At 44.1% G+C, this 143,215-nt stretch overlaps 4 protein-coding genes and 1 long non-coding RNA gene across 7 annotated transcripts; 2 read left to right on the top strand and 3 right to left on the bottom strand.

Annotated features, from left to right (window-relative positions):
* The first annotated feature begins 4,298 nt into the window (after positions 1 to 4,298).
* Ffar4 (free fatty acid receptor 4) lies at positions 4,299 to 19,987 on the top strand. Its single transcript, XM_057779313.1, has 3 exons — positions 4,299 to 4,903; positions 15,321 to 15,449; positions 19,399 to 19,987. The coding sequence occupies exons 1-3, from the start codon at positions 4,334 to 4,336 to the stop codon at positions 19,786 to 19,788; spliced, it is 1,089 nt and encodes a 362-aa protein (XP_057635296.1). The 5' UTR covers positions 4,299 to 4,333; the 3' UTR covers positions 19,789 to 19,987.
* Positions 19,988 to 22,490: 2,503 nt separating this feature from the next.
* Positions 22,491 to 28,790, bottom strand: Rbp4 (retinol binding protein 4). Its single transcript, XM_057778407.1, has 6 exons — positions 28,690 to 28,790; positions 28,449 to 28,577; positions 28,226 to 28,362; positions 27,979 to 28,085; positions 24,117 to 24,329; positions 22,491 to 22,787 (listed from the first exon to the last, which is right to left on the bottom strand). The coding sequence occupies exons 2-6, from the start codon at positions 28,557 to 28,559 to the stop codon at positions 22,750 to 22,752; spliced, it is 606 nt and encodes a 201-aa protein (XP_057634390.1). The 5' UTR covers positions 28,560 to 28,577; positions 28,690 to 28,790; the 3' UTR covers positions 22,491 to 22,749.
* Positions 28,791 to 34,340: 5,550 nt separating this feature from the next.
* Pde6c (phosphodiesterase 6C) lies at positions 34,341 to 71,888 on the top strand. 2 transcript variants are annotated; one of them, XM_057778851.1, is made up of 22 exons: positions 34,341 to 34,820; positions 40,718 to 40,870; positions 40,971 to 41,060; positions 41,786 to 41,926; positions 42,526 to 42,600; positions 43,640 to 43,704; positions 43,801 to 43,867; positions 45,521 to 45,568; positions 50,667 to 50,816; positions 51,722 to 51,865; positions 53,168 to 53,236; positions 53,994 to 54,140; positions 54,377 to 54,484; positions 54,904 to 55,013; positions 59,984 to 60,071; positions 64,643 to 64,743; positions 67,648 to 67,755; positions 67,850 to 67,913; positions 68,649 to 68,723; positions 68,811 to 68,894; positions 69,386 to 69,542; positions 71,827 to 71,888. In XM_057778851.1, the coding sequence occupies exons 1-22, from the start codon at positions 34,341 to 34,343 to the stop codon at positions 71,886 to 71,888; spliced, it is 2,586 nt and encodes an 861-aa protein (XP_057634834.1). The 2 variants fall into 2 exon arrangements, with proteins under 2 accessions (XP_057634834.1, XP_057634835.1); XM_057778852.1 differs by lacking the exon at positions 68,649 to 68,723.
* A 1,616-nt stretch (positions 71,889 to 73,504) lies between these two features.
* LOC130880699 (protein FRA10AC1 homolog) lies at positions 73,505 to 102,520 on the bottom strand. Of its 2 annotated transcripts, none has more exons than XM_057779867.1 (14): positions 102,482 to 102,520; positions 99,386 to 99,459; positions 97,541 to 97,633; positions 97,370 to 97,415; positions 94,140 to 94,216; positions 92,887 to 92,970; positions 91,630 to 91,714; positions 88,401 to 88,446; positions 86,895 to 87,008; positions 84,522 to 84,564; positions 82,865 to 82,980; positions 80,013 to 80,051; positions 74,796 to 74,874; positions 73,505 to 73,789 (listed from the first exon to the last, which is right to left on the bottom strand). In XM_057779867.1, the coding sequence occupies exons 1-14, from the start codon at positions 102,482 to 102,484 to the stop codon at positions 73,747 to 73,749; spliced, it is 942 nt and encodes a 313-aa protein (XP_057635850.1). In that variant the 5' UTR covers positions 102,485 to 102,520; the 3' UTR covers positions 73,505 to 73,746. The 2 variants fall into 2 exon arrangements, with proteins under 2 accessions (XP_057635850.1, XP_057635851.1); XM_057779868.1 differs by lacking the exon at positions 102,482 to 102,520 and adding an exon at positions 101,651 to 101,791.
* Positions 102,521 to 130,276: 27,756 nt separating this feature from the next.
* Positions 130,277 to 134,298, bottom strand: LOC130880421 (uncharacterized). The gene is made up of 3 exons (XR_009057609.1): positions 134,158 to 134,298; positions 132,888 to 133,234; positions 130,277 to 131,179 (listed from the first exon to the last, which is right to left on the bottom strand). It is a non-coding gene; the product is annotated as an uncharacterized LOC130880421 (long non-coding RNA).
* Between the last annotated feature and the right edge of the window lie 8,917 nt (positions 134,299 to 143,215).

Genomic DNA, 143,215 nt, shown 5'->3' with positions numbered 1-143,215 from the left:
TTTGCACTGGTGTTTTGTCTGAATGTCTGTGTGAGGGTGTAAGATATTAGAGTTACAGATAGTTGTTAGCTGTCATGTGGGTGCTTGGAATTGAACCCTGGCTGTCTGGAAGAACAGTCAGTGCTCTTAACTGCTGAGCTATTTCTCCAGCCCTGGTGTTATTTGATACAGTTTCAGTGTGTTTCCCAAGTTTCATGTGTTGCGGCCTTGGCCTTGGTGAGCCAAGGTAATGCTGAGCTTTTGGAACCTTTAAGAATGGAAAGTGACTCGGCCATTGGGGACACTGTCCTGGGGAGTTGCTGAGGGACCCCCAGTTTGGTCCTGGGAGAGTGAGTTGTAGAAGTTCAAGCCCAACTACAGAATGGCTCTAGCCTTTGGCCTTGTCATGTGACATCTTCTGAAATCTATTGTGGGAATTTGGTCTAATGACCAATGGAATGGAGTAGGTTGGCCCGATAGATGTGGTCTTCTCATATGTGACCCCTTAGGAAGCAAGGGAGGAGGGTAGGGTGCTCTCTCTTGGACTTGGAAGACTTCATGACTCTAAAGCTCAGTGACTTGGTCCTGAACTTGCCCTCATCCTTCCCTGGTGGATGAAGAGGCAGTGATATCACTTCATTCTGTATTCATGTGTTATTTCCAGTTCATTCCTGTAGTAAGGAGACTGCTAGTTAGTTCCTGGCCGCTTAGCCCTGAAACAACCACACAGATACTGTATTAATTAAATTACTGCTTGGCCCATTAGTTCTAGCTTTTTATTGACTAACTCTTACATCTGAATTTAACTCATTTCTATTAATCTGTGTATCGCCATGTGGCTGTGGCTTACTGGCTAAAGTCCCAGCATCTGTTCCGTTGGGGGCTATATGGCTTCTCCCTGACTTCACCTCCTTTCTCCCAGCATTCACTTTAGTTCTCCTCACCTACCTCTGTTTTTTTGCCCTATCACAGGCCAAGGCAGTTTCTTTATTCCTTAACCAATAAAAGCAACACGTAGACAGAAGGACCCCACATACCACATCCTTTAATAAATGAGTCTTGATCCAAGACTTTTGTAGATTGCCACTTTAGAAATCAATACTGCCATCATGATGCTGTTCACCATGCAGCCCTCATCAGAGGCTGGACAGATGGGACAGCCGGGCCTTGGTCTTTCAGTCTTGAAAATTGAGCTAAAGTACCCAGTCTCAGTATTTCATTACAGCAAATGAACATAAAATAACACACCCAGTTAGGCAGCACACTCTGGAGTGATTAAAGCAAAAATTCTGGGAATCATAGTGCCATGATTCCAAGCCCAGTGCCTCAACTTGTAGGAAACTTAAATGTGTCAACAGGTATGAAGGTAAGGTGATTTTTATAGATAAGTGTCTTCCTTTTCTGCTGCTGTGAGGAAAAGCCACGACCAAAGCAACTTCCAGAAGAAATATTTTATTGGGTCTTGCTTACAGTTTCAGAGGGTTTGTACATGACCATCATGGTATGGAATAACATTGTGTGCATACAGCGGGTAGGTAGGCATGACCCTGGAACATAGCTGAGAGCTTACATGTTGAGACACAATCACAAGGCAGAGAAAGAGACACTGAGGAAAATGTCTTGGACTTTTGAAATCTTCAAGTCCACCCTCAATGGCACACCTCCTCCATCAAGGCCATACCTCCTAATTCTTCCCAGATAATTCCATTGACTGGGAACCAAACATTCAAATATATGAGCCTATGGAAGACATTCTCATTCAAATCACCATCGTAGACCGCAAACTAAGGCAATTAATCCTCCAAACCTGAGCAACTTGGAAGTGAAAGGGTTTCAAATAAAAATTTCAGAGATTGTGGTTGTTAGCAAAGTGAATTCATAAATCCATATACTGCATTGAGCTAAAAGCTGAGCCTGATGTTCCCTGTGTGACTATCTAGCAAAACATATCATTCACAGAGACTTCATTTGATCTTCCCAAACCTTATATGGTCTCACTGCTGGTGTCATCCCCTTCTCATATATGGGAACACTGAAGAACGAAGAAGTCCAAAATCACACAGGGAATTGTATGGTCCGGATCGCGGTCCCAGCAGACTAGTTTTGAAGCCCATGTTCTTAACTAATGACCATTGGTGCTCAGGCATCTGAGGCAAGTTGTACTACTCAGCATGTTCTATTGTACACACACCACTAGCCCCAGGGAAGTCTAGGTTACCAACCTCAGACTCCCAGTAGACATCTTTAGGAAGCCGTGTGTTCAGGGGGTGCTGTAATAGAGAGCAGATGGCACACAGAAATCACTATGTAGTAGATGAGAGGCAGGTGGTGCCCAACCTGATGCCTGATTTTGAAAAGCTGGTCAGGGCTCCAAAGGTACAGCAGTTCCAGGAAGTTGTCTCTGCAGTAGGACGTGCAGTCTTGGATCAAGTTGGTCTTTAGGGGCACGCAAAGGTGATACAAATGGAGAACGTTTCAGAGTCTCTTGCCACATCATTCACCACTGGCAGAAGCCCAGAGGGTGTTGATAGTGATGGTCAGGCATGCCACCCTCGTTGGTTAATTAAGCTTGCAGGTTCCAGTGAGGACGGACAGGAATAGTAGCTTTGGAAGCTGGCGATCTGAACAGGCAGCAGAGGAACATCCTAGAAAAGTATCATATAATTCTACCTCTGGTCAACAGATTATGGGGGCGGGGCATAAAAACCCAGTTTTTCCCCTCTGGCCAGATAGTCAGTCACATTTTTTTTGGAACTGTGATGTCTATGCTTTTCTGATTATCTTTTGTCCGCCTTTCTCATTATGGGGCTGTTTGGGCTCAGGCACTTCATGAAATGCTGAGTCCAGAGTCAGCTAGTGTCAATCTTGAACTCCTTCAGGGGCATTTGGGCGGGGGTGGGGTAGTTGAACTTGAAAAACAAACCCAATTTACTATGCATCTGGTGATTCCTTTTTACAAAACAGAGTACATGTGGATACCTATAGAATATGAAAGAGTCGCTTTCAGTTGTCTGTTCTGATCTCTCTCTCTCCCCATCTCTCTGCACAGAATCAGTATCTCTTGACCCCAATCAATCAGTTTCTAAAATCCCACCTGCGAGAGGTTTTCAGACTTTTTGCCTTTTTCAACCATGTCCAAAAACCCATCTGGCTCTGCTTTCCAGCTTGAAGCTAGTCAAAGCCCGAGCTGAGCCTCGTTACCCTGCCAACATGGGGTCTGCACCCCGCGTTAGAAGTCACATTGTGTCCTCACACATGGGTGATAAGCAGGGGCACACATGCATGCGTTTCCAGACTTCACATCAAGCTGGCACATGCCGTTCTTCAGAAACACACGGAGACAACCGCCAGGCAGAATGGGCAGAGCGAGAGGCCTGGGCGTGTGAGGAAGGGAGAGGGCATGAGGTCATAGGTGACTGGAGTACTTAGAGGAGGAGGTGTCTAGACCTCAAGCCCCAGACACTCTTCATTCTCCAACCACCTCATTTTCTAGAGAAGGAAGCTAGAAAGCACTGGTAGGTGGTGTGGTGGCAAGGAGGAAGTTGAGGGGCCAGGATCGTATATGAGTCACGAAAGGTCACCTTGGACAAGTCATTCTTGCTGAGGCTCAGTTTTCTCCTCTAAGAGAATCAGACTGCCCTGGCTTTCTCATACTGGGTGCCTGAGGCACATTTACAGCTTGACTGTGCACGGGACCTCTTTCCCTCCCCTCCCCCTCCCTCTTGCCCCTCCCTGCATTTCCGTGCTGGGAATCAAAAGGAGGACTTCATAAGTGCTAGGTATAGGCTCTACTAAGGAATCAAATTCTCAGGCAAAGGAATTCCCATTTTACAAATAAAAGCAAACAAACTGTACAGAGAGACGAACTCACTCTAAAGTCAAATAAACCCCAGCCCATTACAAGTTGCTTTAATGTGTTTTGAACCACACAGGTTCATACCATTTCCAAAGTTCTGGCACGCTTCAATCAAGGTTAGCTAAATAGGTGGATGGATAAAGGGCTTCCAATAGTCAGTGTCCGTGAAAGGTGGAGAAGGCTGTACTGGGGGATGGAGGCAGGGATTGTTTTAGTTTTCTGGCTTAAGAGCTCTCAGACTGCCCAGGGGTCTGAGTCCTCTGCCTTGGTGGCCACATCCCCGCCCACGGTGTCAGGTTAGTGTTGCCAAGCACTTCCTCGTTCCGGTGCGCCCTGGACACCGCCGCTCCTACGCCCAGTGCCTGGGCAGCTGCTCAAGCGGGAGGGGGCCAGAGGGGAGGTGTCGCAACTGCCTCCCTCCCTCTTCCCCGCCTTGGCACTCAGTTACCTCGCAGATGAGCGCTCTCGCAGACTGCGGCGGGCGCCCGGGCGCCCGGCATGTCCCCTGAGTGTGCGCAGACGACGACGGGCACTGGCCCCTCGCTCACCCTGGACCAAGTCAATCGCACCCATTTCCCTTTCTTCTCGGATGTCAAGAGCGACCACCGGTTAGTACTGAGTGCCGTGGAGACCACCGTGCTGGGGCTCATCTTTGTGGTGTCACTGCTGGGCAATGCGTGTGCTCTGGTGCTCGTGGCGCGCCGTCGGCGCCGCGGGACGACAGTCAGCCTGGTGCTCAACCTCTTCTGCGCGGACTTGCTCTTCACCAGCGCCATCCCTTTGGTGCTCATCGTACGCTGGACCGAGGCCTGGCTGCTGGGCCCCATCGTCTGCCACCTGCTCTTCTACGTGGTGACCATGAGCGGCAGCGTCACGATCCTCACGCTGGCGGCGGTCAGCCTGGAGCGCATGGTGTGCATCGTACGCCTGCAGCGCGGCTTGAGGGGTCCTGGGCGGCCGGCGCAGGCAGCGCTGCTGACTTTCATCTGGGGTTACTCAGCGCTCACCGCGCTGCCCCTCTGCATCTTGTTCCGAGTGGTCCTGCAGCGCCTTCCCGGAGGCGACCAGGTGAGCCCAGGCTGCGCGCAAAGCAACAGGTGTTGGGGCCAAGCTAAGGTGGGGTGAGGGGGATCGGACTGAAGCAAGGAGGATGGTGATTAGTTACAGTAACAGGCCCTTTGTGGAATCCTTTTTGGCAGACCTACTGCCCAGTGCTCTGAAGTTTAATTTCGTCAATTTTCCCACAGTGCCAAGTGGGTAAGTAAATCTTCCCAAATGTTGTTAAAGGGATTCTCCCGGATTTTTGCAAAATGAACTGACGATTATAGGGCAAATTAAGCAACGAGAGCTTACATCTAGAGGGGACAGCAGGGTGCAAGGTCGACTTGCTACGTTAACATCACACTTATTTCACAGAAGCTGGGACACCCAGCATCTCTCTTAGAGCCAGGCTAGTACTTAGAAGTACCTTCCCAAAGAGAAACCCCACAGTGGTGCGATGTCGCCTGGACTAATCATGTGACTCCCTGAACACCCCCCCCCACCGCCCCGAACACAGAGGAGAGCTTATTTTTTGTCGAGGGGGAGGATGGATGAAGGCTACATTTTGGCTAAATGAAATCTTAAAAAAAAAAAAATCAAACGGTAAACCCTGTTTTTAGAAGTTTGTTTCTTGTGTGGAATTCTGTGGAGGCTGATGTTTGTCTGATAATGACTTCGAATGGCAAATGAGTAGGGACCCAGCAGGCCTGTGGCACTTAATCAAAGAACATGTAAGCCAGTGGCCACATCTCCCTGGGTACAGGAGATTCGTGGTTAGTTGAATTGATGGGTGCTGCTGACCAGGAAGAGATCAAGGTCTCTATTTTACTCCCTGCTTGTCCTTAGTTCAGCTATGCCTGAGCTTCAGGGCAGGCCATATAGACAATTCTGGAATAAGTGAATATTCAGACCTGACTCCACACCAAAGTGATCAGCTAGGTCCCAGGCATGTCCAACCTGTATCCAGCTGTGTATATGTGGATACTAAACTATGAATATGGCCTGACACAGATGGAAATGCCATGCCACAGGCTCAGAATGGTGGGCACCCCAGTAAGAGCAGGGTTCTGCCATGGCCTGCCTATCTGTTTCTTATCTTTCACTGGGTTACAGCAGTACTGCTGATTTTCTCATAGAACTTAAGGGATTTCTTGTTCTTGATACAGAAAGACTGAAGTTCCAAGAATTAAGACCAAATAGGATATCTTAAATTCCTAGATGTACTGTCCTTTTTAAAATCCATTCAGGTAAAATCCTATTTAGCTGGCAAATAACACGAAGAAGGAGGAAGAGGAGGAGGAGAGGAAGGTCATATCGCCTCCCAGCCAAACCCCAGACTGAAGACTGCGGTCCCTGGGGCTTGAGCAACGAGGACTTTGTGTTGTTCTCTGTGTATTCATCCCCCTGGGTGGGGATGTGTAGGACTGGAGCCTCCTAGAGCACCTCCAGAATTTACTCCGGGGGCTTCTGTGGAGACCATGCCTGGAAACCTCTTGTTTTTACTGAAAAACACCTTCTGGATTTCAAGGGTCGTGAGGGGGGCATTTGGTCAAGGCCACTAGGACAGAATGGGCTGACGCTGTTTTAGGGGTTCAACCTTAGTTGATAGGAGGTGATAGGAGCCTTAGTCATTGAAAATAGTAGGGTTGGGATGGGGAAACGTAACAAAAATGGGGCCGTGTTCTGGCTTCCTGCCATTCTTGTCTTCTCCTCTTCCTGACTGTTTCTGTCCCTCTCCTCAGCTCTCCATGTTTCTCTGTGAGCTACTCTCCCTCCCTCCCTCCCTCCCTCCCTCCCTCCCTCCCCCTCCCTCCCTCCCTCCCTCCCTCCCCCTCCCTCCCTCCCTCCCTCCCTCCCTTTCCCCCTTCCTTTCTCGACTTTTTGAGACAGTGTCTGTGTTGTGTATCTCTAGCTACCCTGGAACTCTCTACATAGACCATTTTGGCCTTGAACACACAGAGATCCTCCTGCCTCTGCCTATGAGTGCTGGGATTCAAGTCCTTGGCCATCATGGCCAGTTAACTATCCCCTCTCTTAGAGAATACAACTGTCTCCTCTTCTCTGAGGCTTTACTTCCCGCAGTTTTAGCTTCCCTGGCTTCAGTTACCCATGGACAAGTGAGGTCAGAAAATATTAAGTGGAAATTTCAGAAAAATAATCCTAAATTTTAAATAAATTTTATTTCAGTCTATGGTTATAAATTGTTAATTTCTGGTTAAATTCTTACTGTGCCATATTCATATCTTAAAATTTAGCCTAAGGATGTATGTATAGAAAAATCAGTGCACATAGGCATCAGTGTAGTTCTGGCTTCCACTATCTTCTAGGGGGTTCTAGAACATGTCTCCCTTAAGAATAAGGGGACCTTTGCATTCCATATTTTCTGTATTCATCCCAAGAGATCCTAACATGGAGAAATGTCCCAGTTCCTCAAAGACTGTAGCCTGACATTGTGGGAAACATTCAATTTTATAAACTCAGCAGTTGAAGAAGTAAGAATAGCAGGGGGCTGGGTGGGCATAAGGAGAGTGAGGAGGAGTAGCCACTTAAGAATGAAGATGGCAGAGAAGGGTCTGCTCTAGTAGGAGGCAGGTTTCACGTTTAACTTTAATTAGCAGAGCCAGGGGTGACAACTCATCTCTGTAATTGCAGCACTCAAGGGGCTGAGACAGGAGGATTGCCATAAGTTTGAGACTGTCCAGGTAGAGAGTGAGACCCAGTCTCTAAATAAATGCAGGAATAAATAAGCAAATAAATACAAATAACAGATGTCTGTTTTTCCAGTCCTTGGGATTGACAGCTAGCTTCCTGCTGGTGGCTCATTTGCCTTTCCCAGTGGGATGCTACAGACAGCCTCCCCCACTCCCCAGAGCCTCTGCTGTCATGAGACCCTTCAAAGCCTTCGTACATGTAGGCTGGGGTACCTTGCCGTACCTTGCCGTCCAGGGGAGCTGATGGCCGTGCTGGTGATTCTAACCTATTTAGTATCTGGGTGTGAGCCCTGGGGCCTCATATTCTGGAGTAGTTCCTGCTCCACAGAAAGCAATCCTTCCCACCTCTATTCACAGTGCTCTCCTTCTCTCATGTATCAACTACATGAGATTGCCATGGGAACAGGTGTTTGAGAAATGGACCAACACCTGGTGCATCTACAGTTAAGTGCTCAAGAAATTACTAGCTATTATTAGTTTCCTTATCTTGGGGGCATAAGCATTTAAACACCCTTCAAACTGCGTAATTCTTCTAATTGCTGTAACCAGCTGCCGTTTCAAGAGGGTGGACACTTCTTAGCAACACTAACTTCTCAGTCAGGTCAGCTCCGTCTACTCCAACAGGATGCCTGCTGGTGTGTGCTACGGCCTAGGCCTGGCCCTGGCCAGGTGGTGACCCACACTCGTGGGTGAGAAAGACTGTCCACTTTGGCTAGAATTCACGTCCATTCATTCCACAAGCATTTGCTGGGCACCCTTCTCTGACCACCCACCACAAATCACATAAACACACATCAGGAGGTGTTTTCAGTAAGTGTGCACATGGGCCCAGATACTACCCAAAGTCTGTAGTCTGGTGTGGTCTGTGGCCTAGTAACCCCACAAGTAGGGTTCCCATTATTATTTTCTGAAAGAAGAAATAACCAAAGTCAGGCAAAAATAGTTCCAGAACATAGCCTGGCTCTGACTCCTTTGGGTGCCATAGCCTCTGAACTCATGAACCTCAGAGCCCTGTGGCCTGCCACTCTGTCCTTCCCTGTTATAATGCAAGGTCAGCAGGTCACCTGTCTCTCTGTTGAGTGTGGGTTGTCTGAGGAGACCGTAGTGAACTTGCCTTTGTTAGCAAATATTAGAGGCTAGCCTTTGAAAGTCTGTGCTGGCACATTTCTGCAGTCCCAGCACTCTGAAGCTGAGGCAGAGGGATCACACACTCATGGCCAACCTGGAAAATCTAGTTAGATTCTATCTCAAGCAAAGAGTTGAGGGTTGGGTGTGTGTGCAGCTCTGTTGGTGTAGGGATTGCCTAGCATGTCGAAAGCCCTGGTTTCATTCCCAGCACCACCTAAACCAGGTACCTGGTGGATGCAAGAAGTTTCAGAAGTTCAAGGTCATCCTTGGTTATATAGTAAGCTAGGGAGGAAGAAAAGGAAAGAAAGTTTATAAAAGACCAGATATCCAGTGGGGAGTCCCCATTCCTTAAAATAGTCTTGAGTTCTCCATTTTGGTTGAAGCCCTGCGATGGGGAATATGGCTGCCTAGGGGGTCTCTGGAATGATCCAGTGACAATCATTAGAGAAACTTAGATGCAAAGAGCTAGACTAAGCATTTAAATAAGTCACAAAGTGGAGCAGGGTCAGTGTGCCTGTCCACAGAGTCTCAGGGGACCTTTCATGAGTACCTACTGTGTGCCAGGCACCTAGATGGGCTTGGTTCTCACGGTTGCAGCGTGCCTTGGTGGGGGCCCAACAGGAAGTGAGATGACAACTGTACAGGCTCAGAAGGATGTGAAGAGGGCTCTGGGTAGCAGTGAGTACAGGGCAGGGTGGAGCATGCCCGGGCAGGGAGAGCAGGACAGCCAGGGACACCCTTTAGGATGCCTGGGGAGGCCTGGTGGAAATGAGATGGACATCAATGGGAGGCCATTGAGAATGAGGTAGCACACTGGGAGGCCTTCTAGGACCTCAGACTTCCCTTGTAGCTGGGGGGGAAGCAGGAGGCACGAAGGTTCTAGAAACCCGGAGAAGGGCTGCTTCATGTCCCAATGTGGTAATTAATGCAGGAGGTAGAGACATACGGGAGGGGACGGGGATCAAAACTGTACATAGCTGTGAAACCTCCGGCAGGGTGTCCTTTGCGGCGTGAGACTGCGGTTAGGGAGAACGCTGAGCAGAAAAGTGGGTCATCTGCCAAAAGAAACTGTAGATGGTCGGTCGAGGCTGTAGCTCAGTGGTGGAGTGTTTGCCGAGTGCGTGTGTTTAATCCCTAGAACGAAAAACAAACAAATAAAAAGCTATGGAAATGGAGGAGCTCTCCAGGGAGAGGTGGAGATGGAAGAGGCAGAATACGGGGTGGTGGCGGCCACATTTAACTCTTTGCTATGCTTAGTTTCCATCTGCATCCTGCCTGGTCCCAACACCTGAGCACACCCCCTCCCTTCCCAGCACAGCTGGAACAGCTCCTTTCAGCTCCTGTAAGCATCTGAACGTCCTAGGGGTCTGGTGATGAATGAACAGATAAAACACTGTTGCTGATGCTGCCAGTTCCAGTGAACCAGGCAGGCCGAGCAGCTTGGGTTTCCAAAGTTCTTTTACAAAACCAGAATATATTTCAGAAGCAGAAAAATTCAGAGGCTATGATAACACCATGTGTCCACCTTCCAGTGTCAGGCTCTGCTCAGTTCCTCTGCAAGTCACTGTCTGCAGAGAAGACCAGAATCGACGTGGCGTGTCAGATGGAGTTTCCTGGAGGCATAAAGTTAGGACACCAGCTCAGCTCTCTGATGGTGGCATGACACCTATTTGTTGTGGTTTTAATAATTAAGCTTTACATTTAAAACATTTATTTACTCTTTGTGTATGCATAAGCCACAGCACATGCATGTAGAGGGAAGAGGACAAATGACAGGAGTTCGTTCTCTCCTTCCACCATGTGGTCCAAGGGATCAAACTCAAGAAGTCAGGCTTGGCAGAGAATGCCTTTCCCACTGAGCCACCTCACTGGCCCAGCTGCTGTTTGAAATAAGCATACACGTTGTACTTAATCACCGATGCTATATAATGCCTTCTAACGAGTATATAAATCTGTCACTTAGGCCAGTCCCACAGATTCTTAGCTCAGAAGGTATTGTGAATAGTTCCTCCTTCACTGCCTTGTCATACATCCTGTCTGGAGTGAGAGCTGTAAATCAAAAGTCAAAAGGGTGTCTTCATGAGAAGAATTTGGGAACTTCCTTGGGGTAAGCGGATTGTCTCTGCTGGTCATGTTTACTCAACTCTGATGGTGAGCTGGTATCTGATAACCAATTTTTCCTGAAGCAAACTCTATTTTTTCTCTCATTAAAAAAAGGAACATAGCAACATTGTAAAATGTAAGTAAAGGAAGAGGGAAGGGGATATATGCCATATTTACAGGGGAAAAAAAGGATTAGCAAAAGGAGGAGCAGGGGGTGGGGTGGGGAGGGCACTGGAGAGAGGAATAAGAACAAAATCTAGAAATAATATGGATGGAAATGTCAGAGTGAAATCCATTCCTTTGTATGCTGACCTAAAGTATTGGTAAATTCTGGGGCTGGTGATGTGACTTAGTTGGTAGAGTGCTTGCCTGGCAGGCGTGAAGCACCGGGTTCAAGTCCTAGCACTGTCTGTATAAACCAGGTGTGGAGGTGCAGGTCTGTAATCCTAGCCCCTGGGAGAAGGAGGCAGGAGAAGTTCAAGATTATTTTTATTATATAGAAAATTCTTGCTGTATAGTAAAGACTGTATTATCACAGGCCAGTAAGGGCTACATAAGATCCTGAATTAATGAGGGAGGGAAGGAGGAAGAGATAAAGAGAGAGAGGGAAGTGAGGAGGGAGGGAGATGAGATAAACCAACAGAATCAGTGAAAATCTTGTAGTTGAGTCAGGGGAGAGCTATAGAAGGTGAAATGAGGGGTATGTAAATCCTTGAAACAATGAGCTTTGCCTGGGAAGGTTCACAACAGGGATGCTGTCAATCCGGGCCTGGATAGAGATGGTTACTAGGCTGATATCCTTCCTGAATTATTCGTGAGTGTGGAAGGTTGGAGTGGCCTTTGTGTAGAGTTGTATTAGCTATTTTGTATCATTGTGACCAAAAGTCACACTTTAGGGAAGGAAGGGTCAAAGTGTCAAAGCCTCAAAGGTTGCAGTCAGCCATGGTGGGGAGGGGGTGCTGGGATACAGCTGCTCACATCACAGGGGCAGGAAAGTAGAGAAGATGTACGCTCTCCCAGAAGCCTCTGCTAAGAGCGCTCTTTCCCTCCCGTTCCAACCCGGCCCCCGGGCTGTGGGAGGTGCCTTTCTCCCCCAGTTAATCCTGTCTGGACCCCCTCTCCCAGATATACCCAGAGATGTGATTCTTTCCTAATCTCCTTAGCCCTTCTCAGCCAGATCAAGTAGACAATCAAGATTACCTATCGTAGTTGTGGTTCTGGTAGAATCTTTATAAGCAGGATCCCTTTCTTCATAATCTCCTGGCTTGATTTATCTGATCGTTTGTTTTTTATATTAGTATAGACACATGCAGTTCCGCATAGTTCTGGTAACTACCAGGCAGGTGTGTGGCCTCGGGACCTGTTTTTTGGCCCAGTGTGTAGAGAAAATACCTTCCTCTGTCATCAGCATTTTCTTATAACATCTCATAAGGTCAGGAGTGATTGCCCATGCACAGAAGGAGGCTTTTGGAGTGAGATTTTAGGAACTTTAAGAAATCGTTCTGAGGCCATAGTTTCCTACCCTTTGATACCGTTTTCTTTCACATAGGTATTAGAGACAACATTCCATCTAGGATTGGAACCCTTTTTGCCTGACTGGGGCTTCAGCATACCTGTCTATATCTGTGGTCTTCAGTGTGCTAAATGAGGGTCCTGTAGCGGGCAGAGATCTGAGTTCAAACTGGAGGCTGCATGGATTGTTCCAGGAACAGCAGTAACACAACTGCCAGTACTCAAGATCTCAGAGAGACACAAGTCTCTATTCATTCACCAAGATAAGGAGGAATTTAACAAGTTCTCTCTCGTTAGCTGGGGATGGCGGGAGTAGAGGAGCGAGTTTAGGATGTCCCGCCCATTTACAAACTATTTAACAAAGCTGGAAAGGGAAGCAACCTCCTCCTCTTCCTTTTCAATTATGTGTTAGGTTTAAATTCTGGTTAATGGGAACCCACCACCACTGATGTAATAAGCCAATAAAACCAAATTAATAAGTCCAGGTTTATTCTGAGCACAGCATTCCTGGGTGGCCCCAGGCAAAGTTGAGGAAGCCAGGAGCTTGTTCTCTGAGGAGCAGTTTAAATACCCTGTGGGCGTGGTCTTCTGCATCTCTGGGGAGGGGTCATCATTTGGCAGGCTTTCTCAGGGGTGCAGTCTAGACTGAGGGAACTCCTGTGGGAGGGGACTTGGGATGGAGCCTCTACCGGAACATTCTAGACTCTGTGGATATATGGATTCCAGGGGCTGGTGTAATGCTTCCACCCAAACATCATAGCTATAATTAAAACATTTTATTTTGTTGTTTTGAGACAGGATCTCACTATGTAGTCAAGGACAGCAATTGTCATGCCTTAGCCTTGTGAAGCTTGAGATGACAAGCACATGGTGCCACATCTGGTATAGGTATCCTACCTTTCTTTTTTCCCTCCCTCCCTCCCTCCCTCCCTCCCTCCCTCCCTCCCTCCCTCCCTCCCTCCCTCCCTTCCTTCCTTTTTGCCCTGAAAAGTTTTATTGGTAGCTATTTATTTATTTATTTATTTATTTATTTATTTATTTTCAAGACAGGGTTTCTCTGTGGGATGGTCCTTGCTGTTCTGGAACTAGCTTTGTAGACCAGACTGGCCTCAAACTCACTGAGATCTGCTTACCTCTGCTTCCCAAGTGCTGGGATTAAAGGTGTGCACCACCATTGCCCAGCTTTTGGTAGTTCTCTTGATGTTTCTTTAAGTACATACTTTCTGGAGCAATTTGTTGCCAGTGAAAACAATTAACCTTTAGTGTTTTAGACTGTTACTTTTGAAGCATGTTTCTAGCCTTAGTTTCCTCTTCTATGAATGTTAAAAATTTTGTTTTTCCCTAGTGTATTTAGTATTCAATAGTTATTGATCTAATTAATGAATGAATGTCTGTGGCTCAGATACATATACAACTATATTGAAAATCATCGATATGACCTTTTACATTGTACATGCTCTTAAATACATGTTCTGACATTTGGGAGGGTTTGGGGTAAATTGTGTTCTACTCACCTTTGTTCTTATGATCAAGTAGGCACAAGGCGTTCAGGTGTGGGAAGATGCATTCACATCCGTACTCCATTTCTACGGACATGTTTATTCAGTGGAGGCAATAGTCACAGTAATAGAGTTCCTCCTGTCCAGTAGGCCCCTCACACTTCGGCTTTGTAGTTAGTATCACACTTTTGAGTTCAGCACAGTGCAACCATAAACCTCCATGCCTTTCTAGCATTCTGTTTGCCCTGATGCTCTGTCCTATTTCCAGGGAGGAATAGGGCTCCGAAGTCTGGGTACCATACAGTGTCTTGAAGAGAGATGGCCTAGTCTCTGAGGGAGACTGACAGTTTGTGTGTGTGTGTATGTGTATGTTGTTTGTTGTTATTTTGGAGCTTCAAGTTTCTGCTTTTTAAACATTTATTAATTTTTATTTTATGTGCATATGAGTGTTTTGCCTACATGTATGTCTGTGTGTCTACACGCATGCCTGGCGTTTGTGGAGACCAGAAGAGGGCATCAAACACTGCAGGAATGGAGTTAATGATAATTGTGAGCTGCCATGTGGGTGCTGGGAACTAAACCTTGGTCCTGTGCAAGAGCAGCCAGCTCTTTTAACCACTGAGTCATCTCTACAGCCCCATTGTGTGTGTGTGTGTGTGTGTGTGTATGTGTGTGTATGTATATGTATTACCTGAGATAGGGTCTCATTGTGTTACCTGGGCTTGTCTCAAACCGCTTGGTTCTTACAATTTCCTTGCCATGGTCAGAGGAGTTGGATTACATGTGTGTACCTGACCTAACACACAGACAATTGAGCACCCTCCAGGTAAACAATGCCTTAGCCCAGCTCCTGCTGTTCCAGCAATGTGTCACTGCCCTGGACCCTCAATCCTGTCTCCAGATGCTTGTGTGTGGTATGTCACTTCTAGTCTGAGACCTTTCTGTGGTCAAGTTTCTCCCATTTAAAGAACCAAGCTTGTAGCTGGGCGGTGGTGGCACACGCCTTTAATCCCAGCACTTGGGAGGCAGAGGCAGGCGAATCTCTGTGAATTTGAGGCCAGCCTAGTCTACAGAGCTAGTTCCAGGACAGGCGCCAAAGCTACACAGAGAAGCCCTGTCTTGAAAAACCAAAGCAAACCAAACAAAATAACCAAGCTTGTAAGAGAAGGCTCAGATATTCTTTGCATGTTAGCCCAGAGAAGGGGAAAGAAAAGTCCTGGGAAATGCCTCCAGCTCGTCCCTGCCTATGACCCTGAGGTTCAGGCCTTCCTGGAGAGTGAGAGTTATAATTATGGTAGCCGGCTGCACCTGGGACAGGTGGTTGTAAGAGGAAATGTTGTGGGCAGAGGAGGAGCAGGTTCTGGAATTCACTAGCACAGCAGCTGTGTTACACTCCGTGTAATAGTGTCCCACAGCCCGGAACGAGAACTGGGTTAGAGGCTAAGGAAGAAGCCAGCACTGAAGTGATATTGTTTTCCCTTTTGTGAACAGGAAATTCCGATTTGCACGTTGGATTGGCCCAACCGCGTAGGAGAAATCTTGTGGGATGTGTTTTTTGTGACTTTCAACTTCCTGGTGCCAGGGCTGGTTATTGTGATCAGTTACTCCAAAATTTTACAGGTATGTTTGCTTCAGTGCTGTTCTGAACTTCACTCCATCTGGGCATTTCCGGTAGAATCTTAGAACTTCCAGGTCGGAGCATACCTTGGAGGTTCTAACAGTCCCATCCTGATGCGCTGGGCAGACCTTTTGCTACCCCTGTAACAGTGAAGGATGAGAGTTTGTATATTTATTTTGGCTTTTGTTTTCTAAATCAGCTATGTTCTGAACCTTTTCATCATTAAAATACTACCAGGTTATAAAAACAGGAAGTTGAAAACAGGCACAGTGCTGTGTAATGCAAAAGTTGAAAATCTTTTCTCTTCCCAGCTTTAACGACCCAACTGTGGTCTCTGCCGTCATTCAGCACCACGGACGCTTGTGTGTAGGTTCAAATGGTCAGGTGGCTGTTGGCACTGTTTACTGTTCTGATCAGAGAGCAGGTGCTGCAGCTTGATAATGTCCTTTTCCTTTTACCCAACACCATATCAGATCTTTCTCTATCAGTTCCTGTATCTTATCTTGGTTAAGAGTTACACAGCCTTCATCATACAGTTATGATATATTCTTCTTGTGAACCTTGGAGTTGTTTCCACTGCCTTCTCACAAACACAGCAGTAATCTACAATGTCTACTCTGTAAGGTTTTTTATGGAGTTATGGAAGTATCATATACTAATATAAAATCACACCCAGCTCATGTATTCTGCTCACAAATTGAACACACTCATAAAGTGGCTTCTGGATGGAGGACAGAACTTGGCCAAAAGCCCTTCCTGTTCCAGTGACCTAATCCTCAGGAATGTCTACTTCAAGTGTGTATGGCACAGGAAATAAATGAAGTCTCCTAGAAAAGTAAATGTGTGTACACAGACATATAAAAGATGGGCCAGACTCTGCTTCCTGGCTCATAAGGCATGCTCTGTGCATGGAAGGTACCACCCGACAAACACAAGCATGCACAGTTAAGTTCACTTGTAAGGTGTGCCTTCAAGCTCTTGAGCCCTCTTGGAGGTGTGCAGCAGTTGAAGTTTAAAGCATCTTTTGTGTGGGCTGTGATCAAGAGGTGTGTTGAAAAGGCCCTGATCACCTTTTGGCCACTTTTATGACCCCTTTATGGTTGTGTAAGCCTTCTTACAAACATAACCCACCCCAGGCTAACCTCACCTAAGGCTGCTGGTTCCATGTTCTGTGGGATATAGTGCTCTTGATCTCTGAAGAGACAAGCTTGGGCTTATTCTAATATGTGAGGCAAATTCCAGAGTATGGAGCCCTGAAAATCGCTTGCAATGAATGGCTTGGCATATTTAATGTTATAAAAGAATTAATTAGTATCACAAAATTACAATGAAAGAAGAGAAAGAAAAGGACAGAGAAAAATAGAATACATTTTTAAATGTTTGTACTGTTTTGGTTTTGTTGAAGCAGGGTTTCCTTTCTGTCAGGGAAGATCAGACAGCCCCTTTGGTTGTATATTGCACATGCTTTGTTGTCGCATGGGGCTTGGTAGGCATTTCCAGTCCTTTGCCATCTGGCTTTTTCATGTGTTTCTTGATGCTACTTTCTCCAGTTCTTGCTTTCCTCCGAAGTCATATTTCTTTGGAGGTAGATCTCTGGGAAGGTGGGGCCTCTCCTCTGATGATCGCAACCAGCACACTACTGAGTAGCCAATGAGCGCCACGAAGGAGGCTAAACCCTCAGGGCCCCAGCAGCGGGAATCCCCTTCCCTGCCAGCCTCCAGCTGGTGTGTCCTGGCATGGCAGAGGGATGCTGGGTGGAAATAGGGTTCCGTCTTGGTTCCGGTGAGTCACAAAAGGTCTGTTTTAAAGATGAACTTTGTTAAAAGGTCTAGAGAGAAAAAGTCCGAACCAAGCAGCTGCGTGGGATTAGCACCTCTTATGCCCTAGTGAGCAAAAGTCACCTCGACAGTTCCAGAGAAGTGTGCAACCCTGGGTCCCCCTCACTGAAGCCAAGTGTCTCAAAGTGGGTCCCATTGGACATGGAAAAAAAGCAACTCTCAGTTCAAAGACGATGAGACATAATTTATTCTGGAGCCAAATATGAGTGGCCATGGCCCAGGAACATAGATTCAGGGTTCCCCTCAGGTTCCCAGCTTCCATGTTCCCTTATGGTAATTGTATGGTAATTGTTTTGTAAAGTGTTTTTTTTTTTTTTTTTTTTTTTTTTTTTTTTTTTTTTTAATAGTAACAGAAAAAAGAAAGTCACAAACCAAGACGGTTTTCAGATAGCATTTGATGGGAACATCAGGTGGGTGAGCTACAGCCAAACAAGGAAATCTCTGCTGTAGGCCTCAGTTGCCATCTGATGACATCCTTAGCCCTTAGTTAGTGGAAGCAACTGGCCTGTTGAGTAAATTCATTATAAATGACTGTACCTCAAGGCTCTTAGGCCAGACACAGAGGCAGGTGTGGAATAGCTATTAGGGGTGCTCAGAGTGGCCAAGGATAAATTATAACTGGGCTTGGCTCTGCAGCAGTCCGGCCTCTCTGATGTCGCCGACATTCTAGTTGGCTCATCAGCCCTGCAGAAGGGTTAGTGGCAGGTGTAGCTCCTTCCAGGAACTTTTCTTCACAGACATTTTGTGTTTTACCAAGTTCCCAGTGGTCACAGAGCATTTTCTTATGAGCGCTACCCCCTCCCAATGTGCAATATGCCAAAGTGAAGAAGAGCATAGGTATCCCTGTGTGGGGCTCCCAAGGTGGGAGAACCCCAGGACCCCCACCCCGTTTGTTTTGAGGGTCAGAGTTAACCCCCAGAAGGCAATGGAGCACTTCATAAAAGCCCCGGAGGTATTCCACCAAAGCCAGAGACATTTGAAACCCTGGCTAGATGCTGACGAGTCTGGCTGTCTAATGTGGAGCAAGGAAGGACTCACATTTTACGACAGTGCCTCATTTTCTTCCTGATTGTACAAACTGTGGGGACTGTGGTATGAGGAGGAAAAGCAGCATCTGTTGGCAGGGCGGGGGTGGGGGACCTCCATGCGCTGGGCCATGAGTCAGTCGCTTTGTTTATCACAGCCACCGTCAGGCACCTGCAAGAGCCCGGGGCCCCACGGAGCTGGAATTGTCTGCTGAGCCACCCCCACCCGCAAGGCGGAGTAGACGGGCCCTAAGTAGTATGAACCCCCCTAGGGAGGGGGCTGTTACTATTTAGTAGCAGGAAAATGAGTTTCAGCTGGTAACTTACATTCCCTGCGAATCAATTTGCAAGAACAACAGCGGTGTGACAGCGCAGGGGCTATGGGAAGATTAAGTTGACAACCAGTGAAATAAATGTCTGACACGTGGCGGGGCGCCAACAGGAAAGCGCAGCCGTCCTGATTGCTTCCTTCCTGGCGTTCTGGTTGTCAGGCACGTTCAGAGGGTTCCGTTCACTGGGCACCTGCTGTCCTTGTCTCTATCACAAACAGAGTGAGAGGCACTCGTGCAATCAGGCGATAGTTAAGCATCTATCCTTCAATTAGGGAATTAAAAGAACTGTGAGGAGAACATTTTAGGCCATTTTGATGAGCTAAACTTGCCCAAATTGTGAATGATGCTAATGACATTAAAATTCCTTTCTCTCTTGAGATGCAGGTTTTAGGAAAATAGGCCCCACACCCCATCCCACCCCATACAGAACTGGCAATGTGGCTAGGAGAGACAGGGCCTGGGCCAGCCCCAGCAACTGAAGTTGGTAAGGACCACTAACATGGTTAAGACACAACCCATTGGCTCTCTTCCCTGGGGACAGAGGTAACAGGCTGGCAGGCACATCAGGCCGATAGACACAATGTCCTTCACATTCCAGGCTGGGAGTGCCCGGTCAGACTGCAACCCACAATCTCTAGCCCCACCCCAATCCACCTGGCCTTCCATCCTCAGTACCACAAAAGAAAAACCAACCAACAAGGGGACCCCTGACTCCCGCAGTGACTTGTGGCTCCAGTTCTTTGTGTTTTCCTGCAGATCACAAAGGCGTCAAGGAAGAGGCTCACGCTGAGCTTGGCCTACTCGGAAAGCCACCAGATCCGAGTGTCCCAGCAGGACTACCGGCTCTTCCGCACCCTCTTCCTGCTCATGATCTCCTTCTTCATCATGTGGAGTCCCATCATCATCACCATCCTCCTCCTCTTAATCCAGAACTTCAGGCAGGACCTGGTCATCTGGCCATCCTTCTTCTTCTGGGTGATGACCTTCACGTTCGCTAACTCCGCCCTGAACCCCATCCTGTACAACATGTCGCTGCTCAGGAACGAATGGAAGAAGATTTTTTGCTGCTTCTTTTTCCCAGAGAAGGGAGCCATTTTTACAGACACATCAGTCAGACGAAATGATTTGTCTGTTATTTCCAGCTAACTAGAACCAGCTAGCTGGAGCCAGGTGAACCGTTGTGTGCATGTAAAGGGGGTTTGCCTTCTGAGGAAGTCACTGGTGTACCCTGCTTTAAGAAAATCCAACTTCCAATGGCACACATCTTCAGGGCCAGCAAATTAAGGAATGATCACTCAGCATAAAAATATTTTTTCTTAAAAAGACTTTCTATGGGTTCCTTTTTATGGACTTTTTTTAGTGTTTGTAATATGATTGAGTTAATAAATTTTTATTTATAACTGTTCCTACACATAAACTTGTACCTTGTGACTGCTGAAATAAACCTTAGAGGTGATTCAGGGCTCAAATTTCTTGGTAAAAGGTCACGGCCACCCTAAGTCCCCACCTTGGGTACATAAGGCCTTTAAATAATTTATTCATTCATGCCAAGACTGCTTAAGAAATTTCCAAGGAATGATTAGACGTGACTTTTTTCCCCCATGTATTAAAAATGGGCAGGAGACATGACTCAACGGTAGTATGCTTGCCTAGCGAGTGTGTGAGCCTGAGTTCAACCCCCAGCATAATATAAAAAAAAAAAAAAAAGCAGAAGCAGCACCATAGACTCAAAGAGGGGAGGATGAGGATGCTGGAGAGGGAGGTCAGGCGTGGTTGCTTTAACACTCCATCCGTCAGAGGCCTTTGAAACACCTGCTATGGCTGTGCAATGTTTTTGTGCTTGGAATCTCATGGCAAGGATGAGAGCCCTGGCTCTGTTCTCAGGGAGCTCACGTTCTCATGGGGGTGGGGGACCACGAATGCTAAACAGAAGTCAGTGAGGACTGGAGCACCCTAGAGTGAAGAAGCACCTGGAGAAAGTGAGACAGGGTGCTGTGGGGGTGATGGTTGTTTATATGGGGTAGGGGTGGGTGCTGTGGGGGTGGTGGTTGTTTATATGGGGTAGGGGTGGGTGCTGTGGGGGTGGTGGTTGTTTATATGGGGTAGGGGTGGGTTCAGGAAAAACTGAGGAGCAGTTGCCTTGAAAGGCTAAGGGCTTCAAGAAAGAAGCACTCATGTGGATTCGGAGGAAGGACCTTTGCGGGAAGAGAGGCTGGCGAGCTCTGTGGTCCAGGAGCAAACCATTGACTGAGCCTCCTTTGTACTTGATGCTAGGAGAGAGAGGTGCTGCCCTGGTGTCCATCTACAGATGCCAATGACGTTCCAGCGCTAGATCAGGGAGGGCCTGGCAGGCCAGCATAAGGAGTTCATGCAGGGTTCGGTGGGCAGCACCAGAGGTTTGTAACAGGAGACCTGAGCCATGAGCACTTTGACTCTGGCACCTTGGCGAGGCACAGGCTCGAAGGAGCACGACTAAAAATGGAGACAAAGCGCAGAGCTGCTTGAAGGAGGAAAAGTCGACGGGACCTTGAAGGTAGGTGGCGTTCGTGAAGGACTGTGTGAAATCATCTTGGACTATGCTTGGGAAGGAGGGACAAAAAGTTTGCTTATGGAGGGTGAAGATGAGGGAAGACAGCAGTCAAGGATGTCTTCTGGTTAGAGCCTGGCACTGGTTAGACAGTGGAGCAGACTGGGAAACAAATCGGGTTTCATTCAGAGCATGCGCTTGCAGTCCCAGTGAGTCAGCCCTAGAATAGACCACTGGATAGAGAGACCCAGAATTGGCCTGGTGTTACAGTGTTGTTGGGAAATACAGATGGTGTTTAGGGACCTGTGGTTTTATGAAATAGTCCCCGAGATGAAGAAAGGGAAGAAACCAGAGTCAAGGACTGAGTCCCAGGATATGCCAACTCGTAGGGCTAAGATCTATGGGGACCATGACATTAAGGACAAAATAACAAGGTGTCTTTGTTCCTATTTGGTTAATAGATGTGATACATTGGCGCTCTGTTTTGAAGTCATATGTGAGTATCTTAGGTCTGTGATATCAAGCTGAAGCTCAGGAGACAGGCTGTGTCAGCTTGTTCTACGAGAGTAAAAAGCTGGGCTTTTCTCACGCATGGCTACTTGCTTCCTCTGCCTCTGCTGGAGAACAAGGCATGTGGGTGATTGGTGTGAGGTTCCCATGGTCCTTAGAAATATCAGCACCCCCCACCTACAAAACACTTCACAGATGTCCTCCTGTCCCACAGAGCTGTCACAGCTCCTTCCCATACTCACAGACACTGTGCGGCCTCTCACTCTGTCCTGTCAGGCAAGGATTAATTCCTTCCTCAAGTTTAATGAGAGAAGCCACACAATCAACCCCAGATCTCAAGCTCCAAAGTGGATTAGACTTAAAATCAAGATCCTCTGGAACCAAGGCTGTCTGCTCTTCAGTTTTGGCCCCATCTGAAGTACAAAGTGAATCATGCCAGAATCATGCCAGTGAGAGCAGGCTTCCCTGTGTTCAGTCTGACTCATGTTTCTCAGCCTCCCAGATCTGGAGAGAGGTGAGCCTTCTGTCCTGCTCACCTCATGGGCCCTGGACTGAAACCTTGGGTCTGATGGCCTGGTCACACTTACTTCCTCTTGGGGTTTCAGTACCTTAGTAGTGCTGTTGTTAAGGCCTTCCCGGATTAATGAGGAAAACCTTTCTCAGGAAGTTAGGAGCCAATCTCTAATATAGAGATCAGGGATGTCTAGGTCAGGTCAAAGGTCACAGAGACTGGGACGAGAGAATGTCCTGGCATCGAAAAGTGCAGCCCACCGGCAAGCAAACCACAAATAAGTCTTCAACTCCAGGGAGATGGTGACTATACGTTTAATAAATTGAGTTTGGAATCCCAAGCCTCAAACGGTCTCTCTGGGAACCTCAGTAAGATAAACGTTTGTGTGAAGAGATTCAGTCATTCCCATGCATGTGTTTATCCTACCGATGACAGCTGAGCATCCACCTAGAGAAGGTAAGGAGCGGTGGGGACACTAGACTTCTGAGATAAATAGAGATGAAGATTGGACGAGAGTTAATCAGAAGTTGTCAAAGGAAACTTCGCATCCTTGATGTTGCTACAAACTGTTTCTTGAAGGTATGCTTTGACAGTAGCCTGAAATACAGAAAATAAAACCATTAACGACAAAGAGCTGGACAGTGCTTTTGTATATAAATGAACACCCAGGCAGCCTCAGAGTCAGCGGTCCTTCATATGCTTCTTGGTGGCTGTATTTCACAAATTCTCCCACAGTTGATGCTGAAGGTCTTTGAATTCTCCAGGGAGCAGCCACGCTGAGGGCATGGAACCTGCTGCATGGTTCGGTTTCCTTTTATGCTGACCTCACTGCATCTTCAAGTGCCTTGACACCCATGCTCCCACCTTGGGACATGAGGGCCACGCCAGGCTAATGTCAGCGTCAGTAAGCGTCATAGTCTTCGTGATGTTCCTGTCCCGTGTCACCAGGAGGCACCGCAAGGGACTTCAAGAGTGACAAAAATCTGAGTTTCTATTTGGCTCAGCTATCAACTAGAGATTTCTGGCAATGTACTTAGCTTTTCTTAGTCTCCACTTTTCTCATTGGTAGAATATGTATAGCTAATGTTCCTACTTTATAAAGGATGTCCAAGGTTTAACTGAGGTGACTTAAGCGAAAGGTTTAGTGCTTGGAAGTGATGTAATCCTTCACTAGCCCCACATTCAGCCCCCACCCCACCCCAGGGTGGCACTTTCCTATTCTTTGTATGTCTGAGCTCACATTGTAGGCACACTGGACCATTGAGAGGCCCAGGAAAAATGTTCTTTTTCTACACTTCAGCATGACCCTTTTTGGATTTTGAAGTCCCACTGCCCACAGAACTGAGTGCATGCTAGTCCAAAGTACACAGAACACTCCTTCACGCTTCTGAGTATTAATTTAGGATCAGTTAAGGGCAACAGCTATTACACCATCCCTCTGTTATCCCAGGGGCTTTCCCTAAGCAACCCAGGAGGCAACCCAGGAAGCTAATTGAGTGATCCTTGATTTTGTAAAGAATAAAGGACATTGCAGGCACCCATCTCTTCAGGACTTGCTACACTGCTGTTTTTGTTTATGGTTTTTGTATAAAATGGCTGTATGTTCCACCCAGTTCTTTCCTGGGGACACCTCGTCACCAACACATCTAATTCCTGCAGAACACTTTCTGTGGGTTGTGCCACTGGGAGTAAATATAAGGAAAGGAGAGTGGCCCTGAGGTTTTGTTTACCAAAAGAGCCAAGATTTGGGGGAAAAGGACCGTTGGTTCCTTCTCCATGTGGCTGACGACAAAGCCCTGGGAAAGATTTAGTCAAGAAGGGACAAGACTTGGCCCAAAGGAGGCTCCTCAGATCACCCTCTTACACAGATGCAGCGCTCTCCTATTGGCCCAGCCCAGCCACGCCCCCTCAGGAAGAGCTGCTCACCATTGTGCTCGATCCACCGGTACTGCCTTTCTAGGCACAGCTCCTCCTGCCGCTGTCTCACCAGCCTCCGCGTCTCTGGGGTCAGGCCGTTAGGGTCCCGAGAAAAGACGAAGGAGTAGCTGTCCGCACAGGTGCCGTCCAGATTCAGCAGGCGGCAGGAGTACTGCAGCGCGAAGGTGTCGTAGTCCGTGTCGATGATCCAGTGGTCATCGTCTGTAAGTCAGAGTGCCACAGAGGGCCGGGAGGTCTGGCCAACTTGTTACCTACCTACCCAGGACTCCGCAGAACTGGCTGCCTTTCCTTAGCGAGCGGAGGCTGTGGAGATTCCTGACGGCTTTTGTGCAAATGGGCAAATGAGAAAGGAGCTTGCTCTCCTTTACAGAAATGAGTCTTGGCACACAGTGGGCACCTCGTTCATGTCAGTGATAAGAGAAGTCACAAATCCTGTCCTGGTATGGAGGACACCTTGTTCACGTCAGCAACTCCTTGATAACAGCACAGCAGTTTTCTAAAGACCAGCTGAAGATGAACTGCCATCTTCACTACCTGGTGTCCACTAACATGAGGTCTAATGTCTGCCGGCCCTCAACTTACGCCATTCCCAACTACAGGCCACGACTTTTCAGTGCTTTGCAGAATCTACCTCCACGAGCTCACCTCACTGGGATAGAGGACGCCAACCTGATGATACGAGATTTTCAGGCTCTACCTTATCCTCACTTAGGAACTCTAATCACTTGCCCGGATTGACAAGTGGGATGCCTGGAGGCAAAAGATGCTCCTTATTCAGCTTCAAGTACTCCTTAGGATTGTATTCTGGGGGCCGGGCTGAGTGGGCAACAGTGCTCACTCTGCAAGCATAAGGACCTGAGTTTCAATTCCCAGCACTCGTGTAAAATACCAGGCATGGCTGTGTGGGTCTGCAAACCTAGCGCAGGGAGGCAAAGACAGGCAGATCCTGAGAAGTCACTGGCAATGCAGCCTAGCGGAAACAGCAAGCTTCTGGTCAGGGGAAGACTCTGTTTCAAAGGAGTAAGACTGTCAGCAAGACTTCTGATACCCAGTGCTCTGCTCTGGGCTCCACACGCACAGGCTGGTTCACGCGCCCACACACTTACGTGTATACAATGCATGTGTGCACACACTGGGGAGTGGGAAAAAACTGTTCTTTTCATGACTTCCCTGGCAAAGCAGAATTCTTGAAAAATGCAGATCTTATCCATGCCTCAAGGCTAGGGTGTAAGTTATGCAGAGGCAACATAAAGCAAGCAACAGAAAGATCAGCAAAGGCAGAACAGGAGCTAAGTTAGTATGAACACGTGTGTGAGCGGCACAGAGAAAAAAACAGATTTGTTATCAAAAACCCTATGTACAGGTAAGAGTGCTGTATTTCAGTGCAGCCATCTTCCTGACGATTAACCAAGGCTGAAGCCATTGCCATATTTGGGGGGTATTTCTTGCATTTATTCAAAATCATACATCATTACTCCATATTACAGATGGGGAGACAGAGGCACAGAAAAAACTAATTCCAGCAGAACCAGGATGCAGGGCAGGGCTGGTGTTCACCAGGAAAGCACCTCGCCGTGGAGAGAGTGCCTGGAGCAGAGACTATGGCTAGCAGTCCCTGACTTCCCTATGGCACCCAAAATAAACGTCTCATTATGGCTGTGTCTATACTGTACTGAATAGACAGATTGAGAGTTTAGAAATGCCTGGTTTCAAATGCTTAACAGAGGGAAATGTCTTGGTGGTTGGCCCGCCACTTTGAAGACCTGCCACTCATTGTTGCCACTGCTATGGAGTGAGACCTAGAAAATCTCCCCTTGGCTTCCTAGACCTGTCTCCTCCACATGAGAAGCTCCCAATGGTTCTGAGGCCTAAGGATCCAGCTAAACCAAACAGGGGACCAATTCTAGCCTATTTCCAACTAAACATCCCAATAATCCAACAGCCTCAGGAAGGGAATGAAGTCTGAGACCTCATGGGTTGAGTGATCTAGCCCACGGATTCTCAAACTTCATTTTGCAGAAGGAATTCACTGAAAGAGCCTATTGGAAACAGAAATACAAGGCTCCACCCAGAAGGGTTTCTGATTGAGTAATTCTGGTTTGGACCCAGAAATCTGCACTTTGAAAAAAGTACTGCAGCTGATTTAGTTGAAGTTGGCCTAGGAACAATGACTTTGAGAAACACTGATGGAGCTGTTCACACCTGTGCTGTTTCTCACATTAATAAGTATTTCTTTGCCAAGAGAGTGGCAAACTTTACTGGGGAGAAGGAAGAAGTCTTAGTTCATGCTTTCTGGGAGGGTACAACAAAATAATGATCATAGCTAATATTTAATAAGCCCTTATTACGCACAAAACTAAACACTTTCCTATATTACCACGAGTAGCTGTTTCAACGATTTTATTAAATAGGAACTATTCCTTAACTCAATTTGATTGCAAAGGAAGTCAAGTTTTAGAGAATCTCGTCTACCATGAAGTCTCTACTCATTTAATACAGGTTGATGCCAATGTCCTTTATTCTCGAGATGTCCCACTCTGTGTTGGTAGAACCAGGAGGAAAGAAAGAGAGCAGAGACCATTCCAGAGCATGCCCGGGGAGGGGGCAGCAGACCAGAGCAATCTTCTAGAGCTGAAGGATCTAACTCAGGGGCAGGGCTCTTGCCTAATGTGCTTGATTTCCCAGGACATTTACAGAAAAAAAAAATTCAGAAAAGTACCAGGGAGTCTGCCCTTTGTCTCATCCAGTGGACAACCTCCTGCACTATGCTTTTAGCTCTCTAATATACACCAGGGTTTCAGGATGGCGTATGTGCCCTGTGTGTCTGGAGACGGAATTCAGAACCTTGTGCGTGTTAGGCAATTGCTCTACCACTGAACTACAAACTCTAGCCGTCGAAGACATGCTTGATCATTACGCTCGACAGCTTCTTTATGAGAAGGCCAACTATAAGGAGAAATGTATCCTGAGCAACCCCCTTCCGCCTGGGCAGTGGTTCTCAACCTTCTTAATGCTGCAACCCTTTTTTACTACAGTCCCTCACATTGTGGTGACCCCTAACCATAAAATTATTTTTATTGTTACTTCATAACTGTAGTTTTGCTCCTATAATGAATCGTGATGTAAATGCCTGTGTTTTCCAATGGTCCTAGGCAACCCATGTGAAAGGGTCGTTTGAGCACACCTCCCTCCAGGGTTGCGACCCACACGTGGAGAACTATTACCCTGGTGTTTTAATTCTCCCTCTCTGAGATCTCACGGCATTTCTTTCTACTCTAAATCATTCCTTAGTTATCAAGTAGCTTTCAGATTTATAATTTAAATGAAATGGGGCGGAGGTGGGGTTATAGAATGTGTAGACCCTTCTGAAAAGTACCGTAAGCTTTAGAGAACGTTGCCGGGAGTTCTCAAAATCCTGCCTTGAATATGAGTTTTAGTATTGAAGGAAAGGAGACGCTATTGCTTCCAGAACACTGCCTGGCAGGGCACTGGGCTGTGACCCAGTTCTCTACACAACGGTACCCTTCATCTTGGATGTCGGTCTCTACCTCTCCTGATGTTCTGGATTGTTGAACTGGAATCAGGGATCCCGCCCAAAGAGACAGAATGCAGTGGTGATGTGGGGACGCAGTACGAGCAGGTCACAGTGGGGTGACCAGGAAAATGGCACCCGACCAACCCAGAGGTCCTTCTGAACTTGGCCCAGGTATTTTAGGCTGGGAATCCAGTCACTCGGAATCCCACACTCCCTAAATTCAGAGGGGGTTGAGGTTCTGCCTCTTGCAGCCCTTCCCAATGGTGCCACGGAATAGAAATGCAGTGATTTGGGCATGGATGCCCCACTACTCACTTCCTCGCTGAAGAAAGGAGGCTACTCCCCAGTACTTCATCTTGAACTTGGCAGGATCTTCGGTGTCTGTGAATGTGCCCACCATGTCTGCGCACACTTCCCAGTTGCTGTAAAAGCCAAGAGACTCCTGAGCCAAGTCTGGAAAGGGCTTCCTTTCCCTTCCTAGCAAAGAAAGTTGAGCTCCCAGCCAGGCTAAGGCAGGAGGGACCTTGGAACACTACCCACAGCCCACCAAGAGGCCACTGACCTCAGAATGCGGACTCGGCCCTTGGCTGTGGCGCTCATATGACCTTTCTCGTCCACGGAAAACTCAGCGATGATGTTGTCTTGCAAAAAGAGACCCTCGGGGTCCTTTTTGGCGATGGCGTACCAGAGCCCAGAGAACTGAGAAAGAAATGAGAGAGCTGGGGACTAGAGTTTGGAGTCCACCGCCGGCTCGCAAGAATCGGGGGACGGGGGCTGATACCTACACGAGCCTTGTCGAAGTTCTCCTTGACTCGGAAGCTGCTCACCCTGCAGTCGCGCTCAGCGCTGCTGCCTCCCAGCGTTGCCAGTAGCACGAGCGCCCACACCCACTCCATCTCGCTCAGGAGTCCGCCCTGCGGGACAAGCGCCCGGGTGACCGCGAGGCAGGAGGACCGGACCTCTGGACGCCCCATCCTGCCCCACCCACCCCGTCCCGCAGCCCCCCAGGGGAGCGCGGCGACTCACCAGCAGAAGCCACGTGCAAGCCTGGCCGCCGCGTTCGCGCGCGCGAGGAGCCAGGGAGGCGAGCGGCTGTCCAGTGCTTTATAGCTCCGGGGGGAGGGGGTCGCGCTTTCGTAACCATGCGGGGTGAAAGACCGCGGGGAGGTGCCGGGGGCGGGAAGGGGGGGGCGGCTGGGCTTGCATAACGCGCCCTGACTCACCACCCGAACGAAGCGAGGCCCCTCCGCCAGCCTCGCCGCCCGGTGTCGCCTCTGCTCGGAGGTTCGCGCAGGGTGGTCTCGGTGGAGCCAAACTCTCCAGCCCAGACGATCCATGGGGCCAAGAGCTGGCCCGGGGACCAAGCTGCAGCCAACTGCGGTCTGGGGTGGCCTCCAGGCCCTATTGCCCAGGCTGGAGGCCTACGTGGCCATGGTGTGGTGATGATGGCCTCACTGAGCGAGAAAGAGACCTATGATGCAGCCTGGAACATTAGTGTTCAGGCCCTGACTTGCCCAAGTGGCCCCCGCTTCTTCTGAGGACCTGTTGTGGAGTTTTGGGGTTATTTTGTCTGTGATTTTTTCCCCCTTTGAAAAAGGGCATACTTTACTCTTTGAGGAGCTGTGGTACTATTTGCGTCAATATTTGTTTTTTAGTTTCATCATCTAGAACTAAAACGCTCCCTGTTAAATATTTTCTAGAAACGCCACCTGGTCAGGACAGGAAATATTTTTGCAGCGCCGGTGGCCGAGTGGTTGATCGTCCACTTGTGTTGCCACACTTCTCTGAAGCCACACTGAAAAACATAACTGCCAACTGTTTACCATACATTTTTATTTCTAAGCCAAAGTGGGTTTTTTCCCTCCCCCCAAAACAGTGGGAAAACTGGCTCCGGAGTAGACAAAGGGGAGGGAAATAATTCCATAACCTTAGTGGTCAGTAGTCAAAAGGCTATTGATTCGCTGCTTGCCTATGGCATGACACAATTTACTACATTTTCTTCTGCTTTTGGAACTTGAGCTGAGTTCCATCAAAGTGGTTCAAAGGGAAGAGTTTGACCAAATGAATTTTAGTGTTTTTTTTTTTTTTTTTTTTTTTTTTTTTTTTTTTTTTTTTTTTTTTTTGCCAAGAAAGTATTCGTGTCTCTATTGCCCTAGGTCAGACAGGAGACAACCATTTTTGCCATAGCTAGACCTGAAAATAAGAGGAGTTGGGGAAAGGATAAGAAACACACCACACAAAGAACTAAGCTGATGTTTCCTTCAATAAACTCCTTAGCCACATCTGGCCACCTTGCAAAGACACCTGTGGCTTCTTTCAGTTTCCTGTGACCTTTTGGACATTGACTGGTTCTCTGCTTTATGCCCACCCCCACCCTCGCCCCCACAACTCCTGCATCCATTGTATTCCCTGCAGCCTTGGTGGCACCAGAGACTGTGTTTTAACTCCATACGACTCCACAATTAGGGAAGACTTTCTGAACAGCAGACTAACTGGGAAATTGGACTGGACTAGTTTTACCAAAGGATGTACATTGCCCCTCAGTATCAACAGGGCCTTGATTTCATGAAGCACCCCATGGGCCCCTCAAATCCAAGAATGTCCAAATCCTTTGTATAAAATGATGTATTTGACTATAATCTACATATATCATTGGGTACATTTTGGTCTTCTCTGGCTTATAATGTTTAATAAAACCAAATGTTATGTAAATAACTATTGTGCTGTATCATTTAAGGAATGACAAGAAAACAAATCACTATGTTCAGTACAGACTCTGTGGCATCTTGCTATGCAAACTGTTGTTAACTGTATTGTTCAGAGAATAACGACAACTGGTCAGGAGAGACTTGGATACTAGGGCCTAACCACATGGCTCATAAAGAAGCCGAAAGTGTCCAATACTCCGACACACACACTGGAGAGAGGCTGGGATCTGTGGGATTGTGGGAGGTCACCACAGGCTGTGCAACACATCACATTTCCCCTGGACTCGGCAGAATGCTTGTTTTGCAGTAAATTCAATTTGTTTCTATGTTTTGATTTTCTCTGTCTTTTTCCTTAAATATTTTGGGTTCACTGTTGGTTGAACCTACAGATAAAGTCGAACCGTGATCCTGACCAGCTCAAATAAGATGTACTCAGGAGGATGTGGCAGAACCATGCGTTTTGTGATGTTGTGGTCCGTGTCTCTGCACCCAGGGAGGCCTTCAGGGTACACCGCTGGTACCTACCCCACACTGTATGCCCTCTTCAAACTCCAGAACTTGAGCAACAGCATGCCCATTGCCTCTGGATGAATATTTCTGAAAGAAAAGTTCTGGAATTGCTTCGATTCTTTCAGCCAGTTCTCCTGGAACACATCCTGGTGGCTCTGATGCTTGCTGCGTATGGAATAAACGCAGGGGTGTCAATGTGTCTTAACAGTATGTATTCATTTACATGCTAGGTTGAAGGTGACCAGTCAATCCTTACCTCTCCCTCCTCTCCTCTCTTCTCCCTCCTTCTTCCCTCTCCCTCTTCTCCTGTGCTCCCTTTTCTCTCAAACCATGATGTGTTAGATCTCAGAAAAGAAAAACAGTTTATTTTGGCATTCTATCTTGGATTTCTTCATGATTACAAATATGTGAGTTCAGGTCAACTGACGCTATGAACATCATAAATAACTTTTCAAACATGAATACACATGTATCCAAAGGGAAATATTTACAGCGGTTACCCTATACAATAGGATTTGAGACACTTAAGATTTATTTATTTTTTTTGTATCTCCTGGATTTTTCTTGATTTTTGTACAGGTAAAATGTCAAACATAAACCAAACATATCATTTGCCAACATTTTTCTAGCTCTTTTTTCTAGCTCCTTTTATGAGTAGAATTGTGTTTTGAGTTTGCATATAATTCACATAACGTTCATTTTTGCCATCCCTCACTTCAAGGCTGATAGTGGCTGTCTCTTTTCTTCTATAACACACATCATTTGCACAGGACAGATACAGACTTACTTTCCTTTAGTGAAATCAGTGGCTTTTCAGTGTAAAGTTTGGTTTTTACACAAGCTTTATCTAAATGATACACAAAAGTTAAAAGCACCTGACTTAGTGGTATAGACAGTTTTTGTTTTTGCAGAGAACTCAGGTTCGAGTCCCAGAATCCACCTGACAGCTCACAGTTGTTTCAGGGGATCTCTCGCAGGTACCAAACATGCATGTGCTGCATATATATATACACATGCAGGCAAAAACGTTCATACACATAGAATAAAACCAACTTTGCTTGTTTGTTTGTTGTGCCACCACCATCTGGCTTGAAATAAATATTGTTTAAAGTTATTTATTTTGAAAATAAAAGGTGAAAAAAGGTGAAAAGTAGCAGACTAATGCAACTGACTTTCTGGGTGATCAATAATCATGCGTGGAGGTCTATACCAGTGTGGCTATAGGGACTGAAAAACAATATTTGGTCTTTACCTTCCAAGGTTAACTAGGTCCTAGGAAACTATGGGCCATCTGCAAACGGTCCTGAAGCTCTGTCAAGTCACCTGTCTGATGGAGACAGAGCCAGAGGCTGGACCTAAGCAGTGCACAGAGGCCGGACCTAAGCAGTGCACAGAGGCCGGACCTAAGCAGTGCACAGAGGCTGGAATGTACATTCTGCGAAGAAGAGAGTCAGCACAGAAGGAAATGCCCTCCATGTTTCCAAAGAAAGTACTACGGTCTGCAAGAACCTGACTCCTCCCCAACAGGTGACACAACCCGGGAGGAAGGGAGGGAGAGAGAGATGAGAAAGAGAGAGAGAGAGAGAGAGAGAGAGAGAGAGAGAGAGAGAGAGAGAGAGAGAGATTGGTCTGATTAATTAAAGGAGCCTGGGTTCTTCTGAAGCTCAAGTAACCCTTGAGGACCAGACCTTCAGCTGACTTTGATAATAAGAAAGGGTTAATTTTGGTCACCTACATAGTCTTAACACCCATCAGGAAAGTATAACCAAGATTTAAAGGAATGATTTCTTTTTAACAGTCTAAGGAATAACATTTGTTGATGACCCAAATGTGGTATATATTATAAATCCATATGCTGATGCCAAGTATTTACTTTATTCCAATTTATCTTGCTCAGTACTACAAGAACACATTTTATGATAATGTTTAATATGTTAATTGTGCCAAATCAATGGGATTTACTGTGGTATTTCTATACATTCCTATAGCACATATTGATTATGTCTATTGACTGCTCTACACTCCCCCACTCTTCTTCCTTGGCCCCCGCCGTCTCCCACCCCCTTCCTGTTCCCTGATAAGCACTCTTGGAGTTTCAGGCCATTGGACCCTTGTATCTCCATATGAGAGAAAACGTGTGATACTTGTCTTTCTGCATCTGGCTTATTTTGTTTAACACACTGCACTTGAGTTTTATCCATTTTCTTACAAGTGATAGAATTTCAATTTTTTGGCTGAATAATAATACTCCACTATATATAAATTATATATTTGCATCTATTTTACAACTATATATTACACACAAATTACATATTTTTCTTCATTTGTTGATGAGCACACAGGCTGATTCCACCTCTTTTTTTTTTGTTGTTTGCTTGTTTTGAGATATGGTTTCCTCTATGTAACAGGCCTGGCTATGTTGGAACTTGCTTTGTAGACCAGGCTGGCTCAAACTTGCAGAGATCCGCCTGCCTCTGCCTCCCATGTGCTAGGATTAAAGGCGTGCGCCATCATGTCCAGCCTGACTCCATCTCTTAACTACTGTGAATAATGCCACAGCAACCAGGAGTGCAGTGTCTCCTCTTTACTGGCTCCATTTCCTTTGGGTATACATGCAGCAGCAGGCTAGCTGGATCCGGGAGTTCTGATGTTCCTTTGAGGACTTTCCAGACTGCTTGCCACGGTGACTGTGATGCTACATCATTAAACAAATGCAGCACAAACAAGTGTAACACACCTTCACATAGTTAAAGTTAATATTCCACAGCATAAACAAATGCAACACATGCTTGCTTAATTAAACTGGTATTCCACAACGAGAGTAGAATAGACAGAACAACTGGGGGGATCAAAGGGCTTTGGAGAAGAGGGAAGATTTAATATTCATTTTTGTGCTGCTTGGATGTGAAACGCTTCTGTCTCCCACGCCAATGCGCACTGAAATGATTAAAGCTGCTACGTACACAAAACCCAAAACCCCAAGCACGTCTGAGGTCCATACACAAGCCATCCTGATAGCCATCACAGTTTAAAGGGTCTGCCTATGCTACTGCAAGGTAACCAAGGGAGAGGTCTGGAATTCTTCTTGGGCGTGGACAACAGCAGTTGGGTTATTCTTCTGGAACAGACATTGCTGCTTGGCTCTTGCCTGGCTGTTCAGAGGTTCTCTGGTGATTCTCGAGGACTTAGGGGCTAATAATGCTGAGGGATTTTGGGCCTGAAAGGGCTGACTAATCCACTGCTTCTGGGCTCCCATAAGCCGAGGTCTCAGGTCACGTCCCAGGCAGTTTGAGAGAACAGCCAAGCAACCTTCCTGTTTCCCTTTGGGGACCTAATGAGGTATCACTGAAGCTTCCTTGATGATTTTGACCAGGATGGATTTCCTTTTCGTCATACTGGCCTCGGTGTCACTCTGAGGGATCTTTCTCTCTGGACAGCAGCATCAACACAAGCCACACCATGGGTGAGATCAGCCAAGACGCTGTGGAGAGATACCTGGAAGAGAACCCTCAGTTTGCCAAGGAGTATTTTGACAAGAAGCTTCGGGTGGAGGCGCTGGGGCCGATCTTCCAAAATAGCCATCCAGGGTCCCAGGCCAGCACGTCTCTCCCTGAGATGGCGCAGGTGGAGGAGTCAGCCCTGTGCCTGGAGCTACTGCGGCAGATGCAGGACGAGGCAGGCAGTGCCGAGCAGGTGGCTCACAGGGCCCTGCAGAGGCTGGCTCAGCTCCTCCAGGCTGACCGCTGCAGTATGTTCGCATGCCGAGCCAGAAATGGTACACCCGAAGTGGCCTCCAGGCTGCTGGACGTCACCCCAACTTCTAAGTTTGAGGACAACCTTGTGGCCCCTGACAGAGAAGTCGTGTTTCCGTTGGACATTGGGATAGTTGGCTGGGTCGCTCATGCGAAGAAAGCCGTTAATGTCTCAGATGCGAGAAAGGTAGGTGGCCCGTCCTGTAGTAGGGCAGAGGTCTTGTCACAGACCTAGCCAGACTACAGTTAACAACGCACAAGGTGCCCATCGAAGCTGGGTTTTAGAGGAGCGGTGAATACAGTTTTTATTTTAAGTGTAAGTGAGTCTTGAAGTGTTTTCGTTTTTTAAAATCAGGTGCTCCTGGCTGGCTCATCTCCCCACCTCCTCCATTGCTTTGGGGACTACCATTGTGCCAAGCCCACTAGGAGATCAGCCAGCACACCAAAGTCTAGCACAGGGAACCGTTCCCAAGCCTCTCGGTCACAACCCTTGGAGGTTTCTCTATGATGAACCAGCTAATACACAGATTCTTCCATCCATAGGTCCACGGAGCAAAAAAGAAAGCGTTTCTCCTATTCAAAGTTTGAAATCTTTGACTTGAATCCTCATAAATGTGGATTTAAGTGATTCAGTGCCCATCCCTCACAACTAGGATGATCAACCACAAGTTCCAGTGGTCACAAATTCCAGTTATATAAGGAGGCCTTGGCACCCTGCTAATGACCAAGACATCACTGTCCTAAGACAAGGCATCGCTATGGTCCTTATGGAAACAGAAAAATCGGCTCTTTCTTCTGACCACTGGCACACATGGTCGTTTTAGAAAAGCATTATAAAACGCTAATCACCCATAATCCTTCACTGGGAAGGACCCAGAGTGCCAGCCTGCGGTTTCTGCCGGCAGTGCCGTCTTACACACATGTCCGTCCCATTACTGTGACTTACTGTTAACAGACAGGGACACCCCTGTTCTGATGGAGGTAAGATGAGTCAGAGAGGGCAGCCCCTGAAATGCCTTCTGTTCAGAGTTCATAAACTGACTCGTGACTAAGGGCAGCTGAAAGGTCGGAGATAATCTGCAAATACCTCCTGAAGCTGATTACAGGAGGCTTACCTAGACAGTGAGGATCAGTGCGTCAAACATTAGCACCATTCCGCAAACAACTGCAGGACGCTCCTCGGGTCCAAGGGTTGATTTGTCTAAAGACTGCATCTCTTGACCCCAGCTAACAGGCTATGTCCTGATGGTTTCGAATGAGAATATACTTCTTCACATCTCCAAAATTACAGACATCAAACTTCAGAATCTGATGTGCGCTGTTTTTTTTTTTTCCTGAGACTTTTTTTTTCTAAGGAGAATTGGGCAAACTGATTTCTGGTAGGGAGGAGATTAACAGCAAGAATGCATCCTAGCCTGTCTTGTCCCTGGAGTGTCGCAATAAGGGTGATGATGGACTCGGGGGAAAGCTTATCCCTGTTTCCCTCTACACTCCTGGTCTTCAGAATCAGGTGGAGAGGCACACTGTATATAAGCTGGAGAAGCTGAGCTCAGCAGGAGCCTGAGGCCTCTTTTCTCTCCAGTGGTCTCCTAGAGTAGTCAACTCCAGCTCTCCATGAAATCAGATTAATAGTGCCTGTGCTTGTGACTCCCAACAGACCCACCACAGTAGACACTCTTAGTTTGGGGCATGGGCTCCCCAGGGGTTCTAATACACGGCCAGTGCTTTCCTCACAGGTCTGTTGGGTGAGCAGATGCAAAAGGACGAGAACTTCAAATGTGGGCTATCTGAGCAGGGAAGTCTTGGTGAATCTTTAGCCCAGCCCTCTCCTCTGTCAGCTGGGAAGTTGGAGGTCATAGAACAGTGTCTGCCCCACAGTCCTTGGGAAATAGATGTCAGTGAATAGATGTCAGGGAATGGGAAGAGCTGGGACAGAATCAAGGGCTCCTGACTCTGGCCAGCGCCCTACCACTGCTCTGCATCTCCGTAGTGTCCCATGCTTTGGCCACCGCAGTAAAATCTGCAGCAAAGAAAGGGCAGAGCTGCAGTTTTTTGTTTGTTTGTTTTTGTTTAATTACTTATTTTTCATTGTTTTTATTGAGCTACACATTTTTCTCCACTCCCCTCTCTTCCTCCCCTCTCCCCTTCTACCTTTTTTCATGACTCCCACGCTCCCAATTAATTCAGGAGATTTTGTCTTTTTCATCTTCCTATTTAGATCCATGAATGTCTCTCTCAGGGTTCTCTCTGTTGTCTACTTTCTCTGGGCTTGTGGAAGCCAGAGTTTTAAGGGAACTCAGAATCACTCTTTACCTTTCTATCGCATTGCCAGTTAGTAAAGAATTTTTACTTCTTAACCTTTTTTGATTTTTGTTTGTTTGTTTGCTTTTTGAGCCAAAGTTTCTCTGTGTAGCCCTAGCTGTTCTGGAACTAGCTCTTGTAGACAAGACTGGCCTTGAACTCACAGAGATCCACTGGTCTCTGCCTCCTGAGTGTTGGGATTAAAAACATGTACCACCCCTGCCCGGCACCTTATTTGATTTTTGACAAGGACCCTTTACAGATGCCATGGCCCATGACATTTCCATCTCTGTAGTTAGAATCTGTTCCAGTCAGAAAGACAGGGTGTGAGGTCTGGAACAGTCGCCGAGGTCCTCAAGGCTTTCCTTTCTCAGCACACCACTGATCACACACACCTTTTATTGGGGTAGCAGTGTGGATAGGGTGAGTGTGTAGGTGACCCTAGACAAAGATGCAGAGGTGGTTGCTGCTGACCGTGGAAGCCATGAAGGTGATAACAGGGAAGTCATGACAGTGGCCTGGGATCAGATCCATGGCTGAGATCTAGTCACTGTAATGAACTGAGTTTCCACCCCTGAGAATGGAGACAATGAAATAAAATGATTGGCTCATAGTAGTTGCTCAGTTAACTACTGCCTGAGGCTAGATAGCCCAAGGACTCTGGGTAAAACCATATACCACTGTCCTAAAAAAAAAACCAAAATCCTAGGTCAGTGTTTACATTTCTGGTAGCATGCAGAATACTTTCCTGTACCAAAGATACTAGAACACAAGGATGGAGGCTCTATGTAGGCATTGGTTTGACATCTCTGTGTTCAATGAGTTGTGTAGGTGTTGTCTTAGCAATGAGGCCCTGAGGGCAGTTTGTGGACAGCAACCTATGGTCTTGGGCCGACGAGTCTCATTCCCCTAGAGTGGGTGTTCTCTGAAATTGAAGAGCATATACTAAGTGCCTCCATAACCTGTTTCTCAAGTCCCTGACTTGGAGCACTTACTCTCCAAACTCGGCTGTCAAGTATTGCCGTGTGTCAGCATTACCTGCTGCAGGTGCTGTAGGAGTTTATGTCCAGGGAGATCCATTTCTTTCTCTTCTCTTGAAGGAAATAAAGTGTACAGGAAATACATTAGCTTGAGGAAAGCTTTGGAGAACGGGCAAGCACTGGCAGTGGCAAGGGGATCAAACAATCCAAGGGGGCAAGAATTTTAATGTGCCAGACATGATGACACATGCCTACAATCCCAGCACTTGGAAGGCAGAGGCAGGAGGAGCTCTCTGAGTCCAACCTGGTCTACATAGCAAGTTCTAGGACAGTCAGGGCTACATACATAATGAGACCTGTCTTGAGAAACATTAATCAATCAATAAACAAAATAAAACTAAAAACAGTACACAGTATACCTAAACTTATGGGATACAATGAAGGCGGTTCTAAGAGGCAAGTGCACAGCGCTAATTGCCTACATAAAAAATCGGAGAGATCTTATATTAGTAACCTAGCAGCACACCTGAGAGTTCTAGAACGAAAAGAAGAAATCATACCCAAAATGGCAAGAAATAATCAACTGTTTATTGAAATCGGTAAAGTAGAAACAAACTAATTAAAAACCAATAGAAAGACAATGAAACTGAGAGTTAGTCCTTTGAGAAAATCAACAAGAACCGTCAGCTTTGGGCAGGCAGCCTTCTTTCCAAGCAGTCTGGACAGAACCTAAGCGTTCAATGACCAGCTTTCCCAGTAGGAGAGGAAACAGCATGGGGGAGGGGTATCTCAGCTTCCTGTTGTTAAAAGATTTCCTCCTTTTAACTTGGTCTCAACCATCAAGAATCACTGACCCTTTTATTGACCAAGCACAGCTGGTCCCTAAATTCCTGCTCATATGATTGCTATGGAATAAAATGATTCCAAATGACATTCTGCTGTACTCAAAGATCGGCGCCTTGTTCAGTCGTCATAGAGAAGCTTCCTCCTGCAGCAGATAGGAACAAATACAGAAACCCACAGCCAGACGTCATAAAGGGAATTCCAGACTCTGAAACAGTCCTGAGAGGGATGTCTTGAGCAAATCTCTCCCTACCCCACCTCCAGCCCCCACCCAGGGCTGAAGAGTACCTGCAGAAGAGGAGGCCAGGAAAAGTGCAAGAGCCAGAGGGATTGGAGGACACAAAGAAATCAAGGTCCTCTAAGTCAACAAGATCAATGCACATATGAACTCACAGTGGCTGAGGGAGCATGCGCAGGGCCTGCGTGGGGCTGTAGCGCATGGGGCTCTCCCGCTGAATGGAGAAAAGCACACATCTCTCAGCCGGAAGTTATCTCCAATTGATAACTACTTGCAAATGAAAATTTCATTTTCTCCCATGGAGTCTTGCGAGGGAAATGAATTGCTCTTAGGGGTCGCCTGCATGCCTAGTAGTATATGGCCAACAGGAAATGAATACAATGGCATCTTTGGAGCTTCCTTTTCTTATAATGTTGTGTCAGGGCTTTCCCTTGATCTTAAAATTTCTTTTCTTTTTTAAATTTTATCTTATTTTATTTGGTATGTTTTTGTATTTTGTCTTTTTTAACCTTACAGGTTCTTTGCATCCATATTTTGGCTTGCAGTTTAGTGTTTTTATCAGTTTCCTGAGTGTGTGAACGAGGGGTCTCTGTTTCTTGTGCCTTCTCTCCATTTGTTTTCAGATGAGACAGAAAGGGGGTGGATCTGGACTAGAGGGGAGGTGGGCAGAAACTGGGATGGGAAACCATATGCAAGGAACATTATTTAGGAAAAAATATTTTCAAAAAAAGAAAAGAAGCTTAACATTTCATAATCGAATCTGCACAAATAATTTTATGCAACCTGTTCCTCCAGTCAAAGATGTCTTCACTCTGGAAATCCATCTCATAAAAGCAAGAACAGAATGACTGGTGTGGTCTTGTTTGCAGACTGCTCGGGAGAGGAAAGTCACAGGGAGTGCCGTCTAGGATCTAAGAGTGGAGTCCACAGCCACAGGCTTCACTCTGGAGGACTTAAGACGATGTTAAGTGATTCAAATGTCACATAAGGTTAGACAAGTAAATAGAAAATAGAGACATCTTTGTCCAGTCACAGAGGAAGGCCTGGAAGGTCACCAGGAAGTCACTACAATCTTCCTTATGTGGGAGAAGTTAGGAGGTTCTTCAGCAGTGGTTCTCAGCCCTCCTAAAGCTGCGACTCTTTAATACAGTTCTTCATGGTGTAGTGACCCCAACCATAAAATTATTTTCATTGCTACTTCATAACTGTAATTTTGCTACTGTTATACATTGTAACGCAAATATTTTCAGAGATGGAGGGTTGTCAACGGGGGTTGCCACTCACAGGTTGGGAACCAGGGGTCTTGAGGGATTATTGATTTTTTTCTTATGCTTTGTTAGAGGGGTTGGTGGTTTCATCTGTACAGTTTGCATTAGCAGTCCTGGTGTCCACTGCGCTTCCCCTCCCTGCGCACACGGTTATAACCTAGTGACCCCCTTTTAATCTTCCTAGCACCTCACTTTCCACCAGGTTGTGACATCACCTCCTTCCTCCTAGTCCTACCTCTGCCTGATCCAGATAAATTACTGCTTGGGTGGGAAATGAGCATTCCAACACGGACAGTTTCGTCCCACACTGATTACACAATGACACAGGGCAGGGGCTGAGGGCCGGACTACTGGCATCTGTTCATAGGATTCCAGAGAGTATCTTTGAGCTACCACTCACTAATTCTGTCCTATTTTGGCAAGTTCATGAACGTCTTTTTTTTTTTTTTCCCAGAACAGTCATTTTTCTGACTTTATGGATAAGCAAACTGGGTATGTCACCAAGAACCTGTTGGCAAGCCCGATTGTGATGGGAAAGGAGGTCCTTGCTGTGGTCATGGTGGTAAACAAAACCAACGCTCCTGAGTTTTCCAAACAGGATGAGGAGGTAATGCTAACCCAGAGTTCACCAGACATGCACAGGAAGTGACTTGTACACCCGAAAGGTGCCATCCCAACTATAACTTGTTCTTCTCTGTGGCCTGTAGATCTTTTCCAAGTACCTCAGCTTTGTTGCTGTCGCCCTAAGACTGCAGCACACCAGCTACCTGTACAGTGTGGAGTCCCGGAGAAGCCAGGTAAGGGGACAATAGCAGTAGTTGTCCCATGCCTTCCCTCCCAGCCGTCAGCCTCCATGTGTGTGACAACCGACTGAGCTTGTTCAGTCTGTGTCCTTGTTGCCTGTGGATTCTGCACCTAGGATGTAGTGGTGATTACAGTACCCACCTCGTATGGCTGGGGTGACTATTAAATTGTCGCTAGTTTTCACTTAAAGCTCTTAGTTCACTGCAGGAAAAGAATCATTTATTTGTGGCTACCATTTCCATGAGATAGAGGGGCAAAGAGGAATATCTGCAGGCAGGATTCTCAGTCCCTCATCCATATAATACAGGAGTGGGCCTTGAGATGAGTGCGTCTAAGGTCTCTCCCTATTCCATTGTTCCAGGTTAGGCTAACTGACCAGCTAAGGACGCAGGGAGGAGTTCACAGGTCCAATGGCAGCCCACTGATACTGGACCCTTTGCAAACGTTGAGAGCATTTGTTCTCTGGACCAATCACGTGTCCTTCCCTTTCATAAGCCCATGGCTCGGCAAAGGTCATGAGTTTGTGACTCATGATTATACATAACGCACTTAGAGAATCCATGATGGAGGTTGTTGGAGGTTCAACGTAGAACTGCAGGTTCTTGTGAGATGTGTTCATTTTTGAATATATTTTTTTTCTAATATTCTCTTTGTGTATCTGTTTCTCTCCCTCCCCTCTCTCATTTTGTTCTGTTTTCTTTTTAATGCTCACTTTCAGATCCTTATGTGGTCGGCCAATAAAGTGTTCGAAGAGCTCACCGATGTTGAGCGGCAGTTCCATAAAGCGCTGTACACCATCAGAACATACCTGAACTGCGAGCGCTACTCCATTGGTCTCCTGGACATGACCAAGGAGAAGGTTTTCCTCTTCCATATGCCTCCCTTCCCCTTGGGTCACCTAAAGAATGCAGATCAAAATGAAACCCGGTTCACTGATAAACAGATATGCAGATACCCTGCTGTGCCCAAGAGCAAGAGCTAGGGCTACAAAGTCACAGCCCAGGGGCTAATGCGAGCAGCAAGGAGCAAAGGGACACAGGATTCAAAGTGGGCTTATCTGTCTCACACCTGTACCCATCACCAGCAAGTTTCTTGTTTTGATTAAGTATTAGTCTTTCATTTTAGACTAGTTTTAATAAATGGAGCAGAAAGTACAGAATTCCAGTATGCTGTACTTGGAATTCTTTGAACCATATGCCAGTGTTTGGCGTATACTGTTCATTTAATCCTCACAGCAAACTGAAGTTGGGCTGTCCTTATTTTACAGACAAAAGATAAGCCACTTTCCCATAGTCACAGGTTCATGAGCAATATTGCTGAGAATTAGGGTTTTCTCTCAAGTCTAAAATTCCAGAATGATAGAGAGTAACATGAAGTGTGTGAGTGTGTTAATTTGGGCAAGGTAAGGTGAATCGCGGGCTAGCTTGTTTAATAATGATCAACTATGATTGCCTCCAGGAATTTTATGATGAGTGGCCAATCAAGCTTGGAGAAGTTGAGCCTTACAAAGGACCAAAGACTCCAGACGGCAGGGTAAATACGAACATCTCCTTTAGTGCTATCTGGGTACGGTGCCAAGAAACTGAAGTGCACGGAGGAAAGAAACTTCACTAGGATTCTGCCAAGCACAGTCCTGCACAGCAGGGTGGACCTCAACATTTCATTAAGCTCTTGCTTTCCTTCTCCCCAAACCCCAAACTTGGCCTGTGGGCCTGTGGTTCTTTGCATGAGGCAGGCATCAGAGCCACTAGCACAAGGTTGCTTGTTTGTTTTGTTTTTTGAGACAGGTTTTCTCTGTGTAACAGTCCTGACTGTCTTGGGGCTCACTCTGTAGGCCAGGCTGATCTTGAACTCACAAAGATCTGTTTGCCTCTGCCTCCAGAGTGCTGGCATTAAAGGCATGCCCCACCAACACCAGACAACATAATATTTGAAGAAGTCCATGGGCTCCTTTTCAGCCATGCAGTATGGGGAGCCCTGGGGGCTGGGTTAGGCTTACTGCCACACTCAACTGCAAGTTTCGTGGAGGCAGGAAGTGCATTCACTTCACCACCATACACTCTGCTCATGTTGAGCAGAAGTTGATGGCTTTGCTGGGCCTCAGATTCTTCTCAGCCCCAGGTCCTCCCAGCAGTGACCTCTCTTGTGGAGGACCTGCTGAGGTGAGCCGGGATAGGAGGACCGTGTGCTCAGGGCATGATTGATGTCTGCCTGCGGTTGATAAAGTCCTTAATGTCAGCTATACCTGAACAGCAAAGAAGCAACCCATTCAAAGGAAAGACAGAGTCCTGTGTGGTTTGGTTATCAGAGTCCCCCTCAAAGCTCTTTGGGTAAATTCAGCATTTTAAAATGTCATTGAGCCCACTCTTACTGTGGGTATGCAGTCAATACTGCCTCTTGTCTGATTACAAGTCTGTAACTAATATATGATTCATTTAGTAGCTTACGTTATACAGAAAACTGTGGCTAGGAAATCAGGTACTATTTACATGAATTTTAAAGCCCACATCCTCCAGTGAAGACTCTTTTCTTTGGGAAATAATATTGTGCCCGCAATCTCCTTTCCTCCTAGGAAATCATCTTTTATAAAGTCATCGATTACATTTTACACGGAAAAGAAGAGATCAACGTGATTCCGTGCGTGTTTCCCTGAAGTAGCCATGGGAGTGACCACTGGGTTTTCCTACCTGATCATTTCCATTCATGCCAATGACCTTTTAAATCTTCTCCAAGGTCCCCTCCTGCAGACCATTGGACGCTCCTTAGTGGACTGCCGACATATGTTGCTGAAAATGGATTCGTAAGTCACTAGACAAACTTCAATACCAAATAACAGCCTGAAAAATGCTTAGTAGTAACAAGATAAATGTAATAGTTGAACCAAGCACTCACGAGATAATGGTGAGATGACCACTTTCTTTGGCACAGGAGAAAGGAAAGGAAGCTAGAAAAGACAATCTAAGTTGATCAGGACATTCTTATTCTGAAGAAACACAATTTTCAGACATCCGCTTAAAGCTAGGCACAGTGGCTATGCCTCATGATCGGCTCAGTTCCATCTCAAATGCTCGGCGGTCTTAGTATGATTATGATCATTTTCTCTGAGACCTTCCAGGAAAGGCTGAGAAACATGTCCGTGACGGAAAGGTTAGAAGAAAAGAATAGATTGATACGCATCATTAAGCCACACTCGGAGGTCAATAGTCTGTGAAATAATGTCAAACATTCAGATTGGATCGTGAAATTAACAATGGCACCAAAGAGTCCTCGAAGTTCTTAAATTATCAATACTCAGGGAAACAGTAAGGTGGGGTGTGGAGGGGCAGTTGTGTGCCTATAACCCCAGCAGCGAGGAGGCTGAGGTAAGAGGATGGCTAACCCCACACAATGCGGAGCTGTATCAGGAAATCCAGACTCACACAAAGAAACAAGTACACAATAAACCCCAAAAGTAAACATGCACCAAAAATAAATAAAAGCTTCGGAAGATTTCTGCATTTTCTTTGTAAGGCTAGTATAAGAAGAGTAGAGATATTTCATTCACTCTTAGAAAGATCTGAGCCCCAGCAGTTTCCATGGCTTGTGGAGCTTGGAGTGGTGGGGGAGATAATCCTTCAGACCTCACCCCAAACTGCCAGGTTTTTTAGGAATTGTGTGAGCAGGTAAATGTCGGTAGCCTACACCCTCTAGGTAGAAGTGTTTATACTAGATGAACAGGCAACTTATACAACCCCGGGGTTCTCCCCAAACCCTAGCCAGGAGAACCAATCCCAGCAGCCCTCTTTGGAGATGACAATTTGAGTTTCATCCAGTAAATTTGAACAGAGCCCTAAACTTTTCGGGACTTCAATGTTCTCATCTTTGAAAGGAGAAGACTGCTCCAACCATTACCATCCAAGCTTGAAATTTAAGTTGGACTTTGGTTGAAGTGAAAATACAGCCTTGAGATAAGACCTGTTTGCGCAGGTACAGAAAATTCAGAGCAACTCAAAATGGATATGAGGAAACGGTCTCCAAATTCTGGCTGTAAGAGGAGTCAGTTTCTCTAGGGAAATCTTACTTTGGAGCAACTGAAGCACTGCCCGGCCTTTTCCTCTTACCCCTCAGACACCTTATTTTAGGGAAGCATAGACAGCAAGGCCAGGCCTGGCCCACACACACCTGTCTCAGCATGGCTGTCTTTCTGTTCACCTTTCTCTTTTGTTTGTGCGGAGGGGTTGTTTGGAGGTGGCACTGAATGTCAGTCAGTGATGCAGCAGAAGAGGAGGTGATAGCAGTGAGCCTAACCTAGGCTAACCAGATGTGGACTAACCTAGAGAGCGGGTGTTAACGTGTTTACCAAGAGCTGCGTGGGAAACACTCACTCCCAATACGTACTCCTTCGCCTCCCTCATGGGTTTATGTGGCCCTAACCTCATCGTGTTTCAGAAGGACTCTGTCCCTTCCTTCGCAGATCTGCAACATGCTGAATGCCCCTGCAGATGAGTACTTCACCTTTCAGGTAAGGGCAGCCATGAGCCTGCCTGGTCCCTCGGGCAAGGGGAGTGCTCTCTTCTTCCTTATCCACAGAATCTGAGTTACTCCTGCCTTCACAGGAGGTCTAACTAGCAAAACTCTATCTGGGCCAATGGCCTTCATGAAGCAGATTCTTCAGTAAAGGAACAAGGGGTCTGAGAGAAGAAAAATAAGAGAAGGTGGGAGATTGTATGTGTGTGTCTCTGTGTGTGCATGAATGTGCATGTGTGTGTGTCTGTATCTGTATGCAGTGCATATGTATCTGTATGTGTGTGCATATGTGTGTGTGCATATGTGTGTGCATGTGTGTGTGTGAAAGCAAGAGTGTACGCTGACACACTTCCACTCCCTCCCTTTCTTGGTTCTCTAGGGACAACAACTGAGCTTGGTGCATGGCAAGCAGGCACTCTATAGCTCTTGTCTGCATGAATGGTTGACTGGAGACATTGTATGGCCCAAAGCCAGCCCCATGGTGCCTTTCTCGGGATCCCTTCCTACAGTGTACTGTAACTAGGATCTAAAAAAGAAAAAAAAAATCTCACCAGGTTCTGGATTTTTACCTGCTTTTAATCAACATTCAGAAACCTACTTGTGGGAGAATCCACTTCCAGGAGAATCTTCCTCCACTTAGCACAGGGGAGCCCCCAGCCAGCCCCTCTGTATTTACTGTCTGGACTAAATCACTTCTGCCCACTGTCACAACTGGGTTTGAACGTTACCCCTTAGGGTTCACGTGTTGAAAGCTCAGTCCCCAAACTTATGTACATGCTATGTCTTGATGAGCGTGTTTGGAGGTGTGCAGATAGACCAGGGTGTAGCGAGAAGGCACACAGCCTTACCAGCTTCCAAAGAAAGGGAAGAGAGACTTAATCTGGCCCTTTCAGGGCCTCGTGTCCTGTAATGCTCTTTGCCGTGTTATGATTCAGTGAGCGGGGCCTCTGAGGTTATGGAGCTGGGCCCTTAGGCCTCTCAGTCTTTTAAACTAAATTTACTTAATTCTTAATAAATTACTCAGCCTGTAGTATTCCATTACAGCAGTGAAAAAGAGATCCCAGTGATAGGATTTTGGAGTTCATCTTCTTTCTAGCTTCATCGGATTCTCCAAAAGGACCTGCTCATCTTGACTCGACCTTCCCGGTCCCTTTGGAAACCAGACAGATGAGATGGCTGTACCAGAATGCTGCAGCCTCTCTTCTGTGCATGCTGGCACTCCATGCCCTGCATTTCATAGACAGTAAAGCCCTGATCTTAGTCGGGAGGAGAGACTGCCCTCCCCAGGGACACTGCTAATGTTTGTCTTTCTCCGTACTATGGAGACACGTGGAGTCCCATTGATTTCCCTAGGGTATGGATGATCCTGCCATAGTAGCAAACTAAACCCATCTTGGGAAAACCTGTTCACAGCTGTTTAGTTAAATGGAGGTTTCCCCGGCTCAGCCTGCCCATCCCTTTGCTTACCGAGGTGGAAACACACAAACACCATATGGTCCTGTTTCTTCTTGTCTCTCCCTTCCTGCACCCAGAACCTGCTCATGATTGTATTGAGCCCAGTCCTGGCCCCTAGGTCTATAGCAATTGTGTGCCAGGATAGAATACAAGTGAATGTCAGAGAGGGGAACAGCCAATGTTTTAGTGTCTGAACCTGGAGCAGCCGCTGTGGAATCAGTGAGATGGAGGTCATCCAGCAGGTGCCCACTGAGGTTTGAGGGGCTCTAGAGTCACACCATGAAAAGAATGGGGGGACCTTGCTTTAGCATCAGGATTCCCTGGAATGGGGCAAGACTCCAGTCTGCAGTAATCTCCAGAAATGCAGTATACATCGGTGTGGTATGCATGGAAATGAGCCTGTGGGAACCCCAATGGTTCAGGGCTGCTGTATTCTGCAGTCATGTTTGTTTCAAGGCCCGGCCTCCCAGATAGTAACTGATTGGCAGGACCATCCTGGAGGGCAACCAGAATCCTCTAATGGGCAATATTGACCTAGAAAACCCCAGCAGCCCTTTGCACTGAGGTGATTTTACTCCTTCTTGGGTCCATCCTTTTCTCTGTAGCCTGGACCCTGTCTATCTAGCTGCCGTTTCCAGCTCTCTCCCCACATCCCCTCCCAAACCCGCCCTGTGTACTAGTCCCCAGAGCAGATATGCGTTGGGGCATTTGCTGTCCCCGAAACACCAGCTTCCTTCCACACTCTGCCTTCCCGCTCTTATCCTGCTTCTCACCCTCGACCCTGAGTCTCATTATTCCCTGTTGTACCTAAAAATGTTAAGTGGAAAAACCAAGCATTGAAAATGAGCTGTCTGGGGATCAAACCAAGAGAGGCAGTGGTTCTCACACTGTGCTTCCTGGAGATCAATGTGTCTGTTTCCTACAGTGTTGTAACCATAACAGACAGCAAACAACAACAAAGTACCACTTACTCCTGGAAACAATCTGATAAATATGACCTTGTGGTTCTGAAGCCCAGAGTATAACATGTTTCATACTGTACTAAAATCAAGATGTGAGAGGACAGTGTTCCTCTGGGAAAACGCTAGGAAAGAACCTGTGCTCTGACCTTCCCAGCCCTTGGCCCCCATGGGCTGCTGGGATTCCATGGTTCATGGCCTCTTCCATCATCCACATCAGCAGTTGGCCCTCCAGACCCTGCTCTGCCGGATGGTCCTTCCCTGATTCTGACTTCACTGCTTTTCAGGGTCTCGGTTATTATAGGGGTCCTCCCGTAAAATCCAGGGTAGTTTCTGATTCTCAGTTAACTGATAGGTAACTATAATTTCATCTGTGAGGTCACACTCCCAGATGCTGGAGATTAGGCATAGGCACCTTTGGCCAAGGATTCTTCGTTCTGCTTACCATCAGTGATCCTTGAATTAGGCTAAGGGATCCTTCCTTTAAAGAGACGCTTAACTCTCGGGCAGCGTGGGGGCAGTGGTGGAGGAGAACATAGAATTGTCCCAGTTAGAAGTTTTTGTCCCCAAGTTAGATTTTTGTCTGTCATTTTGCCATCAAAATCTCTAATTAACAACAAAACAAACGAAGATGAACAAATAGCAAATGGACATTTATTAAAACACCCAGAAGCAGCCAGTAAAGCTTATTTTGGAAGATTTAAGATGGTACATAAAGGATGGGAATGTGGTTCCTAGGTAGTTTCCAAGGATGGACCCTTGAAAGCATTGTATATCGCATTCTTTTTTCTAAAGCTTAAAGGTCCATGCACTGAGGTTTAGTTTCTCTGCTTTTCACTCCCAGGACAATGACTAGCAATAAATGCTAGACAAGTTATTTTATATATACTTAAAATATTAAATCTCTGTCTCATCATTTAGGAACTGGTTAGTCACCCAGAAGAAAATACCATAGGCAACAGAATCTTTAAAAAAATGTTTTATTTTTATATATACTTAAAATTTTTAGTTACGTGCTGTGGCGGATTGAAAGAAACTGGCCCCAAAGGGAGTGGCATTAGAAGTGTGGTGTTGGCGTAGGTATGGTCTTGTTGGAGGAAGTGTGTCACTGCAGAGGTGGGCTTTGAGGTCTTATATATGCTCAAGTGTCTCAGACCACTTCCTGTTGCCTGTGCAAGATGTAGAACCCTCAGCTCCTTCTCTAGCACCATGTCTGCCTGCACACCACCATGCCACACCATGATGATGTTGGACTGAACCTCTGAAACTGTAGGCCACCGCATTAAATGTTTTCCTCTATAAGAGTTGCCGTGGTCACGGTGTCTCTTCACAGCAATAGAAACCCTAAGACACATGCATTCATGAAGGGTGGTGAGTGGGTGGGGTGACATGTGTGTGTGTCTGTGGATGGGTTTGTGCCTTATCTTAGCTCTTACTCTAATTTTTCTCTTCATCTACATTTTGTCTTAGGGATTTTTACCTTCTTTCTTTCTGTATATCTTACTTTCCTGCTGTCTCTATATCTGGCTGTCTGGCTTCTGCCTGGTCTCTTGCCCTGGGTGTGTCCCTTCTTTCTCTTCGTTCTCTTCTCTCATTCCTCTCCAGACCAGACTTCTCCTCCTATATATTCTCTCTCCCCGCCAGTCCTACCTGTCCCTCCCCTGCCTAGCTATTGGACTAGCTCTTTATTAGACCAATCAGGTGCCTTAGGCAGACAAGGTGAAACAAATGCAGCACATCTTTGCATAATTAAACAGATGCAGAAAAATAAAAGTAACAGAATTCAAGTAATATTCCAAAGCATAGACAATTGTAACACATCTTTGCCTGGTTAAAATTAATATTCCACAACACTGTGGTCCATGGGTCACATTTTGGGAAACACTTCTGAAGGTATTTGTCTGCATCCCTCCTACTGGCATGGGAGCATTTTGACGTAGGACCCGTGGTTGACTCCTTATAACTCTGGCAACTGGCCTGGGGCTTGACTTGCCATTGGGTCTCACAGGTTTTCATAATCACAACATAGCATAACTTGAAAGTCTATCTTGATGGGTTAGATAGGAATTATACTAAGTACTTCAACAGAAAGACCCTAACATAAGAAATCAACTACACAAACATTGCAAGATGGAAACAGTGCGAAAAGCAGAGAGGTAACGTAAGGATAAGAAGCCCTTTTCATCCCCAGGGGTACAGAGCAAAGGGGAAAGTTACAGTGTCCGAACACAGTTGCCCTAGTTCTGGTACATTTGAATGGAGAGCCTAGAGTACTTATCCTAACCACGCTCTCCTCCTAAGATTTACTTTAAAATAAGCTAAGTGGTGGTTGGGTAGTGGTCATTGTAGGTCTAGTAGAAGGGTTTATTGTGGGATGGGATAGTTTAGTTGATTCTAATAGAAGTTGAAATTTTCCATAAGAGATAAACATACACATAAGCACAAAGACACATATAAATCTAGAGAGACCCCAATAAGGACTATGGGTTGTATATTGTCTGTTTCTTGGGTTTTGGCACTGTACTGTGGTTACAGAAGATGTTTCTATTGGTGGGAACTGAGTGAAGAATTCATGGGTTTCTCTATACATTTCTTTTGAAACATCTTGTAAATCTATAGTTGTTTCAAAATTAAAAAGTGAAAATGTTAAAGTAATTTAAGTTCCCTTATTGTTTATAGAAAGGACCAGTAGATGAAACTGGCTGGGTCATTAAAAATGTCTTGTCCCTGCCTATCGTTAACAAGAAAGAAGATATTGTGGGAGTGGCTACATTTTACAACAGGAAGGACGGGAAGCCCTTTGATGAGCATGACGAGCACATCACCGAGGTAAACGTAGGAAAAATCAACAGAGCATCTGAGCATCACAAAATGATAGCGGCTGCATGGCTACTCCTTGGTCTGGAATGACGTTCTGAAGAACATTTAAGAAATGATCTCATTCTTGTGATCAAGATGCTGCTGTGTGGTTTCTTTTCTGGGTTTCTACACTGCAACCTTTTATGTTCAAGTATAAAGTTTCGATTTCACCCAAATTCTCTTCCAATCTTATAAAAACAGCAGAGAATATTTTTATCCCCCTGCCCCTTCCTCTTTTATAATCTCTCCCATTCTTGATCTCAAATGCCTGTCTAATTTTTAGATCCTACTTTATTTTATTCTGTTTGTAATTCCTTTCCTGCAGTAGGATATTCTGGAAGCATGGCGCTTTGAAAAGAAAAGCTTAGTCAGTCTTACTGTCTGGGCAATAAATTCAGATTTTTTTCCTTCTGTTGATACAAGCAGCTGGGTTGGCAGCATGGATGGGGGAAGGGGTTTGGGAAGTCCCATTCTTTAGTTGAGGAACAATTATAAATTCAGGAGAAGGGTCGGTTTTCTTCAGAAAAGAGCCTCTGAGATGCTACCCAAGCTCCAGTAAGGGTCCCACACCCACGTACATACAGACGGCACTAAGTGAGTCCGGTGGTTTAAGCACATGAAGTTGAGAGGCGGAAGTGGTGGTGGAGAGAGCAATGGGTGAAGAATTGGAATGATTTAAATAAAAGCAAACTTGATCAAAACACATTATACGCACACATGCAATTTTCAGGTAACAGCTAAAATAATAGCTTTGAAAACGAACTGGGTTGTCGCGGTGGAAGGGAGATCGCTATGGGAAAGTGCGCACATTGTTGTGCCCAGAGCAAGTTTGCTTCAGCTTTAGAGGACCTGAGTCACTGTTTCTTACACTTCAGACTTTAACCCAGTTTCTTGGATGGTCTCTCCTAAACACTGACACCTATGAGAGACTGAACAAACTGGAAAGCCGGAAGGACCTTGCACAGGAAATGATCATGAGCCGCACAAAAGCCACCCCCGATGAAATCGGCTCTATTTTGGTAAGAGGGGCATCCAGTCCTAGATGGCATTTAAGCTCAGCTTCTGGAAATCGCCTAGTGACTGGGGAGTCAGACTTAGTTCTGAGATAAGGAGAGGGGAAAACAGTAAGGTGGGGGAGGAGCTCCATCAGCCAGTGAGCTAGGTTTCCTGGAAATCCAGACTGCAGGGTTCCAATAGCACTTTGTGAAAAACAGCTCCTGGGTGTGTAGGAGCAGAAGCAGTGACACCGAGATTCAAGTATACTAGCGAGGAAAGCAATATTTTGAAGAAGAGTAATGTATCAGTCAGTCATTCTTCTCCAGTGCTGTGTAACAATCACTGTATCATCTCAGTGACCTACATTAGTAGGCATTTATGTTTTATTTACATAGCTGTGGGTTGAGCAGGCGCTGGCTGACCTTGGTGACCAAGCTATGAGTCTGGTTTGCTCTATGGCCTCTCATCTTTTGTGGACCAGCAGCAACCTGGTGACTTAAAGTCTTTGCTCACATGATGGTCTCTAAAAGTCTCACTGAAAAAAACTCACCAAATGACAGGATCAAGTCCAATGTCTTCTGATGAGGGAGCCACTAGAATTTTCCTGGCAATGTTCTAATTACCACAAAAGTAAGGGGAAACCACATTACATAAGCACTTTGTTGTTGTTGAGACAGGGTTTCTCTGTGTAGCTCTAGCTGTCCTGGGTCTATCTCTGTAGACTAGGCTCCAACTCACAGAGATTCGCCTGCCTCTGCCTCCTGAGTGCTGGGATTAAAGGCAAATGCTGCCACTACCACCCAGCCACATAATTGCTTTTATTTCTTGCTTTTTTTCTAGTCTTTTGAGTGTGTATTTAGGTGTGGTATAGTGTGGGGTATTTGGTTTTGTTTTGCTGGGGTCATTGAGAGTTGAAAGATACTTCACTAAAGCGTTAAGATGATAAAAATGGCAACACATACATGAATTAAGAGAAACTGCTATTGGCAATTGAGAGAGAGCAAGGGGGGGAGGGAGCGAGGGAGAGAGAGAGAAAGAGAGTGGGGGTGTAAGCCACCTGTTTCCTTTCTTGCCTACCTGAAGCCGATAGCTTGGTTTTAAGATGTCTACCGCTATGTTTTGGCAAGGGAGAGAACTCAATTACATTAGATTATTTCTTTGGTCTAATTCTTCCTAATCACTTGTAATAATGCTCTTCCCAAGCAGAATGGCTCAGATGTAACATGTGAAGCCTAAGTCGATTTTATCTTAACTGCCTTAATAGTAGAGGGATCAGATGGGAATCTTTGTAGGAATTTTATACTTCTACTGTTTTTCCACTATAGAAATTTAAAGAGAAGTTCCACGTAGATGCAATCGAAGAGTGTGACGAAAAGCAGCTCCTGGCCCTGTTGGTAAGAGTGTCCCTCTGACGCCCGTGCTCTCCCAGTAGACTTGGCTGGGGCACACACTCTCGCTTTGCAAGTCAATGTTGAGTTTCTTTTTCCTAGACATTTTCCAAGACTGGAAGGAAAGATTTCTTCTGAATACTGACCTTTTGGTTTCCTGCGTTTCGCCATCATTGCTCAATATGGTTCAGTCCACAGAGATCATTTACAATTGTAGTTAAACTAGATGCCTGCAAGAGGCACCTCGGGATCTAGAGAGACCACGGTTAGAGTTATCTTAGTAGCTTCCAGTTGCAGCATAGCCATCCCGGAGGGCATGCCAGGGTGACAGACCTCAGCCCTTCTGAGGGCAGGGACCATAGCGGGAGAGAAAGCACCAAGAGGGAGGAGCGGGCAGCAGCTCTGTGGTCCACCCCAGACCTGCAGGGGAACTCTGTCCAGGGACTGTTGGCTGAGTGTGGACCAAGGACTTGTACGTGGGTTTCTTTTATCATTGTATTTCTTTTTAATTACTCGATAAATTAATTGAGTGGGGATGGGGGTTGAATCACGTGCCATGGCGCACATGGTGGCGGTCAGAGGCTAACTCCTGGAGTCGGTGCTCTCCCTGCCACGTGGGTTCCGGGGACTGAACTCAGGTCACCAGTTCTGGTGCAAACACCTTGAGCTTCTGAGCCATCTCTGCAGCCCCTTTACCTTTGATACTGGGTGTGTGGCGGAACAGGCCGAATGTCACCTGCACCCACCTGTCCTGTGTCAACAGAAGGAGGACTTGCCGGACCCAAGTGCGGCAGACCTGTATGAATTCTGCTTCAGCGACTTTCCCATTACGGAGCACGAGCTGGTTAAATGCGGGCTGCGGCTGTTTTTCGAAATAAACGCGGTGGAGAAATTCAAAGTACCAGTAGAGGTCAGGAGGCATTTTGCTTGAGAAGCAGTTTGGTTCTGTTGCTGTGCCTTACTGATGTTTTCCACAGTTCCAAAGATTAGCTCAAGTTAGGATTTCGAATTATCATTAACTCTGAGAATACCATGGTTTAAGCTCTGTCAACAGGACCGACACACTTTTTTAGATAAGCGTGCCCCGGGGCCTCCTACCCTTTAGAATTCTGTTCTAAAGTCTGAGTTGTGGCCTTTGGGTAACAGGTTCTTACGAGGTGGATGTACACCGTGCGGAAAGGGTACCGCCCTGTCACCTACCACAACTGGCGGCACGGATTCAATGTGGGGCAGACCATGTTCACGCTGTTGATGGTAGGTAGCACTGTTGGAAGCTGCTGGAAGGGTTTGCAACTCTGAACAGTTCCCATCTGAGAAAGAACCAGAAACGGTTGCAGGCCGTCATGGTGTCCGATCTATTATTTGACATTCACGGACAGGATTCCACAGACGCACACCCTTCCAGAGCTGCAACCAGAGATGTGGGTCTCCCTGGGCACTCGGCTAGATTATCAATCAGAAATTCATAGGCTTGCCATCTTAAAGGCAGATCCAGACACGTCCTAGGTTTTGAAACTGCCTGGGATAACACAAGAGTCACTAAACACAAAACTAAATTTTGGTGGAAGCAAGGTGCCAAACCCCTCACCCCCGCCTCATTTGCAGTCAGACTGGGCTACACCGGGTATAAGATGTGCTGGCCTCTATAAATACGTATTCATATATCTTTCTAGACAGGACGACTAAAGAAATACTACACAGACCTTGAAGCCTTTGCCATGCTCGCGGCTGCTTTCTGCCACGATATCGACCACAGAGGCACCAATAATTTGTACCAAATGAAGTAAGTGAATGTGTGCCCTGCGCTGACGGATGCCGGTGAGGGAAGAAAGAGCTCCCCTGTCCTCCAGTACCCTCCTCTACCTCATTTATGGTCTCAGGCAGGGCTACTCTATCCCACCTCAGCTGTAGCCTTGTGGCAGCATCTGCCCTTTGCCCATGGTACTCGCATGCCTCATTCCTTTCTGCTTCCATTTCTGGGGTTCCCTAGCTGTGTTCAGGTTACTTTAATCAGAGTATTGAATTCAAATATCTGAGTATATTAATCTTAGGCATACACTAGTGTATTCCCAGGGATGGCTCCCTGCTCAGACTAAGAAGCATGTCTTTTGGGGGTTTGTAATCCTTCAATTCCTGGTCCTCTGAGGCCACCAGGACCCTCGCAGCTGCTCTGCTAGCGCATCACCATGCCCCTCCCCTTCCCTTGTGCTGAGAAAGGAAGAGTAAAGACGCAGGTGCAGACTTGTAGCGGACAGACTTAGATTTCAAGTCATTGGCTTTCTCAGCCTTGATTTCCTCATCTGGACAATAGGAATTAGGATAATGGTGTGCAGTTGCAAAGCTTAGCTGAACTACGGTGCATAGAACCCCCCAGTCACGCTCCGTTCTCAGCTCCTAACACCTGATGCAGCATCCTCCCGAAGCAGTGAAGTGTTCCAGGAACGGCTTTGGTGTGCTGGCTTGTGGGCTCCGACTACTTCCTGGATGAAAAGCCTTAGGCAACTCACTGATTCTGAGACTTGGTTTCTTAACTTGAACATGGCTATAGCATCGACCTGTCATAGATTGTTGTAGGAGTCAGGTGAGATTGTGTCTGGGAAGTGTGTGTCAGGGACTTCAGATAAAGGCGCTCCATGAGTGAAGAGCACATCTGAGCAGTCTCTTCCCACTTTGAACAACTGGGCTATCAACCTTCATTTTGAAAGGAGCATCTGCACAGAAGCTCTTTCCCAGGACATTACCATGCCTGAGGCTCTAGCCCACGCTGGCCAGTATGTCCTCCCTAAGGCAATGGTCCTGGTGGAGGGGTGAGGGGTGTCAGTGGAGTCCTCTTGTTCTGCTCCAAAGAAACTAAGACTTATTGGGCATCTCCTTTTCACTTAATTTTCTTTCTTTTGTTCTTTCTTTTACCAAGATAATGTTGCTATATAAAGCTAACCTTAATCTTATCATCTTCCCGCCTCAGCTGGGACTGCAGTTGTGTGCCTCTAAGCCTAGTGGGTTAAACACCTCCCGTGGGCTGGAGGCTGATGGACACACGTGGTAGGCCTTGTCTCACTTCACCTCCTGCTGCCTCACGTTATCCCCCCTCTCTCAGGGATGAGCAAACAGACTTGAAGATGAAGATGAAGTCAGACTTGTCCTAGGTTATAGTCAGCAGTAGAGCTAGCTGAGGCACCTTCCTGCCTGTGCTTTTCAGGGCAGATGGAGCCACATCCCGGGCCTCTCAGTGGCCTGGTATCTAATCTGTTGGTGTATTCCAGCCGTTTCCAGACATAATGAATGTATGTGACAGGAGAGTTTCATGACATCAGACTGGGACAAGGCCATCTTCTTCACCCTTGGCATGGTTGAACCCTCTGGCAGTTCCATTAAGTTCCTGGAATCAAATGTGCTCTCCAACTGACTTTCAAAACAAACAAACAAATAATAAATAAAGCCCATGGCGAGCCCCTTTATGTACTTCTGCTTCATGGAAGAATTGCTCAGGATTCTTCAGAGATACCGCTCCACTGGCAAATGCAGTCACTAGAAAGTCTGACTAAGACCAAACTGCTCTTCTCGCTCTGGTGGCGGTGGGAAGATCTCCTGCAGAGTGACCAGAGCTGTTGGGACACAGGGGACTCCTGGCTTGACCCTGCACCTTTGGTTTGATCCTTGTCTCCAGGATGTCTGACCCATTATCTCTCACACTCAGACTCTGCCCTCTGATAACACCCGAAAGCTCCCATTTTCCTGTGTGATTGTTCCAGAGTTCCTGTGGACTCTCCGCTCACTTTGTTTTCCCAGCCGGGTGGTTTTTTCCCATCCTTTGTGTGTTTGTAGATTTCTTTTCCCTCTCATCCCCTTTGCTCTCTTATTTTTTTGGTTCTCTGATATTTCTGTCTCCTTGGACAAATGCAGCAGCTATCAGAAGAATATTGAGAACGACAGCTTTTCCTTTAGCGTCCTCTCTACATCTCCTGTATTTTGCAGTCTGCCCTTGACTATTTTCTGTAGTGGAGGACCCGTCTGCTCAAGGTGGGCTCTCCCTCTATTCTGGTATGAGTCTAACAAGGGACTCTTTGACGTTGACCTGAAATTTGTCTCCCTTCTATATAATTTCTATTTCTCCTTGTTTGGATCTCTGGAGCTGCAGGGATTAGTGTGGGTTCTCACCCATTGTCCCTTCTTCATGCATTAAAGAGAATTAGAACATCTTTCTTACCAAAATATTTGCTTTCCAGGCTGAACACACTAAGATTTTGAAAACTTTGAGGCATTTGCCTAGGAGGAATAGGGTCTTGCTACACAGTGAAAGCTGACTCCAACTCACGATCCTCCTGCCTCAGCTTCCTGCATGCTGGGATTATAGGCGTGTGCCACCCCACCGGGCTTGAACTGCTCTTCAAGCGGTAGTTCCTACAGCATAGTTGTTTATAATGATTCTCTGTACTCCAGCATTTTCATGCCATGTCCTTCCTTCCTTCCTTCCTTCCTTCCTTCCTTCCTTCCTTCCTTCCTTCCTTCCTTCCTTCCTTCCTTTTCTTTCTTTTCTCTCTTTCTCTCTTTCTTTATTTTAGTTTTTCGAGGTATGGTTTCTCTAAATCTCTGGTTGTTCTGGAACCCACTCTGTAGACTAGTTTCCCAATAACAAATTTGACCAATTTAAATTTTTAATAATTTGTATTAGTTCTTTGAGATTTTGTACATGTTTTAGTCATATTTACCCCTTTTTGTTCTGACTCTTCCCAGATTCACCCCTTCCCCTCCACATCCACTTTGTGTCTTCTTGCCCACCAAAACCAGTTTGTGCTGCCCAAATGCTCTTCACTGTGTGGTCTTCCACTGGGGCCTGAGCTGTTTATCAGGGGCTGCACACTTAGAGGAAACCGACCCTTCCTTTTCCCAGAAGCTAATCATTGTTGATAGTGCCAATAGCGCTACGGGTAGGAGCAGGAGTTTGTGTTCATCTCCTACTCCATCCTGGGATCTGGTCTGGCTCGGGTTGGCAATGGTCTTGTGCACGGTGTCACCCCACTGTGAGTTCACGGGAGCAGCTGCCCTGCTGTGTGTAGAAGACCTGAGTTCCTCGGGGTCATCCACTGCCTCTGGCTCTTTGCCTCTCTCTGCCCCGGTTTAGACACTAGACATCTGCTCCCTATTGCACAGTGATCCCTGAGCCGTGGGAGGAGGCGGTGCAGGCTCTGTGTCCCATTTAGGGCTGAGTTTTCTGTAGTCTCTTAAAGGAATTAAACATTTCACTCTCTTCTAATTGAAACTGAACTAAAAAAAAAAAATCTCTGGTGCTGATATCCTGTAGAACTAAAATATTTGTTTTAAGTGGTCAATTATAATATTGGCTACTGCGCCCACGGTGGCTTGGCCATGCCTCCTCCTCACAAAGGCCTGTTCTTTGTGGTATGAAATGAGAATGTTCTAGGGCTGCCACCCAGCTTTCCGGTATTATCCTTCAAAAGATCTGTTTGTCTTTTTCTGGAAAATCCTCCCATAACCTGCAGAATTTTGGTCTCGAGCTCTTGTCACTTTTCTTCCTTTTTTTTTTTCTTTGTTTGTTTGTTTTTGAGACAGGCGTTCTCTGTGTAACAGCTTTGGCTCTTGTAGACGAGGCTAGCTTTGAACTCGCAGAGATCCACCTGCTTCTGTCTCCAGAGTGCTGGCATTAAAGGCGTGGCCAGCATTGCTTGGCTGCCTTTTACCTTCCTGTTTACCCTGTGTCTTCCCCTCCAGCGCAGGTGGTGCTGAAGAACAATGTTATCAAGGGAGTGGGGTCTTCACTCGCACCGTCTTGTAGTTCTTAACAAAGGGAGGATCTTAATCTCAAATGTATGCTATTACCTCGGGGAGGAAAGAAATAGCACTTTTACTGACTTGCAATTGTTTCCTGGGATTATTAATTAATGAATTTAATTAGTTTATGGTTTTTGAGACAGGATCATACTATGTAGCCCAAGCTGGTCTCAGTCTTGTAATCCTCCCTCCCTCAACTTTTTGGTTACAGGTTTGTGATCCCCAGGCTCAGCTTGGAAACTCTTTTTTTTTTTTTTTTTAAATTTATTTATTTATTATGTATACAGCATTCTGCCTCCATGTATGCCCGCATGACAGAAGAGGGCGCCAGATCTCATTACAGATGGTTGTGAGCCACCATGTGGTTGCCGGGAATTGAACTCAGGGATTTTGGAAGAGTAGCCAGTGCTCTTAACCACTGAGCCATCTCTCCAGCCTTCAGCTTGGAAACTCTTAATAGACACTTTCTATACAGAGAATTCATGAGCTTCTACAATTGCTGGATGTTACATAAGTCATAGGATGGCACCACATATCCAGAGAACCTAACGATTTTACCTATAGATCAAACTTAATAGTCTAAATAATTCAACCACTTGGACATGGCTCCCTGCCCCCTTTATTTTTCACTTTTTGGAGACAGGGTCTCAGTATGCATGTAGCTCTGGCTGTCCTGAATTCCTTATGTGGATCAGGCTGGCCTTGCACTCACAGAGCGCCATCAGCCTGCTTCCCGAATGGCAAGATTAAAGGTGTGCACCACCATGCCTGGCAAGTAACTCTCTTACCTTCTAAATTAAAAATATTTTTTTCCAAAAGTTTGTATTTGTTTATTTTCATAGACATTGAGTGGGGAAAGAGATGAGACATAAACGGGAACTCTAGAAGAGCGAAGGTGCTGTGTGGGTGGATTTCTGTGTGATCTCTAAACGGAAGATCTTTGCCGTATCCTTTTCATCCTAGGTCCACATCTCCACTTGCAAAGCTTCATGGGACTTCCATTTTAGAGCGACATCACCTGGAATACAGCAAGACTCTCCTGCAGGATGAGGTATGAGAGTTTTTCTCTTGGGAAGCTTACAGGTTCTGGATCTAAGACTATCCCAAGTACCCGGGGGGAGCATTGGTCTTCAGTGAAAACACTGGCGCTGTGTCCCCCTGTCCAAATATAGTTTGCATGCCCCTGCCTCAGTGCAATGGCAGAAGTTGCTATACCGCATCCAGATTTTGAAATACCAAGCTGCAAGTAGTTAAGACCTAGAAGAAAAGAGGCACAAAAGTCACAGAATCATTGGTAGAGAATTCAGAAGAACTCTGGGCACCCTGACCATCTATTTATAAATGTAAAGGGGACTAACAGCTATGCAGACACTATTTTTCTTACTCATGGGGCACACCCCGCAGAGTGTGGTAGGACCTTGGAGAAAGTCAAGTTTTGGTAATGTAAGCTCGGATGACGATATAAGATAAAATCAAATCGCTTCCACAAGAGAGGCCCTGTATCAAGCTCCATTCATGGGAGATAAAGGGGAGGGGTCCGGATCACTTAGGCAGGAAGTGGCTCCCAGGTCCTTGAAGCCAGAGGACGGGCACTCACTGTATACCACTAACCTTCTGTAGGGCAAAGCTACGCTGCTTCCCCTTGCTAACTTTATTTCAGGATTCTGAGCATGTCAAACAACTCAAAGGACTTGTTTTTAGAATGAAAGAAATCGTTTTACATAGACAGAGAATCTGCTTAGCATTATATGTTCCCGGAAAAACGCTGCACTCTGGACGGTGGACTTACCCTCACCTTCTGTAATGAGGTCCTGTTAAAGGCCGAGGAAGGGAATAGAGAAGTCTGTTTCGGTCTAGAGATAGAACACACCTCAGGACCTGGGCGACACCTGTTAGGACGATGGAAAGGAAGGGGGAATGGAAGGGATGCAGGAAGGTGAGAATCCCTTGTTGAGGGCCTAGATTGTTAGAAACCTTTGTTTCGCGCTGTGGGACAGTCTTCATGGGGCAGTATTCCTGAAGAAGTATTTTCTGGGCACCCCTCTTCCACACCACAGCGAGGCAAAGTCATTTGTGATCTGTCAGTCCTGCTACGCTTCGTAAGGCAAATCTGTTTACATAACTTCAGCTGAGTTTCCCACCACATAACTTAGAAGGCGCCCACCAGCTTACATGTTTTCAGTTTTGACAGTTTATAATAGAGATACCCTTTTTTGTTTGGTTTGGTTTTGGTTTTTCGAGACAAGTTTTCTCTGTGTAACAGCCCTAGCTGTCCTGGAACTTGCGCTGTAGACCAGGCTGGTCTTGAACTCACAGAGATCCGCCTATCTCTGCCTCCCCACTGCTGGGATTAAAGGCAGGCGCCACCACCGCCGGCAGAGGTACACTTTTCTGTCTGTTTTGCATGGTCTCTATTTTGCAGTCTCACCTGCTGTGCTGGCTACTCTTGGTCAGTCACTCGACACAGCCAGGGAGAAGGAGCCTCTGCTGAGGAGTCTCCTCCATCAGTTTTAGCCTGTGGGCAGTGCTACCCCTGGGCAGGAGGTTCTGGGTTGTACAAGAAAGTTTGCTGAGCGTGAGCACTAGGAAGAAGCAAGTAAGAAGTGTTCCTTTGTCAGAGTCTGCCTTCAGCTCAGGCCTCAGGTTCTTGCTGTTGCTTCCCCCAATGATCGGCTGTAATCTTCAAGCTAAATCAAACCGCTTCCTCTCCATATTGCTTCAGGTTAAGGTGTTGCCAGCGTCAGAGATGCAAACTAGAAAGCCTGACTTTGATGGCTGTGCAAACGATTGTTATTCTTTCTGAAAAGGAATATTGCCTCTCAGTAATTTATACTGTCTCTTCAAGGACTGTCTGCAGTGCCATGCAGCCCTGATGGCAGATGTGTAAACCTCTGTCTACATGGTTGCTAGACAACACAATCACACAGTTCATTTATGAGCAGTTAAATTGATCACAAAAAATTGACGCTTTAGCTCATAATATCTGTCTTTTATATTTTAGAAAACAGTGTAGCTCTTTTTATTATTCTGTAAGGAAAATCAGCCCATTAAAAGTTTTCATATTTTTAACAGGAGGAATCCTTGGAATTTGTTCAGCAATCTTGTCTCTTGTGGTCATCACTCAAGCATTTTGCTTTTCAGATTGTAGTACACTGAACTGAAATGTCCTTATCTTTCATAGACAGGGCTGTCTGTATTCCAAACTAGATAGAAAGCAGCTTGTGACCCAAGTGACTAGGTAGAGATATTGTTAGCTAAATTTGTAAGAATACATACACATGCATACACACACACACACAAACACACACACACACACCAGCTAAGCAATTAGGGGCTGGCCTGGCTAGAAGTGGACTAGAGACTAGGCCTCCTGGCTTGTCTGGGCACACCTGCCTCTTTCTATATAATGTCTTCAGAACAATGTGCAGGGATAGAGAGATGAAGTATTACATGCTTATATATTTTAAGAATTAATAACGTAGGAATTAGAAAAAACACCCTGTCTCGATTATAAAAGTTCAAGTAATCGATGAAATATGAAGGAAAAGTATTAACGAAAAGGGCAGCGTTCACCCTTCTACCACGGGACGAGCTTCGCTGCTATAGCATGGTGGTGTGGTATGTAGTGGAATGCCTGTGACCCGGACACTTAGGAGGGAGAGGCAGAAGAGTGGGAATCCAAGGTTCTTGGCCACACAGCCTGGGCTACATGAAGCCATGCCTTAAAAAAAAAAAAAAAAAAAAAAAAAAAATATATATATATATATATATATATATATATATACATATATATACAGAGAAAACCCACTCAGGATCTGAACTGAGATGCCTAGTGAAGTCATTGTGAATAGTCTCAAGTAGAAATATGATTTTAGTCCAGACATTTTTTTTCCTGTAATCTGGGACTTTACAGGCTATTGCTTGACTGTCCACCTAAAAACACTGACTGTAGTTGCAACAAATGAACTCAATGTTTTAACAAAACAACAAAATACATTCCTGTCCACGAGTTATGTTTGCCTTGAAAAATGCCAGTTCTAGTTCCAGATGATGTAAAAAGATGGCCTCCATGAAAGCTTGTCATGTCTAGAACAAAGGTCGTCTGGAATGGCTGACAGCCAGATTTGGTTTGGGGTTGAACACCTTGTTTAGTTTCATTTTAAACAGGAGCTGATCTCAAGCTCTATATGATAAATAATATTATCACAATAGAGATATAATAGTGAGTTAACATGTAGAAATTTTAATTTCTGAGTGATTCCCCAGGTTTGCTTCACTGGAGTTAACCTTGCACGGGTCTTTATTGAGCACAGACCATGAGTTAGGCAGCTGAGAAGACAAGTTGATCCCATCTGAGAAAACAAGGGCAGATGCTAGGGCTGTGTCCAGTATACACCGCTGTCAGTGGTGAAGCTGGGACCTGGCCCTGGCTTCTTGCTGAAAGACAGGATGGGGTAAAAACTGAAAACCCTCACTGTGTGGACAGGCCACATGGGTTCAGATATCACACCTGCCCTATTTGGCGGTTTAACGCAAAGCAAGTTGCTTAACATCTCTGTGTTATGGTTTGCCAGAGATTAAAAACATTCATGAAGCACTGAGAAGCTGGTAGAGACACAAGCTCCTCAACATTCCACTCTATATAGGATTCCTCCTGTCTCCACACGGGCCTACAGCCTTCCGCCTTTCTCTCTCCCGGGGAATGGTCCTGTGTTTCGTCACTATCGCCTTCATGTGGCAAAACCATTGTCCATCTGTCCTCTGTCCTGCAGGGCTAAAATGGTCATCCAGAAAACCATGACTTTCAGTAACCACTCCCACTGCCTATTCTGGTTATCTAGAAAACAAAGGAATAAAACTGATTCCAACACAAAGATTATTAATGAAAGACTCTGAAGAAAAAATTTACTAATTCTTTATAAAATACTTCAGAACATTTTAAGGATAACACGGGGAGGGTCATTGCACCCCCCCCAATATATGTGGATATTAACACAGTTGGCAGTTTCTGAGAGACAGTGGTCTCATGTTACTCTAGAATCGGATGGTCAGCAGTGCCACATGGCTGACCATTGGGCATCCCCCTTTTCTACAAAAAGGTTTTATTTTATTGTTGTGTTTTCACATGGTCCTGAAAGAGGACAAGTGATTTATTCTAAAAATGTAGATATAGAGTAGCTGAACCTATTTTTAGAGTTTAAATGACCTACTCAACATAGAGTAGAGATGAGTACTTAGACTGTGAGATAAACAAAAATAGACAGCGGGGCTTGAAGAGACGGCTCAGCGGTTAAGAGCACTGGCTGTTTATCCAGAGGTCCTGAGTCCAGTTCCCAGCATCCACATGGTGGCTCACAACTGTCTGTAACTCCAGCTCCAGGACATCTGACACCCTCACACAGATCTACACACAGTTAAGACACTAATGCACACAAAATAAAAATAAATAAATGATTTAAAAAAAAAAACAGACACCAAAAAATGCTGAACGACAGGCTATATCAGCTCCCTAAGTGTGGTTTGATTTGTTTGTTTGTTGAATCAAAGGTCAATTGGTGGTTGTGTTCTATTGTGAATTGATGAATTGAATTCATCCTTTCTTGTGAACTGTTCACCTTGCAGAGTTTAAACATCTTCCAGAATCTAAACAAGCGGCAGTTTGAAACAGTGATCCATTTGTTTGAGGTTGCAATCATAGCAACTGACCTGGCGTTGTATTTCAAGTAAGTATAAGGATGGGTATCAGAATGCTCCTGAGCCCGGTGTGGTTCTGCCTTCCATGACCTGCCCTGAAGTTAAAAGGCTTGTTCACGTGCCTGGAGAGATGGCTCATTCCTTGTGAGCGTTTGATATTCTTGCAGAGGACTGGAGTTGGATTCCCGGGACCCACGTTCACAATGGCCTCGAACTCTGGCTTCAGAGGTATAATGTTCCACCTGGGCTCTGTAGGCATCCACGCATAGGCACACATTTTTAAAAGCAGGCTCAGAAATCTTTCTTTTTGGAACATCAGTTATCCTCAAGATAGTTGACTGACAGTGAACGTACTCTATTTGGAGATAAACTTTGAAAGCACAAGCCTGCCCTGTTAAAGGGCTTGTGATGTGAGGCCGTACAGAGGGGACAGCGGTGCTGGGCCTGAAGAAGAAGGTCACGAAACTGCCCGCCATGGCGACGTGTCCTGGTGATTCACCATGGTCCATGGGCTAGTTTGTAACTGGGTTTGTTCAGAGGTAGAATGCTTGCCCAGAATCTGGTATGTGCTATTTCAGGCTCAGAAATTTAATCCTGTGAGAGTTTTGGATTGAACAATCTTGATGATTCTAAGACACAAAGTAAACTTATAGAACTTGAGTTTTCACACGGCAGAGGACGAAGGAGACCGGATGTGCACATTCTCTCCTAAGTGAAATGAAGTTTCGTGGTGAACGTTAATTAGAAAGAGGTGGGCTATTTACAGGATCCAAATATTTGGTGACTTTGGCACTGTCAAATTTTGCCCTGATCATCTTCCTTAAAAATCTAACTATTAAACAGCCCGGCTATGATTACAAATGCCTGGGATAACATCATGGTATCCAGACACCCAGGGCTCACACCCCACCAGTGGGAACCCATCATGTCATAAGTGCTTCAAAATTGTGGGTTTTTTTTTTTTTTTTTTTTTTTTTTTTTTGGTTTTTCGAGACAGGGTTTCTCTGTAGCTTTGGTGCCCATCCGGGAACTAGCTCTTGTAGACCAGGCTGGCCTCGAACTCCCAGAGATCCGCCTGCCTCTGCCTCCTGAGTGCTGGGATTAAAGGCGTGCGCCACCACCGCCCGGCTGTTTGTTTGTTTTTGAGGCAGGGTTTCTCTGTGAAGCCCTGGCTATCCTGAACTCACTCTGCAGACCAGGCTGGCCTCCAACTCATTGAGATCCGCCTGCCTCTGGCTTCTAAGTGCAGGGATTAATGGTTTACACCGCCACCACCTGGCTCAGAATTAAGTTTTTTTGTTTTTTGTTTTTTTTTTTTGTTTGTTTTTGTTTTGTTTTGTTTTTCGAGACAGGGTTTCTCTGTGGTTTTGGAGCCTGTCCTGGAACTAGCTCTTGTAGACCAGGCTAGTCTCGAACTCACAGAGATCAGCCTGCCTCTGCCTCCCGTGTGCTGGGATTAAGGAATTAAGTTTTTAAGGGCAGATGCAGAAGCAGTGTTGCAGCTGGAGCACTCCCGCCACCGTTCCATCACAGAAAACCCTCTTACTTTCCAGAGAGAGCCATCTGCTACTGAAATGTTCCATCCTTTCCACTCATACTCCTACGTGGCACTGCTGGGTGCATCTCGAATTTTTCCCCATCTATCACACCATACTGTCTGTAAATATCTTTCTGCAGCTCTCTTTTCACACACAGCATTTTGTTTTAAAGATTTGCCTTTGGTGACATGACACTTCTAGATTGATTAAAAGTATTCATGTTGAAGCACTTCAAGTGGATGATATGGCATTCACTAACACGCCAGATTCAAGACAAGACCCTGAGGAAACAAACATGCAATTTAAAATTAGTGAAAGGACCGGCAAGTGGGGTAATAGGTAAAGCAAATGCTGTTTAAGTACGGAGATCCGAGTCTAGATTCCTCAGCACCAGACCAAAAGCTGAGGGTGACAGTGACCAACTGGAACCCCAGCATAAGGAGGGACTATTAGTGAGGACAGCTGGAAAGATGTCCACCTCTGGCTTTTACACATAGATAGATGGGCACTCCCCTCCCCCACACAAACAAGTACATATACAGAGATAGATAGATAGATAGATAGATAGATAGATAGATAGATAGATAGATGATAGGTAGCTAGATAGACAGATAGATGATAGATAGATGATAGAGAGTAAATTGAAAGAAAAGATTTGCCATTGGTAATACACAGAGAGTCAATTCACTTGCTTCAATTGTACTGCATTTAACTGCTGGATAGACAATAACACCCTTACACTCCTACACATAAATAAGTTCAGATTGTGTATTATCTCCAATATTGTCTACAAGGCTACATTGCAGATCACTGTGCATATATGTGGGTTTCTAAATATAATGGTGGGAGTATGGTGGGGTGCATATGTGTTTTGTGCATATGCCACCTTGCAGCGTTGGGCTCCACCATTTACATCCTATCCGCAGCACGTCAGGGCCCTCTGATCCCATATCTGAAGTACTCTTGATCTGGACACATTGGATTTCGGTTTGCTAACTTATTGAGTATGAGAAGATACCCTACTGTTTAGGTCTGTATTTCCCATGTATGATGAGACCAATCATCCATGTATTTTGGCTTCTGTGTTTTTGTTGGGCAGTGTGTTAAGATGGTACAGCTCCTGGCCTTTGTGTTTCTGTTGTGCTTTTTCCTTGTTTGAACTTTTGGTTTTACTGCATTCCAACTTTCATGGGTTCTCCCCACTCTGTGGTTTGTGCTTTTTCTGCCTCCAGCCCTCTCCATGCCAGAGATAGTCAGAAGTGCCTGCCCTCTATCCTGGCTCTCGGCCCCTGCTAGGCAGACAGCCTAAGGCAGAGTGGGAACACAGACTATGAAAAGTGCACACTAAAGATCCTTTTCTGTGCAAATGTTGATGCACAGCTGCATCTTTTCCAGGAAGAGAACCATGTTTCAGAAGATTGTTGACGCCTGTGAGCAGATGCAAAGTGAAGAAGAAGCCATCAAATACATAACCGCCGACCCAACCAAAAAGGAGGTCATAATGTGAGCAGCAGAATATTAATTCCTTTTTTTTAAAAAGCAAAACAGCACGTTTTGTATTTTTTTCTAGTTTAATAATTTTTCTTTTCTTCATAAGGGCCATGATGATGACTGCCTGCGACCTGTCTGCCATCACCAAGCCCTGGGAGGTACAGAGTCAGGCAAGTCCCATAGCCTTCCTGGTCTGTCACACACCTGTGACCCTGTCACACGCCTGTGACCTGTCTGCTATCATTAAGCCTTGGGCGGTGCAGTTAGGCAAACCCCACAGCATTTCCTGTCACACACTTAAGACCCGTCACACACCTGTCTGCCATCATCAAACCCTGGGAAGTGCAGAGTCAGGCAAGTCCCAAGGCATTTCTTTTCTTGACACACATCAGGCCCTGTCTAAATCCCATGGAAAGCCACACAGTGATCTCTGGCAACCCCGGAGTCCTATTCTAATTTTTACAAACAGCAACGGGTCAGCAGATTATTGGATCATGTCCCAGAACAAGAAAAACACAGAAGGGTTTGAAAAGAAAATGGAGGGGGGGTGAAAGTGGGGGACAGAATTCCTTATTATTGGCTATAAAATGTTTATGTGGAATTCATCAGGCATGGTCATTCAGACCTGTAATCTGATTGCTCATGAAGAGATTGAGGCAGGAGGATACAGGATTCAATGATAGCCTGGGCTACATAATAAGACCCATCATGAACCCTCCAGTAGGAAGAAAACCCTTCCTATTTCAGAATAACCTGTAAGTGGCAACTCTTTTATAACTTCAGCTTTCTTGATGACGCCTCAAGGCACTGACTGGAAATCCTACCCTCGGATGTCACTCATGCTAACGTGACAAAAGCTCTCTGCTAATCGTGGGTACCACAAACCGTGCCTCTGTTCTTTGCAGGTAGCACTTCTGGTTGCAAATGAATTTTGGGAACAAGGCGATTTGGAAAGGACAGTGCTGCAGCAGCAACCGATTGTAAAGACCTCGTCATACCATGTTACGCATTCAAAACCATCCGTAAATCGCAGGAAACCGTCTTAAAGGGGTTTCTTCTCTTTCTAGCCTATGATGGACAGAACCAAAAAAGATGAACTTCCCAAACTTCAAGTGGGATTTATTGATTTTGTTTGTACTTTTGTATATAAGGTATGTAAACAAATTATTTGAATGAACTGTATAATCATTCCAATGATAATTTTTCTTTCAAACAATAACTAGAGTGAGCCAGGTGTGGAGGTGCATACCTGTAATCCCAGCACTAAGGAGGCAGGGGGATCAGAGTTCAAAGTCATCTTGGTAAGTTTCAGGCCAACTTGGGCTATACAGCAAGACCTTGCCTAAAAAACAAACAAAAGTAAAAAAAAAAAAGTTACCAATGAAGAAAACCATTAGGCCATTTCCTCCGTAGTATTTTGAGCACTGACTTTGATTTATTCAGAGTGGAATAAAATGCACAAGAGCCACGCACAAACCCCCTTGACATCAAAGAGCACCTGCCTTCCCCATGCTTCAGAAGCACCCAGGCTCATCCCAGTAGCTCCAGACACCGCCCACCTCCCAGCTTCTCTTCCACAGATGAACACTACTGAAAGTCAACTGTAGGACTAACTAGTTTCCCCGCCTCAAATTCTCCGTAGGAGTTCTCCCGTTTCCACACAGAGATTACCCCCATGCTGACCGGCCTTCAGAAGAACAGGGTGGAATGGAAATCGCTCGCAGAGGAGTATGAGGCCAAGGTGAGGGTGGCCGAAGAGGAGGCAGGAAAGCAGGAAGAAGGAGCCACGGATGAGAAAGGTTAGCAGGAGCCCGAGTCTGCATGTGTGAGTGTGGGGGTGGCTGAGTGGGTGTCACATGACAAAAATACAGACCGTATGTGCTAGCAGGAACCCTACTTCGCGGATCCAGGCAGGTAAGTGTAAGAAGTTCGTGGTTCATATTGATAGCAAAATGCTGGGCTGGGTTGGAGCTCAATGGTAGAGCATTTCCTCACATTGCAGAAAGCAGAATGCTGAGCTGGTGGTGTGGGTTACCCACGGATGTTCATGTGCGTTTATGAGTGTTGGTGTGGGGGCCTGAGGAACTGTGCACCTTGTTATTGGCAGGTTTTGTCACTGGTCTGGGGCTCACCTATTTAGCCAAGGCTGCTGGCTGGCAAGACCTATGTATCTGCCTTCTCCTACCTCCCCAGTAATGGGATGACAAGCGTGTACCACCATGCCCAGCTTTTTCATGAGGGTACTGAGAATCAGATTCGGGTCCTTGAGCCTGAGCTGGCAAGCCCTTTCCTATTGAGCTGTTCCTATTGGCAGAGAAACCATCTCTGGGTGGGAGGCCCTGCAAGAAGGTGTTTTTAAATAACTCTGCTCAGATTTTAATTAGTTCATTGAGAATAGGAATATTTGCCTTACGAGTTATAGATGCCTTTCAATAGAATAAAAATGGGAGTTTCTGATGCCTTCAGGCCCACCCATTAAAATACTCGCAAGGTATGTGTTCTCACAAGGCTGTGTCAGACAGACCTTGGGGGAAAGACAGAGACCTTATCTCCAAGCTCTTACCTCTGAGGGAGAGCTGGGCATTAAGCAACCAATGCATAATCTGACAGTGAGCCTTGGAGAAAGCATGGGGTGTATACTAAGAGCAGAGGAAGGCTTCCTAGAAAGGGATTGTCTGTGCTGAGGTCCCAAGACCGTAAGCCCCAACCCACACAAAGGAGCAGAGGTGGATGCAGAAGAAAACAAAGCAGGGCATGTAAAATAACTACTGAATGGCTTGGAGGGATGGCTCAGCCTGAAAAGGCGAGGCTCACAGCCAAAACAACTGCTGAAGTGGGAATAAGTTTGGGGTAGCAGAACCATTTAAAAACACGTCTATGAATAGTCAAGAGAGGGCAGAAGCCCGATACCAGATGAAGATGGCAGTGTAGGCAGCTGACCTAGAGAACAGAGCCTGTAGTCAGCTGCATTACAGTCGGCAGGGGCTGCACAGGACGGTCTGAGCCGCACTCCAGGAAGGCAGCAGAGATCTTGACTAGTTTGTTAAACTTGTGAAATTACTTTGTCTCTTCCGTTAGAATGTGAGTCCATGAGAAGTCCTAGGACTAAGAAATTTGATGAGAAAGATACTGTCCCCTTTTCCAAGTGGCTCCTATATTTATTGTCTTCATTCTTTAATACAATATTTCTATCAATTCTTTGAGAATTTCATGTAGATGCACAACGCATTTTGGTCGTTCTAACTCCAACCCCTCCCGATTCCTCCCAGAGTGGACACAGGTCTTCTCTCCATTATTTGCATACATTTATTTCTAATTTCTGTCTACTACTTGGAGAGCTCGTTGAGAATTAAGACCATTGTGCTCCTGGGTTTCAGTGTTTGCTCCTCCAGCTCAGAGTCTAACTTGTTTAATTTCACTGAAACAGAAATGATAACTGCTTATCAAGTTTCATTTTATTTTGTTTTTTTTGAGAGAGCCTATGCAGCTGTCTAGAACTCACAGAGATCAGCCTGTCTCTGTCTTCCGAGTGCTGGGGTTACAGGTGTGTACCAATGCACCTGGCACCTGGGTACCTATTTACTTTTTTTTGAGTCACACACTGAGATCCACCTGCCTTTGCCTCCCAAGTGCTGGAATTAAAGGCATGTATCACCACACCCCATTCTTTTTACTTTTCAATTTTCCTCCCAATTTATGTGTATGAGTATTTTGCCTGTGTGTGCATGCATCTGACATACAGAGATCAGGTTTGGATCCCTTGGAATGGGTCCCTACAGATGGTTGTGAGTGAGCCACCATGTGGGTACTGAGAATCAAATCTGAGTCCTCTGCAATAGCAACACGTACTCTAAACTGAACCATCTCTCGAGCTCCTTGAATTTTATTTTTAAGTGAGCCAATTGTGAATAAAAAGTTGGCTGTAAACAGTCAAACCCTTGGAGTTGCTATAAGCTAGTGTTATCTTGAAGTAGTTATAAGCTAGTATTATTAAGTATAAATCTGACACAGATATCATGAGAATGTTGGAATAAAAGTATTTATCACACTGACTGCTGATGATGTTTTCTGGTCTTTCACTAGCTGCCACAGATTTAGGAGGTATTACCGAAGACAAAAAGTCCAAAACGTGTTTAATGTTGTAATATGATCCAGCTGGTCGATATTTCAAGTATCGTCCTAGTTTCCATGAAAAAATATTCAAAGGAACCTCACTGTAGCCCTGCAGTAACAGAACAGCAAATCTCCAGGAACACTGTATCCACAGAATATCTACTGTTGACCTGGAAACCCCATGAGTTAAATAAAGTTCGAAGAACAAAATATGACAAAAACAATGAATTTTATGCCAGTATCTTTTAAATTAAAAAATATGCTTTCTTGAAATGAGTCCAGGAGGTATATTAAGATTTATTTATATGTATGTGTCTGAGTGAGTCTATTTGACATGTGTGTCTCTGCTGGTGAACGCCAGAGGAAGGCTTCAGATCCACACAAACTTTAGTTACAGGCTGCTGTGAGCTCCCTGGCCCAGGTTCTGGGATCCCAGCTGGGGTCCTTGGGGAGAACAGCAAGTGCTAGTAACTATGGCCTGAGCCTCAAGTATTAAAAAATGATAATGTAAGGAACCAGAGCATGAAGCAGCTGGCCAATATTTCACGTATCATCTTAGTTTCCAAGAAAAATATTCAAAAGAACCTCACTGTAGCCCTGTAGAGTCGATCACCTCATCACCTCAGACTTTGCAGACGCCTTCACATGACTCCCATCATCAGCCACTGTGCTAGATCGCTGTAGGGAGAGCTCCAGCAGAGTTGTAGCTGGTTTGCTTTCCGGGTGTTAGCTCCTAGTTTTAAGCTGTCTTTTGTGATTGCTACCTTTTTGTCTCCAGTACTTTCCTTCTGAAATATGTGAATCTTGTCTGGTGGTTTTTTAAAGGTGCAAAGTCTATGCAAAACTTGGCTGGGGGAGAACCTGGCAAACCGAGATAGATGCCCTTAGCTGGGAATCTGCGTTTGGCATTGTCTCTTTGGGGAGCTTAGATAAGAGGTTTTGGGATATGGAAATTAACTTGCTAAAGGTGTAAATTGGATTAATGATTTAAAAAAAAAAAGCCCTTTGCTAAGCTATAGAGAGTCAGTCTGCCAGAGGCTGATCCCCTCCAGCTGGAAAGGCTAGACACCATCCTCAGAGTGCCTGTGTCTCCTTCCCATGAACCCCTGAGAACCACACCCAACATACAACAGAATGCTGTGATTTTTATATAATTATCTGAATTCATACTTGGACTTAATATCATCAATTGTATTTATTCCAAAATATATTGTTCTACTAGAAAACAATGTATAGTCTTCCCAGCATTTCATTTTGCAGAACTCTATCTTCTGATGATCGCAGGATGATTAAGATACCTTCATTGTAAGAATGCTTAGCTATAGGAATTCCAGTGCCAATAACTTTGGTGTTGGACATTTCAGATAATTTCTCTTAGAAATCAGGATTTCTTTTTACTCACCTTAAGTGGTAAGCTGAAGAACACCTTTAAGAAATGAGGAACTTTTACACAATATTTAACATCAGTACACCTGACACTAATTTACTATTTTCTGACAGTTCAGAAAGGATTGCAAAATGACTTCTGAAATAGCTCAGCACAGTGCCTCATGCCTAACAGAAGCTGGGCCAGCAGTTACAGAGCAAATGAACAATTGTCCGATAAAAGGAAAAACTCTTGACACTAACCATTTAAAATTAGACACGAAATAGTTTATTTACAGTTTACTGCCAATCACTCATGTTCAAACGTCACTTAAAACAGTGTATCATATACTGGAGAGCTATGGACAAAACAGATTTGTAGAAAAGCAACTGAGACGCTACACGAGTGAAGGAGGAAGTGTCTGAAACAGTCTGTCCTGGTGGCTGTCCAGACTCAATAGCACGGACAAGTTCACGGAGTTTCACGGTACACTTCCTCACCAAGGAATGATGCTCTCTCCCAGTTCACAGAAACAAGTCCTGAAAATAATCATCAAATTCTTCTTCCCTATTAAAAAAAGTACAAACGTGGATTATACTCAAGAGTACTCAAAATAATAAAAACTAAATAAAAAATCAATAGCGTAAAAAGTTAAGATACATTTATATGAGACTAATAAAAATAAAATACTTTCAGTATAAGAGCTGACCATTCTATATATCAATATGTTTTTATAATTCAAATAATTCTGAGTTTCTAAACAATCATCTATTCTCAAAATTGTTAAAACTGGAATATCTCACATGCTGGTACCTCTCTCAAAAGCCCTCAAGTTTTCTTTGAAATACTTTTGTGAAACAACATTGCTTGTCTTTGCTTTTTTGGTTGACTTTCTATCTTCTCTGTTCAAATTCTAATTTCAAATTCTAATCTGCTTAAGAAATGCATGAAACAGAAACTATGTTTAAAAAAATACAAGTCTTAGTCTCAGGGATGTGAGGACATTTGGGAATAGTAAATATGTATTTGTAGCTCGTAAGGGTTATGTCTAAGAGAAAGAAGAGAACTCTGAGTAGAACCTGTCACTACTGTGAGGAGCATCAAGCGCTAAATAAGGGCAGTGTTTGCAGCCGGCCTCAAGCAGCCAAGCAGCCCAGGCTCTGAAGTCAGCAGCGGCAGAGAGCAAGTGCTCCGAGTTATCTGTTGTTGGGAGGCTGGGATGAGTGCTGGCAAGGATTTCCACAGCTGTGTAAACCTCCATGGAGCTCCTCAGCATGGGCTCTGAGAATGTAACATCATGGGACAGGCTGTCCTAGATGCAAGTGAGCAGCCGCCTCAGAGGGAGTCCAAGCAGGAACAGAGGGCTGTCTGTTCCAGTGAACTGATGCTGGGCCCACTGCCTCTCTACGGCCAAGAACAATGGCTGGTAATAGACTTTCACCTTGCCAGGGAAGGGAGTCTTTGGCACTAAATTTTCATGGCATTAAATTTTTCATTAGCTGATACCAAGAACAGCTGTATCCACAGCCCCTAAGCTGACGGCAGAAGGAGCATCTACGAATCTAGCACTTACTGTGACTTTCCATCTGTCTCTGGCAGGGGACCCTTCCAGAGCTCGGACTCTGAAGCACTGTCTTCCTCATCAGTGTTTCCTGTTCATTTAGAAGAAAATGTTTTGTTTTAACATAACACATTTTGAATAATTTACCCGTGCAATTAAATTAACTATCAATTTAACAGCAATTTCTACAATTCCCTGGAAATTTAAGTTATCCCTCCAGATAAATATTTTAAAAATTAAACAATACAAGAAATACCAGTCTCAGCAAAAAGGGCACATCTTAGAAACACCTTCCCCATGTTACACTGAACAAAACTAGCAGCTGATTTAGTTATTTTCTTGGTCATAGAGCAGAAATGAAATTAAGATTTCCATAGAAACCACATCTGGATCAGGACCAACAGTCAAGAACAGCTCTAGACCAATGGCTGCCACTGAAGAGGAGTCACCAAGTTAATCATGGGTGGTTTGTCTGCACATTATCCAACACTGAGCAAATTTCAGTTGAATATTAGGTGATCCATTTGAGGTCTACTTTTTAGTATTTTTAAAGAGGAATACATTATTTTTACTATTTTAGAGGTAATAAGTGCTCATTGTCTAAAATAAGAGCAATTTGGAAATGTTTAAAGTACAGAGGAAAAGTTATTCCGAGCTTACAGGTAATACGATCATTATTTAAGTCTGGTTGGCCCTTACAAATTTATGACACATAACATACACATTTTTAAATAAATTGGATTGTACTGTGTATGTTTTCTGTAACTATAAAATATTTGCGATAGCACAGCTTTCCTTGACTATATATAAATATGTCAAAGGTTTTTTTATAATTAAAAAATTTTTAAAGAATTTATTTTTATTTTTAACGATGCATATGAGTGCACAGGTTCCTACAGAAGTCTGATGCGTCAGATCTCCCAACAAAGGTCCTGGCAATTGAACTTGGGTCCTTTGTCGACCACTATATGCTTCAAGCACAGAGCCATCTCTCTAGTCCCACGAAAGCTTTAAGCAAACAAACAAACAAAATAAAAACAGCTATATAAATTGTCATTACCCAATCTTCAATTCCTGAATGGTGGAAATTTAGGCTGTTTTCTTTTTTATTTTTATCGAAGGGGTCAGTGATAGTGATTAAACCCAGGGTCTTAAAAAATGCTGACGAGGGCTCCACAGTGGGACCACAGCCCAGCTGAATTGTTTCTCTTGTTGCACGGTGCACATTTCTGTCTGCATTTATCTAGGCGCTTACCTATTCCAAATAAAATATCAAATTCTAAAAGTAGCACCACTGGAAACCAAACATGCGCTCTAAAGCAGCTATAGGGCCGGGTTTTCCTCCAGAAGAAAGGTTCCTCAGTTTCCACTCTTTTGAACAGCTGTCATAATTAAAGTAATAAGCATCATTTTTATAAATGTCTGGCACATTTTTTTTTTTTTTTTGTAAGGTAACTGTTGTTTTACACAGAGGCTGGGTCTCTCATGTGCACACCCTAACATAGCGTGCTCTTTACAGACCTTAACTCCCATGACTTCGATGACGAACAGACACTAAGAACGACATTGCAAGAGATAATCCCCTTGGAGGAGTTAACACTGCAGTTCTGACTTAACCCAGATTTGGCTTGCCAGTACAGAATGTCCCTCGGCTCAGCACAGCACAGCACAGTACAAAAATAAAGCAGCATTGATTTGCCATGGTGGTGCTAGCCTTTTACCCGCTGGACTCTGATCCTTGAATCAATGTGTATGCCTGAACTTTGATCCTAACTGAGCCTGTTGTGGCACCGATTTTAACAAATAGCAGGGGGAGGGTGCAGTCTAATGAGCTAGGTACACACGGTGATGGAACTCAAAAGTCTTGGAGGAAGATGTCTGTTCAGTGACAGCCATCACTACAATTCCAGTGTCCTGAACAGATCACACAAGAAGAAAGAATAAAATCTTCCACTCACTGAGATTAGAAATAATAGAAAATATTATGCCTAATAAAGTCATCTCTCTGGCATTACTGTTAAGATGTCAGAGAACAGAATCTACAGGGCCTTCCAAACCTAGCAGCTGATTTTAAAAAAGTGTTACACTACAAACTGCTGTTGCTTACTCTTGTCCCCTTCCAAGAATATTTTCCACAAGTCAGCTTCCTCTCACAATTTCCTTTGTGTATTTGTCTATGTGTGTGGTGAGTATAGCTCTATGTGTGTGTGCATGCATGGAAAAGCATGGAGGCCAGAGGTCAGTGCTGTTCCTTGGGTGTTGTCCACCTTGTTTTTGGGTAAGGGTCTTTCTTTGGCCTTCAACTCACTAAGCAGGTAAGGCTGGCTACAAGGACCCAGAGATCTGCCTGTCCCCACTCCCCAGCAGGAAGACTCAAAGTGTGTGGTAGCACACCTGAGCATTTCTCTTTACACTTATTTGTGCACATGCACATGCAGGCGTGTACATGCAAGACACAGTATGGAGAGCAGACAACAAGCAGTGAACGTCAGTTCTCTCCCACTGTCATGCGGGTTCCAGGGATCAAAACTGTCAGGTTGGTGGCAAGCAGATTTACCTACTGAGCTGACCTTAGCCCAGTTTTTAAAGTGGGCTCTGAGGACTGAGTTTAGTTTCTCTTGTTTCATGGAAGCACTGTACCAACTGGACTACTGATCCAGCCCTGTACATCAATTTCCTGAGACCAGATAACGCAATTTTACTTTAAAAAAGTTAACTCACCTTAAAATGCCTCAGGAAACAAATGTATAGACTAGACTAAATGATTTGTAAAGTCCCTTCTACCCTATGAATCTAAAACTTCCTGGTTCCCTGAGGTGACAGTCACTACAAACACCAACCAGCAGGGGTGACAAAGAGTACTGCTCAGGACTGACAAGGAGAAGGGCTGATACACAATGACACCCTTACAGCATCACTGCTGAGTCTCTGCAGTAATCAGGTCAGAGGACATGTGAGTCTGAGGATGGAACCCAGGTCATCAGGCTTGGCAGCAAGAGCCTTTATTGGTTTCTGTGAGTATTTTCATTCAACTCTACCTCCAAAATGAACCCATCCATTGTAACACTTCTGATAACATACAGCGTGCGGTCTGTCTCCTGAGATAGCTCACTTCCTCTATTCCTTTTGTCAGACAATTCCAAATGGTAGTTTTTCTTAAACTGAGGCAAAAATATGTCTTTAGGCCATTTTTAGCTATAGACTCTAGTTCTGTGACCAATCACCAAAAACAAATCTCCCATATAGTAACAGCCTCCAAACGCCTCCAATTTCTACGACCTCATCCTCCCCCTTCCCTCCTCTCACTCCTTCACCTTCCTCCAAACTAAACATCTGTAGTTGCGCCAGCATTCTTCCCCGAGCACAATTTCAGTTCTCCTAACACACTGGCTGCTCTGTGTTTGATCTACTCAAGCCTCTGATGTTCTCCTTAGCGTGGGTGCTTAAATACTTTGGGTTTTCCTGAATGGATATATATGGTAACTAAAACTCACTCCACTGATGGAATGGTGAATGTCTGCAGTAACTATAATAAACAACAGGCATTAACTTTTGATCTGATCAATTCTAGAGAGCAAATACAGACTCTGTTTAATGTCTGGCATTTTTCTTTCTGCTGGCATTGCAACAGAACTACAGGGTATCAAGGACTTCCTTTGTGTACGGCACAGGCCTTGTGCATGGGTGTCTTCTCTTTTCACAATAATTCAATGAAGCTGGCCTGTTTACACACCCATTCTACAAAAGAAGCAAGACATGGACAGATCAATCATTTAAGATGGATCTGTCTGTCTATCTACCTCCCTATCTATTCATTCTGTCAAAATTACAATGTAAATAATAGGGCTACACCTTATTAATTCATCACAAAGAGCAAAACGACTGTGTTAGAGACTACAGACTTGAATCTAACCCTATCTTTGACAGTAACTACTTAGCCTTGAATAATTTCCTTGAGTTCTCTGGTTCCCTGGGGACCTAGTGAATAGCCTAGAGCTTAACTCACCACAAATGGATGTCCTCTAACTGGACACAGTGGCATATGCCTATAATTCTAGAAATCTGGAAGACTGAGACAGAAGGATCATGAATTCAAGAATAGTTTGACCTTGTCTCAAAATACTCACTTAAAAATTTTAAGCAATAAAAAGAAATATTTTAAAAATGCAGGGAAAGGGGCAGCACTGGAGAGGCGGCTAGTGGTAAAGAGCGCTGCTCTTTCAGAGGTCCTGGGTTTGGTTCCCAGTACCCACATTCAGCAGCTCACAACCATCTAGAAATCCAGCTCTAAGGGGGCCGGTGCCCTCTTCTGCACTTCAATGGCACCTGCACTTAAGTGGATATACTCACATATATAACTTAAATAATAATAAAAATAAACTTTACAATTTAAAAAATAAAACTAATTTTCTCTATCACAGACAGAGGATTAAAAAAAAAACAAAAACCTATAAATGTATGTTCCCTTTTATAATCCTACAGGAGATTCTTCCCTCAAAGCTTCCAGGAAAAAGCTAAATATGCACTGAGGTCTCTTTATCATTTGACAATGGCATTGTTATTCTGCTGGCGATTTCATTACTTGCTTTAGTTATGGGGAACAGTGACAGAGCCGAGGTCTGTTTTTGCAGTCATGTGACGTGCTTTGGTAAAGCGTACACTTTTGCCTCTGTCTTTATTCTGCTATTCCACCTTGTTTCCCATTACTCCTACATCATGAATTTTAAAACAGTCTTATACACTTTTTGTAAGTCATTGTGCACACCTGGGGCGTATTTCACGGGGAATAAAGGATCTGTAGCAGTCATCCGGTAAAATCACTGCTTCACTCTAAGTGGTAAAACTGAAGCACCATCCACAGCAGCAGCTCCTCCAGTCCAGAGCCACAGGGCCGCTCAGACTCAGGTACAGTGAGAAATCTCTAAGTCTCAACTGCCTTTCCTTCCCCACTCCAACTGTACCTGTGTCTCTTCCTGCACACTCCGCAGTGTGAAACAGAAATGTTTATGAATGATATTTATTGAAAAGCCTCTGGTGCTTTCTATAATTAAAATAAGAAACTTCCAATTGTTTTTACTGAAGAATTAATGTTCACTTTTTGTCCTTTGTGACTCTTCTCAGGTTGTACAAATATGATTCCCATCAGAGTAGGAAACAAACAAAAAACACAGATCACAAATGCTTAGAGTCCACATACTGCTATTTGAGAAAGAAAAGCTTGATACTTACTGTTTGTAGAATCTTCTGGCTTTTTTGAGGATGAATGTCCTGAAAGGAAAACAGCATCATTTTACCAAGAATCATCTTTGGGTGGTGTTGACAGTTGTAGATAAAACCATAAATTCTTCACAAATTTGGTTTTCTTATGCTCAAAAACAAACAAACAAACAAACAAACCCTTACTACTTTCTAATCTTTCAGGTCCCTTAGTCTTATCTCTTCAATTAAAATGTTAGGTCCTTTTAGATGGATCACCTTATGTGCTCATAAAGCCTGGGATAGCTAACATAAAACTTAAAATCCGAGAGCCTAGCAAAAGTCTCACATGACTTAAAAACACTTCAAAGGTTGCAAATTGATAATAATAATATTGCTTTTTTCTTGTGAAGATGGTCAGCCCTTCCACTGAACAGTGTACAAATATACATTTCCACAGCATCTTTTCCAAGGTCAGAGACGGAAGGGGAGGTGAAGTGTTGCAGCTGTAGAGCAAGTGCTCCACCACTGAGCCACACCGCAGCCAACCCTGTCCAGCCATGGGGGCTGTTAAAGCACAGTTTTTCAGCAGTAACTACTGAGGGAGACAAGAAGCAAAAAATACACATCATGTGTGTCTGTGTGTGTATTTTTGTTTTTGAAGACAGGGTTTTTTTGTGTAGCCATGGCCGTTCCAGAACTACCTCTGTAGACCAGGCTGCCCTCGAACTCACAGAGATCCGTTTGCCTCTGCCTCCCGAGTGCTGGGACTAAAGGTGTGTGCCACCACCACCATCTATCTTTATCTTAAATGACCACTCTACAGAATCCTCTGGGAGACATTTCTGGAGGGTGACGAAATAAAAAGTAGAGGTGACAGAATGACACCCTAACAAAACTGCAGAGTGCTAAGAAGCCTAAGTGTTTGTCTTTCAGAGGCAAAAGGGGTCCAAGAGTGTAGAGTAAAGGCATGGAAATGTGCCCAATGTAGCCACAGAGAGGCTAACTCTGTGGGCCTCCTGACATCAGCAGAACCAAACTGGGAAGTGTAGGCTGGGGCCACACGTCAGGGGGAAGCTCTAGCAAACATGACCATCTGAAATGTGAAGGGCTGTTGTAGGTGGGCTGGGTTCCTCTTCCCTGAGACACTGAAGCAAAGCCAGAACCAACACAGGTCACAGGGCGAGCTCTCAGACAGTGACTTCAGACCAACATACAACTGATCAACACCGCTGGTCAGACACTGTAGATCGAAAAGCAAGAACTCCAGAACATCATTTTGATTATGAATCTGGGACTGATTTCTGGAGTTTCTCCAACTATGAATTCACCAAAGGACTCCCTCACCTAACATCCACTAAATGCCTACAGTGTTAGAAATGGGGGTGAGTTAAACAGAAATGAATTATTTCAAGGGTTCTGTGCATTCCTAGTCTGGGGAAGTGAGACAGACGGTCTTAAGAAGGGCCTTTCCAACTGAGCTGAACTGAAACTGAAGGGTGAGGTAGCTGAGAGAAAGGGAAACGGGGAGAGACGGTCTTGAATCTTTGGCCAAGAGAGTGAATCTATATCTAAGGATTTTGTTCTTCCTTATTTGCAAAAGCAACCACTCTTCACACACAAGCTATTGTCTTACTTCCCTCTCTACACATTCATTATTCTACACATCCATCCATGTAGGCTTCAGTTGTCCGCCCAGCCACTCAATTAACACTCTCTACGATGCTAACATGAAGCTATAAAGGATACAGCCTCATACAACAGGAAAGGATGTCTAGGTTTGGATAAATAAGTAGTGTCAATGTCATATGCAACTGTGATGTTTAAATATTATTAAAGCTTATGCCAAATTAAGAAGGTCTAGGTAGAGATGAGCTCTTCCTTAATTGAATGATTACATGATATGATTATAGCAAAAGGTAACAACATTATTAATGCAATAATGAATATAACCAAATTTTCAAATGATATATTACTATATTAGCATATTACAATAAATAAAAAATTTTAAACTCAAATGAGATTTTCACATTTATTAATTAAGATTTACTTTGGAGTTAGGAAATAATTAAGAAAGACATGAAAAGACTTTCAGGTTCAAATGTCAATTCTCAATAAACGACAGGATAATAGTTCTTCTACTAACCATCCACTGCAACTCAGCAATACTATGTACTATGTACGCAAGAAGGAAAAATCATTCAAGAATGCACCTCAGCCAACTATCTTCCTATCTAGAGCAAGGGAGCCCTCTCCTGTTCAAATCTTATATTAACATTAGTTTAAATTTGTTGAATCTTGCATTGCCACCTAGTTGTAAGTTTGATGCAGTAGAAGTTATAGGCAATTAACTAGTGATGCTGAAATAGCAATTAGAAGTAACCTTTACAATAGCTAATTACATGGCAGGCATTAGTCAAATTCTTTAACAAATTATCTCGGTTTTCTCATAATCCCATATGCTAGGTGTACAATCATGACTTTAGATTGAGTGACAGACTGTAAAGCTGCTTTACACTTCTGGGCGCCTTCACATTCTCATTTTGACTCTGCTTGAGCTTGACAAATACGGAGGTGGGTGTTCACATCACCCAACATACACGGAGAAAGTAAGCTCAAAGAGTCGGTGTTTCCTCCAGGTAACACAGCTTGCAAACATCAGGAACTGACACTGCTTGCAGTATCATGTGATATGTTGTACCTACCCAAAAGGAATCAAAGCCAACTCTGCTCTGTAAGTGACAATAAATCTACATCTGCTTTCTCAACCACTTTCCTTTACTTGATACAAAACACAGTTCTACTGCACCACCAGCGAGACTCTGATCAGCACCGCACAGACTGCATTTCACACTCGGAATGAGGAGCTCTTAAACCTCCTTTACCTTCATCCGTCCCCTTGGAGGCCTCTGAAGAAGATGATCTGGATTTCTTACGTGGTGAATCGTCACACTCAATCTTGGTTTTAGCCTTCCTTTTTTTTGACTTGATTTCTTTTCTCCTTTATATTAAACAACACAATATTGAAGTTAATTTTTCCAACTTATTTTATAAAAAAATTCAGCAAATTAAAAAAGTTAAAGTACATATAACTTATATATTAAAGAACCTTGAATGAGTATGTAAATATTTCAGGTCAATATACAAGTTAAGATAATTCTGTAAGATAATAAAGCCTAAACAGTGATAGGGAACCATTTTGTGAGTCTCCACACAACTAATAAGACAGCTTTACTCAGCCCTCCGCCAGCATGTGACCCACACCCACAGAGCAGAGAAAACACGAGGAGAAGCAAGTGCTGTGACGGTTCTGACACGATGAGAGTACACTCTCCTCTCAGAATACAGACTAGAGGAAAGAGATCTTGGAATGGAGAAAGTGCTTATTTTTAACTCACCTCTCAGCATTAGACAATTTATAATTTGCCTTTTTATTGTTCTGGCTTTACATCTTCTTACAATTTAGTCAGTACAATAGGTGAAAAGCAATTAATTTTAATTGTTTAAGAAGGAAACACAAGAAAAAAAGCTCTTAAATATTTCTCAGCAGACTCCTGATTAAGACATCCATGCTGTTTTAAGCCAGGTGTGGGGGTGTATACCTGTAGCCCCAGCATACAAGAGTCTGAGACAGGAGAATCACAAACTTGAAGCTAGCCTCAGATACATTATTATTGAAGGCTAGCCTGCCTCAAAAACAAAACAAACAAAACAACAACAATAAAGAAATTAACAACAATATAAAACCAATAAAACTGAAGTCAATGATCTCCTATGTATGCATGGTTAGGCCAATGGTGCTATCTAACTCAATACAGCAGACACAGTCCAGATGACTTAACAGGAGCCTGACTTTACCAATGACGCTTGTATCACTGAGAAACTCTATTTAAAAGACTGTTTAAAAGTAACAAGGGGGATTGGAGAGATGGCTCAGAGCGTAAAAGAGTCTTCAGTATAAACTTGAGGATCTGAATTTGAATCCCAAGAATCCACGTAAATGTCAGTGTGACCATGTCCACTAATAATATTGGGGTTAAGAGGCAGAAAGGTTGAGACCAGAGACTGGAGAATCACCATGGCCTGCTAGTCAAACTAGTTAAACATGGCAATCTCCAGGTTCAGTGAGAGGCCTTGTCTTCAGTGAGCAATGCTGAGAAAGTCGGACAGCACAACAATCAATGTCTGCCTCTGGCTTCAGAACACACATGCGTCACACGCTTACTTTTGAACTTTAAAAATTCTAAGAACCATTTTATATAGTCTGCTTTTTAATATCATTTCGAAGAATATTACAGTGTCTGGCCACTGGCTACAAACTAACAACTCTCCTAAAGGGCATCTTTGCCCCCACAGATGTTCACATACAAAACTGCTTCTGGATCAAGGTAGAGTGGATCTCCGGTTCCATGAATGACACAATAATGTTCTATTTTCTAAACAATAAACTAAATCCACTTTCCAGATTGAGATTTAGACAAAACAATGAGTACGGTCTAAATTACTAAATATTAAAAATAGTATTTTAAAAGAAAAAATTACCTGTGATGAAAATTTAATTTAAAGGAACATTCTTGGCATAATCCTAAAAGAGAAAAACATATATCACTGAGTTTCTGAATCTGTGTGACTATATTGTTACTCTATTTTAATTATGATTTCTCATGTTCTGTATACCCCTTGCTATATATAGGAAATAATACGAAGAAAATAATCTAACATTATACCTCAAACTATATTAAAATGTTTGAGAGTTGAAAATATTTTTAACAATGCTTTGTTTTTAAAAATTTTCATACAATGTATTTTGGTTATATTATTCCTCCAAGAGACCCCCCTCCACCCACCCCACTTCATATTCTTCCTCTCTTAGAGAAAAGGTATGACTCACTGAAGACAATGGATTGTCCCTGTCACAACAGCTATCAATTACATACACCGCCCACCTCACCTTCTGCCCCACTGCTGGGCCCTGTCCCCAACTCTGGCGGACTTCCACTGCTCAGGGCAGGCCACACCAGCCAGACGAGCAGGTGAGGGACCCTGTGCCAGATGAACTGCCCCACTCTCTGTACTAGGTTCTCAATTACAAATAGCTTTTTGCTTAGGATCAGGACTTTGTACCTATTCCCCTGTCTAGTTTGAACCTGTGCTGGTCTTACGTATGCTGTCATAATCTCTGTAAGTTCATGGTGTATCAGCCTTGCTGTGTCTGGAAAAACTGTTTTAAAAGGACTTTAGAAAAAGTGTCATCCATTGTGTCTCATAGGCAGAATTAGTATCCAGCATCAAAGATATCTCCTAACATAATAACATGATGTCATAATATGCATATAATAACACTAATAGAATGGTGTTGTGGTCAACTTTTTTACAGTGAGAGATAATTACTGCAGAGACTTAAACAGGTCAAAGTGCTGAGAATAACCAGCTGTGAGTGCTCAGCTCTGCACAGGGCACCTGTCTTACCCCTCCAAGGCCCAGGGAACATCAACAAGAAAGCGGGGAAAAGATTAAGATCCAGAGGTTGCATGGTATGTTGTGTAACGCCGTCCTCTGAGCATGACACGGCTACTAGACTCATGAATGCTCAGCAGTCGTGAGTACTTGAAAACCTGCACTAGATAAGTGAGCGTGGGGGAGACACATGAGGCCCTGTACCTTCCTGAAGATTTCTAAGTGTTGCCCATGTACCTATAAATAATTCCTCACCGTGCTCTGTAAGTAACCCCAATTATACTCATTGGACCACCAACAAAAACAAAAATCAAGACACGAAGGAGGACTAATGAAAAACAGACAGCCAGGAGGTGAGGGGTAAAAGAGAGCAACATATATTATTATATACAGGCATGAAAATGTCATTGTGAGACCTATTATTAATTAAAATTACTGTATGCGAGGTGAAAACGTCTTTGAAAGGGTTCTTTCCTAAATTCTCGACTCACTGTCAAAGCGAGCTTATTTCCCGTCCGTGCCACAGGACAGCTACACATTCAGCCACAGGGTCCACAGGACAGCTACACATTCAGCCACAGGGTCCACAGAACAGCTACACATTCAGCCACAGGGTCCACATGACAGCTACACATTCAGCCACAGGGTCCACAGGACAGCTACACATTCAGCCACAGGGTCCACATGACAGCTACACATTCAGCCACAGGGTCCACAGGACAGCTACACATTCAGCCACAGGGTCCACAGGACAGCTACACATTCAGCCACAGGGTCCACAGGACAGCTACACATTCAGCCACAGGGTCCACAGGACAGCTACACATTCAGCCACAGGGTCCACAGGACAGCTACACATTCAGCCACAGGGTCCACAGGACAGCTACACATTCAGCCACAGGGTCCACAGGACAGCTACACATTCAGCCACAGGGTCCACATGACAGCTACACATTCAGCCACAGGGTCCACAGGACAGCTACACATTCAGCCACAGGGTCCACAGGACAGCTACACATTCAGCCACAGGGTCCACAGGACAGCTACACATTCAGCCACAGGGTCCACAGGACAGCTACACATTCAGCCACAGGGTCCACAGGACAGCTACACATTCAGCCACAGGGTCCACAGGACAGCTACACATTCAGCCACAGGGTCCACACCACCTTTTCTGACACTGTCACCTAGACACACAATCTAGTGACATTCTCAACTTCGTGAGATCTTCTTCACTCTACAAGTTACCAGCTAGAAATCTGACATTAGAATTGTTTTTATCAAAGTGCTACCAAAATGCTAAAAATTTTACACTCAAAGTTTCTTTGAGGTTTGGGGAAACTACAGGGGAGAAGAATCTTTTAAAATTGAACTGTAAATAATCTAGACCTTTTCCAATTCTAAATTAAAGATTATCTTGAGAGAAATCCACTACATCTCCACTAAAACTCAACTTACTTAATTTAACAAGTGCGTTTCTCTTCTCACCGTGCTCAATATACCCAAAGTTCACTTCCCAGCTCCTCAAGCCTTCTTTCTCATCACAACGTTTATTTCCACAAAAAAACTGACCTGCAAAAAGGAAAGGACTATCAGCCAGGACATATGACTTATTGGCATACAAACCTATGACCTCTGAACTTTAATCCTACAAACCTATTACCTCTAAAACCTTCTTTTAAAAATTGCAAAATAAATAATAAATATAATAGGATGCAAAATAAATATTCAAAAATATAATTAATTGTAACAAAGATTATTATTAAAAATAATTGACCATAATAATTATAGCATCATCTATCTATCTATCTATCTATCTATCTATCTATCTATCTATCTATCTATCTATCGTGTATGTGTGTGTATACATGTTATGCCATGACATATATAAGGGAGTCACAGGATGACTTTATAATTCATTCCAAATTAAACATGCATGTGTTTATTTAGCATGTTTAGTAATGGCTGTCAAGCAACAACCCAACATTCTATCTTAACAGAGCAACAGTTTGCCCTCCACCCCAACTAGTCCTACACTCACGACCTTAGAGAAAAACGCCCACCAACTTTTTTAAAGGCAGTTTTATATACTATCCTAAAAATTATACTTGACAAAATTAACACAGACATTTTTATTAGTGAAAGACATTTCAGGATCTCTCATTACATTAGATAAAACTATAAAAGAAAATGTAATCTTAAGAAAATGTCTACACTGCCTTATTTTTAAATGCTTATTAGTATTGTGCATGTGTGCAAGTGTGGTGCCTCTGTGTGTGTGTGGTGTGTGATACATGTGGAGGTCAGAGGACAACTCGGTTGCGTCTGTTCTCTCCTTCCACTCTAGGTTCCAGGAACTGAACTGAAATTACTAGTCTGGTGTGACAAGTGTCTTTACCCACCGACCACTCACTAAGCTGTTGAACTGTTTTTCCTTCTCTTCTACAGAAAACATCCCTGCCATTTGTATGTGTGCACCCCACGCATGCCTACTGCTGGGAGAGGCTAGAGAAGGGTTGGATCCCCTGGAACTACACTGCTCTTGAAGAGCTCTCAATGTTTGATCTTTTGATACTAGACTAAATATTAGGGCTCAATCTAGAACTAGTCTGTACAAAACTTCTATTGGATTCACATCTGATGCTTAATTTCTACTTTCAGAATGTTGATTTCTGTTGGAATAGAGTACTGCCAATATTTTATTATAATTGGTAATCAAACACTCACTTGTTCCCTGTTATTAAGTCTTTAATTTTCATAACATTTTCTACATATTCTCAAATATTCTAAAGGCCAAATTCTAAAGGAAAAGTCATGAAAGTGTTTATCCAAAATACATATTCCATAATTTTATTTTATAGATAATAGTTTATTGTCTATAACAGGAAAATCTGACCCAATGGTTTCAAGTCTATATAACAAAATAAGCTGTGTTCTATTAAAACGTAATTTAAAAAAAGTTACCTTTTCCTGAAATGACTTCTTTCTCTATTCTCCACCTGAATCCAAACTGGCATGAAAATAAATGCAAGCATAAAATTTAAATTACATATATATTCACATCTAAACATAAAGCCATAGATGACATTTTCAACCTGAAAAATAAACCCAATTCTCGAGATGATGGCTTTTTCTCTTTTTACAGGAATTTGAAATACCTCTGAACAATCACCAACCTCTGTTAAAAACGACTTTTAAAATCTACTACAAGTTACAGGTGTCAAGGCAGGAAAACATGTGCATTTATATTAGGAGTTGTGGTTATGGCAAAGGACAGTATTTCAACATGTTAACCCTGTAGGATCATGGTACTGAGAAAGAATTCAGGGGCTCAAGAGATGGCTCAGTGCTTAAGAGCACTGGCTGCGATTATAGAGAACCAAGTTCCACTCCCAGCACCCATGCGGTAGCTCATAACGGCTTGCAACTGCAGCTCAGGGGATCTGACATCTTCTGCCCTCCACGAGTACAGAACACATATGCTGCATAGATATACACGCAGGCAAAACAGTAATTCACATTTTTTTAAAAAAGAAGTAAAAAGGAACAATTAAGATTTAATCGTTTTGTCAAATTTATATCTTAAATGCAAATAAAGACTCAAAAGAATGTCAAAACATTCTAGTTAAACCCCAAATAAAAATAAAATCCTCCAAGTCTGCAGAGAAAAACAAAGTAAAAATTTTAGGATAGCCCCCTTTCATTTTGTGCTTAAATTTATATATGAGTGCAGAGATTGTGTACCATTCAACACTCCTGGACTGTCTGCTGAAGCACCAAATCAAGTGCATTACTAGCAAGGGTTTCCCAAACTTTTCCTTAAGTTAATTTATTTAACAAATATACTTATTAAGCACCCATTTATTGGACGTGGTATTCAAATGAGGATAACAGGTAATTCTAAAAATAATGTCTGATAAATCTTATTTTTTAAAAAATGGGGGAGGGTGACTGAAGAAATGGCTCAGCTGTTTAGAGTGCTTAGTGCTGCTACAGAAGACCCAGGTTTGGTTGCCAGCATCCATAGAGTGGATCACAACCATCTGTTCCTTCAGTCCCGGGTATCTGGCACCCTCTTCTGGTGTCCACAGGCACCACGCACCCACATAGTACACATATGTGCAGGCAAACATTCATACACAGAAGATAAAAACAAGTAAGTCTTTACAAAGCAATATCCATCATCAGGAAAGTTCTAATCTATGGGGAATGAGGAACCACACTACCACACGAGGTAACTTCTGTAGCCTCCTGCCCTCTCCTGGCACCAGTTCTTGCGGGATTCAAGTTGCAGTTACTAAAGGGTTGGTCCTGAATCCTGCTTCCTGCAACACAGATTCTGTACACTTGAAATTTTTGTGAAAGAAAAATAGCCTTTGGCTCATTTAGGGCAGTGTTCTTCTTTCCTTTTTCTTTAAAGGAAAAAAAATTTTTTTTTTAAAGTTATCTTTTTCTTGTGTCTGAATCTAATTTTAAATGACAGACTAATAAAAATATATTCTGAATTATGAAGCTTTCCTTTCTTTTTCTTTTTTGGTATTTTCAGACAGAAACTCTATCTTGTCCTGGAACTCACCATGTAGACAAGGCTGGCTTCAGACGCACTGAGATCTGCCTGCCTCTGCCTCCCGAGTGCACTCCACAAGGCATGAAAATTTTTTTTCAAAGAAAGGTGTAGGAATGTGAAACAAAGGAAGTCACTAGAAGTGCTTCCCCTCTCCCCTCTCTCTATATATGTATACACACGCACATACACATACATACACGTGTGTGTACACATACAGTGAGAGAGTAGGCACTTCTAGTGACGTATATATATGTATAATGTGTATACATATACATATACAGAAGGGGGAAGAGAAGACACTGAATTAAGAGCTCGTTAGTAAGTGAATAAAGCATTATCTGTGTAAACAAAGTTAAGAGCAAATGCATCTTAACACTGGACCACTTTCTGCAACACTTCAAACATAGTATGCCAGGATACATCTACTAATACTTTTTAAATAGAGCCCTTAAACACTTACCTTTTATTTGTGTATATCTGTTCTCAACTACACCACAAGTTCATTTTCTTATTTGTTTATTTGTTTGAGGGAGGATCTCCCTCACATTTGTTTTGCAGCCTAAGCTCGCCTTGAATTCACAACCCCGCCACTGCCTCTTGAATGCTGGGATTAAGTCCTCCACTATCACATCCGACTAGACTGCAGCTCTTCATGAAGGGCAGTCACTATATACTGCTTCCAGTTCAATTTCAACAAACACTGGAGTGATCCATAAAAAGCCATGACTGAAAGCCACTGCTATGTATCCCTGGAAAGAAGGTGTTTCAGACTTGACCAGCAGTGCCGTGGGGATTCCAGATTAGTTACGGTAATTAACTGGTACAGACAGGAACTCTGCAACAGCACCCACAACTAACCTACAAGAAACTGAGCGGCCAGGGTTATGCAAATAATTATTGCTACTGTCTATACAGAACTAGAAAACAACTTACAAACTAAAAACACTAAAGAGACCAAACTAAATGAAAAGAACTGCTTACAGTTTCTTTTAAGATAGCTGCTTACAAATGGTTGTTTTCTTAGTAGACAGAAATATGCACTACCCAACATGTATTCCTTCTTTTTGTATTTCCGACTGAGATTATCCATTCCTGGAATACCTTTTTTAGTTCCTGTGGAAGTTGAGCTAGGAATAAAAATAGCTTTAATATTAAAGATGTAAAGTAGAAATGGGAATCTGCAATGACTAATTAGCACTGACTGAAAGTGAATTTTACCAAAATAGAAATATTTATGTAACAAAAGTGCATCTGCTACTCCATAAATGTCAATCAATCAAAACCGTTCCTTTCAAACATGATCTGTGAATGAGACATCATTCTGCAGTGTTTAGTCACTAGAGGCTCAAGATGAGAGCCCGGATAGGATCCAATTGCCAGCTGTGTGTAACTTTAGGCTTTTCATGGTTATCTCACACACAAAAAAGCACCCCATCCTTCATAAATTCCATAGGTTCTTTTTAAGTCCCATGATCACACAAGTTAAGCAGTCATAATGATATTCCAAAGTGCAAGATAACAGATTCAAATCAGTGCCATGAAAGAATAATGCGGGTCATAGTGGTTAATAAAAATTAATGCTGTACTTGAACAAGAGCTCCAGCTATAACTATTCAGAGGACATACCTTATTTTCTTTGTATCTACTGAGGTCAGCTATGCAATATTCCTTGAATAATTTATCATAGTATTTCTTTGCAAGTCTCTTCTCCCTAAATCCATAAAAAGTATGTAGCATACATTTAGAAATCCAGCCACAGTTTGCTGCTTTGAAACATTATCAAATAGGTAGCTTATGATATAAATATTAATGTTAAAAGAGGCCTAAGCAGACAGATGTGCTGACTATCTGGAGATGAACTGCTAATGGCAGGTCTCTTGGAAACTGAAGGACTTGGGGAAATGAGAAATAGAATTACTCTTCATTCACTGCCCTTTGTGATATCTGGACTTTGAATATCACTTTCATGACTTCTTTCTCCCAAAGTATTCAAAACATTTTATAAGAATCATACAATATCTTACTATAAGACAACAATAAAATAATTATTTTTGAAGATGGGGGTCAAACAATTAGAATTAATATTGCCAAAAATTACTGGAGGAAATTTAACATTTGAGTCAAGAGTCTTAAATGTTAAGTTCTATCCTTGATTTAGAAATTGTCCTATAGAGAGTCGAATGCCTTGAATCAATGATGACTAAGACAGTGCAGACTGGTGCTGGAGAGATGGCTCAGAGACTAAGAGAACGTGCTGCTGTTCTTCAAGAGACATGAAATTCCCAACACATGCTGGGTGGCTCACAACTACCCGTAATCCCATGGAACCAGCATCTTCTGGCCTCCACGGGTTCCCACACACATGTGGCATATACACACACAGATACACACATACACACACACATACAAATAAAAATAATAATATCTTTAATAAGTAATAAGCAAAGAGAAAACAGAATAAGAAAGACAAGACTTGGGATTGGAGAGATGGCTCAGTGGTTAAAAGCACTGTCTGCTCTTCCAAAGGTCCTGAGTTCAATTCCCAGCAACCGTATGGTGGCTCACAACCATCTGTAATGAGATCTGGTGTCCTCTTCTGGCTTGCAGGCATGCATGCAGACAGAATACTGTATACATAATAAATAAATCTTTAAAAAAAAATTACAAGACTAAAACATCTGCTTCACTAGAAACTAATGGTTGAAATTTCCAAGCCATCAAAATGGCAACACAGTTTAACCAGTGACAGCTCCTGCCAATCTGCTGACCTGAGTTTGAACACTGAAACCACAATGCAAAAAGAGAACCAACTCTTTCAAGTGGTCATTTGACCTCCATCCACATATACACACAAAGTAAATAAATAAAATGTAATAAAGTTACCAAGTCATATCTGTTTCATCCTCTTCATTCCATAGGAATCTATGGTTTTCTCGTATAACATCCAGGTCTGTCTTATCATTCTCCCTAGGAAGCAAAAATTTTCATTTAGTACAAAAATAAGTCAGATTTAGATTAAATAATGCTAAAATTTTTGAAACCTTGAATAAAAATATAGATAAAAGTACAGATCTATTTGGAAATTTTTACATAAAACAACTATTTCAATATTTTCAGAAACTATTTAAGAAAAATGCAAGAAAGGAGCAAGTTCAGTAGAGAAACAAATCCAATCATCTCTAAGGGGTCTAATTATACAATTAAGGGGTCTAAATATGCAAATGTTGTATGTCACCACAGCAAGAATGAGAAAGTGAATAGACTCTAAGTGAGGAACAGACCCAAGAGACTAGCCCTCGATGCTATGAATGCTACATCTTTCCACCAGTTTCCTGGGAAGACCAGTAAAGGAGGAAATAGATGTGCAGCATGGAAGCAGAAGAAACACTTGAGCAGTGGGCTCAGTGGATGGGGGATCAGAGTGGGACAGCTAAGAGAGTGTGCTGAAGTCTTTAGGGCTACTACCCAGGAGGAAATTCATGCAAGAACAGAGCCTCGACACAGGAAAAATTTTCTGTGTGGAAATTCTAGAGTGAAGTTTCTAGTTTGTCTTACCTTTTTATTAATGTTTTTTACCTTTTTGAGATTATAAATATAATTACATCATTTCTATCTTTCCCTTTCCTCCCTCCAGCCACTTTCAGATACCCTCCCAAGTGCTCTCATTCAAATTCACGGCCACCTTTCCAACTGTTACACACACACACACACACACACACACACACACAGATGTATACAATTATTGGTTGCACCCATTCTTTGGACACTCGCATGGCACTTTCTGGTTTGGGAAGGAGTCTTTCAGATCCTTTTATGAACCGTGTGTCCTAAGTGTCTGATGTCTTTAGTAGGGACTTACCTTCAGCCTTCAGAGAGCAACCAAGAGCAAAAGAAATCGCCTTAATGTTTGGAGAGTCTCTTCGACATTGCCTTATTTTTGCAAAAGCAATCTTGGACACTACAGTTTCCTCATCAAGAAGACACAAGTGTATTTCTCACACACACTGGTACTTCCCACAGCATTCTTGCCTCGACAGGTAAGGAAGCTGCCTGAGGCCTGCTGCCAAGGAGGATATAACAGAGGTCCTAGAAGACCATCCATACTTGCCCACCATCCTAAGCTTCACAACACTTACCCTAAGCGCTTGAAGTCCTCCCTTTTGCCACCATAGTACAAAATATAGTCATTTACAAACTTTGTATGCCTTTGATACTGAAATGCAAAACATTAAGGATCTTAATAACTGTTCAAGAACTGTTGCACTGGAATATATTACTAAATGAGAGATACATTATTAAATGGAAAGACAGAATGGCATGAGTCCATCTAGCATCTTCAAATGTCAGGCAGACAACTGTATGACAGACTTTCACTTTCTGCTGAAAACAGTTCAAGTGCATATTACTTGTAGTATCTGGAATCTTCACACATACATTATTCTTGTGATAAAAATGTACAACCATCAGGGAGAAGAGGGAGCTTTCTGTTCTATTCCCAGACTGCACACAACCCCATTCTCTTAACCAGTCTAATAATATTACAAATAAAGAAACTGTGGCTTCTAAATTACAGGTAAGAAGTAGAAGCTATTGTCCATTATTACACAATATAATAATCAATGATAAAGTATATAAAAATAGGATATAATGTTTATAAAATTAAGTCACACCAACATTAAGGTTTCAAAAAGCAAACAAGAAATCAGAAGGCAGGCATGGTGGCTAACACCTATAATGCCAGTGTTCAGGAGGCTGAGGCAGGAGGAACAACAAGTGTTTTTCCCCTCTGTATGTTGTAAATATCATTGGTTAATAAAGAAGATGTTCTGGGCCAGTGATAGGGTAGAGAAAAACTAGGCAGGGAAAACTAAACTGAATGCTGGAAGAAAGACTCGCTGAAACTTTGCCATGACCTTGTGGTGATGCACAGATTAATAGAAATGGGTTAATATGTAAGAGTTAGCCAGTAAGAAGCTAGAGTTAATGGGCCAAGCTAATTAAGACAGTTTCAGCCTGCTCTTCAGGAGTCTGGGCAGCTGGGAAACAAACAAGCAGCTGCCTACAACACTGGCCAGCCTAGGCTACAGAGTGAGACAGTGTCTCAAGAAGAAAAATGAAATAAATAAATCACAGTTTTTTTTTTATTCCACAAAACCATGTATATTTTCCACACACTGTAACAAGATACATGAACATTTAGCATTTGCTTGTGAAGCCTTGGCTGCACTCTCTGCACTCAAGCAAACTGAGCTGTCTCAACTCCTGTGACCACATTCTTGAAGATACAGTTATTTCACTGGCCATGATGTATTCTAACAGAACACTTAATCAGAACATGAAATTGAGGTGGGTGAGCACAAATACCTCAAGCCTGGGTTCAAACTCTTCAACCACCACTAACTGGGCATGGGACAGGAGCAGCTAATTTCTTCCATAAGGATCTAGGTGACAAACCTTGCAGGCTTTGCAGTCTCAAGTCTGCTGTCTCTGCTCAGCTCTGCTAACATAACATAAGACAGTCAAAGGCAAAAGGCAGGGCTGTGGTCAACATGACTTCTTTTAAAGCAAAACTATGTCAGTGGGAGCTTGGCTTCCAGGAGAACCAGTAGACAAAGGCACACCCCTCCAAATTCTTCATATACTAACAACTCCAACTTTGGGCACTATATACAAAAACAAATACAAGCCTATGAGAGGTGGTGACTGAAGGGCACATCCCGAGGCTTTCTTTGTGCCTCATCTGTCTCAGATTTGGAGGTGAGGCTAGCAACTAGAAAACACTAATAAGCACAAACTGAAACAATTACAACAGCCTGTTCTCCCTCACCTTTAAAAGGCCAAAAGACATTCTAGAAAAATCATTATCTATTTTGTTGTTGTTGTTTTGTGTTGAGACAGGGTCCCACAAATGTAACCCTAGTTTTCTTGGAGCTTACTATGCAGACCATGCTGGCCTCAAGTCCAGAAACCTGCCTGCCTCTGACTCCTGAATGCCAATACTGAAGGTGTCCACCATACCCAGCAAGACCGCTAACTTTTAAGATAACTACTTCACTGTAACTAAACATCCCAGAAAAAAACTGAGGTCCTCTGCTGTGGACAATGGTTTTACCCTATAAAGATTTGTTTCTTGTACTTGTTCAATAAAATGCTGATTGGTCAATAGCCAGGCAGGAAGTATAGGCGAGGTGACCAGGCAGAAGCAGAGGCAGGGCAATGAGAACAGGAGAATTCTGGGAAGGGAAAAGAGTCAGTCTGCAGCTGTCACCTAGACGCAGAGGAAGCAAGATGTGACTGCCTCGCCAAAAAAGGTACCAAGTCACATGGGTAACACAGACAAAAATTATGGACTAATATGTTATAAGAGTAATAAGAATCCTGAGCTAATAGGCCAATCAGTTTATAATTAATGTAGACCTCTGTGTGTTTCTTTGGGACTAAATGGCTGCAGGATCAGGCGGGACCGAAATCTCTGTCAACAGAAACCCCTGGCAACACTGCTACCATCCATGCCAGAAAAACAGCACCTATACTTTCATTCCTGCTAGTGCTCTAACACCCACAATGAAGGTGTCCGAGAAGGGAGAAGATACATTTAAAGCTTATGGGAGAGAAGACCCACTTGGAGGCTAAGCCAAACTTCCGATGGGTTAGGAGGTAAGAGAGAGAGAAAAAAAAAAAAAACAGAAACTTAGGACACAGTAACTTAAAGGAAAAGAACGACACAAAGTGAGCCAGATGACTCTGGAGTGATGCGTCCTTTCTCAGTCTCCTAGAGCAGACCCAGAACACCCCGGGTCTTGCCTGACCTCTCCTGTTCTCTACTCTCCCCACGGCAGTGTGATATCAGTGTAGCACTGCCATGAACTCAGACCAGACCGCCTCCAGTTCCACCTGAGGAACAGAGTGACAGCAGGCCTATGGATGGCGCTCAGGCAGATTTAATTTTAAAACAGAGTTTTGCAGAAAGTTTAAAATAGCCAAGAACCAGGTGTGAAGGGAATACATTAAAATGATACTACAGAAGACAAGAACAGAGAAGGGAAATCTGGAAAGATTGACAAGAACAGGCTGGAACATCTGTTTAAGTTCATGGACTTTTTAAAGTCTACTTATAGAACAAAACTAATATTATTCATTATTTTTACCTCTGAATTTTTCCTATATATTAGCAATAGAGAATTATACCTGAAAATAAATGGCAAATATCTATATCAATAATTACTAACCTGTAAATATAAAACTGGTGCTTTTGACTTGATAAGATTTTGATTTTTAAAAATTAGAAAACACAGTTAATAAGCAGATTTTGAAATATTCTATTGGTTATAAAACCAGGATTTTTTATATACTATAAAAAGGATACAGCATCCATAGCTATGAGATGAAACCTTCTATTTCTTGCTTCTTCCCTGTTTTAAAAAAAAAGTTTAAGTTAACTCAAATATCCATATTTTATTAACATAATAAAATCCTCTTGTCCCAAGATTATAAAACAGCTTAAACCAAGGAAAGTCCTAACACCAGAACACCACACCTGTCCAGCAGGTCCGCGGCCACTTGCTTGTGGACCTTCCCATGGTTTTCTTTCTGAAATGGTTTTGTAAGTAGCAACTCATCTTCAACTGTCCTAATGTATTAAAAAAAAATTCAAAGAGTTAGTTTTTCTTGAAGAATTCACCCTAATTCTTTGCGCAGCAAGTATTCTATTAGTGACCTGCCTCTCAGCTGTGGCAGTTTGAAGGAAAAGGTTCCTGTAACTACAGCTGAACACTTGGTCCCCAGCTGGTGGTGCTGTTTTAGGAAGGTGGAGCCTTGCTGGGAGGTGGAGCACTGCAGAAGGACAGCGGTTTTATAACCTGCCTCCAGGTGTTTCCCTCCCTGACTGTACCCCTTTATGCTCCCGTCTCCAGGTAGCCCCCATGCCTGACTGTACCCATTCATGCACCTGCCTCCAGGTGTTCCTCTCCCTGATTGTACCCTTCTCAGCTGTTTCTCATTAGACACTGGTTCACAAGAAAAGTAACACATCAATTCAACGAATTAAAGATTTAACTTTAAATGATTCACTGATCTTTAACAAGAGTTTTGCATCTTATTCCTATTTAATACTTGTAAAATGGAAACGACAAAACAAAACCTGCTGTTCTAACCAGCAGGTTCCTAGTTCAGTTCCTGACTCAATCATTTACCACCTAATCTTATTATTAGGTTACTTATCTGTAAAGTAGGAATAAGGATGACTTAATAATTTTAAAAAATATGGAAAAGAAAGGTTAACTATAAAGGACACTGACCACAAATGAGCAGCCTTATTGATACAGATAAATGGAACCCTAGACCATAGTATCCAACTAAATTTGGTCAAATTCTATTCTTGTGTACTGCAGTTGGGGCTTCATGTATCTGAGGCAAGCATTCTACCAAATTAATTACCTCCTCAGATCAAAATGTAATGTATCTTAATGAAAATCTAAAAAACATACATTGTTATTAATAATATTTCATAATTATACTATTCTTTTTGTTATTCATGAAGATTGATGATCTTATAAAACGTTCAGTCCTAGTTAGTGAACCTAACATATTAGTCTCACTGTGGAATAATGAACCAACTTCTCTAAGCTCCATTAGTATGAATCAAGCACTCCAACGTTAATACCATAACATGAAGTTTCTAAGCACCAAAAGCTAAGAGCAATGCCCCTAAACACAGCAACTTGAAGACACAGCCTTTAGCTGGACATGGCAGCTCATACCTGGAATCCCAGCACTTGGGAAGCTGAGGCAAGACTGTGAGTTTAGGACAACCTGGGCCATATAAGGAATTCCAGGTCAGCCTCAACTACATAAACACTGTCCCAGAAAACAAAAATGACAACAAAAGAACATGTCCTGCTTGTGATAGCCAGGCTTGTGTGCTGGATCTTGGTCTGTCCAATTCAATAAAGCTCCCCAGGAGTTCCCTCCATTGACCTGCTCGTTCAAGAAAGCATCACAACTGTTCTGAATTACAGTTCATCCTCCACAAGGACCTCACTTGGAAAGCAAGCACTAGCAACTAAACCCCCTTTAAGTTGTGACATTTTCAGGCACACAGTCTTAACAACTGCAAAGCAAAATAAAACAAAACACATGTAATAGCGAAATCTTTCCTTTTCCCGCCATCCCTTTCAATAAACCCCTTCACAACCAAACTTTATTTTTCCCACAACTACCTCCAAATGTAAATCCATCTATTACAGTGTAATGAATAAAGCTCACTTGCTACAGCAGTTATTTCCATATGCAATCTCAGTCCTAAACCTTTCAATATTACTTACTTATGTATACTTCATGTCAGTCCAGAAATAATGTGAACTACAGACCGATAAAGACTTACTTCTTCTTTTTGCTGGATTCTCCACCTTGCTCATCATCACTAAAATCCGAGTCGTAACCTCCATGCCCGTGCATCTGCAAAGGAATACGAAGTCAGCTGTGTAGACCCTCAGCTGCTGAATATTCAGGAAACACAAGCGTAAAAGGTAAGTGATCTCAAACAGCCACAAGATTTATCAGACGAGATAGGCAGATGGCTGTCTACGGCTATGTAGCTATCTAGACCTTTCATTGCCTTTGAAATAACAGACTGAGAGTTCAGAAGTGCACAAACGTTTTCCACCTTTAACTGCCGTTAAGGAACTTAGCCGCTGGCCTTTCCAGTGAAACCTAAGACTGGATGCTGCAAATGGCTGTATGTGCCACCTTCATCTGACTCACAATGTAAGTTACTGTCTAGTGTGCACCTCCTAACGATGTTTCAGCCATTGACAGACCCCCCCAAAATTTTTATAAAGCCGAGACATTACTGCCCAGCACTTCAACTACACATTTTACATGTGTAGCTATGCCGACTGTGCAAATGGCATTATACTACAGTTATCTACAGTAATAATTACAACAACATGATATACAGGGTTGTAGCCTAGAAAGAAACTAGTTTCCAGGCTGTCTGTGGTGTGGGTATGTGATGGCTGTACCACTAAGTAAACATGCTCTGTGATGGCTGACCACTGAAGAAACTGCCAGAAGATGTATTTCTCAAGTGTCTCTTATTAAGCAGTAAAGTGAACTATATAATCACTTTGTCATAGACATTTGCTAAATACTTTATAAACAATGCTTATGATTTTCGAAGTTAAAAACAAGTATTTACATTTTAGGAATGAGAAGGGTCAAGGACAAAACCAATTTTGCAAAGCAAGTAGCTAACCTGATCTACTTGATTTTTACAGCCCTAGCTTAAACTGTGTCTCTGGAATATGGTTAGTCACAACTAACCAGACTCAGTGTTTGCAAACAGTACACTATCAAATAATTGAAAACCTTCCCTTAATTTTTAAAACATGAATTGTTTTGATTGAGGTTTCCTCAGAATAAATTACGTTACCCCTTTGCTTAGTCAGTTTTATTGCTTATTTTTAGATGGACATTCTTGGAGTTGGTGAGAAGCCTCAGCTGTCAATCAATTATGTCTGAAATGACATCTGATTCCAGCATTCCATAGAACCTGGAACACACATGAGCAGGGGTACTGATGGGTTGCCTCACTATTGGATGCCATTAATATTCAATTCCTACACCTGAAGGAAGCCAGTCCAGGTCAGGTGACACTATTTTTAGCTTCAGTATTTGTGTCAGCAAGTGCACAGAATGTGGGATAGGGTGGGTTGCAATCTCTACAGATGACAGGAACCAGAGCAGGCAAACTGGCATTAACTTTAGCCTGTGTGTAGGCAAGTATAGCTAGGACGACGCTTCCAATCTCGATGACCTTCCTTATGTGATTGCAACTCTTGGGACTTCATTAGTTAGATAAACGAAGTAGCTGTGTCTGAGTCTGTAATTCCCCTTCCAGACTAGGGTGTGTGATACTCACCTCTCTTCCCTATCCCACCAATTGCTAAAGCCCACAGCCAAGCTTGCAGGCACAGCTTTGCATGCCATGGTTCCCCATCTTCCCCGGCTGACATCTATCGCTGCCTTATACATCGAAACTTGACAAAATTTAGCAGATCAACACATCATCACAGCTGCTCCTCTAATCCTACATCCTCACTTTCTTCATATTTTGATGGTGGTCAAACAATAGTGTGGAGCCTGGGGCTTTAGCTGAATCCAAGGTCTGGCACAGATGCTTTTCATTTATCTTATCTTTTTCAAAGAGAGCATTCCTTAATCTCTCTGAGCCTCGGCTTCCCCACTTACGTAAAGGTTAACATTAGTCCGGACCTCGCAGGAGTAAATGAGCCACCAAACTTAAAGCGTTTGGGAATGTATCTGGCAAGTAAACCCTGTAAATATGAACTAGTAGATCATCCTGACCCCTCATCCCCGACATCACTTCCCTGCTCTGACTCCTCTATTGATCCTTCCTCTGGCAGCCTCACCAATCCCAATCTACCTTAACTCAGTAGCTTCACTAAAATCCTCTCACTCAAATCATGCTATCAATCGACTAAAGTTAAGCAAAGAGAATGGGGGGGGGAGGGGTAATGTGCTGCTCCTAGAATCTGTCAAAATAAAAATTACAACCAACAGCTATGAGGAACCAGTTTCAAAGTCCCTTCTAACACGCAATACGCCCACGGCCCTCCTTACACACCCCTTCCCTTCCGCTCCTCTCTGTCTGGCAAGTTCGTCCCAAGAGTCGTGGCAACTGCAACGACGACCCACGGCCTCAGCGAGCCGCTGCAGGTCCGTGCCGGTCCTACCGAGCCGCGCAGCGACGCCGCCAGCGCCACCGCACGCCGCACGCCCGTCCCTACGGGTACCGGCTGGGAGCAGCTTCCGGCCCGCTCAGAGGCGTGTCACTGCTACAAGGCACCGATCTCCGGCGATCCGACCTGGTGCTGCAGTCAGAATGGCTCGGGGGAAACAAGGACGGAGGGAGTAAAGGCCCGGAAGAGGAAGCGGAGGCTGTGGTCCTCCATTCCCTCCTGGGCCACCTCCCTTTCTCTCTGGGGAATCCAACATGTAGTACAATGTGGCACTGCCCGCAGCCCAGCCCACGTCCTTCATTGGAAAAGATATCTTGCTATAGAAATAGCCTGTCGCCTGCGGTCCTCTCTCTAGTAACCTTAGTAACGCTTCCACGGAGCATCCTCGCCCAGAAAGCGGCTCAGCCTCAGATCTGTCTTATTACCCTCCTCTTCCCCCAGGAAAACAGTGCTCATAATTAGAACAAAAATAGCTTCTCCGCGTTCCGCCACCCACACAATAGATACTGTTCCAAATGCAGTGCTGGCGGCTGAAGAAATCGAATTGGCGAGGAATGGAAGAGAGGTTTCACGGGGTGGCGGATTCTCGGCCAGTAAGCGACCTGGCACGTGCGAAAGGGCATCCAAAATAGAATTTTAAAAAGGGAGGGGGCAAAATTAAATTATTTTAACCCCCACCAGCTCTTCCTGCATTGTGCTCGCACACCGTGACGTACCATTCTGCTTTCAGATCTTGTCTCCCTCCACGAGATCCATCTCGTCCATCCTTCGCACCCAACAGTGTCTTTGACATCAAAGGAGCTACTAAAGCATTCCTTGAATAGGACTGGCTTTCACAGCAGGACCATTTTAAGAAAAATTCTGGCACATAATAATACACTTTCGTTTTTACATCTTTCATCCTAAACAGTAGATAACAATATCTCTGTCAATCAGTTCAAGACTTCTTTTCATTCCTGGCAGTAAATTATAGAGATATCCTGATTTACCCGGAGCAGTAAGTGTGATCTTGTTAGTTACATGATTATAAATTCATGTATTTCAAGATGCATTTGAACTATACTGCGATAAAAATATTTCCTTAAGAAACGAAAGACAACAGAAAGCCTCATACTTTACGATTATAACGTATTGAGTTATTTTGTGGAGCAGTTATTTTTGATAAATATCTAGATATCAAATACTTTGTTTTTTATATATTACTAATAAAGTCAAGAACATCTGTACCTTATATCCAACTCCTTTATACCGATGTTTCACATATATTAGAATTCTTGTTTCTTTTTAAGCGTCTTTTATCTGTTAACTTCGTTTTTGCCTAACAACTCTGTGCCGCTATTATTAGGCCCTGCATTTAAATTTTTAAAACTTTTTGTTTACGCGTACATATGTGTGCCTGCTTCTCTGTGTTCCATTACATGTGGAGGACAGAACACTGTGTAGGAAGCCCTTGGAACAGGAGTTGGAGTGGTGTGGGCCATCTGTTGTGGGTACCAGTCCTCTAAAAGAACAGCCAGTCTTTCAACAGCTTTGCCAACTGTGGTGGTTTTGTATGAGAATGGTGCCCATAGACGGATATATTTGAATGCTTAGTACCCATTTATTGAAATGTTTGGGAAGGATTAAGATGTGTGGCCTTTATAGAGTCGGTGTGGCCTTATTGGAGGAGGTGTGCGACTAAGGTAGGCTTTGAGGCTTCCAAAGTCCAGAGGCCCTGTATCTATCTGTCTGTCTGTCTGTATGTCTGTCTGTCTGTCTGTCTGCCTGTCTGTCTATCTATCTATCCATCTATCTTCTATCTATCTATCTATTATCTATCTATCTTCTATCTGTTTATCTATCTATCTATCCATCTATCTTCTATCTATCTATTATCTAACTATCTTCTGTCTGTCTGTCTATCTATCTATCTATCTATCTATCTATCTATCTATCTATCTATCTATCATCTCTATCTCCCCACTACCTGCCGCCTGTAACTTGTGGATCAGATGTGAACTCTCGGCTACTGATCTAGAACCATGACTGTCTGCTGCTGAGCTCCTTGCCATGATCGTCATGAACTCACCCTCCGCAACTCTAAGTAAGCCCTCAGTTAAATATGTTTATAAGTTTCCTTGCTCACGGTGTCTCTGCACAGCAATGGAAGTGTAAGACCCCATCTCTCCAACAAATGCTTTGCTTTACACATGAGGGAGAGAAGCACAGTTTGGGACTCTGCAAGTCAACGAGGGCTTGGAGCTGGGCAATGCTTGCCTTTCTATGCTTCAGCTTCTATCCCTCTGCTCATGGTTCTATGGGAAGTAGCTTCTGGTTTGATATGTGTGTCTATTTTTCATTCAAAGCTTTCCTTGTTTGCTTTGCAGTCACTAGTTACTGGAGACCATAAAGACAAAATATATGCTATAACTAGGTCACATCACCTGAAATTGAAACAACACAGGACTGAAAACTTACCTGATGGAAAATCTCAAGTAAGCAATTACAACTCAATATTAAAAGATACAAACACCCATCAAATACTTGCTCTGGGTGGGGCAGTCATTAGGAAAACAGATATGTAAAAACTGCTTCCTTATCTCAAAAACTAGCTAGTTGGAAAGACAGAGTATATAAAATAATAGCACTAATGTATTTTATCATACACCCTAAGTAAATGGTATTTGGAAACCTATGGGTCCCAGGCTTTAAGATCTGTTATTGATGTTTGCAAAAATGTAAATATGCATTGATATTATGTAACCCAAAGCAACAAAATGCTATGGTAAATATGAGATAATGGTGGGAGAATATGGATGATGGTGGTGGTAAAATACCAAAGTTGTGTTTTAAATACTTACTCTGAATTCAGAATTTTAAAAAATGAGTAGTGAGGGGAAGGTTGCTGAGAGAACCTGAGGGTAGACTGACAATGTTCTTGGAAGCTAGGCTTTGGTGTTTGGTACGTGCTAAAGGAGAGTTCTAAAATACAGGGTGGTGGGGCTGGAGAGATGGCTCAGTGGTTAAGAGCATTGCTTGCTCTTCCAAAGGTCCTGAGTTCAATTCCCAGCAACCACATGGTGGCTCACAACCATCTGTAATGAGGTCTGGTGCCCTCTTCTGGCCTGCAGACATACACACAGACAGAATATTGTATACATAATAAATAAATAAATAAATAAATATTTTAAAAAATAAAATAAAATACAGGGTGGTATTTTGGCTCAGCGAGGATATGAAAATCAGTGTAGATGGCGTGTTTAAAGGGTTCAGCGTCATTCCTGGCTCATAGTAAGGTTTAATACGTGTTCACTGTTGTTTTGAAAAGGAGACACTTTGTGTAGTGTTTTAGTGATATATTTTCTGTTTAGTGGAATGTAGAAAGACAAGAATGGCTGGAGGCAGAAGGGGCAGCGCGGAGTTCATCAGGACAGATGGCAGGCAGTGTTGGAACTGAGAGGAATAATTTAATAGTTGAAGGAATAATGGTAGATGTTGTGGCCAGTTGAGTACACAGGATGAGGGATAGAAGAACAAAAGGTGTATCTGAAGTTGAAAAGATTGAACGATTGTAAGCATTTTAATGAAGCCAGGAGGGTTACTTTAAAAAAAAACAAAACAAAAAAAACCAATACATTCTTGGTGAAATAATAAATTTGCTTGGGGCGGGGGAGAATGGAAACTAGCAAAGCACACAAAAATATTAAAATATCTCTTCTGTGAAAAACTTTGATATTTGCATACTTTGGCTTAGACATTCTCTACTTCTTTATTTTTTTCTGAAGATGTTTAACTCATTTTTATTTTATGTGTATGATTGTTTTGCCTCCATGTATGTTTGTACATCACATGCATACAGTGCCCAGAAAGGCCAGAAGAGGGAATCAGAACATTTGGGGCAGAACTTACAGACAGTTGTGATCTGGAACTGGGAACCAAACTAAGATGCCCTGCAAGATCACTGCATACTCTTTACCACCGGACCATCTCTCCAGCCTGTCTTCTTGTAGAGCCTTTCACCTCTCCATCTTTCTCCTGAGAACATAATATCATCACTGTCGTCCCCTATCAAAAACGTCTCAACTTCAGAGTCAACTAGAATTTCCCTGGAGTCATATTCTTGCCACTCACAAGTTAGACAATTCTGGAAAGTGATTTCATTCCCTAAATATTAATTTTCTCACCGATAAAATGGGACTATATGTATATCTGTATTTCAGGGATTGATGAAGTTTAAAAGGAAGGGATTCAGACCAAAAGATGCCTTGCCAATAGTGACTATAGTAAGTGCTCCTTGAAAAAGAACCCAAATACAAACAAAGAATAAGTTTAACTACTAACTGCTTCTCAAGTATGCCCTCAGAAATAGATGAATATATACCCAGTTCTGTGGTTAACAGCAGAAGATTCAGTATGGTCTGTTCAATAGATAATTCTGGGTCAATGGAATAAAATAATATTGTGGGAGACGTTTTTCCTGGAGGAAGCATGATACTCAACCCTGTTACTCATTCCAGATAGGCCACCAAAAACAGACCAAAATAACAATACCACTAAAGTCCAACTCAGAAAATTAGCAAGTTTCTGGAGTCACTTAGAGGAGCATGGGTAAGTAGTTCCTTACAGGAACACAGGCAGCTACATCACCAAAAGTTCACCCTATAACTCATGAAAGCAAGAATCCTGGAGCTCTCTGCACAATTTACAGGCAGCTCAGGAGGTCAGTATCCCTTCTTCTGGATAGTATATAGCCTTGAGGAGGGAGATGCTTTGTGAATCTGATAAGTTTCAGGGACTTCTTGAGACTTGCGAGTTGTTTACTGGCTGAATCTTAAGGAGGCTTCCTTCAGAACTTATAGGGACTTGAGTTCCCTCCTGTATGAAATATTTCAATTTGGAGGAAATTGGGGCTGCAGAGATGGCTCAGTAAATGCATGCTGCTTTTACAATGGGCCCGAATTCAGTTCCCAGCACCCACATGAGGCAACTGCCAACTGCTTGTGACTACAGCTCCAAGGGATCCAGGGCCCCCTTCTGACCTCCTCCAACACCTGGTCCACATGCACATGCCCAGATATTTATAGACATAATTAAGAAGAAAATAAATCTTTCAATTTGGAAGAAGTTGCCGCACAACATATGGTTTAAAAAGTTAAGCTCGATTCCTGCCTAAAATGATATACAGGTTAGTTTTAAATAAAACAGGAAAACATCTTCATGGTATTTTAAAATATTTTTCTTAGAGCCAGAAAGACTTTCTTAAATAGAACGCACAAGGAATTAACCATAAGGAAACACAAATAAGTTAAGACATCTGTTCACTTAAAATCTTTTATTAAGAAACTGAAAAGTTAAGTTGCAGTTTGGGAGAAAAAAACCAAACATGTATTCACAAATGCATACATACAAAAACATATATGAGTATATATACATAGACAATAAATCATAGAGATAGATACATATATGTATGTATATGTATATGTATATATATATATATATACTATTATATTAGGGGTTGGAGAGATGACTCAGATGTTACAAGTACTTGCAGACCTTTCAGAGAACCCAGGTTTGGTTCCCAACACACACGTCAGCTCACAATCATCTGTAACTCCAGCTCCAGTGCACTTAATGCCCTTTTCTGCCTCCAGAGGCACTTCACATATGTGATGTACATACAAACATGCAGGCAAAACACTCAGACAGATAAAAGTAAAAACAAATAACTTGCTTTTAAAAACACAGAAAATGTATCACATTAAAAGTAGAAGTCTTGAGGGAAAAAAATGGCAAAGGACTTGGAGGAATCATCCAGAGGAGATAACAAGTGCTGTTGCATAGACAGGAACACACTCATTTTTACTGTTGCTGGACAAATACAGGTTGTGAGCACAGAAGATGTGATTGCACACCACAGTGGACAAGGAGAAGGCAGCTGACCTAGTGATTATGAAGAGGGGCCCTGACCTCAGCTTCTTGCACACTGGTGCTGAGCGTTGGGAATAGTGCTGAATAACACTGACTAACGTTGGATAAACATAGAATGTTCCATTTGATTCTTTAACAACAAAATGTTCATAGTCATTGAAAAACCTGAACTAGACTATTCATAGCAAATCTATTAGGAAGGAAGGAAGTTAGAAGCAACCCAACTAAGGTAGTTGAATAAGTTTTGGGTTCAGTGCACAACAGAATACTATACAGCAAAAACCATGAAGAAACTACAACTAAATACAGCAGTGTGGATGAGTCTAAAAAGCATGTAATGTACAGCAGAGGAATTGCAAATGTCAGGTGATACATATATGCTTCTATCTATATAAAGAACAAAAGCAACAAATATGATGATTATGTAAAGCAATGCTCATGTTAATCAGCTATATCTAGTTCTTCCACATTGTAAATTTGTTTCAAAGCAATATGTTGTGAAGGTAAGTAGAAAAAAAATTTATCCACCAAATTGAAAAAAAAAAGAAATGAATTTACAATCTTGCTGAAAGTCATTGATGATGTCTAAGGAACAAGACTAGAAAGGGAAGAAGACAGGAGGTGAGAGCTCTGAGAATGGGAATGGCCTATCCGACCCTGGTGCTCATGATATGAGGGGCTCTCTTACAGATGAGATTTAGATACTTCCATGTATATGTGTTGTAGCCAGTGGAAAACTCATATATGTTTGTAATAATATATGATATATAACATAATGTATGTATATGACTGTCTATGGCTCCTAACAACTTTAACTGAAAATGAAAATTTTGTCAAAGCAATTTCAATTGAATACACAGATTGAAGAATGGTAGGTAGAATTTAGCGTGTCCTCAGAAATCATGCCACACAAATGTTCACATAATCAAAAACAAACATCCTGTAATCACCAAGACAGAGCAGGGATCCGGGGAGCTCCATAAATGCTGAGACAACACAGCCAGTTCCCAGAGGACCTTCAACTTGGCAGAGTCGGCTTGGACTTCACAAGCCCAGATCTTGAAGGTATCTAGGGAACCTCCACGGTAAAGCTCGGTTCTTGGTTAGAGAAAAAGGGTGCAACTATATCCTTTGCCAGATGGTCAAAGGTTGTGTGCTCACTTGTCTAAAAGCCTGGAGGAAGCGGCCATTCAGGCTGGGGTGAGTAAATACTGTAATCTGAATGTGCACTAGGAGACAGCAGTTCACCAACTAGCTAAATGAATTGATTGTCTTTTTTAGGTCTGTTCCCAGGAGACGAGAGAAGAGACGGGCTGTCTATAAAACCCTTTGTGAGGCAGTAGTGGTCGAGGGACCTTGTGATCAAGAGATAGGAGGCACTTAGTGTACAGATGAGACAGAAGGCAGAGCCCAGGAACACTAAACGTCACTGGGAAATTGATGAGCTGGGTTCTGTTATAAGATATCTAAGGTTATCAAGGTTCCAAGCCTCACCCAGGAACTGCTCTAAGAAAGGCTAATGTGGGAATGGGGGAATGTGGATGTGTGCTGGGTGGACCTTTCTTCAAAGGCTGACTAGGCTTGGGGCTCTGGACATGGGTCTTCTCTAAGGTGAGCACAGTAACAGGTTATTTAGTACCCTATGGTGAGCAAGAACAGAAGCAGATCCAGGAAGTAACAGAGATGCCAGGAAGGTGCCTATCCTAAGAGAGGGGAAACCAGAAATACCTCAGAGATCAAAGACTTCATGTTGGAAATGCTTAAACTTCTGGAATTAAGTCTGTGCCCCAAGTTAAGTTAGCTTTGTGTCCTGAAGAAAAGGAGTATGGGAATGTTCCCTCAGGCCTCCCACACCCACAAAGGCCTCCCAGCAGCCACTCCTGGTGTACAGGAGACAGCAAGCGTCACTAGCACGCTTCTTCACATTTTAGGAGCTCTAAGTTGGCCACGAGGCAGTGCACTTGTACAAACGGACAAGAGGACCAGGTAAGCATGTAAGGATACAGAAGCCCTGAAGTTAATGACACCAGGGTATCAGGAGATAAGTCAGCATAAATGGTATGCAATTCCTCCCAACCGGTGTCTTGACTAGCAAAGTCTCTGAAGCAAATTCCCTTTGCCTCATGATGGTGGTACCAGAGCAAGCAGCTGGCTTCAGGAAATGGATATACACGCAGAAAACACGAAGGACGAATAGGTCAGGGGAAGAGATTCATAGAAAGGAGAGGGTGGGCCCCTGCTTCTCTTCGCATTGACCTTATAAAAGCAACAGCATTCAATGTAATAGCTGTTTTCATGAGCAAGTGTTCAGTATCATACTTCATTGTCCAGCATTTTGTTAACCAGGTTAGAAAACATACAATACGCACAGGCAAGAATTGCTGGAGAATCCATTTTTCTAGAAAAGTTAGAAATCTGGATTTTTTAGATTCAATATCCTTGATACGTAATATTGTTCATATCAATACTCTTGATATGGACCTTTCAACACAAGTTTACAAATCAAAGCAAAGCCCTATGGGAAGAGAACACTAAGGTAAGCTGAGTTCTGTCCATAGAATACAACTCTTCTGCCAAAGGGTGAATCCATTGCCTTCAGTCCGGGGCTGGGCCTTTAAGGTAGACTTTAAGTGTAAGGCCTGCCTCATGAGCCAGGTATGGGGACACCTGCAAGGGAAGACTCAAAAGGACTGGAGAAATGGATTAACAGAGAAGAGCACTGGCTGTTTTTCCAAAGGATCCAGATTCAGTCCCCAGCATTCACATGGCAACTCACAACCATCCATAACTCTAATTCTAGGGGATCTGATGTCCTCTTCTTCCTAGGCTGGATGTGGTGCGTAGATGTGCATGTAGACACCCACACACATAAGATAAAATAAAAATCTAAAGTGTTAAGCATTCAAGAAAAAGAGGGTGGTCCTGAAATCCTGGTCTAAAGCCTCTGCTGCCTCAGAAGATAAAGCTGTCTCCCAGACTGAAGAGACACAATTCACATCTCTGAGCATCCTTGGATGCTGTAAAACAGAGCAAGTGTTAAAGGAATTTTCCTCTTCCTTACCCTATCTTTTCTTGTGCTCTGGAAAACAGTTTACCATAAAGAATCTCTCTTTCCTATCGGACTTAAATAAGACAACAAAAAGGCTGTGATAGTCAATTTCGATTGTCAGCTTGATTGGAATAAAAGTGATGTGTTTGGGTGTCTAGGGGACAAACCCAGGGACATGCCTGTCAATGCCTTTCCAGCTGCAGTGGAAAGATCTATCACGTATATGGATGGCACCATTCTGTAGCTGGGGGTTCCAGGTCAAACAAAGCAGAGACTGTGACTGGGTGAATATTAGCGTCTCAGCTCCTCTGAGTTTCCCGATGGTGGACACAGTGTGACCAGCCTCTGCATACTCCTGCCCCTGCACTCTCTGATGAGATGGACTGCCCTCAAACTTTGAACTAAAGCAAATCCTTCCTTCCTTAAATTGATTATATCAGGCATTTGTCACAGAAGTGAGAAAAAGCGATATAAATAATAATATAAATAAATGAGTCCACCCAGACTCAGCACCACCCAGCAAATTCCCTCTCTTTCTCTCACAAATAATGGGTGGAACTGCTTATTCCACTGCCCCACTGACAAACTAAACTGCTTGTTAGCCAAACTTCAGTTAGCATTTTTCCTATCATCAGATCACCCTCCCCCCTCCCACACACATGTGACCACCCTTGAGCGAGCCAGCACACAGCCTCTCTTGGGAACGGGCTAGTCTCTTAGTGAGACATTCTGATATACTAGCCCATCAAACCCTTTGTCCTATTTCTCCACACCCTGTCCTTCCAGCTTGGTTTCTTCATCTCTGTAAGAGCATCCCTTTCTGCCCAGCTCCTCATCGATCCTACTGTAGCAGTGTTCTCTCTATTGCAGCCTTCCTCCTCCGCTTTGCAACAGTCCCCCTGCCCCGGCTGTAATCTTTTTTAGTTAAGTCTCCCCCTCTTAAGGTCAGATTGACATATTGCTTAGCAGTGTCTTTATGTGTGCTAATCTGTACAGCAAAGTTCCTGACATACAGTGTGTTATTGAAAAAGTTCTGTTTAAGGACACAGATCGTAGCTAGGGGTGTCTACTATCTCAGTGGGAATCGGGCATCCACTGAGTTGACCCCATTGGAGAGTTAGTGGCAGTCAAGAGTACGATCATTGTTGTTCCCTGTGTAGCGGTGGATTCTACAACACCACACCCAGTTCCCCCTCTTCCTTGGAGTCTATGCTATTTGGAGACCCTATTTCTTTGGGTTGGTGTGGGGTGGATATTCTTTCTGTCTTTTAGCCACTCCTGTGGCCCAAAGGACCTGGTACATCTCTCTAGTCCAGAACTGAACTCTGGACCCACACAATCACCTCTACACATAGCATCTCTCTGCAGCTACCTCCAACTCATGGCAAGACAGAACCTGGTACCAGGAGTGGAGTATTGCTGTGACAGACCTGACTGTGTTGCTTATGGGAGGATTGCTGAAAGGCTTTGGAAGTTTGATCCAGATCTTGAGGTGAGATGACACACGTGTTTAATCTGGGCCACACCGTCTGCTGGAAGCCTTTATAAGGACAATGGAAAAAGGAAGGGTTCATTTGTTCTTCATCTGTTTGCCCTCACCTTGTCAGCACATCCATTCCTTCACTGCCCTTGGAGCTTACTTCTTAGGGACTCCAGCACATACAGATGACCAGTTGAGACACCCAGCCTCGTGGGACTGAGCAACTACTAGAGTCTTGGGCTTTTCGTTCACAGTTAGTCACTGTTGGACTGCAGTCTGTAAGTCATTCCAACAAATTTCATATATATATATATATATATATATATATATATATATATATATATATATATATATAGAGAGAGAGAGAGAGAGAGAGAGAGAGAGATGAGAGAGATATTTATTCCATAAGCTCCATAAGCTCTGTGACTCTAGAGAACCCTGATTAATACAACCACCAAGGACCACAACAGCCATGGAGCAGAGTCAGTAGCCTAAAAGATGTAACTCATATGCTGTGGATGGCTGGCCAAGCTCTTAGAGGAGCCCAGAATGCTGGTAGAAAAAGGTGGAGTCAGGGAGAAATCATGTAAGCCACAGCCTTGTGGCGATACACAGATTAATGGAGATGGGTTAATTTAAAATATGAGTCAGTCAGAAATACGCTTAAGCTATTGGCTTAACAGTATTGCAAATAATATGGTTTCTTTGTGATTATTTCAGGGCTGAGAAGCTGGGAACAAACAAGTGGCCTCCTACAATATACATCACCTGTCTTTTTGTTTTCCTTGATTTCTACCTTCATGTCTGCAGCCAAGATTTTCAAGAGATCTCCCCTGGTCAAATCTGATCTTTATTAATTTTGAAGAGATCCATAGCTTTTTGTTTCCTGTGGAAACAAAAGCATAATCTTTCCCCCAATGCAACACATTTCCAGACTTTCATTCTGAAGTTAAGATATCCTTTAATATATAAGTTGGTTTAATTTAGCAGTTTTCCACAATCCAGTGTCTCTCAGTAACTGTTGGTTTTTGTTCATTAGAATTTAAAAAAAAAAATTAAAGTTAGTAAGGCACTATATAGGATACAGACCTCCTGCATCATAGTATTTCCCATGCCTATATAAAGTATTATATACAATACTTTACTCTCTCTCTCTAAAGACTTTATTATGTTTAACTATTTATTTTTTCTATTACTGTCTATACCCATATTCTTTTCTTTCTTTAGCATCTAAGCACATTTCCGAGCATACTGTACCTGTACAGATGTTTCCTTAGTCTGGATCTGACTTTCTGTGCACCTACAGCCTTCTCTGACCATTCGAGTCAAATCGTAGATGGCCAGGTCATCTGGCAAATGCCTCCAGTTAGCACATCCTGCTGACTTCACCCCTCTCGGGTTTGCAGGCAATGGCAAGAGCCATAACAACAAACCCAGCAACACCTAATCTTTGAGAAGTTGTAGGGCCCCATGCTGTAGCAGGCATTTCTACCTAGTGTTGGGCTACGCAGCAGCGTCACTTAAAGGAACAGCACCTCTGTATGCCACAGCTGTGTCTGGCTCTGGATTCTTTTTTATTTTTTTTAGGCTGTCTCAGGCCTTATGTGGATATACATTAGGGGCTTAAGTAGTCAGCTTTCTCATCAGAAATTCTTAGACCGACAGACCCAAATAATGACACAGAGACTTCTTATTAATTACTAATGCTTGGCCTTTCCTCAGGCGTGTTCACAACAAACTCTTATAACTTAAATTCAACCATTTATATTAACTCATGTTCTGCCACAAGGCTTGCTAGCTCTCCTCCAAACTGTACATCTGACTCCTCCCTTTCTGGCTGGAAAAATCCAAATGCCTCAGATTCTTTCTGAGTTCCTCTCTCTCACTAGAAGTCCCACCTACTCTCCCTTGCCTAGCTACTGGCCATTCAGCTCTTTTTCAAACCAATCAGAAGGTATCTTAGGCAAAGACACATCTTTACAGTATACACAAAGATTATCTCCAAACATTTCTTTCTTTCTTTCTTTCTTTCTTTCTTTCTTTCTTTCTTTCTTTCTTTTTCTTTCTTTTTTCTTTTCTCCTTCTTTCTTTCTCTTTCTCTCTCTCTCTCTCTCTCTCTCTCTCTCTCTCTCTCTCTCTCTCTCTCTTCCTTTCATTTTGTGACAGTATTTCCAGGCTGTCTTTGACACATGATCTTCCTCAACCTCCCGAGTAAAGAGATCTTAGGTATACACCACCTCACCTGGCTTCACATGACTTCACCTTTGGCTTTAGTAACACTGCTATGGGCATGGCCATCAAACATCTGGTCAAATCGCTGCAGTCATGTGAGGATTGTAGGTGTGATATTCTGAGAAACCACCAACTTGTTTACAATAGCAGCAGAACCATTTTACATCCCCACATCCTCTATACCCTCACCAACATTTATTCCTCATTTTTAAAATGACCATTATAGATATCCTAGCAGGTATAAGAGATTTCTCACCGCAGTTTTGACTTCTACATACATACCAAACACGTTATTGAAATCATTCTGAAGGAGAAGAATATTTTAGATAAGTATGTGGTGGTTTGGAAGAAAATATTCCCCAAAGGGAGTGGCACTATTAGGAGGTGTGATTTTGTTGCAGTAGGTATGGTCTTGTTGGGGGAAGTGTGTTCCTGTGGGGGCAGGCTTTGAGGTCTCATATATGCTCAAGCCAGGGGCCACTGACTGAGACTATTTCCTGTTGCCATCAAGTCAAGATGTAAGACGCTCAGCTACTTTTCCAACACCATGTCTGCCTTCATGCCACCATGTTGCATCATAATGATAATGGACTAAATCTCTGAAAATATAATTGTTTTTTCCTTTCTAAGAGTTGGTGTGGTGATGGTGCCTCTTCATAGCAACAGAAGCCCTAACTAAGACACAGTACATGCATACCCTCCTTTTGACTATACGACACTGAAAAGGGAATTGGAATTTCCTTTGGAATCTTATGCTGAGACAGGAACGGGTTGAAGTTTGTTGCTAGCCAGAGGAGGAATCTGGTTTGTCAGGATAACTTTTCAAAACACCCTGAAGCTGAGCCAGTAAATCCTACCTGGGCCTCTCCCTAGGGGTTGACTTTCTAAGTGGCCTGTAGGAGAAGAGTCTGTGACTGAGTCTGTGAGGACTGCCTGGGTGTCAGCAGAGAGTATGGTATTTTCTTCTGGCTTCATAGTTTGCTGATAAGTTAATTTTAAAACAATCAGGAGGAGGCTCAGAAACAATTTTTTTTAAGTGTTTGAGAGAAAAACAAGCAGGTAGTCTGTGAATCTCAGTAGCTCCAGAGAGGAAGGAGGTGAGAAGGGGAAAAGGAAAAGGTATGCTTTCTTGAGTTAGGGTCCCAGAAAGTCAACCAGGCAACAAGCAGGCTGTGTGGCAGGCAGGAGGGGGCTTCAGAGAAAGAGTGAGGAAGCCCAAGGTGTCAGGGAATGCATGCTTAGACTTTTGACTAATTAGAAAAGGAGGAGGGGATGCATTTGGTGCTGGACTGTAGATCTGAATTCAGAGGGCACCCATCCCAGGCTTCTGTGTGCTCCATCAAAGGGGTCCAGCTGGGGCACATTGTCAGAGATAGAAAGAGACAGAAGGGTAAGCACTCCTGAGGATGGGAGTGGCTAAGGTATGGGGGCAGAGGAGGGGCAAAATGAAGCTCTGGACTACAAGGTGTGCACCCCTTTGTGGGACATCTACATAAAATCTGCCTCTGGTTTATATGCCAAGGGCTTTTCTCCAGTCTGATGTTTGGTTGTGTAGCCATACAGGAAAAGGTTTCAGTCCTCTGCCAGCTTGCTTCTTTCCTGTTGTCCCCAGTCCTTACTCTGCCAGGAGAGCTCTGGCTTTGACCTTTGCGACTTCGGTAACATTTCCACAGGCTTTTGTCTTTTCGCTGGAGAGCTGTCTAGTCAAACCTTACCAGTTTTGGTTGGTTCTTGCCACTGTTGGTGTTGGTACTATTGAAGTTTAGCTCTTTCTGAATTCTGGACACATTCTAGATGTGATTTGCATGTTTTCCTTCCATTTTGTAGGAGGGCTTTTCATTTTCTTGATAGCGCCTTTTAATACACAAAATGTGTGATTTTCATGAAGCTCGGATCACAAAAATACTTTCAAGAAGCTAGAATTGTGGTTCATGTACAAATATGAAACTAATGTGTCTGAGATTTTATTTTGCTAGCGAATGAGGCCGTCAGTAAGCTGTTAGGACTGACTCAAAGGAGAATTCTAAGAGCACACACACAGGCAGTCAGAAAAGCTACTGTGCATTCAGACACTGATGCCAAACTGGTTGGCAGCCCCAGGGAAAGTGGCACTGCCTCTCTGGTGGGCAGTGTCCTGGCATCTGTACACACGAGGATCGTCCATAGGACTCTCAGTGTTGTACAGCAATGTAAAATAATTCAAAGACAGTAAAATCGGAACAACTCAACAGAGCACCAGAGAAACAGGTTTTTCTTTTCTTTTTGGGGGGAGAGGGAGTGGGTTGGGGTTGGGGGAGGACTACTCTAGAGTCTTTCATAATTTACGCCATGCCCTACAGTGCGCTTTCCACACCTCACACAGCAGGAACACTTTGCTCTCCAAAGCTTCTGCCGTTCAGCACCAGGATAGCTACTGGGGACAGTTTGCTTCAGCGCAGCAACTGAGGGCGTGGGCGTGGGGGGGGGGCGGGGTGGAGTTTGATCCTGCAGTCCTTCCTTCCTGCTGCATTCGGTAGCTACTGTGAACCGGCGCTGCCCGAGAAGGGTTGTGAGGCAGCTTGGTCTCATCTCCGTGAGCCTTACTCTCCAGATGGAGACAGGAAGAAGTAAATCAAATAATTACAAGCTGTGATAAATGCAACGAAGGCAAGCAGTTGCCGACGCGGAATCGCAACCAAAGGGACCTCTAACTGGCTGCCAGCCAGGCTGCTCCCAGGAGAGAACACTAAGGCTGAGATGGGAGAGGTGAAGAGGAGCCAGGAGAGGCGTTTGGGTAGGAGTGGCAGGAAGTCAAGTCAGCAGCCAACTCTATAGTCTGTCCTCACCTTCTGTACTTCTAGGGACAGGCCGGCAGAGGATGCCCATACTGCTGATCCTTGTCCAAGACCCAGAAGGGCCAAGTCCTGCCCTCCCAGCAGTTTGACTGGCTGATTTTCAGTCTCTGCTCCGAAAAAAAAATGTCAAAGAAGAGAAGACCCAACCCTTCTCGAACCAGCTCCCCTTTCCCTTAGGTCAGTGAACTTTTGGACCCCTATCTGCTAAGGGAATCCTGAAATAACAGGGATGAAACCACAAAGACCATAAAAGGCTTTACAAATGCAAATGACCGGGAGAGTTGGCACATCAGTGTGATGGTGTGAAATGATTAGCTCTTCCCCGCTGAACTTCCATCAGAAAACTGCAAAACACAAGGACTTAACGGAAGAGGAAAGGCCAAGAACAGGGTGGGGGTGATGGAGCAGCAGGGTCAATGTCACCTGCCTCACAGCTGAGTCCTGGACCCAGGCTGAATGAAGCGCAGCTCCGTTCCAAAACCAGTCCGTGCGGCTCCACGGATCTCACCAGGAGGTTGGCACTAGAAGGCCAAGGTTGGGAACCATCTGCCCAAGTTGGAGCGATGCCCCAGGGGACAGACAACAGAGGAAGGAGCAGGAGAGTCTGGGGGCAGTGATATAGGCAGGAAAGGAAGTGGGAGATAGAGAACAGAACTGGAGAGCCCACAGAACTTGGGAGGGGGGCTGTATCATAGCAACCGAGGGGAAGTGTTTAAAGAGAGGATGCTGCCAATTATGTCAATACAGAGAACTGTTTCTCAAAATGTGGCTCTGAGAACGCCCCCAGTAGAGCCACTCAGGGCTGGTTAAGAATTCAGTGGGCGCTGGCAATGCCTGCTTCAGCACCTCTGTCCTTGCAAGCAAAACCGAGCGATGTAATAGGTACGCAGGAGTTCTGCTCTCCTGCTGCCCCTAGAGCTCTGTGGTTGATGGTTTTACTAACCTTCATCAGTTTCTGTGCAAATGTTAAATGAAAAAACCCCAGAAATAAATAATTAAGATGAGTTCTAAAATGTGTGTTGTGTTAAGTATCCAAATCTCTGTCTACATGGCTATCAGTCCCAAAGAACCTCAGGAAAAAAAACGGCTAGGGTGCCTATTAGCATACCAAAGCATGTTCTGACCTCCAGACTCCCTGACTACTCAAGTTCTGGTTACAGGGTCCTGGCTCCTTCAGCTCTTCTCACCAAGGTCCGACCCTACATACACATCTTCAGTCCAGGGACTTGGCTTTCTTTCCCCCAGGTTCTCTGCCATTTAGGCCACAAACTCTCTTGGTTATTCTCTCTCTCTCTCCTCTCTCTCTCTCTCTCTCTCTCTCTCTCTCTCTCTCTCTCTCTCTTTCTCTCTCTCTCTTTCTCTCTCTCTCTCTCTGCTCAGTCTTGGCTCTTTTGGTCCACTTGCTCTCAACTCTCCTTCTCTTTCTCTCTAGTTTCCCCTACCTGGTGGCCCAGTGCAGTCTGGACTCTTCCAGATGCCTCTAGCTGTGCTCTCTCTCTCCCTACAATAAAATACTTCTCTTCAACCATAACCTGGAGCTGCCATGTCCTCATTTCCTTCACAGACTCCATCTAGATGGGTTGTATGAACTGTCCCTACATCCAGTGTATGCACACTGTGTATGTTAAATCACCGAATGGAGCCCTGGCCCTCATTATCAGATGAAATATTAGATCAGAGTGCTTTATGTTCAAGTAACCTTGTTTTATTTTAAAAGTCCCCAAAGTGGCCAGGTGTTGGTGGCACATGCCTTTAATTCCAGCACTTGGGGGACAGAGGAAGGTGGATCTCTGTGAGTTCGAGGCCAGCCTGGTCTACAGAACAAATTCCAGGACAGCCAAAGCTACAGAGAAACTCTTTCTCAAAAAACAAAACAAAAAAGTCCCCAAAGTGCAATAATATTGATGTTGGCAATCCAGACACTCCAATAGGAAGCAGGAAAGTGATTCTTTTAAGTAAAAAGGTAAAAATTCTTAGTAGAGCAAGGGGCAATGTATACTGAGGTCAAAAGAAGAGCTTTGGAAAGTGAGAGACCACATTCCATTGTCAGGTCCAATTTTTAGCAGTTGAACAAAAGCCATAGCTCTGGAATTTGTGAAGCTGGTTGGCCCTCTACCTGACCACTGGCAAAAGGGACAAATGGCTCTCTGTGGTACCATTAGCACATGAGATCGTATGCTGGCCTCTAGGCTCCCTCAGTATTGCAAGTACCTGTTACACAGTTCAGAGTCCATATTGGCATCCTGGCTCTTCTCACCCTGTCCCTTACCTTAACATCTCCAGCTTGTGGGCTTCCTCCCCCAATCCTCCTGTGCTCATTTCTCCTTTTAACCCTGCTATTCAGCTCCATTCTCTTCTTGGTCTCCTTTGTCCACACTTTCTCTGTCTTTCTCTCTCCTTCTCCCTGTCCCCCACCCCCCCAATCTCTCAGGTCTAGCCTGCTGGCCATGTTCAGTCTACTGCTTTATGTCTCTGTTCTGGACTCTTCCAGATGATTCTGGCTGCACCCTCTTTCCTATCTACAATGAAAAACAACAAAAAACAAACAAACAAACACCCTTTTGCTCAACCATAACTTGGCATGGCCGTTTTGTCAGTTTATATTTCTGGTGCTGAAACGCTCAGTTTATAAACGTATTGCTTTTTCCACAGTATGGCTGTGGTTACTCTATTTTATTTTTTATTGCCAGTCTTTTAATGGTTTGGTCTTTAAATTCACCTTTACCATAGAATGTATGTAGGAGGCAAAACCACAACAAACATAAGGTTGAGAGTTATGTACAATTTTAGTCATTGACAGGGGGGCTTGGCATACATCTTCCATGGATATGGAAAATTCATGCAACTGAAGTGTCTTAAAACACTAAAATATTAGGTAAATTATTTATTTTCCCTGAACCTATTTTGTTTTTTTTCATCCATAAAGCAATACCTAATTATTCATAAGGTTGACTTACAAACTCTTCACATATGATATTTTTCTGTAAAACTATGCAGTGTTTAGCACATGCCTGCAATATTCCTGGGAGTCAGAGAACTTAAAGTAATTATATAGTAAAGAAATTCCCTGGGGGCTAGTGAGAGGGCTCAACGGGTAAGGTGGCTTGCTGTGAAAGCTTTAGGGTCCGAGTTTGATCCCTGGAACCCAGGTAAAGGTAGGAGAGAGCAGGAGAAAACTGCCTACATAAAACTGTCCTCTGATGTCCGCACATGTGCCATGGCACCATGCCCCCCCCCACTTTTTTTTTTTTTAATTAAAAAAGAAATCCCACTGGGGACAAGAAGAAGAGGAGATTTTCTAGGAATTAAAATGGAAATAATATGGATAAATACTCAAAAGAGCAGATGAAGATTATAAATTCAAAACGGAAATTTGCAATCGGCGAAAAGGCGGCTAGGTTAACAGAGGACGTTACACATGTAGGAGAAAGTTTAATTAAATAGCAAGGGCTGGGGGTGATCGGCACGAGTACCAGTAATGATTTTTGTGGTGCGGATACCAGAAGGAAGCAAACAGGACTGAGAGCGGGAAGTCTTGAGGATGGACACTAGCTGCTCTGTCCTTGAGAATCCAGGAAGGAGGAGTTGCAAAAGCCCCCACCAGTGTGACCCCAGAGCAAACCCCACCCTGGAACGTGTTAGATATGCACTTGAGGCAGCACCCTAATCTTACTGCATCAGAAATCCTGGAGGGTGTGTCTAGCAATTTGTGTAGGGGAGACTGTTTGGGGGTTTTGTATATGTATATGTATGTATATATATGTGTGTATATGTATATATATGTGTTCATGTGTGTAGCTATGCATATACACACATGTGAGTCTACAAGTCCATCTCATTTTTTGAGACAGGGTCTCTCAATGAACCCAGAGCTCACTGGCTAGACTTTCTGGCCAGCAAGCTCAGGGATTCTGTCTGCTTCTAGCCTGCTTCTCCCCGCTCAAATATTGGGATCTCAGGTGTGCGCTGTCATGCTGGCTCACATCCACACACTTGTGCAGCTTGCACTTTATAATGTGAATCATTGCCCTAACCTCCTAGGTGATCCCTGTACCTTAAGTCTAAGAACTAACTAGTGGGCTAAGGGATAGCTGCAAAAGCAGAAATCTTTGACTTCTAACTCTCAAGATCTTAAAGTATCTTGATCTTATAGATCTTATAGTACCAATTATATTGAAAATTGGGTAAGAATGCAATTTTTAGGTACTTTCTTCTGGTGTATACCTGTGGACTCACACATAAAAATAGAACTGCAGGTGTGAAGTGTGAATTTTCTTAACTTTGGTTAATTATTTATAATTACAACAAAACACCATCCTGTACATTGCATGTGTGTGTGTATGTGTGTATACAATATAAACTATATATGTATAAATAAAATAGAGTTGTGGTCGGGCTGTGGTGGTGCACGCCTTTAATCCCAGCACTCAGGAGGCAGAAGCAAGCAGATCTCTGTGAGTTGGAGGCCAGCCTAGTCTACACGAGCTAGTTTTAGGACAGGCTCCAAAGCTACACAAAAACCCTTTCTCAAAACAACAACAACAACAAAATAATAGAGTTGTGATGGAAAGTGACAGGTGACAGAGATCCACAGCAAATGACTGCCTGGGAACCAACAAGGTGACAGCAGGGTCTGTGGAAGAGGTAGGATGCCTCACCCAGACAGGAAGATTTAGAAGGGAGGCTATGGCTGGGGGACCAGCTGCAACCTGTGGGCTTGAGTTTAATCAGGGCCTGGGTCACTGCTGCCTATGAAATAGAACACGAGAGAACTGAAACATTTACCTATATTGTTCTATTATTAATAAAACACAGGAGTCAGATATTGAGGTAAAAATCTGATAGATACAAGACGGGTGAATGCTGTGGGACAATGGTCTGTACCCTGTCACTTATATTTTAAATAAATGCTGATTGGCCAGTAGCCAGGCAGGAAGTATAGGCAGGGTGACCAAGCAGGAAGTAGAGGTGGGACAACCAGAATTCTGGGAAGAGGGAAGCAGGCAGGAGAGAAAACCTCAGTGAAGTAATGATCAGCCGACTCTAACTCGCCACACTTCCCAGATCAAAAGGCTGTGAATCTCTCCAAGCAGTTCCCTGTATCTTTCTGTGCCCTACTATCTGGGTCCTCCAAAACCTCTATGGCTAATTCTGGTCAGCCAATTGCTGACTCTGCTGTCTGATTCTAGGCGAACTTAATTAGCAATCTTGGAGTCTATGAGAACAAATATCCCACAACAAAGAATGGCAAAGAGAAACAGAGCCCTCCACCCTCTACACCCTGTGCCCCTTCCTTCCCCGGGTAGCTCCTTAGCATGTACTTCCCTTCCCTCACCTTCAAGACAGATGTGTGAACAGTTGTGCACAGACTTGAACCAGCTTGTAGATCTTTTCAACATCTGTGTACTTTTTGCCCAGGTAGTGCATTAATATTTTTCAAAGCCAATGCCACACCCACTGGGAATTTGAAGGTATTCAAAATTGAGTGGCCTTGACCTCCACGCTTTCTACAAAGGGCTTGGGATTTAAAGCTGGGAATTCAGAAGCCCAAATATTCTTTCTTCCCTCACTCTTCCTAGCGCCTGGGACACTTCCTCAGGCTTTGGGTTCTATTGCTGCCTGTCGGGGAGCACTAGACTCATCGAGGACAGAGTTTGAGACACCACACTCAGATCATTCATACTGAAGGGAACCAGGGAAGTCACTTAGGCTAGGCCACGGGGAACCAAAACCTTAAGTGGCACATATGAAAACAAAACCAGGGGGCTGGAGAGATGGCTTAGCTGTTAAGAGCACTGGTTGTTCTTCCAGAGGTCCTAAGTTCAATTCCCAGCACCTACATGGCGGCTCACAACCACCTGTAATGAGATCTGGCACCCTCTTCTGGCCTGCAGGCATACATGCAGACAGAACACTGTATACATAATAAATAAATTAATAAAAAAAAAAAAGACTAAGATCTCCTAATGCCCTCACAACACCAGCTTCCTCCTTCCCTCTTAGAATCAAACAGAAGCCCAAAACTAAAATAATTTTAACTCAACTCCCCTACCCCCCCCCTCGTCAAACTAAAGGTACCCAAGATGTATCACAATCTAAACATCTTCATCGGTCAATAACTGAATAGCATTCTCCAAGGAAAATTATTCTAGAAAGGGAAGAAAATGAAGAGTTTTTATATTCTTTACGTTGTTTCTGCCATCAACAGCAATTGACATGAGCGGGCCTTTCCCTAACACGCCTCAGTGGTTCTTCTTCCTGAACTGTACCATGTTCCCCTCATTCCCAGTTTACATTCCTTTAGGGAGCAAATCTGCTAAAAGGGAAAGACCACATCTTATGCATTTCTGCATTCCTCCTGGTTGCTTGGCCTGATTTTAGCACATCGTTCCTACTAAGGTTTCGACACGGCTTTTCCTTTTCATAAATATTTGCAGGATGATAAGACGTAAAAGAACCTGAAGCCAATATTTTTGCAAAGTTCGCTTTCCAGATTTAAAGGGAAGCCAGACAGCGAAACAAATGTACCACATCGGTGGGGGAGTAACTGCCTCTTAAAGGGATAACAGCTGAGGAGGCGGGCTCAGATCCACAATTCAGAAATCAAGATCACAAGCCGAGTCGGAAGCGCTGGATCAAACCTGCTGAGGCAAATTAAAATTTCAACCGTAGCAACACTGATGAAATCAAATCAAATTACATTTATTTTCTATAGTCAATGTGTTGTTTTGAGGCAAATAACAATAATACATCTAAGGAACTGGGTTTATTTGCAGTTTTTGAAAGAAAAAATGCCTGCTTGCTTTCCTGAAGACACACACACAAAAAAAAAAAGGCGAGGAAGAGAGGGGAGGGCTCCTAGATGCTTCAGCTGAAAAATGAAACAAGTGCCCGTGCCAATAACTGAAAAACGAGGGGGAAATTGTGCCAAACACTTGGCAGCAGCTGGCGCAATTAAATAAGCACCTGCTTCCAGCTTCGTCTGCTGCCCCCGCCTCCCTGGTCCTTTTGGGCTGCTTCCTGAGGATTTTGAAAATATTTGCAACTCACTGTGCAGGCATACAGATCTGAAAATCCCTTCTTTATGTTTCTTATGTTCTCTTGTCTATCACTGTCTCCAACGACAGAGCGGCAGGAAGCTCCAGGCAAGGCAGGTGGTAAAGGCAATACATCCTAAACTCTTGAGTCTTCAGAGAAGCATGAGGTTGCTGTAACCACAGTAATCCTTTCGACATGAGAGTGCCCCGTGTCCCCTGCTCTGACCAAGCGGCGTCACCCCCAGAGATACCCTGCAAATGAAGAAATAGGCTAGCCTTCTGGAGGCTGGGTTGCTATTGATTTAGTCTAGAACAAAAGCAAGTTGGGCTGCAGAGATTTGGGCTTGCAAATACTATCAGCACATGGTGAGCATGGTAGTCAGAGAAGACAAATGACCCAGGCTTGGAAGAGCTGAATTGTACAAATGTAAGGAAGGCGTTAATATTAACGTTTATAAAAATTCAACCCCAGGGAATAAGATAATAAGTTATTCATCTAGCAGAAGTGAATGAACCCCGAGCTGCCATTTCCTCCTCTTGTCTATAAAAGCTAGCTAATGATGCTCACTTCAGAGGTGTTTGTGGGGTCAGTTGAGATAGTCTATGTGAGCCACTTTGCTCTGAGTTTCCTTTATAAAAGATACTTTGTGACTGTGAATTGCTTTTCAAATGGAAAATCAAGCTCATTATCCCGAGAATTCCTCCTGCTCACAGTCCACTAATAGACACTTCACATTAAATCACACATTTTCAATAGAGAAAAATGGAAAGGTTGCCATCCACAGATGACAAGCAGTGGCGGGGGCGGCTCCTCACATGGAGAAAACCAACCCTGAGGAAGTGTGAGACAAATACACATTTGTCCTTCTAAATGTCAAATTAACAACGCTCTCTCCATTCAAATTCACACTACTCTGTCCCCTGGGGCCCGGGAACTATTTTAATGCTTTTGAGTTCCTCCTAACACAGCCAGGAGAAATTCTGAGAACACAACCAGAGCTCCTGGCTACAGCCTCTCAGTTCCCTGAGGACAGGAATCACTCTGCCTGCCCTGCCCCTCCACCCCCCGTCTCCCAGCATCTTCCTCCACCCCCATCTCCCAGCATCTTCCAGAAAACTCACACACTGTAGCCCATACTGTAGCACTCAGCGTAGGATTACTGCTTCACTCCAGCGCTTCAGCACTAGGAGGAAGGAGCTGAGGATGGGAACTAAAGTTGTTTATTTTGCCAACTTCATTGGCATGCCCTGCTTCACACGCCTTTAAGAGCGACATGGAGTCAGTCACATTTGTCTTATTGTTTAATTTGTGACTATTGTTAGGATTCAGGCATCGTGCTGGCCTCTGTCACCTGGCAGGATGCACCCAGGCAGTACACTGGCCAGCCCAGGGCCTATGGCTGCTGCTATCACTACAATGTACACAGTGCAAAAGGTCCCTTTAAGAGACAGGCTCCGACAAATAATGCAGCTACGTCCTTGCGGTGCAATTGCACATCCTTTGGATATATACCCAAAAGTGGTTTTGCTGGGTCTTGAGAAAGGTTGTTTCCTAATTTTCTGAGAAATCACCATACTCATTTCCAAAGCGGCTTCATCAGCTTGCATTCCCACCAGCAATGCAGGAGGGTTCCCTTTATCCCACATTTTCTCCAGCGTAAGTTGTCCTCAGGGTTTGTTTTTTTTTTTTTTTTTTTTTTTTTTTTTTTTTTTGGTTTTTTCGAGACAGGGTTTCTCTGTGGCTTTGGAGCCTGTCCTGGAACTAGCTCTGTAGACCAGGCTGGTCTCGAACTCACAGAGATCCGCCTGCCTCTGCCTCCCGAGTGCTGGGATTAAAGGCGTGCGCCACCACCGCCCGGCTATCCTCAGGGTTTTTGATCTTGGCCATTCTTACAGGTGTAAGATGGAGTCTCAGAGTTGCTTTGATTTGCATTTCTCTGATGGCTAAGGATGTTGAGCATTTAAGTGTAGCCAGAACCTGGTGTTATTCTTTTTAAAGATATGGCGAGGGGTGGGAGAGACTGGTCTCACCAGGGGCTGTAATGAATCACACGGTGAGTCCCCAGAGGCCTCGGTGTGTTGGCAGGTAGGAGACCACAGTGGGTGAGAGACAGACAGATATGCCACACAGAGAGAGTTTGGATATAGAGTTTATTTAGAGGGTTGTGGAAGGGAAAGGGTAGGAAAGGGGAAAGGGAGAAGGAGGAGAGGGAGGGAGGTAAGAGAGAGAGGCAGCCACCACCTCTTCAGAAGAGAGACTTAGTAAATATAAAGAGTGTGAAAGCAGACTGGAGGAGGGAGAAGATCCTGCTGGGGGGGAGTGGGTGGGGCTTGTCTCTTAAGGGGACAGGGTACCTAGGTGACAGGACAGGCAAGTAGATCTTAACACTTGGAAACAACGTAAATGCCCCTCGACCAAAGAATGGATAAAAAAGATTTGGGACATTTACACAATGGAGTACTACACAGCAGAAAAAAATGACTTCTTAAAATTTGCAGGCAAATGGATGTAGATCTACAAAACATCATATTGAATGAGGTAACCCAGACTCAGAAAGACAAATATAGTATGTGCTCAGTCATAAGGGACTTTTAGACATAAAGCAAATAAAAACCAGCCTACAGTCCCAGAGAACCTAGACAACAAAGAGGACCCTTAGAGAGACTTATATGCATCTAATCTCCATGGGAAATAGAAAAACCAAGATCTCCTGAGTAAAATGGGAGCACGGGGAACATGGGAGAGGGTAGAAAAGGAGGGGGGAGGAAAGGAGGGGAGCTGAGAAAATTATATAGCTCAATACAAATAATTTAAAAATAAAAATTACAAAAAAAAAATGACAAAGGTTAAAAAAGAGAGATGAGCCTTGCCCACTCCCAAGCTCTCTTTCCCACTGCTCTTCTGAAGAGGTAGGCTGGTCCTTGCCTCTTCTTCCTCTTCCTCTTTCTCGTCTCTTCCTCCTCCACTCCCTTTATCTCACTAAAACTCCCACATAAGCTCTCTTTCATGGCATGTGTGTCCCTCACCCGCCTATGGGCGCTCGCCTGCCACAGTCATCTTGCCATTTACAACAGCTGTGAAATTTCCTTTTGTTAATGGGGACACTTTATCTTGTTCTTAATAGGTACTTGTCTTGTGACTAAGACCTAGAGTTCTAGAAGCAGAATCTAGAATAGTGAATTTACTGTTAGTTAACAGTTAGCAAAAGAAACCATTAAGCCTGGTCGGACTAGAATCTTAGAATCTAAAGGCTTAAGGGTTTAAATGCTCTCACTCTCCACCCCCTTTTCTGTCTCCCTCCATCTCACTCCTCTTTTTTTTTTTAAGTTGGAATCTGCTGCGATTTTACTGAATTCACATTTTCACAATCTCACTCCTCTTTTTTCCCATTTCTCTCCCCAACTCTTTCTCCTCCTTTTCTCTCCTTCTTTGGCTGCTCTTTGCCTGGACCAAAGAGGTGTGAGCTTCGGTTGTGTCATCCATGGAATACAGAACTTTTGAAGACACATGCGCACGTGCATACACACACACACATACACACACTGACACAGAGCTGCTTTGTCCTCAAAGCACAGCTAGGCATGCGCAAATGTGCCTAGGCAGCTGGATTAGCCAATGCAGCATCTAGCCTACCTGTCTTGGGGTTCCTATTGCTATGAAGAGACACCGCGACCACAGCAATCCTTATAAGGAAAACATTTAATTGAGGTGACTCACTTACAGCTTCAGAGGTTCAATCCATTATCATCATGGTGGGGAGAATGGCAGTGTGCAGGCAGACGTAGTGCTGAGAATCCAACTCAACTGAGGCACTGGTGGTATCCTGAGGATAGGAAACCTCAAAGCCCATTCCCACGGTGACACACTTCTTCCAACAAGGCCATACCCACTCCAACAAAGCCACACCTCCTAATAGTGCCGTTCCCTATGAGATTGTGGGGGCTGATTACACAAAATAACTCAGACTACCACACTACTGACTGCTCAGATTCCTTTTATTAATCCCCCTCCTAAAAGCAGAAGCTTGGAAATGAACAGGAGAGGGAGACCATGTAGGGAAGGGAAACTGACCTAAGTCAGAGTAACGGAGACCCAGACCTTAAACAGCCTTCGCTTGTCTGAACACATCACTCAGGTAGTGATGGACAGGAAGTGATGCTACCGGAAGGCAGGGCCATCAAAGATTCTAACATCATCATGGACTAAATAGAGAAAAGAGGAATCAAAATCTAAAAAAAGTCTCTGCTGCCTCAGGGTATAACCAAAAAGCCCTAGAGTGCTACTCTCTATATCAATTCTAAGCTCGGGGAGAAAAATAGAGCCACTGCCATGGTTTCAGTATCTGACAGATCAGTGATGACCTCATAATGGCCCTAATGACTTAAAATAACACACGGAATAGACAGTCCTTCAAATCCATACAGAAGAGCCTCCAAAGCAAATCTGCAAAACATGGACTGGTTCAATGATGGGAACCGGCTAAAGATGTTTTAGCAGCCTGAAAAACATACTGCAGTGGGTCTAGACAGTCAGGAAGAGGACAGATCAGGGGAGTGGGCCCTCTTAAAGCCCCATCTGTCTTGGTTACTATCAAATCCTTTCACTTATCCATCTGACCAAGAAGAATAACAGCAACTGATTGGCTTAAGCTGATCTTGTCCCTGGTCTTCAACTGTGTCCATAAAATAGAACTACCTGGGAAGCTAAAAATAAGTTCCCAATTCCTAAAAATTAGTAGATGGTCAGATCCACACCAGCGATTCTAAAGTCACATACAGGAAAGAGGAGTATAAAAGTCTGGGGGTAAGAAGGTAGGCTATGTTTAGGGGGCTACTCACAGTTCTACATAGCTGTAACACAGAATTAGGATATAAACTCTTAGGTCTTAGACGACCCATGGGGGCCACTGCTGCTCTGCAGAGCATTCATGTGGCAAGGAAGGTGTCCCCATTTCTAGAATGTGGTAGGGTTCTTCGGAGATATACAACACCAGATGGCATTAAAGGGAGAATCAAAGATACCTAGAAGAAGGGCGCAACAACTAAGTGTATAGCCATGCTGCACGGTGAGCCCAGCCTGCCTTCTAATACTAAGGGAGCAAGGCCAGTGGCCAGGATGGTGCCTGTGGGGAGTACCAGATCTCTGGAGGTACACACTCCTGGGTCACCTTATCCTTACACTGTTGCCCCTTTGGTCTGACTATGGTGGTCTTGAAGACTGTAACATCCACATGTTATCTTTCAAACTTCAGACAACGCCCGTGTTTGGAGGGTGTGCTCGGGAGCAATGGCGGTTTCTTCTTTAGCTGCAAGACACCATAACCTGCAGTCAAGTTCTTCGGTGCCCACCCTCCAAGAACTCAGCGTACTAGAACCTGTCCTGCTTTTTTGTTTGCCATGTACAATTACTGGGCAAGTTACTTTACCTGCCTGAAACTCAGTTTTATCTTCAGTATGGGGGCAAGAGTGAATAGTTTGGAGAAATGATACATTCTCCAAACTCTGTTTCCTTTTCCTTCTACTCATCTCCAGTGGACATTCCCAGCTTCTCTTGCAGCTAACTCAACCGTATGACTGAGTTCTGGCCCTTAGAATGTGGATGGCAATGAAATGTGCCTTTCAGGCTTATATCTTACGAAACCTCCTCTGGGGTCCTTGTCCTCTACCCTCCTTTCTTTGCAAATTTGTTCAGCAACATGCAAATGATTCCAGGGGCCTTAGAGAGGTTGAAGTTTCTCAAGAAGCAACCCAACTTTTTCCTCCTTCTTCTTGTTCATACTATGGAAAAATAAATCAGCTGCAGCTGAGCAATGGTGGCTCACACCTTTAATCCCAGCACTCAGGAGGCAAAGGCAGGCATATTCTGTGAGTTTGAGGCCAGCCTGGTCTACAAAACGAGTTCCGGGACAGCCAGAGCTACACAGAGAAACCCTGTGTTGAAAAACAAAACAAAAAATCAGTTGCTATAATAGTAAGTCCTTTAAATTTTGGATTTTTGGTTTTTTTAAAATAGCAGTAACTTACCTTGACTAAGGTAACAATTATATCACACATATTAAATGTTTGATAAGCAAGGGTGATTTTTTTAGCGCGACTATCTCACTTGAGATACATGGATTTTCCCCATTGCTAGTGCTTCCACTCACTCACGTGACCACGGTGCCTCTGAATGGGCAAGGTTACCTTGTCTTTTAGCCTGATCACAGTTTTAATGCACAGCTTCCCTCCAGACCTTGAGTTTCTTACTGCATCTCCTTGCAAAAACCTGGGAAGGGTGCAGAGGGGCTGTTTCTATTGACACGATAATAATTCTGAAATGAGTCAGAAACACGAGGCGGTCCAACTGGCACGGTTCGTCACGGCTCCGGTTTTTCTGCTTTCCACATTTCTGTACGAAGGCTAGGGCTGAGAGTTAAATTAGTTTGGGAGCTGACTCCATGAGCAGCGCAATCTGCTCCTCTGGGGAAAACATTTCATAGAAACCGTTCCTGTCGAATTTTCGTGCAACTTCCAACTTTTAATTAGAAACAGGAGGCGCAGGTGGGTGGTAAGAGGAATTTAAGGTAACCAGGGAGCAAGTGTTCGTAGACTAAGGTTAAAACCAGTAATGGGGGTTGATGGAGGTGCTTCATCAATACAATAGAGCAGCTCCAGGGATGCTCTCTGGAGGACCTCAGATGTCTCCTTCACTGCGAGTTGGCAAAGCCTGGAGTTTTTCACAGCAGTCCTAATCATATGCCACTTTATAGTTTTGTTTTGGAGATGTGGTCTTGCTATACAGTCCAGGCTGGCCTGGAACTCAACGATCCTCCGTGCTCCCATCCTTCCAAAGGCTAAAATTACATACCTGATGTTTCTCAGCCCTCACAATTCTCCTGAAAGGCAAAGACAGAGTCACAGATAAAGAGATTCCATAAAATTAAGGGATTTGTCCAAGATTTTATAGCCAGGAAAGGACAAAGCAAGAACTTGTCCACATAGCCAGGCTTCACTGTCTTTCTACTATGCTCGAGCCCGCCACGGTTAAGGTTTCATTCCCTGGGATTAAATGTTTGCTAAGTAATGATCATTCTAACAAAAATCTTCCCAAATCTTAACATACAGCTGGGAATTTCCCGGTATTAGTGATTTAGGAATTTAGAGGTAAGTCCAAAAAATCAAGTTCAGAAGCGAATGAGGTTAAAACATCAGTCTTTTGCTTAAATGCAAATAGCCTAGGAGCCACTGTAGTGTCCTATGGGATCCCCGCACCCCGCAATGGGAGAGGAAGAGATTAAATAACAGGTCCAGGTTAAGCATCTCAGAATAAAATAAAATGGGAAGGAAGGGGAAAGGAAGAATAACGCACAACTCCATGTTTGTTTCTGGGTTGATCTGCTTGTGGAAGGGTCCAAGATCTCTGGCTAGAACAGTTCATGGTTTTATTCACGGATGCTTTTAAACTCTGTTAATGTAGAAATGGGAAAAAAGGATCTAGAATTCACAAGAAAAGTCAATCCCAACCCAAGAGGCCTTATTGTCCCTTAAAGGGTGTTTATACTCTAGAAATATCAGAGGCCCTTGTAAGCTTTTTAAAAAGTCAACTGTCTGACCCTTATGCAAATGCGAGTATGTGTCAGGGATTTATTTGGTTTGTTAGTGCAAGACAGTAATAGTGGCTTAGAGGAGAGTTAGAGGCACCTGCATCGTGCAGGAGCTGGAGAAAAAAAACCATCACAACAACAGCTCTCCAAGACGAGTTAATACATATGTGGGCAACAGAACCAAACCTCAGGTCACCGGTTAACTTTTCAAATTCACACGTATCCATGCTGAACTCAGGTAGGCAAGTTGAGGCATGACCTCCAGGCCTGAACTTTCGAGCGTGTGGTGTAAGCAACCTAAAGGAGGACAGATTTACTTTAGTTCCCGGCTGCAGAGTTTTTAGTCTGTGGTGGCTGGTTGTGTTGTTTCTGGCCCCGTGGGAAGGACAGTGTACAATGAAGGCATGGCAGAGCAGGGCCATCCAGTTGATCCACAGCTTTCCAGGAAGAAGAAAGAGCCACTAGAAGGGGCAAGAGAAGAGGTCTTCTTCCCCTTGATCCCTCTGTCCCTCCCTTCCTTTCTTCCTTTTTTGTTTTTCTTTAAATAAGGAAGACTTGTTTTTATTTTATGTGTGAGTATGTGCATGCTTGTGTCCATTGTGGCCTGAAGGAGGCATCAAATCTCCTGGACCTGCAAATGCAGGTAGCTGTAAGCTGCCCTGTTTGATGCTGGGAACTCAACCCAGGTCTTCAGCAAGAGCTTAGGTGCTCTTTTTTGTTGTTTTTGTTTTGTTTTATTTTTTTCAAGATAGGGTTTCTCTGGAGTTTTGGAGCCTGTTCTAGAACTAGCTCTTGTAGACCAGGCTGGCCTCGAACTCAAAGAGATCCACCCGCCTCTGCCTCCCAAGTGCTGGGATTAAAAGCACGCGCTACCACCACACCACTTGAGTTTATGTGCTGTTAACCACTAAGCCACTCACCAGTCAGTGAAGGTTTATCTTTCAAGGACACAGCTTCCCCAGTGAGGCCCTACCCTTGTGACCTATTTTGAACTAATTACCTTTTTTAAACTGCTGTCTTCAAATAAAGTGTCATCAGAGGTCTTCTACAGTGGATAAGCTCTTCCTCTGGTGAAGGGTTCCAAGCATACAACTATCTTGAATGCTCACCCCCATCCTGAGATGCATTTCATGAATGTGATTGGAGAAGACTGATAAATGCCCAGAGGTAGCCAAGTAACAAGACTCTGGCCATCTTGTAGAGGCACTGACAGGCTCTGCAATCTCTGTGCTTCCTTCTGTTTGCTCATGGTCGCGCTCCTTACAACGAATGCGTCCGGGAGAACTGTTTTCCAAGGCAACATCACCAAGGCTGAGTCCCAGTCACAGCGGGAGTACTAAAAAAATCCTGAGTGCAAGAAACAGAGACGGGATAGAAATGAGACATTGAACAGATTGGTCCAAAGTCCTGGAGATGCAGGATGTAAGACACAGGGGTGTGGGCACTGGCCTGTGGCTGGACAAAGCCAAAACAGGCTCTGACAAGGTGAGAGAGACCAGGGCAAGCCCCTTATTTCCTTGTATCCTTCTTGTCATTGAGAACTCCTACCAACGATCTCTGTCTTTATTCCACCCAAAGACCCTTTCAGGAAGAGTGCCTCTCACTCTTATCCTTGGGGAGATTTAATAAGAAAAAAGAAAAAAAAAAAAAAAAAAAAAAAGGAAAAAATAGCCTTAATGAGGGATTACCCTGGCTGACAAGATGGCTCAACTGATAACATTAGTGCCTTGTGTCCAAGGTAGGTGAAACAGCCATCAAGATGACCCAAGGGAAGTACTAGGCCTGCAGGAGGCCCCAGTCTGGCTTTCTCCATCTTCCTGTCTCCATGACTGAGAGTGGCATGGCATTGCTGCCTGTGAGGCTCAGCTAAAGCATGGTCCAGAAACTGTTACAATTCACTGATGTGGGATTTCCCTCTGTATGTTGTGAATATGTTTTACTACCATTGGTTAATAAAGAATCTTCTTTGGGCCTATGGCAGGGCAGAATAAAGCCAAGCAGGAAATCCAAACAGAGATATATAGAGAAAATAGGCAGAGTCAAAGAGACTAGCTGCTGAAGGAGATAGAAGACAGAACTTTACCTGGGTAAGCCACAACCTTGTGGCGGTTCACAGAATAATAAAAATGGGTTAACTTAAGATGTGAGAGTTAGTTAATAAGAAGACTAAGCTAATAGGCCAAGCAGTGTTTTGATTAATATAGTTTCTGTGTGATTATTTTGGGTCTGGGGTGCGGGGAAACAAACGAGCAGTCTCTGGCTCAACTCACTCTTGCCCTGGACCCACGGGACATTAATCCTATGGTCACAGCCAGTTCTCTCATCGCCTTGCTATTTTCTGGGGTCAAATTCTTTGCTTCTTGAGTCACCATTCCTACTGAAACTAAGGGGTAAAATAGAGGCCGCAAGTCATAGGCTCAATAGAACACACGTAGTTCTTCCAGAATGAGAGTACAAAGCGAAACAAAACGAAACAGAAGCCTTCCAAAGGGATAAGACAAAAGACAAAAGCCTAAGACCCTGCAGCACAGGCCAAGTTTCTGAAGCTTTCACAGTCTAGTTGTGTGATTTTCCACTTAATTTCACAATCTTAACCAAAGCACAAACATGAAATTTTTTAAAAAAGGAAAATTCAAAGGACAGTTAACACTCTCTCTTGGCTGCTGAGAACCATCTTCAGAGTGATTCAGCCAGGCATCAGGCAGGGCGGAGAGGCATCACGTTTTCTGTTTCGTACTTCAGTGACCCAATCTCGCTCTGGGGTAGCATCTCTGAGGGCCATGGCTCTTCCATAACACCACCCCCAAATATATTTCAGCTATGCTATTTTTACTCTGCCCATGGTTTAGAATTATCCTTACTTTATTTCCAAACACCCTTCCTTTGTAGAATAGATGTCTGTAGCTCTTGGGCAGGGCACTCAGATCCGATAAAATTAAAATATTTATCCATATTTCTGAGAAAATACTAAAAGTTAAGATCATAATTTATTGCCTGAGATCACTTGGTCCTGTTACTTCTTGTTGTTGTTTTTCTGAACAGTCTTTTCATGTAGCCTAAGCTGAACTAACTAGAAATTGCCATGTAGCTCAGGCTGGCCTCAAACTTAAGCTCCTCCTGCCTCTCCTTTCCACAGGCCAGATTATAGACATGGATCACCCTAATTGTTATTGCATACAACTTGTATATGTTAAGGGTTTCACTGTGGCATTTTCCTATGGCCCGCTCTGTTTTTGGTCTGAACTTATGCATTTTGGTTAAAGGCAGTGCACATACACTGTGCATTTCTTCTAGACCTTGACTTTTTGAACACAGTATTTTTTTTTTTCTGGAGAGAGAACTTAGGAAGTCAAAGATATTAACAATGTAAAGACAAGGACAGTGACGCCTAAGAAAAGGACAGGTCTTGGCCAATGTCACATGGCCCCTCCACAGTTCTTACCAGATTGTTTTAGATTTTTTTTTTATAAGCATTACTCAGGTTCCCCAAGTTAATGGATAGTTTATCAATCAATGTTCAGAAAACTATACGAAAAGGTTTGCTATGTTTCCAACCATGCAGTTCTATTTTGTTCCTTTTTGGCCAGAGATCTAAGTACATTTAGGATACGATAATTCTTCATTATGTACGAAGGAGCCAAAATTTTAGTCTCAGCATTCTCTCCATCCAACTCTCACAGATGGAATTCTCTAGCTAGGTTGATGGCAACACTGCCCTCACATGTTTCCAGAGACTTCCTAGAAAGGCAGTGGTGCTCTGGATTAAAATTGAAAACACAAGATGGGAATTCTAGAACCCAAACAAATAAGTGTCCACATGTCTCCTTATCCTCTGCTCCCATAAGCTTCCATAATGTTCTCCTTGCTAAAGAATCGTTACTCTGTCTTGAAAGTTCCCCAAGTATCAGAAATACCCACAACTGATGTTTGATTATTCACTAGTTTCAGGTCCATAGCCCCACACCCTGGAAGAAAGGAAGGAAGGAAGGACGGAAGGAAGGAAGGAAAGAAAGAAAGAAAGAAATAAAGAAAGAAAGAAAGAAAGAAAGAAAGAGCAACTAGACCTAACGTTTCCAGAGATCTAGAACACTCAAAAACTGCTCATTGTTATGTTTCAATATTCAAAAACCTGTTCCACACTGTCCTTGCCTTGGTTGCTGGCAGGGGCAATTTACATGAAGAACATTTGTTAGACCTTATTCAGCCCACGAGTTTCCTTAGAGTCAGAGCACAGTCTTAAGAGTGGTACCCAAATCATACAGTTCACCCGTGGCAGAGGCAGACTGTGGTCCATTGCTTTTCTTCTATATCTCAGAGACAGTCCTCCCATATGCCAGTATTTTCAAGACCCAATCTTGGTCAGCAACTAGACCAGCATACAGGCCCAACACTCACCATCTCATGGAGGTCCTACACTTACACAGCTTTTGCTTGCTCCGGTGTGAATGAAGAGAGACCACTTTTATTCCAGGAAACCATTGTGATGCAAAGAGATGGGTCTGTGGAGATGGAGCAATTATTAAGTTCATAGAACCTAAGGTCTGTATGTTTTATCTTAAAGCCAGCTGGACAAGTTGAGCAGGTGCCTTAGAGTGGTGAGCCTTGGTTTCCTGGCTTAGAAGCTGGAGACCAATAACCAAACTGTGTTATAAATGACTAAGTGGGCTATGATTCTAAAGCACATGAAACAGCTGGAACACTGTATGGCAAGGATACAGATTATCATAATCGTTATCTCACTCTTTCTCATCCCCATGAGAACAGCACTCCTTTTCCTTCTCTGGGAAGGAAGCAGATCAGAGAAAAAGCAAAGGTGGTTCAATTTCTGCTGGCAGGAGCTGGGAGTAGCTCTCTTCTTGAAGACCTAAGCAAGAACCGCCATTTGCTTTCTGCTCAGCCTTGAATAGGAACATGAAAATGTATAAAGTCAGAAATAAAGAAATAAAGTGATAAAATTTAACAAAATGTGACTTAATGTTTTCTGAGTAAAAGTTCAAGTTCACACTTCTAAACCAACTTTTCTTTTCTACATAACTATTTTACCTTCTTTTCCTGGCTGTTGGCCATTCCCTTAAAGGGACAGAGAAGTAAGTTGTGTGGCCTGCATCCAAAGAAGAATTTTGAAGCAGTCAAATTTGGTGTCTTTCTTCTCACTGGACTGGGAGGGCCTTGGGGTATTGGCTGTCCCAGCCTGGACAGAAGTCCTTACTTTACTTTCTTCTTGTCCCTTTCTTGGAGACCATGACTCCTTCTGGGATGATCTTCAAGTCCCCAACTTGTCTCTGGTTCTACAAGGCCTGATGAGCTTTGCACTGAAGAGTGGGCAGAAAACTGTAAGTCAGTGTGTACTCTTTCCTGGACTCGGATGTTTTGGCATGTGAGACCAGGCTGACCGGGAGGGAGTGCCTTTCTCTGGCCAATCCCCAGAGATAGCAGCTGACTTAGCAAGGTGGCTGTGCCTTCCACACTCACAAGCCAATCAGTCCAGACTCCACCCCTTACCAAGCATTGCTCTCCAGGGCTCTCACACTCCAGGCATCATCTGCTGACCACTCCGACCAAGTCCCAGACCCCCAGGAACAGCCTTATTCTGCCCCACCTTTCTCCTTGCTCTGTTGGACTCTTTACCAACCCTGACACCTCCCTAGGTATCAGGCTATGCCTTCTGTTTTATGTTCCTGCATGATTTCTTAGATTTCCATGGGGGAAATGTTTTTAAAAACAGCTAAGTTATAGCTGGGCTTGGTGGTGCACACTTATCATCTCAGCACTCGGGAGGCAGAAGTTAAGTCGATCTCCATGAGTTCAAGGCCAGCCTGCTCTACACAGTGAGTTCCAGGACAGTCAGGGCTACACAGAGAAACCCTGTCCCAAAACAACAATAACAGATAAATTATAATCTATGTGGCAGATGCATCATGGGCTTTAAAAGTTCCTTGTGTAACCCCAAAGATCAGCCAAGTTTGAGGCTCGGGTTAAGTTTTCACAGTGTACATTTTCTAAGCTTATGAATCTTCCTTGTGTCAAGTCTCCAATCTTCTCTTTTAGACACTAGAAATGCAGAAGCTATTTTAACCTAGAAGCTCACCCATTCCATCATCTACTGCCTCTTAGTCTACATCCATGTAATTGCACAATCATCCTATAGAGAGGTTGGATCTTGTCATTGAAAAATAAATAATTTTATACAAGACAGTGAGGAACTTTTGGTAAAGAAGGAGTTAAAAATAATAGCTAGCTCAGCTGCATGCTGGGAGCTGTAGTTCCATAGCGATGTCTTAAGGAGCTGGTACTGTTGTCCTCCAAAGCAGGACACAGTATTTCCCACTTCCCATGGCTCATGAGAGAGGCAACAAGTACCATGGATAGCAGGGTCAGAAGTCCCAGGTTAGAGCCCAGCACCCGTGTCTGCAGCCCCCCCCCACCCCCGTACTTCTTTCCTGTGCATATAGGGTAAATAATGACAGTCCTCTCTGGAAACAATGGGGGTGGGAATAACAGCAACACCCAGCGCACGGAATTGTTGTGAGTTAGTGGGTGGACTGTGCGTTAGAATGCCAGCTGCCATGTAGTGGGCATTATATAAGTCCCTGATTTCATTTTTATTGTTCCTCAACTCCCCTTTGGGCCAAGCTTTATTCTCTTGGATCAGAGGAAACAAAACTCTGCTGATCTATCATTAGAAGACCAAAGTTAGCTGTCCTTGAGAAATGACCCACAGCTGTCTGTCCAAGCTGCCTTCTGATCCTTTTTCTGTTCAACGGTGGAGTTGGGTGTGGCATGGCAGAACCGAGAAAGGGGAAACGTTAGCTAGCAGATCCTGGCGCCACGGTACACGCTCCTTGGTTTTACCTGCCCGGTGTCCATTCCTGGGCCTCTAGGAGCAGCACCAAACTTTCCTTCAGAACCCATCCCTCTCCTGACACACACCTCCGTGGGGACGCCAGTCAAGAGGCTTGCTTCTTCACGGCACCTGACGCTAGCTCAGCCTTCAGACTCTCTCCTTTGTGGGGACACATGAGAATAAGGGCTCCTCTGCAATGCCACCGAGGTCCCTAAGCTCTCACAAGTTTCTCTATCTCAAAATCTGCTCGGCCAACCCTTTCTTGGATTCTAGAGGCATTCTATCACCATGGAAACAGGTTCCTGTATGCTTAGGTTGGCAGAGGTGGCAGCTGAGTCTCTCACTCGCTACCAAAGAGTCCTACATGGTACTACTCCTAAATCCCCACAGAGATCGGCCTGCCCACTAGCCACCCTTACTACCCCACTTCCTATGGAATTCTGGCAGAAGCCTGCCTTCATCACACACACATCATAGTCTGTTTTAACGCTAAGCATGCAAACATGCTATTACTTTAATCAATGTAGAAAATAAGGCCCAGAGGAGATAAGCAGTGTGCTCAGAGTCACAGAGCTAGTAAGTATTAGAAGCAATACTTCATCAGGGTCAATTTCTGCTTTCTGTCCGCAAGTGAAGACATGTTCCTGCTTCTTCACAGACCCTGGGGTGGTCAAAGATCCTTAGCATATTCTGATACAGTGTTTTTTTTTTTTTTTTTTGAGGGGGGGACTCTCTCCTTTCCTCGTTCCTTCCTCCCATTCTTTCTTTTCTCCAGTTGTAAGCCACTTATAAGAAACAAAATTCATATCAGCACGATGGACTCCCACACACTAAGTCAGGAGGCAAGTTACCCTTAAGAGAGCTATTCACTGTGATTCGGATGCAGAATCGTGTACTTTCAAAAGCTGCTTGTACCCATCAGGTTATTTCCCAGCTAACTACTGCATCTGACGCTCAGCTTCAAAACCCCTGGTCCAGTAAGAAAGCTGCTTAAAATGACACTGGCTTGCTAGTCCAGCGTTTGCAGAAGGAGGTGGGGCCAGGCCCGATTCTTGAAGGTTCTTAATGATTTGTTTACCACAGTTAATGTGGGGTTTCCTAGGCCACGCCAGGCTGAGGGGAAAATTGGGCTCATCCCCACAGCACAGGCTGTTCCTTTCTGCTGTGCTTTCGTCAGCTCTTCTAGATCGCCAGCACACTCCCGGGACCCACTTCAGTCATTCTGAGGATGGCCGGGAACGCCGTACCGTGCTCCCAAACCTTTTGCGGCATCCTTCTCTTTGGCTCTGGCTCTCAGCTGGGTTGGTTTGCCAATTCCTCCAATAGCTGTGGGGCTTGGGCCACCAAGGCTGACCTAGCTGCTCGCAGAGGAAAGAATCTGGTGACTGGTGTCACCTCAGCCTTGGCCCAGATAAAGATGCAATTTGCCTCGTGTCTCTACAGCTGCCTGGCGTCTCCACGCAGTGCAGTGGTTTCAGGCGCTCACATCCACCACTGTGGTGTCTCTGACTAGAGGAAACCCCTTGGTACAAGTATTTCAGTACAGAGCCCTCTCACCTTCAGCCCACACATGTTTAAGAGCATGGGTTAGGAAGAACCCCCCCGTCCTACTTCTCTGTACCCTTCTCTTTCTCCACGTCTAGGTCAACTCTAGGTGTGGTTGCTCTCACCAGACTGGTGGGTTCTTTTTGGTTCCTTCCTGTGGTTAGACTCTTAATGCCACCAGAACCTGCCATCTGAGAGAAGTGTCAACTTCCTAGAGTGACTATAGTCTTCAACTGGCCTCATATTTACATGAAAACTTTGCTTCTTAAGTACTGGGAGTCACAGGACCAGAAGTTATGTCTTGTTTAAATGATGATAATTCTTTCTTATGTATCAGATCAACACCAAGCATTTATATGTGATCTTATTCAGTTCTCTCAGTAACTCTATATGCTATGTACCCTGACTGTCCCCACCAGCCAGGAGAAAACTGTGACTTAAGAAGTTTAGTAGCTCCATGGTTACACTGCTGTTGTGTAGCAGTACCCGCCTTAGATCCTCCTCGGTTGCTGCTCTGCAGCTCAGACTGGGCTCCTGGGCCGTTTCAACCAGGCCTTCCAGCTCCCCAGGGCCACCTGCCAGCTCTGCTTACATCTCTTCGAGACCCCTCTCCCAAAGGCCACCACCGTGCACAAGTGGGTTGCCAGTCTTCTCTGGCACCGCATTTCCGCTTATCCACCTGCTCTGCACTCTCCGGGAGCTTCCCAGGAGGGTAGGACGGGAGGCATCACCAGCAGTGTTAGTCTCCCGTCTGACCTCAGGTCTCTGCAGATTTGCTAAGCCCTTCCTCAGATTCATTTTGGGAGCGTATTCCCAGAAAGACTGTCAGCATCCCGCACGGCATGGTTTAAACTGTGCCTGATCTTGGTGGGCGTTTTAATTGAATAAGGAATTCAAGTCTGGGCTTTAAATGCCATCCAAAAAGAAAAAGTTACTGTCTTTTCAAAACGTCCATTGTAAATTGTACTTAGTGCGCCCCCCACCCCCACCCCATGTTTCTTTCTCTGCTTGAACTGGCAAACTGAGCTGAGCAGCTGCAAGTGACTGGTAGGGATATAGTTTCTTGCTTTCATTCAACATCCTCCTGGCTTTCACCATAACCAAACAAGAAAGACTGTGTGGCTGTCCAGCAGCCCCAAGCCAAAGGCTTGTCGGTCTTGATAATCGGTTTTATTTGCGAGCGAATGGGAGGGAGCAGATATCCCATTTGTCTACCTTGATTGTTTTTTTTTTTTAAATATTTATTTATTTATTTATTATGTATACAATATTCTGTCTGTATGCCTGAAGGCCAGAAGAGGGCGCCAGACCTCTTTACAGATGGTTGTGAGCCACCATGTGGTTGCTGGGAATTGAACTCAGGACCTTTGGAAGAGCAGGCAATGCTCTTAACCACTGAGCCATCTCTCCAGCCCTACCTTGATTGTTTGACCCAAATATTTGCCATTTGCTTTGCCCCGGCAGGGTCGAGGCTCTGTCAATAGGTGTCTGTATGGTGGCCCAGTACCTCAGTGTCCCCATCTAGATCCAAGATCCCTGAGCATGTTTGAGGTCATTGTTTTGGAGTTACAACACTTATTAGAAATTAGGGAATCAAGAAGGCAGCTGTCTGAATAAAATGAGTCTGCACAAAATTTTCACAGTGTAATCACATTATAGAGAGAGATCCCATCATGCACTTGCAGAAGAATTCAATTAAAAAAATAAATTCGACTTGTGGCCAAGTTTTAAGTGACAATTACTGTTTAATTGAGGCTTGCCCGCGGGCCCAGGTTTCTAAGAACAGTCTCTTGCGTCCGTTTCGGCACAGTCTACAGTGAAACAGTAGTACGGCCCATTTTAAAGCCAGGGCTTCCCTGAGATGGTCTTTTGGAAGCATGCACCAGGAAAAAATTACTGCTTAAAACCGTATAAGCGTGGTCCAGCTGTTGAGAGCAGCCCAGGCTTTGCACACGCAGGTCCCTCCTCCCTCCTGTTTTTGGACCCCAGCTCATTCATTGTTTCTTCAGGGAGCTGTGCCCTGACTTCTTTGACCAATGCAGTCCCCTGTGTGCTAACACCGTTTGGAGTGTTTTCCATGGAGCTTTCCATCCCCTGGAATCATTATCGTTCATCATCACCACCATCACCACTAGCCCAGCAATCCGGTGAGACAGTGGACAGGACTGCCAAGTTCTTCTCACAAAGCCAATGAGTTAAAGGAACAATTGAGCCTGGGGTGGTGGATCCTACCTGCAAGCCCACATCTCTGGAGGTGGAGACAGAATGCAAGTTCAAGATCAGCACAGGCTACAAACAAAAGGAGTAATTGGAGTTAGCCTATGATCAAGAAGGGGGAGAACAGCAATACATGGGCCTCTGGTAAGGGTGGAGTTTGTTTCCTAATGGTACAGGCACATGAACAATCCTTTTCATATGTTCAGTTTAAGAAGCCAGAAGAGAGCCGGGCAGTGGTGACACACACCTTTAATCCTAGCACTTGGGAGGCAGAGGCAGGTGGATCTCTGTGAGTTCGAGACCAACTTGGTGGTCTACAAGAGCTAGTTCCAGGCAGGCTCCAAAGCTACAGAGAAAGACTGTCTCAAAAAACCAAAAAACAAAACCAAACAAAACAAAAAAACCAAAACAAAAAACCCAAACCATACAAACAGACAAAAAAGAAGCCAGAAGAGGAAGAGCCATGCCTAACATACCAGAGAGGGTGGCCACCTTAAGGGACGGCTGTCATCAGAGTGGTAGAGACCTTCTCTTCCACTATCCTAAGGACCTTCTCACCCTTTTGGACTGGACAACCCCACATCAAGGCCAGGTCATCTTGATTTTGTCATTAAGCCGATTTCTTTTTCCAAGGGAGTGTCCTCTTTCCTATGATATATGCCGGGAAGAGCCTGTGGTTTTTGTGTAATTCTCATAGCCATGACAAGACCATCTACCCTAGT

This window comes from Chionomys nivalis, chromosome 8, assembly GCF_950005125.1.
Source record: "Chionomys nivalis chromosome 8, mChiNiv1.1, whole genome shotgun sequence".
In the NCBI taxonomy this organism is placed as follows: Eukaryota; Metazoa; Chordata; class Mammalia; order Rodentia; family Cricetidae; genus Chionomys; species Chionomys nivalis.
Note: the sequence above shows the minus strand (reverse complement) of the source record. Positions and strands in the feature narration are given on the sequence as shown.

What these genes read in the sequence shown, in the direction of transcription:
- Ffar4 (XM_057779313.1), top strand. Translation starts at nt 4,334, where the DNA reads ATGTCCCCTGAGTGTGCGCAGACGACGACGGGCACTGGCCCCTCGCTC. An exon ending in GCCTTCCCGGAGGCGACCAG is followed by an intron (nt 4,904 to 15,320) that starts GTGAGCCCAGGC and finishes TTTTGTGAACAG; the next exon opens with GAAATTCCGATTTGCACGTT. An exon ending in GTTACTCCAAAATTTTACAG is followed by an intron (nt 15,450 to 19,398) that starts GTATGTTTGCTT and finishes GTTTTCCTGCAG; the next exon opens with ATCACAAAGGCGTCAAGGAA.
- Rbp4 (XM_057778407.1), bottom strand. Translation starts at nt 28,559, where the DNA reads ATGGAGTGGGTGTGGGCGCTCGTGCTACTGGCAACGCTGGGAGGCAGC. An exon ending in AGAACTTCGACAAGGCTCGT is followed by an intron (nt 28,363 to 28,448) that starts GTAGGTATCAGC and finishes TTTCTTTCTCAG; the next exon opens with TTCTCTGGGCTCTGGTACGC. An exon ending in CTCCTTTCTTCAGCGAGGAA is followed by an intron (nt 24,330 to 27,978) that starts GTGAGTAGTGGG and finishes TCTGACTTACAG; the next exon opens with ACGATGACCACTGGATCATC.
- Pde6c (XM_057778851.1), top strand. Translation starts at nt 34,341, where the DNA reads ATGGGTGAGATCAGCCAAGACGCTGTGGAGAGATACCTGGAAGAGAAC. An exon ending in TTTCCAAACAGGATGAGGAG is followed by an intron (nt 40,871 to 40,970) that starts GTAATGCTAACC and finishes TGTGGCCTGTAG; the next exon opens with ATCTTTTCCAAGTACCTCAG. An exon ending in TGGAGTCCCGGAGAAGCCAG is followed by an intron (nt 41,061 to 41,785) that starts GTAAGGGGACAA and finishes GCTCACTTTCAG; the next exon opens with ATCCTTATGTGGTCGGCCAA.
- LOC130880699 (XM_057779867.1), bottom strand. An exon ending in GAGGACTTCAAGCGCTTAGG is followed by an intron (nt 92,971 to 94,139) that starts GTAAGTGTTGTG and finishes TTTGCTTCCTAG; the next exon opens with GGAGAATGATAAGACAGACC. An exon ending in AAATTAAATTTTCATCACAG is followed by an intron (nt 82,981 to 84,521) that starts GTAATTTTTTCT and finishes TTTAATATAAAG; the next exon opens with GAGAAAAGAAATCAAGTCAA.